Raw genomic sequence first — 121636 nt, 5'->3', positions numbered from 1 at the left:
CGTGATAGCACCAAATGTATACATGACAAAATATTATAATCGATTTTATGCCGAAAAAATATTAGAATCAGAAATCTATACCTCAATTTTCGCACGTTGGAGATTATCTGTAAACAAGGTTGGATCAGTAATGTGTGTCCGCATAAAGTGACTCAACCCATCAATTACCGAGCAACTTGTCAGAACTTGTTGAATTCAGATGCATATCAACAGATTTGTATTGCAAAGTTTTCCTCCAATTACTTTTAAAGTCCGTTTTTCATATTGATTGTTCCACTTAATGCTAGAGAACTGACAACTTACGTCGAGTTCTTACTACTCAAATAGCCTCAAAGTATATTAAACATATTGAACAAGGAGTGCATTCTAATGATTTACAAGAACAAGGTTCAAAAAGAAGCGTGACAAAAAATTTTTTTTCTATTTGACCCACTTCCACAAATAGAAATACGAACATCCAATGGCTCCAAAATGCGCATGCTAGCTTAAGGACGCAGTCGAATAGATTAATAGTAATTATCTGATGTCTATTTTGATCAATTTTTTTTTTAATTTTGCGTCAAAAACACTTTGGATAGTCTAAGCAAGAGACTCGCCATTCTTGAGACACATTTCTTCAAATCAAGCTCAAAATAACTAATTCTAATTAAACTCTCAAAATTTGAAAATGTAAATCAAAAATGATTTCCAGTGATCCCAGTTTTGTCTCTGTCTATTAGAGACATTGATCAGTCAAATTTGGCTCTACAAAAAAGTCGAATTGTTATAAAGTCCCAAACCCCTCATTTCGTGGTGGGTTGGAACAATTCAGAAATCTGTGTAATTTTGGTTATGCGCGCCGTTCCTCAAGAGCTATGTTGTATTAATGAGCTATGTTGTATTATGTTGTATTTCTAATTTATATTAATAGTCATCCTGGTTTTTCATGTTTTCATTTTAATTACCTCGAAACTGAAACAGGAGAAGGCGACAAGTGAAAATGTCAGAGAACTTTACACCTGTCTTCTCAAGAAATCCAGAAATTGAAAAAGTCTGGGAATCGTTTCAAAAACATACAAATTTATGTCACCAAGACATCCATAGAACAAAAATGGCTCAATAAAATACAGCTAGTACTGTAGAAATTTATTAATTATCGTTAGGTTTCCAGCTTTGGACTGACTAGCGCCCAAAATTTTTAATTTCGAAAGGTTCGTTAGGAAAAAATGAGTGCGTCTGGCAATTAAGTTGACAGCAGACTCCAAAAATCTCTCAGCTGCACATAAGGTGTTCAATTTCAGTTATATTTAATTTATTTTTCAAATAAACAAAACTGTCCGAAGTGTGTATCATTCCCAATGTAATCCAATACGTCAAATTTGTCAAATAAAGAAAATGTTATTGAAGGTGGTCCACAATTGACCCATTAGAATGGGAAAGAAACAAAGAATAGAAATCAAGTAAAAATCAGTTATTTCAAAATACCAAAATTACATAATATCCCGATACCACTGAATTTCGTCAATTTTTTTCACTGAAACCACATACATAGTTTCCAATGCAAGGTCACTGAAGGCCACTTTTCTCCAGAATTAAAATTCTCGTGAGTAATTTTTTGTGCCAAAGGGTACCGATCCTTAGTTTTTTTTTAAAAAATCTGTTTTAAGCAACGTTTCGTTTCTTTTAGAACAATTAGGTTTACGCATAAGTTCAATAATGCGCGAATAAAATTGATCACCAGTTGCAACATAAATGTTTACTCAAGAGGTCACGAATTTCAACATATATGTTTAATCAAGATGTTTAATCGGAGCTACGTAGTCCAATCGAGCAGCATTTTCCGGATTCATCAAAACTCATGATTAATGCTCAACTATCCTTCTGCAAATATATGCATAGTCGTTTTTATCCCTTCCCCTTTATTGCTATTGTCAAGATTTATCTGATTAGTATCTTCGTTAGCTTCTACACTTCTACTCATGAAAGCTTCTACACTTGGATAACAATAAGGAGAATTATGCATACATAACCATGTATAACCAAATTTCGTCTCCGACGTGCAAAAATGTCAGAGAAGTGGAAAGGCTCTTTTCAGCAATCTAACTACATTTTACAACTAATTCCACTCGCGAAAAAATTAGCAAAAATTTGATCAGCCAGCTTCAATTATAATGCTCAATTAACCTAAAAATATTCAAAGCTGTGGCAGGTGTTTAAAAGAGTGGAGAAAAAACCATACCCAACCAACGGTCCAATGTTCCCGAATTATATTAGCTAACCAATGAGAGGCGTGGCTGTGACTAGCAGTAAGTTTTTATCACTATTGATGCCATGCAAATTATATAAAGTCCGACGAAATTCTTTTCATCTTTGGTTGAGGAAATGACCGGAAAAATCTGTGGAAAACCAAAAGGGGGCAAGAAGGAAGATTGCTAAAGATCCTTAAAAACACCACAATAAATATCTTCCATAAGAATCAACTTAGACTGATAACTATGAGTTACTGATTATTGCTGTCGGTCATTAGTGAGGGTTCTTAAGAATCTGCTTCCTTTGCAAATCAAACACTTTGCTGCACCAAAATACCAATTCCGGATCTGCTTCGTTCAGCCGTTCCAATGATGGAATCCTCTGGGAGGCATGTTGGGGTGATATCCTCACCGGAGGGGTAACCGGGGATAGGGTCAGAGGTCTCCGGGCCATTCTCTTCAGCCACCTGTTGTCGCGTCGCATCATTTGGTCGGCCACGTACCTCCCGTACTGTTGTCTTGTTAGCACATAGCATTTGTCGTCAATACAGTTTAAGTCAATGTCATCGGCGTGTTTTGAAGCCATTAGTTCTCGCTGAAAAAAAACATGCACAAGTAACTAATTCCAATCCCTTCTTGAAATTTGCTTTTAAGTTACGCCACAAAAATGATAATAGAGAAGGAATCAAGACACTCCAATTTCTGAGATTTCCAATTATATCTCTCCTCCGCTTTTTGTCACTGAAACCTTTGAAGAAAATTAGCAAAACTTAACTTAATAAAAAGTTATAAAAAATTTTTCAAGCTTATAAACTCAAAACCAATTTTGTACCGGCAAAATTAGCCCAATACCACACGTTCAAGCCACAAAAAACTTTTATTGCTCCTTAACTTAAGAAAATTTAGCTTGCACAAGAGCTATGTAACAAAAACCTGCGAACAACAAGAAAACCCTCGCAGTTTGGGCAAAAGCAGTGGGGCCACTAAGCATATAAGACTACTAAATCCAGCTTAGGGACCTATTGAATTTTGATGACCACTGTGCTTTACCTGTTTATCCCATTTTGAAAGAAAAATGATAAAAAGTGTGATCACATCTTACAAAAAAGACAGCATCAATACAGTCCAAAATTACAATCCAAAAAGAAGGCCGAGAATAGCTCCGCTCAGCTATCACTGCTATTAAACATAACCGTCGGGAGAATTGCTTTCAAACGACCTGCTGGCTTCGGTAGTAGCCAGCTGGGGCATAGGCATGCTAGCATTAGGAGAATGCTAGCTGACTGGTGTGTGTGTGTGTGTGTGTGAAGAGCGGGAATGATGGGGGTGGGTAGAAGGTTTGCGAAGGCTAGATGAGAGGGGGTTCAAATCGAGATGTAGAGGAGGGTGGACAATGGGAGTGTTGGAGCGGGCTGATGACGGGGGACATGACTGTGGAACTGAGGGGGTCAAACTTTTAAGATTAAGAACCGTCCTTCACACCATGAAACTGTCTCCTCAAAGCAATTTTAGAGAATTGCATTCTTCGAGTATAGGAAGGTTTCGGGTTCTATGCCCTACCTGTTTATCCTGCTTTTGAGGACAAAAGTCAAATGCGTCAGACAAAAAATAGGTCAAGCGAAAACTCACATAAAAACATAGCCGGTAGAATACCGGAAACAACTCAAAGAGTCGTGCAATAAAAACTATCTAACCCTATCTATTTCAGAAATATGAAAAGAAGTAAAAGCAATATAAAGTGTGGAAGAAATAAAATTTGGGGTTAGAAATGTGGGGGGAGTAGTTGGGGGAGGTGATAGTTTAGATAGGTTGGAGGGATTATATGGAATCAGAAATTCTAGACCTTTTAACCTTTTAAATCAGAAAGACCTTTTAACCTTGTATATTACCATCAGTTCCTAATTACTATACATTATAAACTAAGCTACTTTTAAAATCCAATGTTCGAAATAAGAAGTCAACGTTCCAATACATAAGTTAATGTTCGAAAACAGAAGTCAATTTTCAAGTCATGACTTCAGCTAAAAAAATCTGTAGAATCTCAATTCTGCTTTTCGAGTCGTAAGAAGACCACAGGGCTAATATAATTGCTACAAACTTTGTTTGAGAGCAATTAAAAACTATTAGCTGCCCATTGAGGGGTGCCTACAATTGCATATATGCACGATTAGAATACATATATAAACATTACCATTCGTGGAGAAACATTGAAAACTAAAGAGATTGCTGCAAATGAAATGAAAATTTGCTTAAACCTCAATTTTTGGCTCAACTTTTAAAGAAGTTTGAAAAACTTCAAGTCTTTGAACTAGTCGCTTAAAACAGTTTGAAAAACTTCAAGCATTTGAACTAGTCGCTTAAAAAACAGCTCTTCGGTATAATCCGAATCAATTTGATTGTAAAAAACAAACGGAGTTATTTTTTAATGGCGGGGCTCTAATGAGGAAACCAAATTTCGGTAAAAATTTGTTTCTAGTTACAAAGTTTCTAATGACAAAGGGTGCTAGAGGTGAACCACCAAACTGCTTCTCACCTCATGAAGTTTTCTATGACTTGCTAAGATCTCTTCGCCATAGAACCAATAGATGTGTGCCATCTTGCCGCCTAAACACAGATTATCGTTTACACACAATATCGAAATCTTAAAAATATTGACTTACGACTGTTAGCAACGGGAACATTCACTAAAATAAATGCCGAACAATCAAGCTAAATTATATCTTAAAATATTTTAAAATCTTAAAATTTCAATTCAAATATTTTAAATTTTAAGATATTTGCAAATGCTGTCGTCCATCTAAAATCAAAAGCACGGCACATAATAGTTCAAAACAACTAGCACAAGCTCGGAACTTCCTCACATTCATTATCAAGATTTAACAAAATAAGGCTTGTGTTTCCACTGATAATGTGATGTACAGCTTATTAAGGGACCAGCTATAATCTAAATTTGAGCACTGGAATCAGTTTTGTATGGAAAATTAGATAGCATAAAGGTGTAAAATATCAATTATACGGGTTCATATAAATGGAAGAAGGAAAAATAACATTTCAAGACTGGCAAGACAGGCTACCTGATATAGGACATATGTATAGATCGGTGATGGCGGCCACAAATGGCTGTGATCTGGACTGTGCGGCAATCAGGACATAGTCTCCTCTGCTCAGAGTGACGTCATCGTTCACTACAGTCGAGTAACATGACCTCACAGCCAGGCGGTATTGGCCATCCTGAAAATGATAACCCGTTTGGAGAGATTCTAGTGATTACGTAACAGCAAAATACTTCAGCGCTATCCACTTATCCCCAGAGCCGGGTTCTAGCGTTATTTCCGTTATTGCAATTTTCAAAATTTCATTCTTTTGTGTCATTGTTGAATCACACCATATTATAATGTTTGTATTATGAAACCACCTTTTTGTAACAAATTTTTGCGGTTTCAGGGCAATTTACCCAGTTCTGTTCAACCAAATGGAAATTCTGTTTTATACCCCATTGTTCTAAAATGACTATTTAGCATAATAAAGTTGCCGTGGGATATGAAACTATCACAATATAACACAGTATTATATTGTCCGCTTAAATATGTTAAAACATCCTTGTAATAGCGACTGCTAATTTGTAAGCGGATTATTGAACGAGATCATAGAACATTGGGTAAATAGAATCGGGTAAATTGTCACGTTACCAGATTTTGCCTACTTCTGGATAAATTCATCAGTCAAACATCATTCTTTAGGAAGCATACCAGTGCGTATCAAAGTTTATAGCTACCGGATGCCTGCAGTAAATCCGTTTATTGAATGGCTCTCCTTCGAACTGCCACAAAGAGGCAACTGGATTCGCTTTTGGAGACACGCTACTCGGGGCGGCATTTTGGTCATTAACTGCTAGGCTCGTCGAGTTTTCGGCAACAACTGAACAAAATATCAATTAACACGATGAGTACAGAGACTTATTATAAATCACATATTATAAACAGTTTAGAAACAACATACCGTGAGCTGAGTTTCCGCTTTGTTGCAATACTTCATTTGGAAGTTTTGTTAATTTAACTTGACATTTGCTCACGCTTCGAATGGCGGTTGCAGTTTCAATTGACTGGTTCTGTTGACATTTATTGCAAATAGCGCCATTCTCTGGGCTACTGTTATTGATAGTCGATTTTGGAATAAGTTCAGCTGGGCTAACAATTTGTTCCAATAACTCTCGGCTGGTTTTGACAAGAAGGAATTTTAACATTTTCATGCAACTTCGGCATTGACGTTTCTTTTTCATGATTTTTTTACGCTCAATTGTCTGAAGTTCTTTCAGGCTTTTTTCTTTTGCCTTCTTTATTTTATTTACGGTTTTACTGTTTGAGGCGAAGCAGTCGTCAAACCACTGCTGGGTTTTGGCAAGGGCTTTTTCCTGAGAATTGATAAGTTTTTTGGTCGACGATTTAGATTTCGACTTTTCTGTAGTACATGGAATATTGTCAGCCACCGAAGGTTCTGCTTTCACAGATAAAGCAACAGTAGGCTTTTGTTTCTCCAAAAGCAGCATAGTTCGAACTCTAGCATCTAAACTCGCTGCCCTTGACCTATCCTTTTTAGAAACCGAACCATCTTCTGAATTTGACTCTTTATCAGAGGGTGAGCTTTCCGAATAGTTCTCGAACTCTGGGATGACTTCTGTGAACGATATTTCATCATCGATATGTTCTGTTTTGACGTTAGATTTATCGGTTGCAGAACTAACTTCGTCAAGACCTAATTCTGCTGGGGACGCCGAGAGCTCTGATCGCTCACTGCATGGTCGAGTTGAAATTTGACTTTGCCCAGTTGATAACCTGTCATGCTCAATTTTAAAAGTTATATCTGGATCTTCAGTAGCCTTCCTTTTGAAAGTGACCACAGAATCATCAGACTTTGTTTTCTTTTTCCTACTTACAGATGGGCTTGAATTTAAAATTGATATCTGTTCTAAAAGCTGCTCCGAAACGTAATCAGTCAGCGACTTGGAGTCATCTGTACGACTTGTTCCAATTACGTTATTGTCGCAATTGCTCTTGCATAACAAGCTGTTTGCTGGTTTCTTACGACTTAAGGGAAAAGTATAAGGCCACAAAGTCTTTCTAGCACGCAGCCGTTTACCTATAGCATGCTCTTTTCTATAGTCCATAATTAATCTACCTAAAAATCAGACAATTGATGTAGAAGGATTTTTAAAAAATGAAACAATCAGAGAAAAAGAACGAACTATCAGCATTTCTTAAGGCGCTCACTGCTTTGATAAGACAATAAGCTACAAGGTTCATACTCCGCAAAATGTTCATTAAATTGTTCAAATTAAACTCCAAATCAATCAGCTGAACGGGCGCGGAGCAGAATGCCATAAAAAACTTATAGCTGAATATTTCCCGTGCTCTGATGGGTTGATATTAAACACGGCGGTTTTGAAAAATACGGATCTATTCTGTTCCCCCCTCCCAACTTAGTGGGAATACATGTTTTATGACCTCCAGGCGCACGTGTAGTATTTTTACATAGTAACGTTCTATAAAACACAATTTGTAACTGAGGGTCATAAAAAACACGGGGAGGGGGCAAAACAGAATAGATCCAAAAAATACTTACAAAATAGTGCTATGAAGGTCTATCCGTGGTCGGAAACCGGTTGAGAGCCCCGCAAGTGGGGGGCCGAGTGGAGCGCAACCCGAACACGCACCATAGTTTTAAGCTTGTCGCAGCTTTTCAAAGAGGAGAAAAAGCGTGACTTCAGTTTAACGCGCTGGTACAACAAATTACAAATCAAATAGAAGCTAGCGTTAAGAAAAGCACGTACATTCAAGTTACATAGAACAATATTAGCAGGTGTATATAATTTAAAAGGAGAAAAGCGAGAATTCAGTTTAACACGGTGGTACAACAAAGAGTAACTATTAAATAGCTTCAGGAAAAGACATATAATAGCAATGTAAGGAACATTAGATGACAGTAATAATCATCGCGTCTAGAAACTAAAATTATTTGAATTTTATCCCTCTTCTATAATGGCCCCATATGGATGATTCGGTTAGTTCCGGTTTTTTTAAACTTTGCAGCCTCTTATCACACTTCACAAACAGGAATTTCACCCATCAAAATTAAGAGATCCACAATTTTGTCACTTGAACCATCCAAAAACTCTGAAGAATTTTTGTTAATTTTTTGGTTTTGTAGACTACATCAGCAAGTTCATTCCAAAACTTGTAACAATAAGTCATCCATTACGCCCTTTATTACAGAAATCAGTTGTTTGTTTTGAACAGATTTTCACAAAAAAACGTTTTATTTAAATAGAGAATTGCATTGCAAATGCCACAGACAATTGCCACTATAACCCGCAACTTACAACACGAGTAAAAAGCGACGCTTCACGCGCCTGTCGCGCTGCCGGTTTGGAACAATTAAAAGTAGACGGTTGGAAACTTGTATTCACATCTAGCTTCCTACTTTCATGCGAAAAAGATACAGTATCAATGAATTAGAGTTTTAATTTTGTATCTGGCCCATTGAGTATCTCATAAATTATCTGGTTGGCAAACATTATAAAGTGATTATAGACCACAGAGCATTAATGTCAATACAAAAAGAAAACTGTTCAAATAAATCTTATGACAACCGCCTAACCCGTTTTGGGGATAGACTTTTACCATATCATTTCTCACTTGAACATATGCCAGGTGCACAACTGGGCCTTGTTGATTACATTTCTCGACACCCAAAAATCTTAAAATGTATTTGCTTATAATGAGGAGTTCATTGCCGCAAAATAAGAAAAAATTTGCGCCCCTGCAAATTTCTTAAATTTGCACTCAATAAAATTTACGTCTCTTCGCCACAAATTTTTGTAAAACACAAGACCATGCATCGCAAATCACCACACAAAGTGGATACGGCATATACTCAAAAAACACAAATATTTTTTTTGATACCCAATCCCCCACGCATACTTTTCACTTGTCAGCCGCCGGGCAAATTCCAAAATTAAATACCAGTCGCAATTCAACCTATTCTAAGTATGAATATTCCGCTATGTTATCAATTACCACATCAATCGCCATGTAAGTTCCACCTCACTTCATTAATACACAAAAAAAGAAGAATGTAAGCATACCTGCTAACGAGAAACGCAATCATTTAAGCCCAAGTTTCCCTCAATTAATTGATATTCCTACAATAATTGCGATTCGAAAAACAATAACAAAATCAGTTAAACAAATTTGCTCCACAAAATAAGCTGAGTTCTCTCAACTCACAATCAAATACTGACATTAAAAATAATTCTATTTCTAAAACTTGATCAATTTTTTTCAAAAAAATTAACATGATTTCAAATACAGTTTTAAAAAAATGTTCAACTGGAGTCCGATTTGGCAAAACCTATAGAACACTAGATCAAACATCTATCCCAATACCTGCATCGCCAGCCGCATTTTAAAAAAATTAGCACGAACCCTCACGACTAGCAATCAATCACCAAATTTTTTAGAGCCTCTCCTTCAAACTAGGATGCCTGTCAAAAGGAGGTACAAGATTGTATCCCCACAATTAACAAGGAGCACTTAAATCAAAAAATCAAAAACTACACTCTTACTGGCGGGACCTACATTTGAGATCCGCATTACTATGTATCGATGAAAAGATTGCTATGTCAAACGTCTTGTGGAAGACACTTCTAGTCAACATTGACGCTAACCAGCCGAGTACCTGCACACATTGTTGATGGCTATACAAGAACAAAGAATTGATCGTCAGATCAACGGAGTGTAAAGCTTGCACTACAATTGGTGAGGATCTTAAATCTGTAGTTCCCGCTAAGCAATTTAACACTCATATAATTTGAGCTGAACCAAACCAGGAATTACAAACCGTTTCTGGGGGACATATTGGTGACAAAAAGGCCTCGAGATATAATTTATAGCCGCAATAGAACGTTATGCTAAGTACCCCACTGCATGAATATTTAACAAAGCATTTGATCCAAAGGTAACAAAAATTTTGGACATGTGTATTGAAAAATGTGGTGTACCACGTATGATCCCTTTGGATAAAGCTACACTTGTGGCACATCCAGTAAAGAATTTTGTAGTCAAAAAACATAGATATTATTGAAGCTCCATTTAATAATCACAGGGCAATTGCACTGGTAGATATATAATACAAACTATTAATAATAGACTTGCATTTATTAAGGATGAAAAATTTTGCTACAAACTTGTTCAAAATAAAAAATGCATTACAGACTGTCGTTCACCAACTTTAAAAATGTAAACAAAAAAACAGAAAAGTTCTCACATTCCTAAGCACACGTTGTTAGAAAACCTGCTGCGCGTAATTATAACTACACCTAAGGTGTCTAACCTCTGGTACTAGAACATTTTAAAGTAATATTACAGAAGACACTGTTTCGCCAGAGGATAAGAGCAACAAGAGACGCAAATGAAAGAGAAAAGAACTGCACAGGTGGTGAATCACGACTTCTCCTCTCTAACCTCTGCCGTCCTATACTCCTCTAGAATCGCGCCACTCAACTCAAACAACCTGGCAAAATCCACCGAGAGAGGGGTTCGAGGAACAGCCTAGAACAATCTACGAAGAGATTGCCACAGGTTCTAATATAAAAGAAGTCAACCCATACATACTGACAATAAAAGAACCAGCCAAACTGTGGTGACGGTCCGCGATAAAGATATTACAAAGTTGGAAAAAAAACTCAAACGCCAAATTCCACTTAAACGTTATGCCGACCGTCGCGGAACCAGAACCAGTAAAAAAAAATCAGTAGAAGAGATATTCAGAGCCACGTGAAAGAATTCACCCGCAAACTCATGGGTGATGAAAAATAAAACCTAAGAAACGTGGTTAGCAGGTTATTGTCCTCTAAGTGGAAAATTGCACGCACGATGGGAGGTGGCATTCCGAAGTTTCCAAACCTCTCGGACATCAGAAACTGCAAGTCCGCAACAATTACAGACGAAACCAGCGAAATAAAAATTCCAACAACAAATATACCATCAACAACCCAAAACAATTCTTCCCACCCCAAGCCGATCCAAATGCGGATAAAACATCAGGGCAAAAAAGAGGAAGCTGGAACTAATACGATTTCAAGAAACATCTTCCGAATTCTTGATCACTTCTCCTCCTAAACAAAAATGCCGAGCCGGAGACGTGGCAGATTTCAGCCTCCTAGAACTTCTGTGATTGACACATTCCAAGCAACGACAGAGCAGGCTCCGAAAAAAAACAAGTTTTTTAGCCCTAAATGGAGAAATATCTCCTCCTGACCCGAGATTGAGGTATCTAGCAGATTAAAGGAGCCCGACAACCAAAAAAGATATGATAATGATGTATGTTTTTGAAGCGGCGGAATTGAAAATAAACTCTCAACAAACTGTCTCGAACCGAAAAACTAAACTATATTTTATTACCTATCTGTAGCTATCATAACCAGTACAAATATTGATATTTCATATTGAACCGGGGACCAAGCAATAAAATTTCATATAAGTTACTCTTGTTAAAAATTGTTCTTATTGTACAATTCTTAACAAAATTCTAGGGTGTATGTGATACTAGAGCATCTTTAGCTGGTTCTCATCATTAAACTTTAAATATGATGCAGTATCTAATCACATTAGTTTGCCCTTAATTTCATTATTTTATTCAGATTTTGTTTTGCATTTCCTGCTAATTAGTCGTTGTCTCTTCATCCATGTTTCTTTCACGGCAGCATGATCAAACATGTCGGTTAAAACTTAGTTCTGATGAAAACCACATCAGTTGCCATTGCTCAAACTTATTCAATTCAAACTTAAAAATCAAAATTCTCTTCTGATTTCTCTCCGCAAAGTTGAGCTCACAAATTAAGTAATCATTTTGCCCAACAAAACGCCACCTAGATCGAATTCAAATGTGCGGGCTCAAAAGAACATGACGCACGTGAGACATATGACGGTAATACCAAATTTGCTCCGGAAATCGCAAGTGTTTAGAAATAACAGCTCATCTTGTCAGAAAGTTGCTGACACAAAACTTCCTCAAAACGGATTTTTTATGTAATCTAGACTTCAAAGACGCCTTCCGAATTCCAAACACAAAAAATAGGGAACAAAAATTAAAACAGGTACGCAATATCAGACCAATGGTTTTCAATGATACATTTGCCGTTTATATTCAACCAACTTGTTTTCATTATGGAGATGCTATTAATTTGCCGGTGAAGGCACTCAACAGGGGATACAGAAATGGCCAATTTTTAAAGAAACAATACAACCACTCGTTAATCAAACGATTTCACAACTCAATAGAAGGTACTTGGACGACAGACTCTGGCAGATTATCATAAATTTATGCTAAGACAATAAAACATTTTTTAAAATCTGAGGAATAGTTCGGCTTGAGCCTTAACTTTTCAACTTGTGATTTTTTGGGGCAAAACAGCTGGGACTCCTGACTGAAATTTACATCAACAAATGGTCTTGTATTCTTAGGAGCCCCAATCAAAAAGAACATAAGGCGTTCTCTACTCTCAGAGAAAAATTATAGATCGAACAAAATTTCGGAAATTCTTGATGAACTAGATTTCAATTATTGTTTTTTATCTCATTCTAAAGTATTTCAGTATTCTGAAATTGTTCTAGCGCTTTGACATAGAACAAGCCATTGTTTTTTTTCGGAAAAAGATTAATCTGAGAAACACAATCCCTGTTTGAAATCAATACTGACCAGGACAACAAATGAAATCTTCGATAAAAAAGCATCCCTCCAAACAGACGTGCCCTCTCATGGAGTGGACTTAGTTTCTCATCTGAGTAAATAGTTTCTCTTCCCTGTTTTAAAGGTTCAGCATTGGGCGGTACTCTAGTTCACTTTTTTAACAAAAAATTTGTTGAATCAAACTTCAAACATGGCTTAGAGAGCTAGTATGAGAGGCTTATTTTGAAGTTCACCTGATACTGAAAACGAAAAAGATTGGTCGAAGCGAGTTTACGAGAAAGCCACGCCTGACCTCAGGTTGACATCAGGTTTTTCGTGTCCCAGCAGCCAAGGGAGTTTCCATTGCAGTTCTAATATTAACGATTTGATTAAGCAAACCATACTTAGCTAAGTATACCCTCAGTGCAAGAACGGTCTTTCGTCCACAGAAAGGACAACAAGAGACCCGATGGATTCACTTTGAAGTCATGTAAGCAGCTTTTGTCAGACAGTTCTTTACAGTAGTGGACCCGCTTGCCCCTGCTCACCTTGAGAGTGGATCGTTTGTCACACCGGGAACAGCAGCTACAGAGACCAAAAATTAAAATCATAAGAAAAAAAGAACCTAGAAAGGCTGTTTGTTGCAGACTATAACGTTTGAGGGGCACGGAACTGACGGAATGTTTCCTAGAGATCTCTACCAACTACTCTGGGATATGAACAACGGATCTAGAGCCGACGTTTTTGCCATGGTGATTCAGGTTTTAGTTGCCACGTGTGTGGTGTGAGCTCTGATTGTCAAAACAATTTTTTTACAAGACTTTTTGTTTGCAGCTATGTATATTTCTGTTCCGAATTATCCCTTGCATTGGCACGTTTAGCATGTAATCTTCCTTCGTAGGTTACATTTTTACTTTTTAGCACAACTTTGAAACCCAGAGATTACTTGTAAAGTCTCCACTGCGCCTCTATGCAGATTTTCCTCCCTCTTGTATCCCCTATGTGTTAGTGTTTAAAATAGTTTCTTAAGTAACTGCCTTACTTGTTGAATTCATTGCTCCTGTGCCCGAGCCATACAATGACCGATCCTATCTTTCACGGGTCTTTAGCTCCTATTGACAACCCGATCAGTATCAAAGGAAAAAACAGTTCAAAAGTATCGCCTGTTGTATCGCCAAAAATATCGCATGACGTTGATCTTTAATTCAATCCGGTTTTGGTTTATATCCTCAAGGAACTGGGCTAGTATAAACATATATCAATCAATGAAGATATATCAAATTCGCAAGAAAGCTTTTTATTCAACAGGCAGGTTCCTAATACAGGTTTTTGTCAACGAATAATTTGGATTTCATGATCAAATCTCCTGATTCTTTTGCTTTTGTGCCCCTCCAACCGAGGGGGTGCTTATTTGCAACCACCAAACACAAGTGCCATAGTTTTACATGATTTGCCATGTAGAGACATGTGCTGTAATTAGGGGAACGGCAAAAATATCCATAAATGGGGTTTTTTGTTCGCGCCCAATTGGATTGCCTGCCTTATCGAAATCTTATCAGTAGTAGCTATCATGTGATGGATTACAAGACAAAGTTTTCATTGCCATAACTCCTAATTTGTTTTGTTAGATCTTTTCTATCAATAATCCGGTCAGTGGTTGTAAAACTCGTATCTTTTCTATCTTTTAATAGATTCATTTCAAGTTCAACTGGCGGTTGAGACTCGGCCCGTTTCTGCTGACCTTTATTTTTTTAAAATTAAAGTTATGCAGCCTAGTTCTATAACTTCGAAAACAAAAGAAAAGACTGTACTGAATTTCACACTGTAAATCTTTGCAACAGATATTCTCAATTTTTCAACAGGATTCAAATTTTTGCCCTGATTATGTAACATCGTTTAATTATTTTTTAATTATTTTATTAGTTAAAATTTAAATGTCATATAGTAAATATCACACATGAATTTTTTAAACTCAGGTTTGTAAAATAATGGGTATGCCAATAGTGATCAACTGGAATGATTGAGCGGAAATTTGTTTTGCTATTTTTTTGATAGAGCAAACATTAATTAAACATGATTTTAAAACAAAAATAATATTGGTACTATTGCGACTATTTATAAAACTTCATGCTTCATCAAGGATAATGGAAGTTCCTCAAATGGAATCAACACAGCCACTAGTAGATATAAATGTTCAAGACTTAAAAAAAGAACTCTAGCAACACATTTGTTGAGAATAAATAATAATTTTACAGTAATGGTGATAATAGCCAAATTTTACCAAATTAATGATGAATTAAATACAATACAAGGCTTTTGAATGTCTTGTTTAGTTGTTTCTGGGTCGTAGGTCCGCCGGATTGATAGCACACAGTTTTCTTCCACGATAAAAGCAATGAAAATACATGGGCTTTTAGATAAATACGGTTAAAACGATTAACTTCTATTGGTTTTATGCATATAAATCAAAATAATTGATGCAGTACACTGAGTATGAGGCTGCATTGTTTTTTCTCAGTTCTTATGTGTCGTTAACCGTACTCTTATAGCATTTGAATTCACAAAATTTTGTTAACAAGACATAAATTACGTAAAAGCCCGAATTGTATATAACTAATGACAAAACTGGCCGTCTGCGGTAGATAATTCTAAAAAACGATCAGTAAAGAAAAGTTTTATAGCATTGTGTATAGCAAATTAGGATTTTGGTTCGCCTTTATAGGGGTCTTATGACCGGATATTAGGATATTAACGAAGAACATACTATAAAATATCATGAGACAGCGTGATGTCTTAATAATCAGTTAATTTTGAGTATCAATCAATCAATGATCGGAACATTATTCTTCCCGTTGTTGGCCAGGAATAAAAAAACAATATCTGCAATCACTTTGAGCTGGTATCATTTCGTATGGATAATTTAATTCGTTTTTAGCTTGGAAGCTAGGTGCTCAGACATCCATCTGTCCCATAAATGCTTGCTGTTGATCTCTGAATAGTTTTCTGTAACTGGCGGTAGTATTGGAGAACAAACTGTATGGACACGTTGCATTAGTTTTTTAGCCATGCAAATTATGCTGTTAAGGTTTTCAAAGCCTTAATATTTCCTCTTGAACGTTCTAATTGGCTTTTTTGCATGATCTAACAGGCCGTTTCCAAACGCCAAAAAATTGAAGAGCTGCTGGTGGGTTGAGAGACCACTTCATCTTTTTTTCTGCGAAGTGCTTTCCATCTCCTTCCAGATTAGAAGGGGCTTCTTTGAACTCATTTACGTCTCCGAAGAAATTCATGCCGATATCGAATAAGATTATAATTGTTTGTCCTCTTCTTGCAACGAATCTGTGAACAACAAACACGCATGTCTGAGTACAAGACTGGCAACAAGCTCCGAAAGAACTGTTTGCACAATCAAACAAGCAAACATGCAGACCCATTTATTCACAGTATACCAAAACAGCTTCACTTCCGGAGACTAAAATTGCCATGAACCGAGTTATAGAAGGACCTAACTTTAGCCCACAGTCTGGTTGCCGGTAGATCGCTGATCTGTGATTTGATTACATGGCATCGTTTGTGACGGTTCACACAGCTGTGTCTGATTGATTGCAATGAATTATGCACACAAATAATCCAAATTTCATATTGAATCATGCTCAGTTGCACCCAGCTCTTTCATGATTGTTTCTTATGTATTCGCCTTTAAGATACATCTCAGCCACTCTACAAGAACAGCTCTGATTGATGGGATGATTTGCTTGAAAACTGACGTCTACTCTTTACAGTCTTCCATTTACTCTCATTACACCATTATCTTCAAAGACTGGTACAATTGATGAAACTTTGCTGTTTGTTGGAATCGATTTCCCATTTTTCGGCGTCTCTAATTCTTCTGGAACTAGTCTTTTGAACTAGTAACCAAGTGGCTAGTTCTCACTGCTTCTTTATACTGTTGCCATCTCTCCTTCCTGGCCAATATTGGTTCCGAGCAACTGTACTACCCAATCTTCTGCGTTGACAAAATTTCGGCCAGTCAATGGCTGAATTCTTAACAAGTGCCTTCGTTATAGAAAAAAATTGGTCGAATTCTTGAACAGCTGATGTCTGGTTTTTCTTTTTTAAGTGTTATTGGTTTTTTCAGGCAATCGGGTGCTTTTATCCAGTCACCTTGTTCAATATCATAGAAACCGACATCTCGAGTCCCAGGATAAATACGGTTTTTCTTTCCGGGTTACTGATTTCACTTGTTGTCAATTTTTTCGGAATCTCAGCAACTCTAATTGCAGGGAAGGTGGGCTGCTTTTAAATGCTTTCGTGAATTCAGTGAACATCATTAGTTGAGTCAACTTCATGCAAATTTGACAGTTTCCTGTAACTGCCGCCATTAATTCCTGCTTGTGAGTGGCATGGCCTCGGACATGAGCAACTCTGGTTTTACCAGGAGAACTGAAAAAAAATTTATGCAGCCATAGGGCTCACTATAAATATAAGCGACTGCACAACACGCGTTTCCAGAAGCGTCTCCGAACACGTGTAACTCGTTCTTGACTGCTTCGTTGGTTGTGTGATACCATCGTGTTACCCTGAAGAGCTCTCCAGCACTGATTTCTGTTACCCTGTTTGTAATCTCTCCTTTGAGATCTCTGCTGATGATCGAATCCCAGTGTTGGCCTCTTGTCTGCAAGATGTGCTTCTGTATTTTTATTCCCCTTTTAAGAAACTGCTAAGAATCCCAGTGGATCGAGCTCACTTGAATTAATTGATAGCACTTGCCGCCACTTGCTATGGGAGTTCGTTTCAAAATTGGTGCCGCTGAATTTTTCCAGTGGATGCTGAATATTAATCCATTATAACTAGTCATATAATATCTAGCGCCTTCTCTCGACATGTTTCTGATTCGATGTGCGTTGCCTATTTGATGACCTAGAAACCTCTTTTCGAGAGCATGCTAGTTTGGTCGTTTTCATTTGAGTAGGTTCTTCTCAGAAGTGAATGGAAACTAGAAGATCACGCATGTAGATTTTTTGTTGAGCAACCGGACTAGCATAGAGGAATTTTACAGCGTTGTCTTTTGCACATCCCTGCAACGCATTGTTTGCACAATTGGTTGGGATCCCTGCTCAAAAAAATTGTCTGTTGAAGCTATAGAAGACCATCTAATGCAAAAAATCTTGTGATAAACCGTAGATGATCCCTCTCTGCTGGTTTGACTTCCATGAAGAAATTAATAGAATGATGCAATGAAGACCTCACTAGCACTAAATTCTGCTTCCCCGTCCGTCATCTGTCCTTTGAGATTTCTGCTGATGATTGAATTCCAATGCTGGCTCTAAAATATCTGCAGCACGGATTCCAGTGGATCGAACACACTTGAAGGAATTGATAGCTCTTGTTACTAGGTGCAATGAGAGTTTGGTTCAAAATTTGTGCCGCTGAATACTTTCAGAATATGCTGCACATTTTTTTCGAGTCCCAGAATATTAGCGCCTTCTTCCGCTCAGTTTCTGTTTCGAAATTTGTTGACCATATTTTGAGCTTGAAACCTTCCTTCGCGAGCATCTCAGACCGGTCTTTCTTCAATTGAAAAATTTCTACTCTCAAGGCAATGGAAAAATTGAAAATCATGAATGTGAAAGTTTCTTTGAGAAACCTGACTAGTGTAGATGAATTCTGCAGTGATCTCTAGTACAAATTCTTAAATGCTTGCTGCGCGTTGTTTGCACAGGTGGGTGGACACAATCAACGACCAGCTTTTCACTCTACTCCCTGTGTCGTACGCGGATGAAATTGCGTACTTGATCTTGAGTCGCGAGTTGAGTTTATGTTCTACGTCCTACTTGCGCGGCGAGTGCGCTTTACACAATTTCTAAATGAATCCGCTTAGCGAAACGCGTAAGGACTATTTGTTTACTTTACTCGATTTGAAAAGACAGTTAATGAAGAATAAGTTAAATTGAGCGACTGTACGCGAAGTGCAAAACTAAGAGAATGAAGATTAAGGCAACTGGTATTCCAGAAGTCATGACAAAACGTGAACACTAATTTCCCGCTATGGGAGATGGGAGCAACAGACTAGCATGTGAAATAACAATGACTTATACACATGCCTCTCAGGAATAAGTACACTAAATGAATTAAGTACATCGTATGATAAATTTACTGCACTAAATTAATTTATGATGTATGACATTTCTCCCGCTTCAAAGAAAATTAAAATTGCATAAAGTAAAATTTTAATAACATTATGAATAATAATAATACTTATTCACCGGTTAAATAGTATCAACAATATATTTACTGGTTATCATAGCTAGTCATAATTAATAATGTATCGTTTTTAATGGATCAGAGTTTTCACATGTCTTCTTCATCAATGATTAGTTCATTTGAAGTGCTGTGGTCGGCTGGTCGTATACGGTGTTCGTCGATGACACCTGTCCTATGATAGGCGAGGGAAAGTCGTTTGCGATTGGTTCAACCCGGGTAGCTGTATCAACATTTGTTTGTACAACCGAAGGTTGTATCGATTCGATGTCGCCTACGCGTCGCTTCCTACGAGGTGGAGCAAAGTTTGGAGGACACGAAGTAGTGGATTCACCAGATGAATCTTCTTTATCATATCCATAATATTTAGGACTTTTTCTAGTCCGTTTGGTTGTTCTTGTCAGATTATGGGGTAATGTTGTTGTTGGAACTGAAAGAGATGATAAGAGTGCTTCTTGTTGAGTATTTGTATGAGGGGGTGCAATTAATACTTCTCCAGTTATAATTTGCTGTTCGGGAGCAGCCTCTGGAATTTCGGGTATTGCTTGGGGAGCGAAATTGTCTGGAACTTTAGGCATGCGTACTCGCATTGCGCGAGCAATGTTAGATTTATTTGAGGATACACCACTACCAGTTTCTCGTTTTCGATGCTTCATTTTTCGGTCTCCTTTTTGTATGCGGGTACACTCTTTGATGTGGCTAAGTATCTTAGCCTCAGTTGTTTTCTCGTGCGTGCGGGGTCCTCGGCGGTTTATGTAGTCGGTTAATTTGGTTTTTCGTTCTTCCCGAGTACCCAATTTTGCAATATCACTATTGCGTACTGTCACTTCCATCTTTCCCGGCTCGCGAATAACCGAAGTGTATTGATCGTTCTTTTGTACTACCAATCCTGGGGCCAACACCTCATACAAGCCGTCCAGATTCTTCTTGGATCTCTTATGAAGGTGTTTCTTTCGGGCAATGTTTAACCGTACGGCGTGTTCTTTCAATGGAAGTGGGCGATGCGCTTGCGTGGTGCGAAGGAAACCGGATTCATTATCAGTTGCTAGCTGTTCGCGAGTGGTGGCATCCTTTGCCGCCTTACACATATTGCGTTCAATTTCGTCGTCAGTCCGGCTGTTTCCCCAGTGTTCCTCCGGCAGCAATTCATTAGGGGTTACAGTTTCTTCATCTAAATAATGATTCAAAATTTTTTCATAACATAAGTCAGATGAGTTTGGTTGAGTACTTATATTACTAATTGGTGTATTAGCTTTACGCCCGAAGTGAGATTCGAATGGCGAAAGCTTAGTTGTTCTATGTTTACATATGCGAAGTTGGTATATAATTGATTTTAATGCTGCTTTAATGGTGAACGAATTTACTTCTTTATTTGCGTCTTTTATACATGCCAAGCGTTGTTTAATAGTACCAATAAATCGTTCAACTAAACCTATTGCACGATGATCATTTGCCGGAGCTGGTATTAGTCTGATGTTATTTTTTGTACAAAAAATTTTTACTTGGTTACCTACAAGACAACGAGCTTGATCTATTCTTAAGGAACGAGGAACTCCATGAGGTTGTATATAATTATTCAAGAATTTTATGACATTCGAGGAATTTGCATTATCAACCAGTTCTGCAGAAAGGTATTTTAAAAATCTATCAATGCATGTTAAAATGTATATTTCATGTTCTTTTTCGTTATTAATGGGCCCTGCAAAATCTATTTGTATTTCTTGGTTTGGAACTATACATGGTGTATGTGCTTTAAATTGTTTTGCGGGAATGACAGATTTTAAATTTTTTCCGATAGCAGTGCAAGATTTGCACTCTATTGCTTTGACAAGCAAATCACGATTCACGTATGGCCACCAGCAGTGCTGAGCCATACATATCATCCCCCAGCTACCTGGGTGACTCGCATGTAAATCGTCAATGAGGGCATCTTTGAGTGCATTCGGAATGGCCACCTTCTCGTCCATACAAACACACCCGCCAGTCACATGAAGGTCCCGCCAATAGCTATAAAGATACGAGTTGAGGGCCTTTAGTCTTTCTTCATCTCCCCGAATTATGCAGTCCCGAACCTCTTTCAGAACTGCGTCCTTGCTTGTGAGTGATGCAATTAGACCTTTGCTAAATACTTTTCCCACCACTCGTTCAAAAGACATTACTTGGGGACTATCCGTTAGTGGGGTGCTTAAATTTGAATGCGAGGAGGATCTGCGTGGCGTACTTGTGGTTGCATTGTCGGTGAATGACACGCGAGGCGAAGCTCTGGTTGTTCGGGAGGAGAGTGATTTTCCCTTGAGAGATGAAGCTTGTTGACTCATTGTTGATGAGAGTTGAGTTTTTTCAATTAAGTTAATTGACAAAGAGGAAGACAACTGAATTTCAGGTTGAGTTTGGGCAAAAAACACTTGATTGTTGATTGTTAATTGAACACGTGAGTTATTTAAAGTATTTGAGTGTGGCTTACTGAAAAAAGTAGGAATTTGAGGCTGATTTTTGATTGACAAGTGAGAATGACTTAATGGAGTAAATTTGGAAGCATTTTGGTAAGCGAGTGACGCTTTTCTTGTGTTTACTAGCATTTGAGACTCAATTTGTACAGGATTAGTTGTAAATGGTAGACTATGTGACGCAGATTTAGAGTGAATTGAGTATTTAGTAACTTGCTTTGCAAAAAAGTCATCTGAGGAATGCATTCTAGTCTTTTGAGTAAATAATAAAGTATTATGCCGGGCGGGTGTTAAATTGTTAAAGGAAAAGCGTACTCGCGATGCGAGATCGGAGGTGGTATTACTTAAATTAGAAGTGTGAACTTTTGAAGTAGGATATGTATGAGCGAATACGGAATCATTTTGACTTGAATGTACTCGCTGATCATGTGCACTAGTACAATTAATACTATTAGTGGAATGGAGAAATAAGTTATGTTTTTGATCTGCGAATGATTTAGAATTATTAGTTAAAGGTACGTGCGGGGCGTGTGTACCATACGGATGATTCAATTTAAAGGAGGTTACATTAGAGTTGTATTTTTGCGCCGCGAGATTCGAACTATTATTTGTTAAGCGTACATGCTGGGCGGAATTTATGTCTAAATTGGAAGTTTGTTTTGAACAGAATTTTGAACTATTGTTTCGCGGGGCGAGATTTGAACTAACATTTGTTAAGCGTACACGCTGGGCGGAATTTATGTCTGAATTAGAGGTTTGTTTTGAATAGAATTTTGAACTATCGTTTCGCAGGGCGAGTAAATCATGAATTTCAGGTTGAGGATTTGGTGTTACGTAATTTATGGTTAAAACTTGTGCTGTATTGGTGGTGGAATTTTTATGTTCACCATCAATATCAATATATAATTTATGAAATGAATTAGCTGAGAGATTGTGTTTTTGTTGAAGTAATTGAGCATCAGAATGTATGCTCGATAATGTTGCAACTAAAAATTCCTCGTCATATTTGGAAACACTTTTTGCTGGTTGATATGGATTACGAGATATGTAATCAACTAGTCCCATTTTCGCGCCAGGTAGATGCTCTATTGAGAATTGATAAGGCAAAAGACGATCAACCCATCGTGATAACCTACTATTGTAACTTTTATTTGATCGATGTTCTTTTAAAATGGAAATTAATGCGCGGTGATCAGTGATAACAGTGAATTCTTTACCATACAAATAATTTTTAAAATATTCTATGGACCAAACTACCCCAAGAAGTTCTAATTCGTTAATACTATAACGTTCTTCACTACTGTTTAAAAATCCGGATGCAAAAGATATCGGCTTCCAACCGTCAACTGTTAATTGTTCTAGTGCTGCTCCCAATCCGAAGCGAGAAGCATCACATTTAATTCGTGTTTCAAGTTGGGGGTTATAGTGAATGTTTTCTGTATGATTTGCTATGCGAGTTTTAATGGCATTAAAATATAGTGTATGAGTGTCAGTCCAAATGTATTTAGTGGACTTACAAAGTAGAGGTCTTAAAGGATGGCAAAGTTGAGCTAAATTGGGAATAAATTTACTAATATAGTGGACTGAGCCGAGGAATGAGCGTAATTTTTTATGTCTATTAGGTGGTTTTAATTACATAATAGAGGATGTTTTGGATTCGATTGGCGATATCCCAGATTGAGTTATATTATATCCTAACCAGGAAAATTGTTGTTTCGCAAAGTGGCATTTCGGAAGGTTAATTCGAAGGTTATCTGCATCCAATTTTTTAAGACAATCTAATACAAGTTGGAAGTGATCATCTTCTGAACCTTTGCTAACAATTAAAATGTCGTCTAAGAAACAGAATGTATTTTTAACTCCAATCAGGGTGTAATCCATTGCCTTCTGAAACTCGGCAGGCATGTCTGTAAGACCGTAGAATCCCGTCCTGAATCGATATGTGCCTGTCATGTCACCACTTACAATATTAAAATTACAATGATTAGCAGTTTCAGGGTGTAAGTTTATTTGGCTGTATGCATATTTAAGATCAATAGTAGAGAAATATATTTGTTCCGCTGGTTCTGTTTTGTAGTTTGTTATTATTTGTGATATCGAATCCAAAAGTGTTTCAATATTTGGCATCTGATATTTGTTCTTGTGTATTGCTTTGTTAAGGGTTTTAGAATCTAGTGCTAACTTTATGGTTTGATCTCGTTTGACTGTGATTACAATAGGTGAAAAAAAATATTGCTCAGAACAGTTATTCAGTTTTTCTATATGTCCCTCTACAAGAAGTTTTTTAATTTCATTATTTACTCGTTCTTGTAAATTAATGGGTACTCTTATACCCTTTTGATGTTTTGGCTGATAATTTCGATGGAATATAGATTTGACAATGTGTATTTTTGAGCGACCAATACGTGTAATAAGTTGAGGAAATTGTTGTGCGATACGTGTTTTAAATGGACATTGAGATGTGATAGTGTTGACCATACTACCTTCATGTTTTGGGATTTGAGTTACTGAGACTCCGAGAGCGTCAAATAGATCTCTACCCACTAGTGGTTTTAGCCCATCACGGACTACTACAAATTCAGCTTCCTCAAGTCGCCATCCATTGCTCGCAATTTTTGCCTGTATCATACCCGTCACGTTTATGGGTTCGCTTGAAAATGTTTTGAGTTCCTGGGGAGGCGCTATCATCAGCCAACGAGCAAGGGGAGAATTTTCCACAATTTCCGAAGCAAGAGACTCGGGCAAAATACTGCATACACTGCCTGAATCACTGAGAAGTCCAACGTGGGTGTTACCAGTTTGTAAGATGGTGTTCTTTGGTTCGATCTGTATTGCGTTACTTGCGATGCTAGAGACCATATTGTCATCTGAGCTATCGTAGTTCGATTCGCATTGCGGGTTATAATTCATATTTTGTATAGCGTTTACCGTTTGGTCAGTTGTAGTTTCTTCAACGGAGTTAACATTAGAGCGACTAGATTTGTTTGATGATGACTTCTGTTTTCTGCACACTCGCGAAAAATGGTTTTGGAGGCCACAATTATTGCAAGTCTTGCCTCTCGCAATACACTTGACTTTATGATTAGCTGACCAAGTTAAGCCACAGTTCCTGCAGAGTTGGTTTGGTGATCGAGGAAAGCTAGATGTAGTCGGCCGTTGATTCGGTGGTCGAAAAGATCGTTGAGGAATTATTGCATTAACTTGCGGAGCAGATTGCGAGTTTGTAATTAGTAGTTGGTTTCTTTAACCTAGTTCCATATTTATGGCCAAACGTAATGCTTTCTCGCAACAATTCCCGTTGATTTTCTGGATCTAACATATTTGCAATAAATAAATCTCTGATGAGGGTGTCTTCTTGACTTCCGAGCTCACAATTCTCAGAAAGTTCTTTCAATTTTCCGAAGAAATGTTTGATTGACTCTACTGTTGTCTATTTTGTGGTGAGAAGTACATATCTATCAAATGTGATATTGCGCTGACGAATAAATGCTGTCCATCTTGAGGTGTGGCTTTGGCTACAAACAATTCGACGTCGTTCAGTGCCCAAACTGAGGTATAGCATTGACACAGTCTTTCGATCGGCCTGTGCCCATGGTTTGTGTCCGCACATTATTCCTATCTCCAGTTGTCTCTGACACCGATTTTCCCAGTTCATTTTTGATTGAGCGTTCCTCGCCAATCTTTCCCTCTCCGATTGTGCCGATGATCCTGTTATCGTAACCTCATAGATCGGTTCAAGTGGTAGTTGCACTGTTTCGGGTTTTGGTTCCAACAAAGTGTCTATTGTAATATTTTCCTTCGCAAGAAGAGCTAACTTGGCCTGCATCTGCCACTTTTCCCATTTCAGCGGCGGGTCTACACTAGGTTTATCCCAAAATGGCTCAATGCCAAGTGGGGTCCGCTTCTGAGCTGCTGACTGCGCCATGTCGTACGCGGATGAAATTGCGTACTTGATCTTGAGTCAAGAGTTGCGTTTATGTTCTATGTCGTACTTGCGCGGCGAGTGCGCTTTACACAATTTCTAAATGAATCAGCTTAGCGAATCGCGTAAGGACTATTTGTTTACTTTACTCGATTTGTAAAGACAGTTAATGAAGAATAAGTTAAATTGAGCAACTGTACGCGAAGTGCAAAACTAAGAGAATGAAGATTAAGTCAACTGGTATTCCAGAAGTCATAACAAAACGTGAACACTAATTTCCCGCTATGGGAGATGGGAGCAACACATGCCCCTCAGGAATAAGTACACTAAATAAATTAAATACATCGTATGATAAATTTACTGCACTAAATTAATTTATGATGTATGACACCCTGCATTTCTTTGTCTTCTACCTCTTTTGGGCTTGTTAGTGTTGAATACAGGATAAAATGACACATACCCTACTTCACTGCTCCTTGAAATCTTCTATCATTCTTCCAAAAAAATAGAAAAATATCCCTTCGTCATGGAGGATTATATAGTCACAGAGTAATTCCCTTCTAAGCCAGAAACAGTATTGAAACTATGTTGCAATAATGACTTTAATTGTCCTAAAGCTGATACTCAATTATTACCCAATTCTGTTTACCCTTTGTTCCATAGAATCCATCTTCATATCTGTTGCCGCTGAAATTCACAGAAGAATTTAGCTTTTAACTTGGTAATTTAGTGTCTTAGTACTCTTATATAGTGTTCTTAATATAATTGATCAGTGCCAGGATAGCAAATTTTTTATGACCATAGAAGCTCTACACAATAGTAGACGCAAGCCATAACTGAATACGCGGGACAAAAACAAAAGTAGGAAAATGAATCTGAAGTGCAGAAAGCATGTTCTGCCTAAAATTTTTCGAATTGCTATGCGAGCAACGTTATATTGTGGATCAAAGCGGAATCTCCTATTCAAAACTCATACAGAAAAAGACTTATATTAAAAGTTTTAAAGTTCTTTTATCATCTTAACACACTTTAAGTTTAAAACCTGTAAAAATTTTAGAAAAACTTGAAAATGTAAATAGATAATCATGACACGTTGCTGTATATATGCATATCTGTAAATAATTACTGAACAAGATTTAAATTCCTGACGATGCAAGTTATTGCGAAAACGTTCGAGTAATGTAACAATTTTATTTCGAAATTTAACTCTTTTTAGCTATTAAAATTATTCATTGAACACCAGACCTACCATCGGAGCTAACCACTCTATTAAAGCTAAATTTACTTAAACCAATTTTTTTCACATTGATCTTCTTAATAGTTCAACTTCTACCTTTGCCTTTTAAACAGGTAGCACGCTCAATTAGCCAAAGACAGAGAGTACTGCGCACGGGTGGCTACTATAGTAGGAGCTTTTAAAAGGAGTTTTTTAGGAAGAAGACAATTTGAAAAAAATATTATAATGTGATTCTTTAAGAAAATTGAGTGATGTTTATTATTTTGCTTGAATGGTTTGTTGCATTTTTGTTTCAAGTATATTTAACCATATAGTTATAATTTTACTTTACTTGTTCCAAAAAATTACATGAATACTGTCTGACTCAATGAAAAAATTTTAAGCTAAATAGTAGTAATAACATAAGCAACAATTAAAATTTTTAGCGTTGGGCATTGACGCAAATTCAAACTGATTTTTCGGTCACTTTTGATCTTTTGTTCTCACTTTTTTTCGAAACATGTAAATTACTCAGATATAACCCTAAGGCTAGATATCTACATGCTTTAAAATGTTGAATAAATTAATCAGCATTGTCATTAAAATAATAATCAAATTGTGGCTGTTCGTTCTCATAAGTAAAAATAGGATTTAAAGGCTCCTATTTGTCTATTAACGGGTACTTCTTGTGTTGATCGAGCAAGAACTCGCTTAAAACATTTTTCAAGCAAGTTTGACTATTGAATTCTTACTGAGGAGGGCAATTTGTTCCATTTTTGAACGCTTTTCAAGATTAAAGATTTGTTACTCCACTTCATTTTCGTTTTCTTTAAAATAATTTGATTTGTTCTCTTGTTCTGTCTAGCGTTATGGCGACTAGTAGACATTTTAAAATTTTCGGATGTTTCCCTGTGTCTTATATCTGTTTGTAGCTTCATTAGGCTAACTTTTGAGAAACAATTCGGCTGGCAGGATACGATCCTTAATGAGACGATCAATGGAATGGTCAAATTTTTGTCGAAAATAACAAACTTTTATTCCCCAGTTAATTTGCCTGTTTATGCGGTTTATGTTTTGTGCTGTAAGAGTTTGAAGGAATACTCCACTGAAAGAAAGATGAGAGAGTACAACTGACTTGAGAAGATCAATTCTTACTTTCAAAGGAATTTGATTTCTTACAAGATACAAAGAACGAATGGCATTAGCCATTTTGCTTAAAACTGACTTCAGTAAGTGGTCTGTAAAATTGCTTCCTTCAACTCAGTTAATTTGTTCCTTTCAAAACCTATTGTTCAGATTGAGATGCCAAAGTTGCGCGAATCTCAAAGTGGAAAGAATAAGAGACGAGAAGAGTCGAGTGACTCAAGGACAACGCTTTCCCAGTCATCTCAAAGTTCAGAACCGTTAGCAAATTTGAGAAAAGGTAAAGTTGGAGCTTCTAAAAGGCGTGCAGTTGTTGCTAGTGATGAGGAGAGTATGGAAGTCGACTCACAGTCATCGGTGAGTCAGAGTACAATTAGTGTGAATAATCTTCACTACGAAGAGCAATTAAAAAAAGTGTGCAATTACTTCCTCATTAGCTGCAATCATCAAGTGCCTGTCACCAAAGCCAATATGAAAACGCATATCAACGTTGACCTCAACAGAAAAATGATTACTGATGTAACTGCGAAATTGGAGGAAAAATATGGATATACAGTGCGAGAATTCATTAAAGATAAATTCATTATCACAAAACAATACACTGATGATGATATTAATTCTAGTGGAAATCCTCATTTTCGTTTCGATCAAGAACAATCTACGAAAATGGGACTACTGTGGATCATTGCTTGTTCTGTATTAATGAATGGAGAATCAATTACTTACTCGACGCTCCTCATAGGACTGAAATCTCTTGGAATTGAGGAAAACATACCACATGAAGTTTTCGGAGATATTCGATCATTTCTAACAAAGCGATTGGTCAAGGAGGGGTATTTGAAAATTGAAAAAGAGGAAAACAACGTGGCGGCAAATCAGAGCTCAACTTTTGATCCGATAATGAATGCCAAAGTGTATTTGGGAAATCGACTTCTAGCAATGGTTGACAAACAAAAAGTTTTGCAATTTGTGAGCAAAGTTTATGGCAATAAACCAGAGGACTGGTGTGAGCAATTTGAAAAGTTTAACTCGACTTAGATTTAATGACTGATCTGATTTTGTATCATGCAAAACTCTTGAATGGATAACTTCTTGAATTTGAGTAGTTGAAAGTTTGATTTTATCACTTGTAAATAGAGCGATGACGTGTAGCGTTCAGAATTGTTCGCTGCCATCGATGCCGGATGGTGTACACGGCCCTTTATTGTTTTTATTTAGGGTTCAGAATTGTTCTTAGATTAAAATTTTTGTTTTTGTCGTTTTGAGTCGAAATTAACTGCAGATATTATTTGTAAAAAAAGGGTTTCTCGTGACAGTGTCATTTAACGACGTGAATTATGTCCCTGCGCAGCATCATTTGAATTTATTAATAACCCGAGTGTTTTTTTATCCATATAACAGGGAACTTGTGGTTCAAAATTGAATTGCCGAAGTTCGAGCAGGACAAAAAGGAAAAACTGTCCGGAAAAACTTTAAGCCATTCCATTACAACTTGAAAACTGAAGGTAACCAGCAGCATAACCGTAATCGGCGTTGCTTTTTTGGGTGATATGCTGATCTTCATGCTGAGTAAGTCTATAAGTGGAAGAACAGCTACGCCATAGTTCTTCAGAGCGATTGGGTTCCCCTTGAGACCTAGTCACATTTTTGTCTATAAAGGGGGCTGATTGTGTTGTACGAATTTTTAACTGCTGTATAAAGTAATGGACAAAGTTTTGCGATGTTCTTCAACGCAAAAACAAAATCTGTCAAGACTTGTTACCCTTCGCTATAACAATATGTGTAACACTCGGCCAACAATCGAACCTTTCCTGATTATATGCTCCTCCCCCAGCTCTGTGGGTGCACATTATTTGCATCCTCCAGACGCACGTGCTTTTTAATGTAAGGCATTACTGTATAATGGCACGTGGTCTGTAACGGGGGGTTGCATAACGTACCTGGAAGGGGGTAGAATTGGAACAGATTACATTTATCTAGTGCTATCAGACGGTCATTATTTTTTGGAGCCAAAAAGGCTAAATCTTCAGTCGCTGCTCTGGAGGCGGGCTTCGACAATGTTTCACTCAGATCGCTTGACGAAGTCTTAAATGATGTTATCTAAGACGGATGGGTAAAAGGGTAAATCAAGCTCGATGGAATTTCACGTTCTTTTGGCAAATTACGTTCCTTCAGGTCAGAACTATCGAAAATCATTTTAAAATTTGCAATATTTGACTTTACTACAACTGGTCTAGTGGATCTTAAAAACCTGACACAAAGTGGCTGGAGAGGTTTTTTGTATTTTTTCTTATTCACTGTTTAGAGCCTACACGTTCAAAAAACAGTGCAGAAAATATCCTCGAAAACTTTCACAACGAGAAAAAATTTGGGGTCTTTCCCATTATAGCCCCCCCATGAAATTATAGCCCTCCATTATGGTATAATTACCATGATTGGGGGGCTTTAGGTTACATGCCCACTAAGCTGGGGGGGGGGGGGGCTATAATGGGAAAGACCCAAAATTTGCAGTTCTCAGAGGTTAATTTTATTTAGACGGACTCAAATTTAATAAACATTTAGAGGTAATCAAAGATAATTATCACAAATTCATAAAGGCTGGAGTAGGTGATAAGCGATCTAATTGTGTTGAAATATATTAATTTAAGTTGAATGTTGCTTAAACTCGTCTGTGACCCTTGTTCTTAGAGGATTTTAAGTAGAATCTTAAGTAAATAAACACAAACGGAAAAGATCCGTGTTCCGTTTTTTTTTTCAAGTCTTCGCCTGAAATTTAATAGTTAATGAAGCTAATTTTCTCTCGGCTATCTCAGAAGTAAGTTTTTGTTTCTTTTAAGGAACAGGGATCTTTACCGTTTGTGCTGAACCAGTACGCTATGCGCCTCCAGTTACAGAGCACGTGCCATTACATTGTAAATCTCTATAAAAAAATATGGCACATGGGGGTTGCAGATAAAATGCGCCCACTGAGCTGGCGTGGGGGCACAAACGGAAAAGATCAGAAATTTTTACTTTCCAGTTTCTGCAAGTTAATGAACCTACCTAACTAACTGAAATAAAACCATAAAAACCTACAATTTCAGTCCAAATGTGTCAGGTACCATGCACTCGGCGTGAATTTTCTGGTCTCGGCGTGTATTTCTGGTTTTGGCAAGTTTTAAAAATAAAATACGTTTCTTGCAACGTTTTAAGATTGTAAGTCATCTTCATGCTCGAAAAGTGCATCGCCCAAAATTTCAAAATTTTTTTGCGAAATTTTCACAATTTTCCATGATTTTGCTATGAACATCATGGAAATCAAAAATATGAAGTACAGTCTATTTGCCGAAAAAAAGTATCTATGCGAATAGACTGCACATAATGAGGTAGCAACATACTCTTAGGATACACTGATGCAGTACTGGGCCGACGATATACAATTGGAATACAATGTTTCAGTACTGAATTACTATGGCACTAGGGTCCGGGTTGATCTAATATCTGATTTTCATGCGCTGAACGTATTTGAGCATGCAAACGCGAAAGTTTAAAATAATTTATGAGAGTTTTAAACCTCAAGGATTTTTGGATCTATACTGTTTCGCCCCCCCCCCCCCCCCCAGTGTTTTTTATGACCCCCAGTTACAAATTATATGTTATATAGCACGTTACTATGTAAGAAAATAGCACGTGCGCCTGGGGGTCATAAAAATGTATGCTCACTAAGCTGTGGGGGCCGAAACAATAGATCTGATTTTTTAAGGGTAACACCTATATATCGATATACAAAAGATATGGGAACTATTGTTTCGGTCCCAGTGTTTTTGATGCCCCTCCCTGCCCTCCCAAAAGTTATAAAAAATAGCATATGCGCTTGGGGACGTAAAATTTATATGACCTGTAAGTTAGGGGGGATAGATCCCGTTGGCAACGGAATAGATGGGGGAGGGGTGAAACAGTATAGATGATTGTTATCATAGAAGATCCCAACTTTATAACACTTTTTTTGCACGTGAGCATTTGGGAGTGTATTTTCTTACAACGTTAACAATGTATTGAACGTATGCTTTGGGATACAGGATTTAAATCAATATTTTAAAAACTTTTGTGCGTGTATATTACTTGCCATTGTGCCTACAGAAATTAGGGATGGATTATGTCTATAAAAAGAACAGGGCTCTATTCCGTTTGTGCCCCCCCCCCCCCAACGTAGTGGCTGCATATTATTGGCACCCACAGGCGTACGTGCTGAATTTTTAATATATTGATTTACTATGTAATAACACGTGCGCTGTCACGGGGGGTGATTGAATAATATACTGGTGAAGTGGGCACAAATAAACGGAAAAGAACTAAAAGCCTTTGTCAAACGTAGTTTGTTTTCTGAGAAAAAGATGAGTTGCATTTACACTTTACGCGTGTTTGGGGATTATATCAAGAAGAACGCTCGCATTTAAACGTGGAGGGGATTGACCCAAATAGATACCGAAATAGATGTTAAACTCATCATATCAAACGGAACGGCTCACGACCCTGTAATAGAAAGGGGGGATATAATGGAAAGGCACTATTTTTCAACTTCCTGTATCCATTTAAGGCTGCATATTTAATTTATCTGACATGAACGTGACCAGTGTAAACATAATCCAGAAAGAAACGGAAGCTTGACTTTGAAAGGCTATTTGAAAATGGGTTGCAATACTAGACAGTTAAATGCCCTGTTATGGAAGAACTTCATGCTGAAGAGACGCAACCCCGTTCTGCTGAGTGTTGAGTTGATAGCCCCTCTTATTGTCTTCATCATCATTGTTATCATCAGGTGAGGAAATTGGAGGTACACGGTTGGTATCTATTCGGCTCTTTCCCATTATAGCCCCCCAGCTTAGTGGGCAGTAACCTATAGCCCCCCCCCCCCAATCATGGTAATTATACCATAATGGAGGGCTATAATGGGAAAGACCCATCTATTCAACTAGAAGCCAAGTACTAGATTTTTAATAGCTGCGATGGCAACAGCTGATGAGCTATCATTGTTCTTTTGTTTTTTGTACGACCCGAAGAGGAGTATTGGTTTTCTTGAGGTTGTTTTTTTACCGGAAATACTATGCCTCCAGTCGGCGTTTTGACCCACAAGCGAAAAAGTAAAACTAACGTGTAAACTGATTTTTGCTGGGAGGGCGAGAAGTTTGTTCTTCAAGCACTGCTTTGAATGGATGACTTTCTTTGATTTTTAGTTGAGTTTGGGGATCTACTTTTCGCTCCCCGGGTCAAGAAATTTTCCAAAAATTATGTATGAAATGCGCTGATTTTTCAAAAAATTCAGCGCAAAAACCTTACATAATAATGCGCTGAAGTGTGCTGAAATGCGCTGAAACTTTTTTTTTTCTAAGTTTTCTCAAAAGCGCTGAATTTTTTCTACGGATGCGCTGAATTTGCACTAAAACTTTGTAAGAAATGTGCCGAAATTTTGAATTTTCAGCGCCTTCTCTACAATTCAGCGCATTCAGCGCATTTCTTACTTTATTTTAGCGCATTCAGCGCATTTGTTACAAAATAGTGCGTTGAAACGGCGCTCAAATCTTGACCCGAGTCCCACAGCTTTTTTATGCCCCCACAATTACAATTTATATGTTAGCAAGTAAGGTGTGCCGGGGGGATTATATATTCACCAAGTTCGGCAAAGCAATAGGGGTCTTTCCCATTATAACCCCCCCATAAAATTATAGCCCCCCATTATGGTATAATTACCATGACTGGGGCGGGGGGGGCTATAACGGGCAAGACCCAACAATAGATCCAGTTCAGAGTTTTGAGAACGGTTTTATGCTTCTAATTGTATATCATTTTGGATCTATTCTGTTTCGCCCCCCCAGTGTTTTTATGGCCCCCAGTTACAAATTATATGTTGTTATACAGCACGCTACTATGTAAGAAAATACCACGTGCGACTGGGGGTCATAAAAAATTTATGCTCACTAAGCTGGGGGGGGGGGGCGAAACAGAATAGATCCATTATTTTGATTGAAGATTGAGTTCGTTTTTCGGGTTTTTTCCATTATAGCCCCCATGAAATTATAGCCCCCCATAAAGACCCCGTTTTTCTGTATGGTTTCTGAATAACACCTTTGTTTTGGTCATTTGCTTCACTGATGTCAATGCCTAAATTTTTTTCTTTATTACAGGGGCTGATGTTTTTGTCAATTATTTTAGGTAATTTTGGTGAGGCAGAAAATAAGTGTCACAAAACAAAAAAACACGATTCCCGATTCTCTGATGGTTTGGTTTTCGAGAACGACCGAAGTCTCATGCAAAGGTCTTTTGGCAAAATTTTTTTAATCGGTTAGTTGTAACTGAAACAGGATTTAAATTTCAATACAGCACGCCAAAACAAGGGTTTCGTTCAATCTGCTGAACAAAAGTCAAAAATAAAGTGAGTCTGTGATTTTTTGTTCAAGGCTATTTGTGAAAGAACAAGTCAAATAGATGTGCTTTTTTTTGCTAGGCTAGCAATAGATTCAAGTGCAGGTTTCTAAAGCACTCTTTCAAAGTTTTAACTCGCTAAGGTGATTAGTAAGAAGAATCGTTTATACTTGAATATTTTACTGTTCTGAGTTAGTTTTTCATCTGCCCTAAAAAGCGCAAAATTTATTGTTCAATTTACAACTAAATGCATTAATGTACTAGCCAGATTGTGTTAACTAATCGCGCTTTTCAATTCGCTATTCTTGCTGTTGCTTTAAGAGTTTTCTGCTTATGTTGGGTCAGTTTTTTTTCGCTGCTCTTATATCCAATCTTCTCTACTTATCTACCAAATTCAAGTTGTTCATATTTACTCTTTTGTTTTACCCCAAAGAAAAGTTATCAGTGGCCTTAATGAACAATTTTTCTTCAGAAATTTTGTAAAATTTTGATGGTTCCCTTTATCATATCTTTTATTTTTTTACTAAGATTTTTTGGACATACCAGGAATTGGTAGCTATTTTTGGAGTCATCAGAGGGATTTAAAAAATTGTTTCTTACGATTTGGTTTCCTACAAAAATGCTCAATATTTCCAAAGTGATTAAAATCCTTCTCCGTGAATCTTTTTATGAAAACTTAACTTCCAAAATTGGAAGACAAACGGAATTACATAACAACCTTGAACGAGACATATTGTCAAGTCTTCAACTATACAAGAATTGAATGTCTGCTTTGTAAGTGCTGTTATTATTGTGGTAATTGATGTTGGAAACATCATCCTGATTTAAATTTTTCCATTGATAATAATACACTTCACAATTTGAGGTTTATGGCCTAGGTATAAATAATTTTTTTTGCGAAATGATGATCTCATTTTCTAATGTTAGGACGCAAATTTTTCCGGGCGCAAGATGCAACATTTGTTCAATCTGCTGCAAACTAAGCAGTTCTTCCTGCGTTCATTTTGTTTTCATCTGGAAACAATTTTCAAAAATTAGGTTTTCAGCGCGGTGCAAACCAAGTTGCAGTGCGCAAAAAAGGTATTCGGTGTATCTTTTACGCGAAGCAGCTTTTGAACACTCAATTTTCGGTATTTGGAATCAGGCAGACTTTATTTTCCTCGAAACACAGGTTTTAAGGTTTTTGACTGAACGGCTGTAATTTTTTGAACAGATTTGAAACTCCATTTTTTAAAGACGTTTCTGGGCGTTACACAAGCAGTAGATATTGATAACCATGGTCAAAAATCAGTGTCCTTTTTTAAAATGTAATTTTTAAATTTTTAGTCTAACTGTTTTAGAACAAAGATATCAAATTACAGCTTTTTACCTTGGAAAATGAATCATTTATCAAGGAGGCACCTAGATGAAATGATTCAATGCTCACAGAGTGAAATTTTTTGGAGCTTGCTTCACAGTTTCAAATCCTGTAATTTGGAAGCTTGTAATTGGGCAAAGATATTTACCCCTTTGGATGTGGACAAAATTGAAACCTTTCAGCAAAAAATGGAACTACTGTGACTTCTGGTGTCAGAACGTAATAGCAATACCAAAATACTCTATGTGCCAAAGTACCTAAAGTTTAACCCTGAAGTTAAATTTATCAGACCTGATTTGTACAATCATGTTTAAACTAGTCATTTTAGATTTTAGGACAAAATACCCAGAACCTAATACCCACAAAGTACACAATACCAAAGTACCCAATACAAATATGCCGAGGTACCAAAGTGCCAATGTATCCAAAATATGCTCAATTTACACTAGTATTAATATCACCAGAAAGATTTTTTAAGCTTAATAAGGCCTAATTGAGATTATTTTTATTGTCATAAAGTATATATACCACGTAACAGTAGCTTATTTGGACATGCCTGAAAACCTCGAGCGAATTAATATGACACTATCACAATTGACTTTCACTTACTAAGTGATCAAGTATGCTTATTATGACTAGAGAGTTTTGCGACTGTTGTCGTTCTGTTTTCTTATTTTACGACTTCTTTTTAATTTTGATAGGGTCTCAGCACGGCACCTTTTTACTCTTGATACGGCCTTAGTACGGCATTTTAATTCTGTTGACACGGCCTTAGTACGTCTTGGTGTTAAGCTTGATATGGCCTTAGCACCCCCTATTTATCTTCAAACGGCCCTAATACGGCACCTTATCCGGTTACCCACCCATCATAGAACGTCCTTAGATAGGTAATACATGGTTCTTCGTAATCATACTAGGTTATATTTGAGTTGTATTATTTGCTAGTAGTCATTCAACGGTCTATATGATTTCGTCAGAGTACAAAAGTTTTAAAAGTTGGAAAAAAAAATGTTTGATCGCCATTTTTTGTAGAAGTGGAAAAATATCTCGGAAATCATACAAGGTCATATATGACACATCAAACATTGACTAATACCACAAATTACGGTAAAAAAATATTCAATGTCGCTAAAACGGTAAATTTGTATTGTTTATGTATTTAGAAAATGATTTTGGAGTTATATACACCAATATTTTTTACAGCCTTCCTCTAAATGAGCTTTTTAGGTATGCGCTGGCTTTAGAGAATATCGACATTTTAGTCATATTGATAGACTCTTTTCTTTAGCACCCGACTTTCAAAATAATACTACATTTAAGGGTTTTTTGGAGATTACGGGGAATCAAATAAGTGATGGCCTATCGATGCAAAATAGAAAGGTAATTACAAGAAAAAAGGTTTATGATTCCTGGTAATCATACTAGGATCATATATGATTTCTTTGTAATCATAAAAGGATCATATTTTTCTTTGGTTTCATAGTAGGATTGTACTAAGAAATCAAGTATGGACAGTCTGACATCTTTGTACAAAATTAATGAAACTTCAACTCGGTACTTGATACGGTTTTATCACGGCATCTTATTAATATTGATAAGGCTTTAATACCGTGACTTAGAAATCTTAGTACAACTTTACTGCGGTCCTTATAAAACTATACAAGATCATAGTACGGTTTCCGTCTAAAACTTTCAACTACGGCCTCACCATGTTTTCCAAGTTCCGGCAACCTGCAACCTTAGCACTCCTTATTTGTAATGCGATTATTTAACTCAACGGTTATAATTGAATTAAAGATCAAAAATAATCAATTTTCGCATTGACTATTTCGGTGGTTTTGGAAAAATAGGGCACTCCGTGTTTTGGCACAATGGGTATTATGGCGATGCGTTACAAAGGGTAAAGTAATGTGACAGTGACTTCTATATTATTTTAAAATTTATATTTTGTTGCCTTAAACTTGTAATACATGGAGCCTTTAATAAATGGGTTGTTTTCAATGTTTCCTGACAGTTCAATGGCTAGGATCAATTGAATTTTAAGGTTTACACTGCAGTTATGATGCCCAAAGAGCTTTTCTTCTGCTGCTTGTAATGTTTATTTCAACTGAGAAGACTAGTATGATGATGCTGAATTTTGATTGGTCGAAAAAGACTTTTATAAATTTATACAGCACGCATTTATTATCTTGAAATTCACACAGACGTTTCTGCTCACTACAGTTCAGTTGCTTGCTAGAAAACTAGAATAACAAACTTGTTGCTGAAATCTAGCGTTTTTACCGAACCCGAGCTCCGAATAGCACTAAGCAAAAACTCGCAATTAAAAGTCTTTATTGAAAAGGAAATTGCAACGATAGCTGTCTTCATACAAGATAGCACTTGGCACCAGTTCCTACACAGCGGCCTCTAAAACAATAATAAAGGTATAAGCAAACTCAGAAGAGAGTTATCATATGGCAACAGAGATGTTGAACGCTTACTTCTCTAAAAAAAGAGGAAAAATTTGCATCTCTTGGAATTAGCCATTAACGGAAAAACTTACAATCTGCGAATCGTTAGAGAAACAACCACAGAAAATAGCTCTTATTTTATTGCACAAGAAGACAATCAAACGGATCCGTATCACAAAAAACTCAGAACTTTACATATTCTTCCAAAATTATCGATACCGAGAAAATAACCACACTCAAAGCAAAAACCAACTTTGCCCATTCCAAAGTATATGAGCAATCAACCTATTTGCTTTGCGAGCAAAAATAAAATACATCGCAAGCCACAAAATTACCTCTATGACGCTGTTGTAAGGCTATCAACCTAGAAACCCGTTCGTATTCTTCAACGACAAAACAATCGACTGAAAAGTAAGTAAAAAATTTGCAGAGAAGAACAAAAAGACCAACCAAATAGCCTAAACTGCAAATTCTTTGACATAGCTAAATTGGACAAGCGAACGAATTGCTCGTTCCACAAAAATTCTTCATTAACGAACAGATTAAGAGAAAATGGCATATCCAAGTCCGCCTTACGTACATCTGAAAAGATTCTCAGAACTACCAAACGAAAACTGGCCTGATTTTGAAGGACTATTGGGAGCAAGCATTGCATTATCTAGAATTCTTGAAGCGAATCACCGACTTGCATGATATTATCACCTACACTTAGCCGAAAATGCACTCAAATTTACCTTCTAACGACCTAGACGATTCGCCTGAACAACTACGCAATCGATATGCTGGAGCAGACCAAAGAAGAAACTGTGAGCTTGATCTGCAATCGAGAAAGTTTGATCCGGTGAATGAACAACCAGATGACTTCCTCAGATCTGCAACGCCTCGCCAACCTCGCAATTGTGGACGACCCTGCAGCTCACATGGACCGCAATGACGAAAGAACAAGACGAATAAGAGAACAATTCTTTCAAGGCAAGCCCGTCAAGTAAACGTAAGTTTTGCTGTCAGAGAATCACATCACAGTAAACGAACTGTGCGCTATCATTAAAAGACGAGTCCGAATTCATCAGATAAACCCCGAACCTCAATATACCACGGCTTTCAATACATTTGACACATCAAGAAATCCTACAGTGGCCCAAGCCTTAGAAAGCATAATGGCAGCAGAAATAGCATCAATACAAGTAACAGAGCCACCGCATCAGCAAGTGGAGAGTACTCAGTACCCTAGCTACAGAAGAGGAAATAAATACAGAGGCTACAACTACAACAGAAAAACATACCAGTAGAATAGAAACCAAAGTGGCCGCGGATACAGTAACTACAACAGCAGAGGATGTAACCATGGAATTTTTCAGAGAGGTCGAGGACATTATTCGAGAGGAAGGTCAAACTTGCATCGAAAGGACTGCAGTAATGGAGTACCGAAAGATCTCCTACACCAATGAGAACATATTGCAGAACATGTGCTAGCAATGAGCACACTGCCCGAGATTGTCCAGAACGTCAACCAGCATACCGCGATGTAAATATGCCATTTAATCAGCAATCCAAAAACTAAATAATTAAAAAGATATAAGCAAACTAAGAAGAGAGTTATCATAACTAGTAAAGTTATTTTCAATGTTTTTGTTTCAGCATTGAAGAAAAGTTATTCCATTGAAGAAAAAGATGTATGGGTCCTGTAATAATACTAAGATCACATATGATTTCTTGTTAATCATAAAATGATCATACAAGATTTTTTGGTAATCACGAAATGGTCATGTTATTTCTTTGGTTTCACAGTAGGATCATACCAAAGAATTTTATTTGAACAGAAAAGTGGGTATTCTGACATCGATAATGGCTTTCACAGGGCTTCAAACTAGCGGTTATGAGATATCGAGTGCTCTAAAACAAGGTTCTTAAATTATTCTGACTTGAACCTATAGACCCTCAATTGCCCGAACAATCGCCTTCGACGGCGACCGGGGGGGGGGGGCATAAATAGTTCAATTAGCTACCGAAGAAATCTGGGGTCGGGATAACAGCGGAAAAAAATTACAGGTAAGAATTGACCTGGTTGTCTGGTGAGGGGCGACTTTTATTTTCTTACTGTTTTTAGAAAGGACCAAGAGTCATCAAATAAGGGCGACTGTCATATACACAGCAGATCTCTTCCCTCCGCTGGCTTTGTACCCCTCATCAAAACCCTGGCTTGCTACGCAAAATCTACGTGCTTCAGTTACCCACCAGAAACAGTGGAGTTGGAGACCAACTATGAAAAAATCTTATACTCTTTTGCCCAACTGATGTCAGCTGATGACACCCAGGTTAAGCAGAATGTGGATCTTTTCCGTTTGCCCTATCCCAATTACAGAGCACATGTCATTACATCGTTCATGATTGTAAAAATTTGGCGAGTGCAATTGAATGGTCAAATGATGCACCCACTAAGCTGCTGAAGGGGGGGGGGGGGTGGTCACAAACGGAAAAGATTAGGGAATGCATATCTTATATTAATTGATTTCAAACGAAGGTTGTTGCAATTATTTTTTATTTCTGTTTGCTTTTACGGTTTTCTCCTCTGACCATTTTAAGTACTTTTTTCACGCATTAGCATTTTTAAATTGCTCTCAGGAAGAATTTGATAAGTTCACCTGAAATGGCTGTTAAAAATCGATATGATTTACAATTTAGATCAAACCCCACATGATAGACATATTGGAGCTTTTAAATCTTATTATTCCAACCCCATTTTTTTTACAGTTCAAAGAATTTGAATTGTATTGGGGCGCTGTCTTTTTTTTAAGATCTATTCACATATTTTCATGATTTTTGAAGTCAAATTGCAGTAGTGATTTTGGTCACGCCGAAACAGGAAATGGGGCAAAAAAGCGAGTGGTTTTGCGGCGTGATTTTTTTCGCTTCAATTTTAAAGTACGGTGAGAAAACGGTGTTTGAACAAAAATTCGCTTTCTCGCTCGTGGTTTTTTGTTCACACGCGGCAACTTCACTCTGATTTTTACTGTTTTTTTTCGATTTTTTGTAAATCGTTTCTTCTTAATGGTTTTCCCAATTTATTCATAGCTCATTCTAGGCCTTGTTTTTTGTTTGAACGAAATTTTCATTTCTCGCCTATGCTTTTTTTTTGTTCGCATGCGGCATTTTGACTTTGATTTGCTGTTTTTTTTTAGTTTTTTTGATCTGATTTTTTTTAATAAAAGGTTTTTCCAATTCACCCATAGTTCGTTCTAGGTCTCGTTTTATGTTTAGTCAATGAAATTTTTTTGAATTGTGCGTCAGGACTTGTCCTGCTATGTTTTTTTTGGGAGGGGAGATGAATTTTTTTCCTGGAGCACTTTTTTATCTTTTGCATAGAGAATTAAAACTGGTATCACTCAAAAATTCTTAAAAAACGAATCTATCTGGGGAAGTAGAATTTCAAATCTTCGCTTACTTCGTTCGAAAACACGATTAATTTAATTCTGATCTATTTTTTGCTCAAAACACTTGTACGAGTGTTGATATGAGCGTGCATGTTTGCTTTCGTACGCTATCTTGAGTATGTTAAATTTTTTGTTACATTTATTAGCGATCCTCCTGCTTTTCAACACTTCAAAAATTTTCAATTGTCTTGATTTTATCTCTTACTCTTTTTTAAACGATATGTTCACTCATTTTTCAATCTTTGATATCACTGAAGAGTAAAAAAAGTAGTTTTTTCACAACGAAGTAGCAAAAGGGGGAATGTTGCTATCTTTTTCCAAAGTGTTTACGGGAATTGAGAAAATGTGTCTGCCTAAGCTCTCAACTTTTAAGATTTTGCCTTTTTTATTGCAAGTATTTGACAAAGTTCCATATTAGGATATTCAGTGTCTGATTTTTGTGTCTTTGTTGATATTTTGTGTCTTTGTTGAGATTTTGAATCCCAGAAATCAAAAACTCAACAAAACGAATATTTTGTATTTAGAGCTATCAAAAAATACCTATCTTAGCTTCTTCTTTCATTGCTGTTTATGGGTTTTAGTTCTCCGGTAATAGCAGTCCGGGTTAAGAAGTTTTCACCAAAAAAAATTAATTTGCATTTTTGCCTTATTTTTTTGAATATATGTTACAGATATTTTTTAACCATTTAAGAAGGCAATGCTTTGTTAGTTATATTTTTTGGACGTCCCAAGTAGTGGTTTTTGAGTTCAAAGCCTTTTTTAAACCAAAAACGGCGTGATTGGTTTGATGTTCCTATTTTTGTTTTTTGGTTTTTGTTTTTTCATATTGGTGACAGAGATGCTTTTTGTGCTGATTTTGTAATGCTCTAAAATTGATGGTTTTTGGAAAAGTGAACATACAATTTTTTCAATACAGCAGGAAATTGTGTTACTGTACAATTTCTTTTGATACTCCGAGTTTTATGCGCTTTAGGTTCTCAATGATAGATCTTCTTTCTTAAGTCTTGTGTGTTGGAAGATAGCGATTTATATTCTTCTTTGAGTAATTTATTGTTAATTTTTCTAAAACAACTAATAATTGCGACAATGCTTCCAGTATTTAGACATCGTTTGAGTAACATTGGGCATGGTATTTCTCATTGTTATTTTTCTGTAACGACACGTGTACAAAACAACCGCAGCCTTTTCATTGTAATTTACCATCTAATTGTAAATTCTGGCCTTCTTGAAATTTCTGAGTAACTTTGAAAAAAAAATTCAGCAGAAAACAGCAACTTTTTGGAACATCTGCTGTGCTTCGCACAACAAACCTCCATTCGCTTTGTCTTTTTTATACGAACAGCTTCAGTTGGATCGTCAAATTTAATATATAATAAAAGCCCTTGGTGACTGGTCATGCGAATTTTTTGAACATATTTTTGAGCCTTTATGTTGTTAGTTTACATGCTTCATTTTAAAAATTTAAACGTGAACTGGAAAAAGTGCTCTTAAATTGACTTCATTTTTCAATTTGAATCTGGTATAGTCGTAAAATAACTCTTACACAATTTTTTGAAGCCTTCTAGGTAATTCCTAAAGGTTTTAAATGTGAACTTTTAAAGTGCACCGAAATTGATTTCGTTTTTGAAATTTGAATCTTGTATGGTCGTGAAATTGCAAAAATGTGCTTGACATTTTTGGCCATGTTTTATTTTCTTTATTTTGATTAGCAAAATTTATTTTTTTTTGCAAAATTTGACTGGAAAGCTCTGATTCTATAAATAATTATATGTTAAGCTATGTTCAGGCATCGCAAACCCGATGGCACTTGGGCCAGATGCGTAGCTCGAATTACAAACTTCTCTCAAGAATCAACATTGTTAACAAAAGTAAACGCTAAAAAGACTCTTGCTTTGCAAACTGGCTGCTCTTGAAATCTAAAAAGGTCACTATGATGCTAAAATTGAAGTAGGTTTCCAATTTTCTGAGTAAAAATACAAGTTGAATTCAGCGCCAAGTCTTTTGTTCCTTCTCAAAATTTGATCAATTGACGAAAAGAATATGCACGTTCAGAATTATTTTGATCAAAATGAACACGTTTCGTATAGAATTTGGTCTTTGTATATAAAAATGAAAAATTTCTGCTTGTTTTTTGCTGTAAATTTGACCGCCAATTTTAGTGCAAAATTCTAATTGAAATAATTAGGCCGGCGAAAGATAAAGATAAAATCTATAAAGAGGCGTGTTTTATTCTGTAAAACTATATTTTGAGCAGTTACTGTCTCTTGTCAATGATAGTATGCCGGATGCAGATTAACCTAAATTTTGAAAAACTGATTTTTATGATGCCTAGAAATACTGGAAAAATTTTCTGGAAAAATGTAGCTGGTTTCATGAAATATCACACAAGATCATAGTTGCTCACTAAAATCATCAGTTCTGTCAGTGTTCATGTCATGTGTGTAATGGGATCACAAAGTTATGCAACGCAAATCTTTTTCTTGATTCTAAAAAAACGATTTACTTTAATAGAAATTGGAAGGTAGTTCAATGTGGATAATTACTGCATTCAGTTTTTTTTAAAAAAATTTTTAGCTTCTTCAATTTTAATGAATTAGCAGCATTTTTGTTTAGTTTGCCATAAGTGTTAAAAAATTTAGCTTCTTCAAATTTAATGAATTAGAAGCATTTTTTTAGGTTGCCATAAGTGTGAAACGCAAGTCCAACTGAGTACATCGGAAGTAAAACTAAGTAGCACAATTTTGTAACTGTTGATTTGCGACATTTCCGAGTCATTTGATTCTTTTAAAATTAATAAGGTTTTTAACCTTAAGCTAGAGTATCTTGGTTTTGATGAAAGCTCAGAAAAGTTCCTTTTCGTGTACCCAAAAGAACGGTTCGGGGTCCTTTTATGTTTAACTTGTATACTGACCTCAAGCCCTTATTTTTGTTTAATGATATGACTTCAAAAGAATACGCCAAAGACAGTCTAATGGAGAATGCAAAACTGATTTTTATGATGCCTAGAATTACTGACTTTTATGATGCCTGATTTTTATGATGCCTAGAATTACTGGAAAAATTTTCTGGAAAAATGTAGCTTGTTTCATGAAATATCACACAAGATCATAGTTGCATCAGTTCTGTCAGTGTTCATGTCATGTGAGTAATGGGATCACAAAGTTATGCAACGCAAATTTTCTCGATTCTAAAGAAAGACGATTTACTTTAATAAAAATTGGAAGGTCGTTCAATGTCGATAATTACTGAATTCAGGTTTTTTTAAAAAGATTTTTAGCTTCTTCAATTTTAATGAATTAGCAGCATTTTTGTTTAGTTTGCCATAAGTGTTAAACGGAAGTCCAAAATTTTTGAAATTATTTTAAGAAAACCATTTAATCAATCTTTTAACAACAATAAATTATTTCGTAAGTGTCATTATAGTTTTAGAAAAATATTCAACCAATTATTCCTTAGAATATTGCACTGAGTACTTCGGAAGTAAAAGTAAGAAGCACAATTTTGTAGCTGTTGATTTTCGACGTTTCCGAGTAATTTGATTCTTTTAAAATTAATAAGGTTTTAAACCTTAAGTTAGAGTATCTTGGTTTTTATGAAAGCTCAGAAAATGTTGCCTTGCGTGTACTCAAAAGAACGGTTCGGGGTCCTTTTGTGTTTAACTTGTATACTGACCTCAAGCACTTTTTTTTTGTTTAATGATATGACTTCAAAAGAATACACTAAAGACGGTCTAATGGAGAATGGAAAACTGAATCATTTTTCACACGATGCTGTGATGTTAAATTTTGATAAGTTTTTGAATGAATGTCATAAAATTGCAAAAAAGCAACAAATTGATGTATCTTAAATTGATATATCTTAAATTTAAATTGATATATCTAAGTTAACATAAACAACCTGCACTTCATCAACCAGCTCTTCTTAAACCAAATTTTTTCTATTTGTTAAATGCAGAAAATCATCCAGAGAATAAATTCTCATAAACTCAACTACGATAATCGAAAAATTGGAAATGAAACCTATAAGGGTCAATTTGACAGTAAATTGATTCTGCTATAAAAATTGAGACACTAACTGAAAGAAATGGCTCTAAGAGATAAAACGATATGCTGTACGCTGTTATAGTCCGCATTCCCTATCTAATTTTTATAGTGCCTCTATGTTGAGACCTTCCCCAACTCTACCCTCGACTCCGTATTTTTAGAGAGCGGCTTATTTGGTCGTTAACAGCAACATTTTTTCTGAATAGTCGATAAATCCAAAAATGCTGCGAAATTTCAGTTTCAACAAGTATTTAAAAATGAGACAGCGAAAAGTTATAGAAGACGTATGGCATGATTTTGGTTTGAACCGTTAAATAGTACGTTTGACGGTTTGTAGCTTTTATTTTGTTAAAAAATACAGATAGCAAAACTTCTTTATTATTTTCGATTTTAAGGAAAACGGCTAAACAAAGTTTTCTTGCTTTAAAAATAGCAATACCGCATTGCTTTGTTATTATAAAGGGCAACAAAACAACGATATCATCCAAAAACAATTTTAGTCTTGGCTCTATCTAGAAACTTCCAAAAATTCAAAGATACTGAGGGTTTTTATGCGTACAAAAATAAAATATTCTGCACTACAGTTTAAATCTTTTTACTTTGACTCATTTCAAAGGAGATCAACATTTTTTATTGTAATTATAATTTTTGTTTAACTTTTTCTTGAATAACTACCCGGGTCGCCATTTCCTAGAAGTCATACAAGGATCATGTTTGATGTGATGCAAATCATAACGTATTTCCTAGTATTGTCCTTTAAAAAGTTATACATGATCCTTCTATGAAATCTATGGAATCATACATGATCGTTGTGTCTCAAAAATAATTTAGTTATATTCTGTTTCAGACCCTGATGACGTTTCTTATCTCTGGCAAGGTGAGTCAATCTGAACATGTAAAAATCGAATATACACCTTCGAGCAGTTCCAAATTAACATTATTGGCAGGATCTGATCAGAGAACTTGAAAAGCACAACCTGGACAAAGTATTGGAACCCGGAGGGATGTTTAATACTACATCTGTACCTGCATTGACTCCTGAGACCAAAAAGGCTCTTGACAACTCCCAGTTTGATATGGTATCTTTCGTGGAGGGACTTTCGGAAGCTAACTCAACAGTGGATCTCAGTAACGCTCTAATGCCGAATGGCAGCTGGACTCCGTGCCCAGATCCGAAATCGGGCAAGAAAGAATTCCCTCCCTATGTTGGTTTACCAGACAATTGCGACAAATTGAAGGTATATGAAATTCATAAAATTTTACTTCGGAAGGCAGCAGTAAAATTATATTTTAGGCATCAACGGACTTCTGTGCCTGGCATTTTTGTGAGAAATTAATGATTCAAAAAATGGCAAGGTTGGTTATCTGAGTTTCCAATAAAGTGCCAATACATCCGTCAATTCTCGGAGGAAAACAGAAGTTGAGTGTTTCACGCCGGTTGAAAACTTGCCGTTCTTTGAGACATATTTTGTAAGCTAGAGATTTGTAAAAAAGCAAGCAGCGTTTTTACTTTGAAAAAATTAACGAGGCAAACAAAATAATTGTTAACTTTATTGAAACATTATATGTTTACAAAATGGTAGTTGGTAGTGGGTTGTTAGTATTGGCTAAATAAATTATTCGTACACAAATTTGCGACTCCAGGTCTTAAGAACAAAAGAAAAACAAAATTTGAAACACTAAAACAAGAAAGGTCTGAAGTGTCGATCGAAGAGGATTGTTTACTTGAGAAATGGGTAGGTAAATTTTTCACAAAACTAAAAAAAATGCGGATCGGAAGTTGCAGTAATAAAAAATAACTGTTTTGATGTTGATACAGCATATTGATGTCCCGAGATAAATTCGGAGTTACCATTATTAATTGCTCCCAAACGAAGTTCGTAGCAATTATATTAGTCCTTTTGGTCTATTTTATGCAATTTTTTGCTTGACCGATTTTCGGTCTGACCCATTTGACTATTTGTCCACAAAAACGGGATAAACAAGTAGAGCCCAGAGGTCATTAAGTTCTCTTAGAGCTTTTCAGCTCACTAGTCTCCAAGTATGCGATTCACGCGATGTACAAAACTGATTTGGAGACTGATACTTATGGTTTGAAGGGCGAAGACCCCCCAAAACAAACCAAACATACCCCCCCCCCCAACCAGTCCCCGCCTCTGCACATCGGTCAGGCCGTAAGGGTCCCGTTTAGCCAAAAAACACCTCCCACCGTCCGTTACCATCCCCCCTCACTGTTGCCCCGACCCCAGCCCCCATCAGCTCTCTTTCCCCTCCCCTGATGACCCCACCCCCGCTGCGCTCACCACACGCCCCTTCAATTAAGCCAAAGCTAGCCTCACTAAACTGTGGCTAGCTAATGACAAAGCCAACTGCTCCTAGTTGGAGAGCAATTCACCCGACGATAGTCGGTTATAAAACCACAAAACGCGACAAAACGTAGACAAATCGTTTTTTCTTTTTGCTGAACTCACTCATTTGAAACAATCATCTATATAGATCTTAGTATAGCGTGAGGCTTGTTGTTTCCAAGATTGGATTGGTATTTTTTTTTGTGCCATCACCTGTTAAGTGTTTTTTCGCAAACAATATGGCTTGCAGATGTCTCTGCCTAGCTCTGAATATTCCAACATACCTCCCAAGGTTGCACGTTATATGCATTGGAGAAAATTGCTTGTACTGTTTGTACCAAAAAAAATTCCGCCTTTTTTTCTAAAGAACAAATTGTCGAGAGATAAGTGTAGTATAATCTGAAAAACAAAGAATTGCCATACAAACACACACACATACACACACAGCACCCATTATACAAACAAACACCAACATACAAATACAAAGCGCAACACCAAAAAAGCCTTTTATTTTTTGTTTTTGTCAATTGGTCACTATTCAAGCTTCGTCACGGCTCATTTAGGTCTTCTCTGTTTTTTTTTCTATAAAACTGGGTTTGAATTTTCTAAGGCAATTTCATCTGTAATTGTAATTGACACTTAGTTTTGAAACGTATTTTAAAAAAAATTGTTTCGGTTATTTTTATTTTTGATATTTTATAAGCAAAACGTGACAATTGAAAATTTTGATTCTGCTAGAGGTGTCATCAGCGACATTTAAATACAGAGTTTTGACAATAGACAGATTTGAGCGCAACAGTTTTTGCGCTCTGCTGCTTCTATTTGTATCTAACATTTATCCGTGTCTAACATTTGAATGAACTCTCTCTCTCAAATTTACTATCCTTTCCCCCCTCTCATACATTCAAAGCACTCACATAAAACAATGGACACCCTTGAATACACGAATACAAGCACGAGCACACTTACACACAAACACATGCACAGACATAAAAACCTCAACACCAAATAATCTTATAAATGTTCCCTTTGGCATGTAATCATTCTCAAAGTTAATTAACAATATTATATGGCTTGCTATCTTTTTTGGGAAAAATAGGCATGGACTTTTTTAGGCAAGTGCATAAGTAATCGTTGAATTGACAGTAAAATCCGAAATGAACTTTTTGAAGTATTCAATTTTTTTGTCATTTTGACGTTTCATGAGCAGAAGGGCAAAGCTTGTTATCAACAAAAGTAAAAATGCACACAACCCTGGCAATCGACATAGTTAAATCAACAAATTGTAGCAAGTTTGCTCTCTGCCTTTATTTTTGTCTAACGTTTGAAGGTACAATTTCTCTGACACTAACTCTATTTTCTCTCTTTCTCTCTCATAAAACACATACCACGTACATTGATAGAACCGTGCCCATGCATACCTTAACATACACAAAAATGTAAATCCCAAGACCCCAAAAAATAAATTTGAAATTTTTTTCTTTTTTCACTTGATTTTCACAAAAACGGCTGCCAGTCTTCATTTGTATCTGGAATTTTTTTTTGTGAAAAACTAGGTGTAGACTTTTACTAGGTGTAGGCATTTGTGTCTCAGTAGTCACATAATTGACACTATTATCGGAAAGGCACTTTGAATTTCTTTTGAAATGTTGTTGTTTTTTTGATGTTTCATGAGCACAATCAGCCCATTCGTTTTCTTTTAAGACTTATGCAGACTTTTAAAGGATTTGATAAACGCAGTTTTGGTTCTGATTTGTTTTGGACACACAATTTTAGCAAAACTTGTTTAATGAAAAAATTTGTAAACTTTTCAATACTTCTGACTGTTTCTGCACTCTGCCTCTAGCTGTTTTTAGAATGTAAAGGAAAGTTAAAGCTTTTCGTAAAGTCTCTCATTTATTAGTTTTGGGGAGCTTCGGTTATCAGCAAACTCATTGTTTGGCCTTCTTCCTTTTTTGAGTAAGAGTATTTTTAAAGAAAAAAAGTTTTTTTTTGAGAATTGAAGAAAGGAAATTTTTTTTTAAATAATAAATTTTTCGTTTTCGTTAGTTTTGCAATAAATGACGGATTTAGTTTTCAATTTAACAGAAGCTCCCAAAGAGTGGAAAAGGTCAGTCCAAAGAGCAATTTCAAAATACAGAGAACTAAAACATTATTTTCTGTTGCCCAAAACAAATTGTGAACATGAAAAAGATTTTCAACCTGATAAACCATATACCCTCCAACTTTCATCTGTACTTTTTTATTAGAGAAGAATAGTTTGGGCAATCGGCTCTGAGAAAATATTTTATTTCATTTTTTTACGTTTCAAAGGTTTTGAAAATAATAAAACGTTTTATTCTGATTACAATATAAATTTTTGCAAGAAGAACTCTAGATTTTAGAAAAAATGCATTTTCTTTTTTAATTTAATTTTTTTAAAGTTGATTTTGGTTGTTTTGAGAGCTCTAAATTACCTGAAGTCGTCTGTTGCCCGATAATCTTTTTGATACACAAAAAAATTGGTTGGGGTTATAGTTTTTAACTAGCAGAAAACAGCGACGAATAGAATTATTTTTAAAAAAGTTTTCGAAAAAAACGAAGTTTTTTTGGTCATATAATTTAATTTAGTGCTTTTTAGGCTTGAAACTGTAATGCGATTGCTCTTTTTCCTTCTAAAATTTCTGAGTTCCCCTTTTTTCAACTTTCTGATACATTTTTTTATGAAAATCAAAACTGGATCCTGAGGGCTACAAACTTGTGTTCTTCGTTTTTCTCTACGATTCGTGAACAAAGCTCAAAATTCGACTGAAGAAAAAAGCCCGCCTCGCATATATTTTCCCCCTTTTTTGAAAAAAATGATGAACAGCAATGAAACCGCAAAGTGAGTTATGTATACTCACCTATTTTTTCTAGTAGAAAAGATCATAACTTGTCGTGGGAATGTACTCTAAGTAGAATAGTTTTGGTTAGAAACATTGTTTTATTCTTGGTATGATTTAATTAGACTTAGAAAATTTAATACATTAATATCACATAAAACAATGGACACCCTTGAATACACGAATACAAGCACGAGCACACTTACACACAAACACATGCACAGACATAAAAACCTCAACACCAAATAATCTTATAAATGTTCCCTTTGGCATGTAATCATTCTCAAAGTTAATTAACAATATTATATGGCTTGCTATCTTTTTTGGGAAAAATAGGCATGGACTTTTTTAGGCAAGTGCATAAGTAATCGTTGAATTGACAGTAAAATCCGAAATGAACTTTTTGAAGTATTCAATTTTTTTTGTCATTTTGACGTTTCATGAGCAGAAGGGCAAAGCTTGTTATCAACAAAAGTAAAAATGCACACAACCCTGGCAATCGACATAGTTAAATCAACAAATTGTAGCAAGTTTGCTCTCTGCCTTTATTTTTGTCTAACGTTTGAAGGTACAATTTCTCTGACACTAACTCTATTTTCTCTCTTTCTCTCTCATAAAACACATACCACGTACATTGATAGAACCGTGCCCATGCATACCTTAACATACACAAAAATGTAAATCCCAAGACCCCAAAAAATAAATTTGAAATTTTTTTCTTTTTTCACTTGATTTTCACAAAAACGGCTGCCAGTCTTCATTTGTATCTGGAATTTTTTTTTGTGAAAAACTAGGTGTAGACTTTTACTAGGTGTAGGCATTTGTGTCTCAGTAGTCACATAATTGACACTATTATCGGAAAGGCACTTTGAATTTCTTTTGAAATGTTGTTGTTTTTTTGATGTTTCATGAGCACAATCAGCCCATTCGTTTTCTTTTAAGACTTATGCAGACTTTTAAAGGATTTGATAAACGCAGTTTTGGTTCTGATTTGTTTTGGACACACAATTTTAGCAAAACTTGTTTAATGAAAAAATTTGTAAACTTTTCAATACTTCTGACTGTTTCTGCACTCTGCCTCTAGCTGTTTTTAGAATGTAAAGGAAAGTTAAAGCTTTTCGTAAAGTCTCTCATTTATTAGTTTTGGGGAGCTTCGGTTATCAGCAAACTCATTGTTTGGCCTTCTTCCTTTTTTGAGTAAGAGTATTTTTAAAGAAAAAAAGTTTTTTTTTGAGAATTGAAGAAAGGAAATTTTTTTTTAAATAATAAATTTTTCGTTTTCGTTAGTTTTGCAATAAATGACGGATTTAGTTTTCAATTTAACAGAAGCTCCCAAAGAGTGGAAAAGGTCAGTCCAAAGAGCAATTTCAAAATACAGAGAACTAAAACATTATTTTCTGTTGCCCAAAACAAATTGTGAACATGAAAAAGATTTTCAACCTGATAAACCATATACCCTCCAACTTTCATCTGTACTTTTTTATTAGAGAAGAATAGTTTGAGCAATCGGCTCTGAGAAAATATTTTATTTCAATTTTTTTACGTTTCAAAGGTTTTGAAAATAATAAAACGTTTTATTCTGATTACAATATAAATTTTTGCAAGAAGAACTCTAGATTTTAGAAAAAATGCATTTTCTTTTTTAATTTAATTTTTTTAAAGTTGATTTTGGCTGTTTTGAGAGCTCTAAATTACCTGAAGTCGTCTGTTGCCCGATAATCTTTTTGATACACAAAAAAATTGGTTGGGGTTATAGTTTTTAACTAGCAGAAAACAGCGACGAATAGAATTATTTTTAAAAAAGTTTTCGAAAAAAAACGAAGTTTTTTTGGTCATATAATTTAATTTAGTGCTTTTTAGGCTTGAAACTGTAATGCGATTGCTCTTTTTCCTTCTAAAATTTCTGAGTTCCCCTTTTTTCAACTTTCTGATACATTTTTTTATGAAAATCAAAACTGGATCCTGAGGGCTACAAACTTGTGTTCTTCGTTTTTCTCTACGATTCGTGAACAAAGCTCAAAATTCGACTGAAGAAAAAAGCCAGCCTCGCATATATTTTCCCCCTTTTTTGAAAAAAATGATGAACAGCAATGAAACCGCAAAGTGAGTTATGTATACTCACCTATTTTTTCTAGTAGAAAAGATCATAACTTGTCGTGGGAATGTACTCTAAGTAGAATAGTTTTGGTTAGAAACATTGTTTTATTCTTGGTATGATTTAATTAGACTTAGAAAATTTAATACATTTTTGTATACCTGGAAATTATTTAACCTAAAATGCCTGTGTTCTAGACCTGCTAAGTTTCTTTTTTTAAGTCCTTTTGTCTTTCAAACCATAAGCATAAGTCTCCAGAACAGTTTCTGTGAATTGCAAACTTGGCGACTATTAAGCTAGTCAGTCCAGTTCTTTTGTTTTTCTTTTTGTTATTTTTTATAAATATTAATCACGATGTGGAGTTCTTTTTTGCCAGTTGTAGAGTTTTGCTGACTGGTGGGAACTGTAAATACTTTTTTGAAACGTTTGTATATTTATTAGAAGTAACTTCTTTGACTTTCGGACAAAATAGAGAAATTCATTTGGATTTCAGAGACTCAATTTTTCATTGCTTTTCTTTGCTTGTTCTTGTTTTCACGTTCCATTTTAAAGGCAAAAAATAATCTCTTTGTGCATTTTAGTATGCCGTTTTTGTTTATCGAATTAATGCACGATAACACATTCCGTTTAAAAAGTTTTTTCCATTATTTTTAAACTTTTGGATCAAAATTTACTGTTTCTGAAAACCACTAGAATCAAAACTCAATTTTGCATTTCTTTCTGACTTCTATTAGTTTGGCTGACGTTCATTGAATTTTTGAATTCTCCAACAATGTTTCCAATTTCAATGTATGAAGTTTTTCGTTTTCAATTAAAGAACGGAGGCGTTTTATAAAAAGTGTTGTCGTAAGTTTTTTTGTAACTAAGGTGTGGTGCAATTGTCTTCATTTTGTTTGAAGACGAGACAAAGCAGTCAGAATTTTCTTCAAGTATCTTTCCGCAATCAAGTTTTCAGAGATCAGAATCTTTTGAGATTTTGTTCTACTGTTTAAATTGTTTCTTAACTCTGCAATTTGTGGGACTATGACATTATAATAGTAATATCAATCTTTTAACCTCTTTATGATGAAAGTTACGAAAAGCAGGACTAGTTAAATGAAGGTCAAGAGAGGTACCAAGTACTAATGAAAGAACCTTCTCTGCAACGCACAAAATAATTTGAATCTTGTTATGTTTCATTCTTGCATGTCAAAACCTGATTTTTGTGCCCTTTTCACGGCTGCAACTCAAAAACGTTTTTTTAAAGCTAGTGAACTTTTCAAATGATTTTTTTTCAACTGCAATACAATGCAATTGCAATTTTGTCAATTGGCGTTGAAAATTTTCAAAATGCTCTGTGGTATAAACCGATACCACAAATTTTTACGACTTACATTTCAAAAAATTGTGAAAAACTCCAGGAGTGATTCCGAAATTGTCTCCACCTTCGCAACGTTTTTCGCTGATGCGAGTTCATCCGACTTAGGAAAAGCCACAAAAAACACCCTCCATATGACTATCGACTTGTTGAGGATGCTATGGGATGCCGGCAATGAGACGGGAAGCATGCGTTAGCTCTAAACTTCAAACATCGTATCTTTTGTTTACATATATATTGAAAATAAATCAAATTTTTGTCAAGTATCTTTCCTCAATAGGGTTTTTCAGAGATAATCAGAACAGTTTGAGATTTTTTTTCTGCTTAATTTGTCTCTTAACTCTGAAATTTGTAGGACTATGGCATTATAGTAGTAATATCAATCTTCTAACCTCCTTTATGATGAAAGTTTTGAGAAGCAAGAGTAGCTAAATGAACGTCTAGAGACGTGCCAAATGAGAATGAGAGAATTTTTCTGCAACGCACGCAATCATTTGAATCTTTTTGTTTTTTAATAGCCGCCGTCAGCCTCTCAACGGCTATTATTTAGTTGCTCTCGTTTTTGTTTGCCTTACCTTTTGATCACGTTTTTCGTTTTACTTCAGCCACGATTTTCACGCTGGATTTTTGACTTACTTCACTCACTGTTTCAACTGAATGGATTTTAAATTCTTCAACATATTGAATTACGTAATGTAGTGAATGCGGTCAATGTCAAAAGAGCAAAATCAATAGAACGGGATTTACCGATAAAGCCCGGTCATTGAGTCATAGTGCATTAGGTTATCAAAGTTCATTAAAGCCATTGCTAGCTGGCATTAGAATTACGCTGAATAGCGTTCAGTTTAGAAGTTGAATTAAGTGTATCTTTAGAATCTAATCAAATATACAGAATTTGCACACCAAATAAAAAAATGACACTTCTATTCTATCAATTTCTATCTCTTTTTTGTTTTTCTGTTTCAATCCCTATGTGCGTCAAGCGGGTCAGCGGTGGCTATTTCCGGCAATTTGCCGGCTATGTTTATTCTCGCCTGTCAAAAACTTGATTTTTATTATGCCCTGCAGGGCTGCTCCTCAAAAATGTTTTTCAGAGCTAGTAAACAATTCAAGTGTTTTTTTTTAATTGCAATATACCGCCTTTGCAATTTTTTCAATTGCATTTGAACACTTTTAAATACTCTTTGCTATAAGCGGATACCACAAATTTTTACGACATACGTTTTGAAAATTTTTTTACGCGTCCAGTGAAATATTACAATAACTTTTTGCCTGCTGGGGAGTCTTGAGACTAGGAATCCCCTGCAATTTCCGGTCAAATTAATCATGGACTGAAGAATTGTGAAACCATTCCGTGCAGTTACCGCTTCAAAGCGCTCAGGGCAAAAGTCTCAACTTTTGGCGGTTAATACCACCGACATCTAGACGGTGTGTCAATTTGAATTTAGGTTTCTGAAGAGGTCTGCAAACTTCCCCAAGATGACCAGACAAAACTATACGAACCCACAAACAAATTTCTGAAAGACTCCATGAATGATCCGGAAACTGTCTCCACCTTCGCAACGTTCTTCGCAGATGCCAGCTCTCCTGATTTGAGAGAAGCCACAGACAACACCCTCAATATGACTGTTGATTTATTGAGGTTGCTACGGGATACGGGCAATGAGACGGGAAACATGCGTTAGTACTAAATTTGAAACAAGGTATCTTTTTTAATAACCGCGAAGCGATAGCGGCTATTATTGGGGATATCGTGGTTTCGGTTTCTTACAATTCAAAGAATTTGAATTGTTTTGAAGAGCTGTTCACACGTTTTCGTTGTTGGGGAGCTGTTCACACGAAGATCTTTTCACACGTTTTCGTGATTTTTGAAGTCAAATCGGAGTAGTGATGTTGGTCACGCCGAAACAGGAAGTGGAGCGAAAAAGCGAGTGGTTTTGCGGCGTAAAATTTTTTCGCTCTAATTTAAAAGTAGGGTGAGGAAACGGTGTTTGAAAAAAAATTCGCTCTCTCGCTAGTGCGGAAAAAAAATTCGCTCTCTCGCTAGTTTTTTGTTCACATGCTGCAATTTCATTTGGATTTTTAAAGCGGTTTTCAATTTTTTCGGTTTTTTTAAAAAATTTTTTGGATAGGATTTTTCTCTTAATGTTTTTCACAATCCATTCATAGTTCGTTCTAGGCCTGGTTTTTTGTTTGAATCAGATTTCCTTCTCTCGCCAGTGGTTTTTTGTTCACATGCGGCATTTTGACATTGGTTTTCTGTTTTGGAGCGCTGTATTTTTTAAGGTCTGTTCACGCGTTTTCATGATTTTTGAAGTCAAATTTGGGCAGTGATTTTTGTCACGCCGAAACAGGAAGTGGAGCGAAAAAGCCAGTGGTTTTGCGGCTTAAAGTTTTTGTTGCTCTAATTTTAAAGTAGATTGAGTAAATGGTGTTTGATCAAAAATTCCCTTTCTCGCTTGTGGTTTTTCTTCGCATGCGGCAATTTCACTTTGGTTTTAACTGTTTTTTAGTTTTTGGACCGGATTTTATTCTAAATGCTTTTTTGCAATCTATTCATAGTTCGTTCTAGAACTAGATTTATGTTTGAACCAAATTTCCATTTCTCGCTAGTTGTTTTTTTTTGTTCACATGCGGCCTTTTGACATTGATTTACTGTTTTTTTAAAAAATTTTATGTGATTTTTTTTTTGGATATGGTTTTTCCGAATTCAGCCATCATCCGTACTTGATCTAGTTTTTTGTTTAGTCAATGAAGATTTTTTGAATTGTACAACAGGACTTGTCCTGCTACGTTTTATAATTCGTCGTCCCCATCGATCATTCTTGCGACCTGATTTCTTAGAATTGACTTTTTCAATGTCTTCAATGACTTTTATTGCTGTGCAGTTAAAATTAGTGACGTTATTTCTGTTTTATTTTAATTGAGTGACTAACTAACTCATTCAAAAATGACTTCTGAACTCACTTATGGAACTTTAAACTTTATGAACATTTACTAGTTAAAGATCAATAGTGTGCATCTAAGTATTGCCAAACTTATATGCCCTAATTCTTGAGCACTAGTCTTGAGTTTTTGATTTTGGTTATCATTTTTGAAAAAGCAACGCTCTTTTTGGGCTTTTTCTTGAATTGACTGTCCGAATCTAACCCAAAAAGTCTATTGGTCTATTAAAGGACTGGTGGTCGATCTGTCTATCTTATTTTTTTAGTTGTTTCGATTCATTGAAGGCCACAAGCGTCTATTGTGGCTATTTTGCGACAATCTCCTGGCTGTGTTGACCATTTGTACTGAAAATAAATCGAATTGAAATGTGATAAAAATTGAGAGTCATTCCATTATTGCTATACGTGAGCCAATAAAATATGCATCCCTTTTATTCTTATTTCCGTTTTTATCTTAGTGTTTTAAGCTCATAGTTTTCAATAATGGATTTATTATATACTCTGAAGTTATAGAAACTGCGGGTAATTAACGGTGAGATTGAAAAACAAGTGCCTAATTAAAAACTTTTTGCCTGACTTTAGTTCAGTTTGTCCAACATTTTGCGTGAAATCGTTTTGACTTATCTAGGCTAGTTTCTGTCTTCTCTCAATCTGCTGAAAGTGTTTTTAGACAGCAGTTGCTCAGCAAAGCAATTCAAAATGAACCCAGTTAGTATCAAATAAGGAAATCAGAAATAGAAAATGGATAAACCCATGAAGCCCATTTTTAGATGCCTGTTACTCGAACTTTGTTCTTATTTACCATCTCTAATGCTTATTGGTATTGATACTAGCCCCTGTGCCGTCTCACTGTATGTTCAGCTGCAAAATGACATCAAAAAAGTTCGCACTTTAGAATTGTTTGTACAAAATCATTTTTTCACTAGTTTTTTCTCTTTCAATCCCAATCTTGGTTATGGAAATCAACGGCGGCTATTTTCGGGCAATCTGCCGGGTATGTTTGTCGTCGTCTGTAAAACGAGTCAAATGATTTGAATAAGGTGAACTTCAAATTAGAATTCAAACTGAAAATATACAATTTTACGCTGGTATTATTAGACACTAATATTGCTTTCTAAAAAATGTGCCAAGGTACAAATTATGCTTTAGTGTATTTCATCTGCGGGGAGTCCAAAAAATCGTCTAAGAAAATACCCGGCGACAATTTCACAAGCTCTAAAGAGCTGGAAAATTTTTCACCGGACCCTTATGACGACGACAAAGATTTGACACAATTTTGCAATACTCTTTTCCGAAATCTTTCGTCAAAAGGACTTGCTTACAGCTATGCATGGACCATGTTTAAACCCTGGGTAGTTGGATACATTTTCTATACTCCAGAAAACGAGCAGACTAGGAAATTGATGACAGAGTTTCAGCAACTTTTCAATTCTTACAAAACTATCTCGGAACAACTGGGTTTGTTAGCCGCGTCCAGAGATGAAATTTATCACAATTTAAAGGCTCTGGGTTCTAAAAATGGTACAAATGGTACTAGTAGTATTATGCTTGCTATATTTGATTTTATTTTGGGAAATGAAACTACCAACAGCTCTGAATTTGATGGATTGTTCTTTTTCGCTTCTCAAAAGATGTTTTTTTTACTATAACATATTGTGCATTATAAGGACCCAGTTGGCCCTTCATGCAAAATTGTCATGAATACTAGGCCATTTATAATTTTCAGAAGTCATAATAACTCACTTGATTTTCTGAAGTCATTATGGTTCATATATTATTCGAAGATATATTATGTCGAATATGAGGTGTATGAGTACGCGTTTCTTTTTGACTCGATTTCTCGAACGAATTTCGAAGCTTTAGCAAGTAATGAATCATTGTCATGCACAGAGAAGGATAAGTTACAATGAAATCGGCTGGTAGAGAAAACAGATGAATTTAAAACTTCTGAAATAGGAGAAATTTTGTATCAATTCATTTAAAAGAAATGAGAAAATGATTCGCAGTCTTGTTCACGGTGAAGAGATATCATTTTTTCCAATAATAGATCATTCAAGATTTGCAGCATTTGGTTAGCACTCAGGGGTCTAAGACCTAATCGGGTCAACTGTATCAACTACTCGGACCCAATTGCATCAACTACAGCACTGCAGTGTGTATTACAATGTGATAGGTCTGGTCTCAACGCAACCAATAGAACTGAATAGATAATCAACAAAATTGATGTTGCACGGTGCAAACATTTCGGCGGTTTCAACAGCCTAACAAATATTGTCACCAGATCAAATATCATAGTGGAAATCAAATAAATGTGATTGGCTCACTTGGCCTGCCGGGTCGAAGCGTCGAAAAATTGTCCGAGAAACTCAACCTAAACTTTATATCGGTTGAAGAAAAAAGTACCTCAGTTGTCCAATAGAAAGCTTAATCGATATCTCAGTAGCAACGACTCACACATGCGCAGCAAAAATTAGGCAATGGGGGGGGCACGATACAAGGAAAAACTTAAAAGGCATATCTAATAAAGCAAGCGTTTAGATAGAAATGTACAACCAACGCGTTTTTCTGAAATCTGGTAGACAGAAATTGCAGATGAGCAACGTACGTCGTAGTGTCCGAGAACATCAATTAAGACAGAAGTTAAAATGACGTGTTTAGTTGGGGGCGAACTTCAATACAAACCTGTCAAAGCTATCCAATTCTGGTGTTAATGCTTTAGAAGTTCCAATGAAGAATACCACTTTTTACTGGGCCTTAAAAACGTTAACGTGCCGTATTTACAATTCTCAGAAAACTTGAAAATCGAAAGCTCCGCCAACAAAAACGAGTTTAATCAAACTTTAACTGCGATAAGTTCAGGCCCAATAGTTACTAGGCAAAATACGAAGCAAAGAAGAACAGAGAACAGTTCTCCTATTGCATTTGAGGTTTTTAAACAATGGAAACAAATCTTAGTCTCAGTTAATAGGTTCTTACTCTGACTTTCATGAAATCCTTTTTCGACTCACATTATATAAACATTTTATTCAAAAAAAAATTTGTATAATAGAGTTAACTTGTTTTATTGCTCTTGAACGAAGTTCATAGCAATTATTGTTAGCGTGTGTGTCTTTTTACGACTCGAAGAGGAGTATTGATATTTTACAGGTTTTTACAACTCGAAGAGGAGTATTGAGACTCTACAGGTTTTTACGACTCGACGAGGAGTATTGAGATTCTACAGGTTTTTTTTAGCAGAAATCAAGTTTGTTCATGACTTGAATTTTGACTTCTTTTTATTCGAGCTTTTACCACCGTTTTTGATTGTTGACTTCTGTTTTCGAACATTGGACTTTAACAATAGCTTAGTTTGTAATGTATAGCAATTGGTAACAGTCTGTAATTCAATTGAAGGTGAAGAGGACAATTTGAGAAAATTTGATCCCATTTAACTACCTACCCTGCCCCCCCAAAAAACTACCCCCCATGAACCTAGCCCCCCACGTACATACCCCCCCAACGTACCTAACCCCTCCCAACGTACCTACCTACACCCCCCCCCCCCCCACTACGTACCTACCTACACCCCCCCCCGCGCAACGTTCCTACTCGCACCCCACCTACCTACACCCCCACCACCACCTACCTTCCCCAACCTACCAACCCCCCCCCCATCACCAGCACCTACCCACACCCCTGAACTGAAAAAAAGAATTGTAACGCTTTTTATATTATATTGGTCCACTATTTTTGTTATTTCTATTGTTTTTTCGATATTCTGATTTTGTCCAAGTTAAGGTAGATATTATTTTTCACAACGATTCGAGTCGTTTTCGGTATTACCGGCTATTTTTTTTAGCAGAAAGCAAGTTTGTTCATGACTTGAATTTTGACTTCTTTCTATTCGAGCTTCTACCTCCGTTTTTGATTGTTGACATCTGTTTTCGAACATTAGACTTTAACAATAGCTTAGTTTGTAATGTATAGCAATTGGTAACAGTCTGTAATTTATGGTGAAGAGGTCAATTTGAGAAAATTTGATCCCATTTAACTACCTACCCCGCCCCGCAAAAAACTACCCACTCCCTCCCCCCCCCACGTACCTAACACACCCCAACGTACCTACCCCCCCCCCCCCCCCAACATACCTCCCCCCCCCCCCAACGTTACTACCCCCAAACCCCGACGTACCTACCTACCCCCACCTGCATACCTGCCCCCCCCCCGCAACGTACCTACCCCCTATACCTACACCCCCCACCACCGCCTACCCGCCCCCACCTATCAAACCTCCCCACCAGCACCTACCCACACCCTTGAACTGAAAAAAAGAATTAGCTTTTTTATGCTATATTGGTCTACTATTTTTGTTATTTCTAATCTTTTTTCGATATTCTGATTTTGGTTCAGGTTAGGTTTGAGATTATACTGCTCGACGATTCGAGTTGTTTCCGGTTTTCTACCGGCTATGTTTTTTATGCAGAATTTTTGCTTGACAATTTTGACTTTTCGAGTGACTTTTACGCCCTTGACTTTTTGCGATTCGCGTGATCTAAATTTCTCTCTCAATCAAAATTTCAAGCAGCTGAACTCAATTGGCGGCAATTTAATACTAAAAGTCAAATGAAAAGTGCGTCGAAACTGGTGCCATTTTTTACTTTAAATTTTAATAGTGTTATATGTTAACCTCTAATGTGGTTATTTGAAGCCCACTATTGAACTTCTTAGTCCCATTTAGGCTCCCCCTCCCTCCCTCCCTCACCCCCCCCCCCCCCCCCCCCCGACTGAAGCAGGCTGCAATTGATTAGAGCTCCCACTAGTCGTTTGAGAGCAATTCTTCCGCCGTTTAATCGGTTATGTTTTACAAAGGCTTCGATCGCAAGTAAAGCTAGTCGGCTGTACAAGAATGGAGCTTAGTTAGCTATCAAATTATCAATAAGGCAAAATTTTTTCCGGTCAGAACTTCGAAATTGGTTTTCTTGATTGTGTGTTTAGCAAAATTATAGCATAAATAATTGGTTCGCATTGCTTGTGTTTAAAAAGCTTCATTTAATTGATCGAGACACAAATATTTATTCAGCAGAGCTGATAGATAGAGTAGTCATATGAGTTCTCTTATTATAACAAATCGAACTTTTAGTAATTCAACGGTAGCATTGCGCCTGATGTACGTTTAAAAGTCAGTTGGAAAATAATTGATTGTTTGAAATTGGAATTGCTTACTTCATTCAACCAAAACATATACTTGGCCTGTAAAGCTGATGGGTAAGTTATAGGACTAATTGAGTGGCAGATGTAAAGTTCTGATAAGCTAACGGCAAAAAGTGATATCCGGGAGATTAAAACTGCAGATGCAAACTGGGCGAAGTAAAGCTTTCCTTGTCAGAAATGGAAGCGCAGCCGTTAGGTCAGGTAGGCTTGTTCTCCCGGGTTGAGGTGCCAGACGGAAGTGAATTCTGTTCAGACAATTCATCGCACACGCCCGGACCCTAGTGCCATAGTAAATCAGTGCTGAAACATAGTATTACAATTGTAAATCGTCGGCCCAGTTTTGTATCAGCGTATCCTAAGCGTATCTTCCTGCTCATGACGTGCAGTTTAAGCCGCATAGATATTTTTTTCTAAAAATATACTTAGCATTTTTGGTTTTGATTCCCATGATGTTCATAGTGAAATCATGAAAAATTGTGAAAATTATGAGAAAAATATTGAAAGTTTGGGCGATGCACTTTTTGAGCATGATGGTGACTTACAATCTTGAAACGTATAAAGATTAGCAAAAAACCCGCCAAAATTAGTAATTCCGCATGCCGAAATCAGAAAATACACGCCAAAACCAGAAAATACACGCCGAGTGCCTGGAACCTGACAAAGTTGCACCGAAATTGCAGATTTTTTGGTTTTTGTTTCAGATTGTAATGGAATTTTATAGGAATGTCTTAGTTTTAGCTCAACGCAAACGGATACAGTTCTGGACCGACGACATACAGTTGGAATACAATGTTTTAGTGTTGATATGTTATTGGACGGGGGTCCGGGTACCAATATCTGTTCAGTCTCAGTCCATATCTCAGTTTCTTTGCCCCCACCCCCCCCCCCCACAAAAACACACCACACACACACACACCACACACACATACGCGTTTGGACGGGAGGGTGAGGGGTATGTTTATCTGGCCCCGTCCAAATGAGTGTGTGTATGGTGTGTGTGTGTGTGTGTGTGTGTGTGAGGGGGGGGGGGGAGTGATGCAATTGATTCAAATGATGCAGTGAATCAGACTCAGATTCAGAGGAGAGGCTAGCTCTGGGGTATCAGACACCTCTGGGGTATCAAAAATTCTCATGATCATGCCAGAGGGCATGTCAGTTCAAGTCAAACTCCAAATACTTCAATTGTACAAATAGTTTTTAAGCATAATAGTTTCAATAATCAATCAAAAATTAACTATTATGCAGTTGGTTTCTTTCTCTAAGGAGAATTTAGTGGTGTTTTTTCTGTAACGATTTATAATTCTATGTTTTGAAATCTGATCAGAGAAAAAAGTCTGAAAAACAATTCTGAACAGTTTAAGCTAAAGTTAAGATTTTATTGCTGTTTTTACACTGAACAGACTTCGTTTTTTTGTCCGAATTTACACTTCAGAGTAAAAAGTGACATGATCGTAATATGTTCATAGTAAAAATACAGACTGAGAAATACTACGATTCAGCGCTGAGTTAGTATGTTACTATGATACGAGCGGTGTTTTTCCAGACCAAAATTACAGGGTCTGGGATTTAGTTCGACCGCACAATAGTTTCATCAGAGGTCACTTCCGAATGGCAGCTCATTCTGGGATATTTTCAGCAATGAAATTTGTCAAACGTGAATTGTCGTAGATTCTACTTTCAAGTTTCTATTTTTTAAATAAAAATTTTAAGCATCGATTGGAAAAAGAACAATCATTCCGGTGCTAAGGACTCAATTGGGAACAACTATTCAATGACACAATGGAGGCTCTCTCAACTATGTCCGATTATTCGTCTTGCTTCCTGACCACGAATAGAATCAAACCCATAGCTATAATGGCCGAGATGGAAAAGATGGCGGATAAGTTGTTGGATCAGAACAAAGTTTGGGGTGGTTTTGATTTTGGCGACTATGGAAAAGGAGGAAAGAGAAAGCGAGACTTGGGGCAATTGTTTTTCTCTTTTTCTTTCGTGTGAGCTCTTGAATTAAGTGAGTTTACATTGGATGTTTTAGTTCACGAGTTTTTAGAATTTAGTCTACCCTTTTCTATATGCGCAAAAAAGCGCATTAAGAAGACATTTTCCCATTTTTGGATTAATAATGAAAGAAAAAAAGAAAAAAGTTGATTAAACATTGTTTTGATTGTTGAAAGTGAAAAACTGTTTTCACACAGTAAAGGTTATGTGCAGGTAGAAAATGATATGTGCAGGTAGAAAAAAGGATATTGAGCAAGCTTGATCGATCTATCGTCCATTTATTAGAATGATCTTTTCTGTGTCCCACAGTTGAAGGCGGGTGCATATGATTTGCCCTAGCCTCGACCCCAATCGTAGGTAGGTGCTGTATTTCCACACGAAGATATTGACCGTTATGGCGTTTCTTCTATAACTGGGTGCGCGGGGGCGGGGGGGAACTGGTCGGAAATATAGGAAAAAGTCCATTAGTATTAAAAAGATCGAAATTGAGAAAACAATTTTGCACCAAAGCAAGCGGGCGTCTGATACGGTCCCAAAAACATTAACGTACACAATTCGATTTAAAACTGGGGACGTTCCGGACACCAGGGAAGATATTTCGCAACCATGGGTTCCGAACCCTGCCAAAGATTCCAAAACTTTGAGTTCTGGACAAGCTTTTCTAATGGAGACTCTGGAAAATGCGTTTGTACGGCTTCACATGAAAGCAAACAATTTGGACGTCAGTTATATCGGAAGTTATGTTAAAGATTTTCCTTATCCTTGTTATATATATGACAGGTTCCTGGATTATCTTAAGTACTTGTTACCCTTTTTGATGGTCCTGTCATGGGTCGCAACCGTTGCCATAGCAACCAAGACCATAGTTTACGAGAAAGAATCGCGCTTAAAAGAAACTATGAAAATTATGGGCTTGAAAAATGTTACTCACTGGTTTTCGTACTTTATATCAATATTTGTAATACTTTTTGTAACACTGATTCTGTTGTCAATTATTGTAAAATTTGGGAAAATTTTGACTTTTACCGATCTTTCGCTATTGTTGTTTTTGTATCTCGCCTACGCGATTTCGACAGTTATGTTTTGCTTTTTTATGTCTGTGTTATTCGGAAAAGCAAATTTGTCGGCTGCTGTTTCTTCTATCGTCTTTTTCATAACGTGGCTGCCATTTAGTGTATACCAGGCATATGAGTATGAAGTACCAATAGGGGCTATAATGGTCATTGCGTTATTCCCAAATTCCGCATTCTCAATTGCAATTGCAATGATGGTTGACTTTGAAAGACAAGGTAAGTTTACCCCCGTGATTAAAACTTTGGATATTTCCCATTATAGCCCCCCCCCCCCCTGAGCCACCATTATAGCTTAGCTGTCATATAACCTATAGCCCCATGCCCAATCATGGTAATTATGCCATAATGTGGGACTATTATTTTATGGGGGGGCTATAATGGGAAAGACCCAAAATTTTTGTTTACTTTTCATTGTGTGAACTGTACTTCCCCGGGACAGCGAATATTCTGACAGAAGATTGTCAGACAGAATATAATAAGATAAATATTTGTCTCACAAGATCATAGAAGGTAACCATTTCTTGCAAATTTTGTAAGATCTCATAAGATAATCATCCCGTCTCGCCCTGGGGCTTTTGAAATTGTAAAAGTTTGGGTGGTTTCATAAGAAAGAGTGACATACATTAGTTCATAATAATAAAGGTGTTAAATATCGAATGTCGAGTGTCTAATGCTTGGATGGCCATAGTCTACCAGGGTGGGGGGGGGCTTCGTAGAAAAGTAATAAATAATGTCACTTACGTGCGCGTGCTATTAACTACAATCACGCGCTATATAACAATGCATAATTTGTAGCGAGGGGACGGGATTCAAAAACGGTGCTGGGAACCTAAAAGGAAAATAACCCTCAGTGTAAATTCAACAAGGAGGCTAGGTAATGTGCGTATGCACATAATGTTCCGACCCAGCTCATCCACTTTTCTGACTTAATTGGCTACCAAATGATGAAGAGATAAAAACTTTCAAGAACATGCACATCGTTCAATGAACAACCAATGAAATACGATAATGCCATGCTAGAAGGCCGATGAAATTTGACGATAATAGGACTATTCGAAAGGATATTAATAAAAATCAAACAACAAACATCGTTTACGACCAAAACTTGATGTCTATAACAAAAAAAACTCAATAACAAAATCAAACTCGCATCAGATAAAAACAAAAATTAAAACAATTTAACCTATACTTCATTAGAAAAGATATGGGACCTGTACCCAATGCGACTGGTTAACAGGTCGACAAAAAGAGCAAATAGTCGCGAAGTTTAAAATATTTTTCCATTTTTGAAAACAATTAATCTCACAGTTGTTAATATCATTAGATATCAACTGAAATCACTAAAATGTTCGTTCATATCTACATAGGAAGCAATTGAAAAGGTCATTATCCAATGTTTGATTGCTGAAAATTTCACAGCTAATGGGATCAACGACTATTGTTATAATTTAAAAAGAAATCAAAAATCCTTTAAAATGTACAAATATATATTTAAATCTATCGTTTTGTGAAATCTCTTCGTAAGAGTAGTAAAAAAGCCAAAGACAAATGTTTGAATTTCAAATCTATAAACAGAATAAACTATAGCTCACTGGAAAAAGGTCGTGACCTATCTTTACTGAGACTGAGCAACAAATTGACCAAGAAACATTACAAAAAACGAAACACAAAAGCCCAAAATTAATTTTGAAAAAACTTAGGATTACAAAAAAAACGGTGGATTAAGTTTTGACACCTAAGAAAGCCAATTATGCCGGTTAATAGTGATACTAAGTCACGAGCCCACATAAAAAACAAATACATAAAGCAGCCAAAACTTCAAACAATTTTAGGACATGACACTGTTCAAGGCACTATTATTATAAGAGATTACCTGCACGAACTCTGAATTTTTCTTTTCCCTTCACCTTAACATCAATCAGTTTTTTTTATGAAAAGATTACTCAGACTTGACAACAGTAAGAAACCCAACAATTGAACGGTACAGAAAACTCGAAAACTTTAAAAAATTAAGTAGTCGAAACAATCAGTCACAACGCATAACCCAGCACGAAAAAACCAAGCGTTGTTTGAATTAACAAATGTAATTGAGACTCTTAATGAGTGAGATTGAGTTACATGGTGACAAAAATAAAAGCAGTAAGTAGACGGATGAGAAAAAATTTGTTTAAAATTTTAGTTTGAAAGTCATGAAATTAAACAGCTTTAGTGATATCTTTAACCATGTTAAATTATACGTCTTGGGGAAGCAATTAAGATCTATCGTTATTAGATAAATGGCGTACAGCAACAAAAAAGAGAAACAGGCAAAATAAAAAAAACCGTAAAGTTTTGCAAGATATCTGTGTTTCAGCCCAAAAAGCATAAACTGTTCAACAAAAACAATCAACTTATCCAGATACGCTTCTTTCCAACGTACGTTGTGCTTTTTTTCTACAATGCCTTTTTTAATTGGACTTGTCAATAATCTGATAATTCGACAAGGAAACAAAATGAACTCAGAAAATATGAATTTATGATCAAAAATAAAATAAAAATTGAAAACGACTTGTACCAAAACAAAAAAACCATTAGTTGAATATAAAATCTTAAGGACTATAATTTCTGAGACTGCGCCCGAAGTTGAGAGAAGTAAAAAAACATAGTGGCAAAACTAAAAAAGTCACCGATATTTTCTCAAAACAAATATATTCTAAGTCATACCAGACATTAGATTACAATTGATAAAAATCCAGGTTTTTTTATAGCCTCTGAAAGCTTACTGGATCTTTAATTGGGGAGACCAAGTCATTGGGCTGAAAAAAAGAAATGAAGTCAAAAAAGATCAAGAAGTCAAAAATTTTTTTACGAAAACAATTGATCAGACCCGTTTAAATTCTTCTCCGTACTTTACATAAATAACATTTACATAGCAGAAATATTTTTAAAAAAATGTCGCGCCCCATTAAAATCATAAAATTTTCATCATAAGCATCCATAGTGAGATCAAGATCAACTCAGATAATGCTGCGCATCTAACAAAACACTCAATTGTTGAAATGGTTGCGAAAGAGAATAATTCTATGCAAAATTTTTCAGTTTGTCAAAAATGAATAATGCATTTTTTTAAATATTGAATTTAAGTTTACAAAAAAATGGACAAATATATAATGTTTTATAATTCCAGAAGACTCTTTAGGTCAGCGGGAGTACAAATAGCTCTGTTTTGAGCTTAAGACGAATACGACCGCAGTTTTAGGGTGTTTCCTTCCGGCTAAAAAGGTCATTTTTTCGACGAAAAAAGTCTGAGTTTTGAAAAAGTTAGCATAGATTATAGCCAAAAAACTCGAACCAAACTATTCAGCAGCCCTATTCTATCTTTAGAGATAAAATCAATAACACAACAGTTAACAATTTTTACATATTTTAGCAAAATTTACGAAAATTTTGTCAAAATTGACAAAAATTTGGTAAAAAATTGTGAATAAAATCAGCTGAATTACGTCTAATATTCACAAAACTTTAAACCACGATAACTTCCTAAAAAAGCGAAAATTGATTTTTTAAATTCCATATTCGACGCTGGACAGGCTTTCTTATGATACCACTCACAGCTCTACGATTATTATATCGATCGGCCAAAATTGTCCGAACAAAAAAATAGTTCCTCCCCCCCCCCCCTCAAGAAGTGTCGGAAAAATCATTTTGTCTTCATTTTTTAGGTGTTGGCGCGCAGTGGAGCAACATCAACATTGGCCCAGACACCGAAAACACGTTTTCAATCGCACTATGCATATTGATGCTGTATATCGACTCTTTTATCATATTATTCCTCGCTCTAATCATCGAAAGATTACACCCTGGCGAATTTGGAGTTCGACCCAAGTGCAAAAAGCCCAAATGCCTTAAAAAGAAGAACAACAAGTCGGACACGGAAACTGACGATGAAATTGAATTCGACCCAAAATTTCAAGTTACAGGTCCCAATTTTGAAAGAGAACCCGAAGACTTGGAAATTGGTGTACAGGTTCGAAACTTGGTCAAAATATACGACACTGGAAGTAAAGTGGCTGTTAACAACTTAAGTTTGAATTTTTACCAAAACCAGATTACGTCATTTTTGGGACATAACGGGGCTGGAAAAACCACAACAATGTCTGTCATTTGCGGTTTGTATCGACCGACAAAGGGTGAAGTTTTCATTGATGGTCTCAGCGTTCAGGAATTCCCAGATTTAGCCAGGAAAAGCGTAGGTGTTTGCCCACAGTACAATGTTCTGTTTAACGATTTGACGGTCTTGGATCATTTAGAGTTTTTCGCCAAGTTGCGAGGCAAGAACAAAGCTGAGATTAAAGAATTGACCGCGAAGTTTCTAGAAGATACTGACTTGACAAATAAAGCGAAAACGAAAACTAAGAACTTATCTGGTGGAATGAAGCGACGGCTTTCCGTTGCAATTTCATTTATTGGCGATAACAAAACTGTGATTCTTGACGAGCCCACAGCTGGTGTTGATCCTCACAGTCGTAGGGGTATCTGGGAACTGCTTGCAAAGTACAAAAAAGGTGAGAAAAAGTTAACTCCAATTTCAACCCAAAACCTAATTGCCTCTCCAACCCACCCGCCCTCCACATACTTGATATACTTGAACATATATTTTGAAATTGCTGTATACACATAGGAATAACCACAGGAAAATTTTTCAAATAATGAAGAGCATTTTATCTGATATTTGAATCGAGATCTGAATTCAATCAGAGAACTGTTAATTTAGCTTAACAATATGATAGAAACAGATCTAGCAAAGTTAAGACGAGCAGATAATTATAATTGGCTGTATGTTATTCGTTGCTAAATTTGGCCAGCCTGTGCTCTCTAATCGTGTTGTAATAATATTGATGGAAATGTGAACAAATTCCTAGAAAAATTCTATTCTATTCTAAATTACGCAAAAACGTGGCTTCACACAATAAATTCTAATTTTTGTCTGTTTTTGGAAGTTACTTTTCATACAAAAACCAAAACGCAACGCTCTCGTTTATTCCTGAAAAGTCCATTAGCCGACTAATTAGGGGCTATATAAAGTCCCACAATTTATTAAAGTCCCACAATCTATGTTTTATGACAAAGACAGTTTATTAATTGTCATAACCCTTCTGGGTTTTTTTCGCCTCCAACGTTTTTTAACCTTTTAGTTACTGACTTTGATAAAAATTGACAGACTCTAAAGTTGATGACTTTGACGTGAATTGTCAATCTGATGCACTTGATGGCTGACAAAGATACAGAAAAACGGCGTTGAAAAACCAATTCTAAGGACAGGACGCGCTTGATAGTTACCAGGCCATTGATTGATTGCGCTAACTCCGATAAATTGATCTACAAAACGTGAAAGCAGTTACCTGCAGATATCAATTGCAAGGAAACAGTTTTGTATTAATTGAACAATCTTCATCAGACTGACTTGTATTGCGCAGAGTGTGTACCAGACCGTCCAGACAGAAATCCGCTCCGATCAGGCCATCGGGCCATCTTGAGTGGGTTGCGCACTGGGTTGCCAAACTAACTTGAGTCGCGCACTGGATGTACCCCAACTGAGATTTTGAACTTCTGACATTGCAGTAATAATTGTTTTAATGTATTGTTTTCAGAAACATAGACATCACTTTATGCATATGGTTTCTGAATTCTGCCGTAAAAGTTTAGTTCACACAAAAAAAATATTTTCAGCTCAACAGCAATTACCAAAACTTAATCATTGACGTGATCATTGGACTTCATCAAGTGAAATTGGGAAGAGTTCTTCAAAATCCCTTCGGGGTTAAACAATTGAGTGTTTTTTGTAGAAGACTAAATTTTTTTTGCAGCTGGATATCTTGGTTTTGAGCAGACTTTTCAGATTCTGGAAGTGTTTTTGACCGTATAGACCGTATAGACTCTGGAAGGTGGCCTGTTCACACTATCCCTAGACTACGCTATGATCAGACTATCCAGACTCTGTTTGGTGCTCTGATCAGACTTCCAGACATTAGGTAATCCTGCCAAACACTGTGAATGGGTCACCCCCACCCGTGCGTACTCTGAGTTGTTCTGATCAGAGATTGCTATAGTCGGTTTAGCGTGGCTTCTCGTCAATGATTCAAACTCAAAGATATTTTTTTTAAAAATAAATAACGCAGTCGCCTGTGGTGCAAGCCAAGTTCAACCAGTACCAAATTAGGCAATAAAAACAAATGGACAGAGAAGCAATTCGATGTTGAGAGAATTTGGTGCCATGTGAGCAGATGGTTAACAGAGAAGCAATTCAATGTTGAGAGACTTTGGGGCCCTGTTGGTTTTACAAACGCAGACTTGAGCTTCCAACAGCTAACTTATTTTCATAAGCGGACGAGGAAAATAGTAAATAAAATTTTTGCTAGATCTAAATACCTTGAACACGGTGTGATCAGTAGTAGTGTAAGATATCATAATAAAAATCAACGGTCAATGAGACATTGGCAATTCTTCTAGTAATGGAAAAAACAATACAAAGCTCACTTTTTAGAAAAACTCAAGAGTGACGCGAACCAAATTCCATTCGGCCAATTATTGTGGCGTGAATTTAAATTTAGTTCATTATGTGTACTGTTCCCATCTAGCTAAATTTTGGTGATATCTATTCAAAAACGATTTTTCTGTTTGTTATTCTTTTATTAAATACACTACATGCGTGATGTTTTTTAGATATCATTTCAGGAAATAACGTGTTGTTAATTAGTTGTTTGCTCCCCTGATAAGAGTTTCATTTTAGAGCAAATTTTGTTGCCACCATGCAGGAACAAGGGAAACAAGCAGACCTATATTAAAATAGAATGTTGTTAACTAGCCGATCAGCATTGAGAGCCTTCTCATTCTTTGTTTTTGGCTGGTCGATGGCTATATCGGCCTCGTATTAAGTATGTGTATGACCATTAACATTAAAATTTCACGAAAAGAAAAACAATGGAATTTTTTAGCACAGTTGTGATATTTTGACATCGAGTCACACGTGCCGCTGAGTTGTTACCATAACCAGCGAGACCTAGACCAAACGCTCTAGATCAATACTATTAGATTAAACTTTTTCGGGATGTAAACAAAGAACGCTTTCTTCCACAATACTGTATACACTATATTTTTCTGCATTGTTATTGAACATCAGGTTTCTGTTTGTGGTGTTACTAAACAGAAATTTTGTTTGGCAACAGGAACATAAGCTGACATTTTGTTCAGTAAAAATTTTTTCGAGTAAGGAGCAATTGAGCTGTCACTGAGAGCACCCGTGACCCTTTCTTTCTTTCCTCCAATGTAAATTTCACTTAAGATTTTGAACAAAACGATTAGTTATAATTTAGAGAGAACCTGATCTCATATGTTCTATGTTCTGGCGAATTGAATGTTGAAAAAGCAGCAACAGGCAACTATTTCAAACAAAACAGTTTGAGCAGGACTTTTTTTAGGATCAAACTCTCAATAATCCATTATCAGAGGCCGAGTCACAATACGGCAGGAACTGATTCTGCTCGGTACCGGGAAAAACTTGCTACATTTTGGAAAAATGCAATGGTAATTGAAACTGGCTCAACCAAATTATTCATGCCAGCCATGCACTGGTGTTGAAAATATACAGACAGAAAATCTTTTTTTTTCATGACAATGAGTTCGAACAGTATCTACTGTTTTTTGATCAAATTGTCGCGTGGGTAACAGAAGCAGACTCACTCTTTTTTTAGGAAACCGTTCTATCAGATCACATTTGAGTATGTGCTTCATTTATATCTGGTTTATGAGTATGCGCTTCATTTAGGTTAGCAAAAATATCTGATTTTATATTTTTCTGAATTTTCTAACTGTATTTTCATGCGTTACTGGAAAACTAGAAATTTTTGAAGGAGTGGCTATACATTATAATTTCATAGCAGCTCAGCAAAATCAGTTTTAATAGTAGTTTAGTTATCTAATTCTCACTGTAGTTGATTTTTATATTTTTTGGAGAAATTAATAAAAAGTGGAACAATAGTTTTCTTCACCCGCAAATGTTCATAACCTGACTTCTTTAACATCTAAAGAATATTAGAACAAAACTTTTATAGAGGCAGAATAGATCCTTAGATTCTGTTATTTGTTGATCATAGGTCGTACAATAATTCTGTCAACTCACCACATGGACGAGGCAGACGTTCTAGGCGACAGAATAGCCATCATAAATGACGGAGAGTTGATCTGTGCTGGAACTTCTCTGTTTCTTCGACGGAAATACGCCGCTGGATACCAAGTCATTCTGGTTCGCGACCCGGACTCGAACCCAGAGTATCAAGACTCGGAGGGAAGCGATTCGGATAACCCTGTTGATTCAAAGTCAGATTCGGAAGAGAACGCTGTAATAAAAGCATCCAATAACTACACAATTTTTTTGTTTTTTGTTCGTTTTTTGATCGGAAGAACCTGTCCGCAATTACAATCAACGTAAGTATAATTTTATAAGGCCTATAATTTAACGGCGGGAAAGAATAGTGGGAAAATATAGTGGGAACTTAAAAACAAGAGAGCTCAACCTAACAAAAATTGAAATCTGAATGTTTGGTTCATTTTTTGCTTGTTACAAAATTTATTGATCAATAGCTGAATCTGACAATAATCTCATGGTAAGGCAAGCCTTTATTAAAAGTCAAACCATTCAAATGTGATACAAATAGCCAAATTAGCAATATTAACAATATTATTATTAACAATATTTTCTAATCGTTTACTTTACAAAAAAATGAGGAATTTTTTTTTGTAAATTTTTGAATTATGGAATTCTCTACATTTGGATGTCTTTTTACTAGGTAGAAAAACGAACTTTCAGTTTACACACAGTTGGTATTGCGATCGCCAAAAGCAAAGCAGCCGGCAAAAAATGTGGAAAATTTATCCGGAAAATTATCCCAAACGCCGAGCTCACCAAAAATGTTGGCCTTGAGTTGACCTTTACAATTCCATACAGTGCTCTAGAGAGCGGCAAGTTTTCTGAGCTCCTTGAAAAAATAGAAAAAAGCAAGGAAAGATTGGGAATCACTGATTATGGTGTTGCAGATACGTCTTTGGAAGAAATTTTCCTAGTTGTGGCCGAGCAACGGGAACCCGAGAAATTTGCCCCTAAAAAGAAGAAAATAACTTACTATCTATGTTGTCGTTTTTGCGGTTGCTGCAAATGTAAATGTGATGACGATTTCTTCTTTAAAACTTTGGACACTAAAGAACACGATAAATTGGAGTTGGATGAAAAAGACGAGTATAATGAACCTAATTTACAATATGAGAAATTAACTGGTCGAAAATTGCGAAACCAACAGGTTACCGGGTTGTATATCAAGCGGTGGCACAACGTGAAAAGAAACCCGAAAGCGATTTGTTCGCAAATTTTCTTACCACCTTTCTTCATATTTCTGGGAAGTTTAATTGCATTGTTAGTGACGCCTCAAACTTTGGAACAGCCTTCAAAGTTGCTGACGGTTTATCCCATTAATGACCCGAAAGGGCCTTATATGTTCACATCAGACACGACAAAACAACCAAACATGACAGCTTTTCAAAAAGTGTTGCTCAAGTACCCACATCATTCGTTCAGATGCATTAAAGGAAACTGTTTCCTTTCATCACTCGAACATTTTTTGAGCGGAAAAAACAAATGCTCGACGAAATTATGGTTTAAATTTTTTTTGTTTAGTTTCTCAAAGGTTCAAAGCAATCATGAAAAAGTTTTTATTTTGAATCGGACTAGCAATTTCCGTTCATTTGATTTCATAGAACAAGAAATCTTGGCGGTGAGAAAATGTGGTCTCATTCGTAAAAAAATTGTTCAAGAGAGTACGACTCCTTTATTATAACAATAAACCATTAGAAGCTCCGTAAAAGCAAGCTAAATAGATTTTATTTAAAAACTTTAACAAATTTTTGGAAGAACATATGCGAACATCTCAATAATAATTTCATTGATGAATTTACTGAAAACTGAATATTTGTATACGATACTGAATTAATTAAAAAATTCTACCCAGAAATAAAGAAATTGAGCGCAAGGCAATGGCAAGAAGTATAGAGAAAATGATGCTTCGATCTACAAAAGAATTTATAAGTTCAATGTGTTCTGTTCTGGTTACAGCAAAACAGCCGACAAACACCCGAAAAAACATCGAAAGAAAGTAGGGGGCTAATTGCAATCTGTCATGCCAGTAAGCTATAGACTTTAACGGAAAAATTTGAACTTTAGCTGGAAATTTTAACTGAAATCAATTAATACTTAAATCAAGTGACCGTGATTATAAAATTGTAAAATTCCCTTAGCCAACAAAACGAACTTTCCGAAATCCGAAAAAGAACAGTATAACATCACATGGTCGCCACAAACTTTTTTTTCGTTGAAATAAAAATAATAAAGTAAAGGCCAGTAAAAGCTCCGCTCAGCTATCTCTATTGCAGTTAATAAAACATAGAATGGAAGGAAAAAGAAAAGACAGCGCAAGTTGAACAATCTTTTTCCATCAGAACTCTCCTTGGATGCTACCCTCTTTTCGCATTCATTTCTAATTTTGACATATTTTTTTCTGTCACTGATTTTTCTTGCATTATTAATTGTTTTTCTGCGCACCTTTTGGCGTCCTCATTTTTTCGATCATTGATTCTTTTTACATCTCGGTCAATGGCTCTTTCAATCAGCGCTTTTTCAGACTTTGACATTTTGAGAGAGCATTTTTTCGGTCATTGACTCTCGCTGTTTGTCCTTTTAACCACGCTGCTCGAGAACTCATAAACCCGCTCTTCGATAGCTCTTAATCAGGCTCTTCAAAGGTCTCGCAAATATATATTTCGGCATTTGACTGAACATGGTGCCTTATAAACTGCCATGCATTTTTTATATAGGATTATGATCAAAAATTTCTTCTTTGCTTCTTCATGCTGATAGTTCTGAACTTTATATTCTTTCTTGAGCAAAACTCTCTATTTATAAAGACATAAAAAGTTTTTTTTACGGTTCTGATTCATTTCAGTGAGTTTCGCCAATTTATTAGCATATCGTTTATATTTGTGATAGACTTTTTTCACAATTTAGGGGCTTCCCAATTGATATTTGGCCTCAAAGCCTCAAAGTTTGTTTTTGATTTAACGTTTATATACGCGGTGCACTAGATCGTAATGGTTAAACTGAGTCTGTTGTTTTTTTTCTCGTAGAACACATCTCATGCATAAAACTTTGGCAAATGGTAAAAACCCTTATAAACATCTTTTTAATCTGAGAAAATGAAACTGAAATTTTCTAAGAACTTATTTCACGCTTTTTTAACGCCTCAGCACAAATAATGCTTTCTGAGCGCAAGTTTTGTTCAAAGATGACAAAGCATGCTGTACGAGCTTTCTGGTGCCAATGTCGATTGACAGTCGAAATGTAATTTTTGTACATTGGTTTTTGATGACGCGATTCTCACAAGTGAGATTGTGTGAATAAACAAATCCTTTAAAAATAGTTACAAAAAATTGTGTTTTCCTGTGGCTGAAAAACTATCAATTTTGAGTTGCTATCTCGCAAGGAAGGAAACGTTTTCTCTAAAAGGACTTGAAGAAAAAGACTTCCCCTGTGAAACACCCAGCAATAAAGACAGCAAATTTTCAAAGCCAAAAGTGCCCAGCTTTTTGACTGCAACTTATAAACCCTTCGACCCCAATTCTCTAAAACCTTCGCCTACTTGTGATTGTGCCAAAGGGTACCCAAAGTGCAAGGCGATGGCAGGGGGTCCAGTTCCTCCTCGGAAGACTCTATCGACTACGGATAAGATTCAGAATTTGACATCGCGGAATATTTCAGGCAACTTTTCTTCTCTTCTCTTTTCGCCAAACTTTGCGATACAATACGATGCATGAAAGATTCATTGAAAGGGGTGTGTCTAAGCTCCTAAGATTTTATGGATTTTCGGCGGCCTTCCGGGATGAGGTCGCCGATCCAAGACAGGTATGAGCTAGACGCAATTGCGTCGAGGACGGTGGGGGGGGGGGGGGGGGTAAAATATTTGGAGCTAAGACGCGCCTTTCGATGAATCTTACATGCATCGCTTTAATAAGAAAGCCAGGCTCAAGAAGTACTTGAAATCATGTGGCACTAAAAAAAATTTTTCAAATAAAATTTATCACCTAAGAAAAATTTTCGCAGTCACATGCTCTCTAAGATTCATAGCCGAAGTCACTAAATGGTTCTTCAAAACATTACAAAGTTGTTCTTCCTTCTCCGCTGGCAGACTTTTTACTTGTAAAAAGTCTTTTGAAATTCGTAAAAAAGGAATACTGTAAAGATTCGTTCACTTTGTGTAATTTAGGCTGTCTGAGACTTTTTTAATGAACGTAGTGAAAACACAGAACTGTCTTACCCCAGCTCGGAGGGTTATCTTCCAAGATTTTGCAATATTTTTTGGCAATAACGGATATCTTGCAAAATCTTGATTAGGAGGGTTATCTTGCAAGATCTTGATCTTGTTAAAGATTATTCTTGTGATTGACTTTCTGAAATTGCGTTGATCGTAATCTTATCTTCTGAAAAAAGAAAATTACAGATGGAAAAGTTGCATCAGATTACATTCTGAAAACGCGACTTGATTACAAACTAAAACGTCTCTATGGTTTCGAGTTTCAACCCGACTACATAATTCAGGACCAATTTAACGACACTTTCAAACTTTCTGGAAAATACTTGGAAGATTTCTTCACTAACAATACGTTCATCACACCAGTTTATACCTCAGGATTCCAGTGGCATACGTTTTTTCAACAGCTTAATGGAATCGTGGATTACATTGTTACATCCAGTAATGTGCAATTATGGTGGAACAATAATGCTTTACATGGATTAGCAAGCGTTATTAGCTCATACAACAATCTCCATTTAAGATACAGGCTCTCAAAGACAGGCGCTAAACTTGATGAATACGGAATAAAGGGAAAAATGTTTCCTCCTCCCCCATTAACAAAACTTTCGTATTTGAAAAAAATCGGTGAACAAACTAATGCATCTTGAATCACAAAATATGCGTTAAATTTAGATGTGAAATTTTTGTCTATAAGATTAACGGTTCTTAGCTGTAAATCCCCCCCCCCCACACACACACACGCACACACATTCAACGCTAAGAACCGCAATTCTTCTACTTATAACCAATTTTTAGAGTTGACACTGCGACCCGGGCTTGCACTAATAATGGATTGCAGCAACTAGTAAGAGATGGTGGTACTAGCAAGTAAAAATACTTTTATAATTATAATGATGTATAAATAGCAAATATAGAAGGCGTTAATAACCCGGGGGATGGGGAGGAAATATTCCTGAACAAAGTCGTACCTGCATCCGTTCAAAAGATCGTTCCAGCAAATTTCAGACGATATTATTGCGGAGCAATTCAATAATGTCATTTTGGCTATTTGGGTAATATTTGGTATGAGTTTTATAGCGGCTAACTTTGTACTCTATCTTGTGGAAGAGCGAAATACGAAATCCAAACATTTGCAATATGTAAGTGGCGTGAACCCGACAATTTTCTGGATCACGGCTTTTATGTGGGATTTATCCAGTTTTCTGGTTTCGGTAATTTTGTGTATTATAATTTTTCTAGCCTTTCAACAAGACTGTTACGTTAGTGCTGATAACTTTCCCTGTTTAGTACTGTTATTACTATTTTATAACTGGGCTGTGACACCTTTGATGTACCTGGCAAGTTTTATGTTTCGAAATTCAGCCACAGCATTTGTTATGATGATTCTGCTGAACTTTTTTGTAGGTTACATTACAACTGTTACTACTTTCATATTCGATATATTCGGCGATGACATGGCTAAAGGAATGTGTTTTCATTCCCCTAAAACAGGTTTCGCTTCCAGAAAATGCTTCCATGAACAGTGAAACAGTCGGACAAGACAGTCCTAGACAAAAAAGGACTGTTTTATCTTGGACTGTTTTTTCTGTTCACCGTAAAACTCTCATTTCTCTCAAGCAAATTTATTCAGTTTCCAGGATGAGGTAAGTTAATAGCCACACCGAGGGGGGTCCGTTGCGGACGAGTGACCAGACCCATCAGATCGAAAAGTGGGTGTCGGTCAGGCCGACCGCACTTTGGCCACCCTTGGCCATACCAAAAAAAACGTTAGTTATTGCTGACCAGACTGAACAGACCATTAGCCAGACCAAACAGACTATATCGAAGGCAGTGGCCGTTCGAAAAAGACCTCAAAGAGGGTGTTATTCACTCCGAAATAGGGGTCTAGGGAAACCAAATTAGAATCAACACTATGTCATCGGCTAGACCAAACATACCCTAGGCCAGACTCACTTCTTTACAAAAGCAGTCAACTCAGCACACATTCGTAATTTTGGCACTTGTTTTGGCACATGTTTTGGATAGACTTCTGTGCTATGATCAGTTTGTATAGCCCATTTAGACACTGGCCGTATCCCACTAACTTGATATCATCTGTTAGATTTTTTTTTAAAAAAAGTAACAGCTTTGATAAAATTAAATAGATCAAGATGCGGATTTTGGACATACAAAACAGTTCCGAATTTGGGAACTCATCAGATCAGACGAAAACAGGCGTTTTGGCCAGACCCAATTGGGGGAATTGATCAAAATTATGTATGTGTTGGCCAGATTTAACAATAAAGTATATTTTTGTTACACTGGCTGTTTGCAAGACCGAATACATCAAAATGTGTTTTTTTTTGTGAACAAATCTATCTGGCCGATAAGTGTCTTTTTCTGGCACCTCATCCTGCGTCACACTGGTGTAGCTGATCTTTTTCTAGTTTTTCGGTGATTTGATTTCTTTTCAGATCATTTGAGCGCCGTAACCTATGCGCTTGAAATTAAAAAATTCAGTTATTATATTGTAAAATTTTGTTATAGTTTTCAAACCATCTTCATTTAGTTGCTGGTTTGGAACTTTATGTTAGCCTGGATTTCTTTAGTTCAACTTTGGCTGTTTGATATTTTTCCAAAAGGGATACAAATGTGGTATCATTGAAATTCTCGTAATTTTTCTACATACAATTAGATTATCCATAAAAATTTGATGATTATTTTAAAAGTAAAACTATTTTCAGGATCTTGGTTTTAAGAAATGGCTTCTTAATTGTGTGAAAACCTTTTTTTGAAATTGTTATTTGTTTTGTCCTCTATGGATTTGAGTTTCCATCTGCACTTGTTTAACAAGATGGAAAACCCTGGTAAAATTTTCCCAACAAACCTAAAAGTTCAGACAAATTTTAAACAATTCTTTTTTGTTTATAAATGCGGATTTTTTAAAGTTGTTTGTTGATTTTGGATGTTGGAATGAAAGCGTACCATCAAAAACTTGCTCAATCGAGGGCTTGAAGTGCTTTTGGATAATAAGACACAAAAATCCAGATGATTTCAAAAATAAATGTCGCGCTCAATATTTGACGGTTGAAATAAAAAACAAACATTTGGCAATTAGTTTTGATTGAGCAAAATCTCTATAGAGGTATTAAATTGAAAAATGTAAATAGAAATTGAATTAAGTTAAAAAACATTGCAGCAATTATAATGTTTCATTTTAAATATTAAAAACTTACAAGTATTTTTATTCATCTTTTTTGCAAAGTAAAAACAAATTGATTCAGTATTTTTTCCTTTGAAAAATATTTTAGAGTAGAGTCATTAGAGTCAACCGAGATCAAACCTGACTCATAACAAATATAGGTTTACAATGTAAAGAGGGATAATTATTTTACTCAATTAGAAGAAATTGCTACTTCATATTTTCCTGATACAGACAGACAATTTTAATGCACTCTTTCTGAATATCTCTGAAACAATTACGTTCATAGTGACCTATGTCAACGTTGACGAAAATTATTTATCTCTGGCTTAATGTTCTAAAAAAGTATACGATAAAGAAATTGAATTTACTGATTGGCTGTGTTTTTCACAAGTGTGGGTTTTTGTCTACACGAACTAATTTTCACGCCAAATTAAGTAATATTATAAATATTTAGATCATATTGATACCTTCAACCGTATGTGTATGATGGTCTAAATAAACTTGAATTCAGATTCAGAAGAATTTTTTTCTGAGTTGTAAACTTGGATATTTTTTCTGTGAATACAATGAAATTTTCCATCTAATTTCTCTATCAACGCAAAAATAGAGACAACTTTTCGTCAAGATATAAATATATCGTGTCAAAATGCCGACAATAAAATTTCACCTGAAAAATTATTATGATGATTGCTGTTTTCTTTCTTTTATTTTCTATAAACTATGTTCCAGCCATTTTTAGATACAAACTAACTTCAAACGAATATTTTTGTTAAAATGTTACTCTACTCGCTGATACTTTACTTCATCAAATTGAGACCCAATTTTTTTTAAACCTTGAGAGAACATTCCTGAAATGTGGGGAATAATAACAAAAACATCTGCCAAGAACAGGCCGCTGTGGCCTAATGTGGTTCTGCGTCTTTTATGCAGAATTCGCAGTCATTGATTATTCTCATTTAACGGCCCATTAGGTGTACGAATTAAAGATTGGCTTAAAATGTTGCCATTAGTGTTTTTTGCTATTAGTTTTCAATGGTATCATTTTGTATTTTCATTTTGTCATTTTCTAAGCTGAATGTTTGGAAAGATTTTCAGATTCACAGAGCAGATGAAACTTGGTGTCAATATTGTCCATAGGGAAATTTGGAAATTCGTGAAGAAATGTAATTTAAGTCAAAGAAGAATTATTTTTCCCTTTTACTGTTTTTTAAACGGCAGCTGCTTCAAACTTGAAATCTAAGATTGGGTTATTATGCCGGGGAATGAAAACTTTTTGCGTCTACAGTCAATGATGTTCTGGTGATCGTGTTTCTGATATTTCCTCAATACTGTTTGGGTCGAGGGTTGTTCGAGATGGCCCTGAACCAGGCAAAGTATGAGCAGTTTTCCAGTTATGGACATTACCCATTCCAGACTCCACTTGAACTTGACAAGTGTGGAAAATTGTTAATCAGTTTATCCATTCAAGGACAGCCGTTGTTTCTTCAAGTGGATAATTTTAATTTTCGGAGAGCGCATTTTCTCAAAAAAAGTTCGAAGAAGTTCCTGTTTGTCATGTTTTTTGAAATCATTTTGTGACAAGTTGCGTTAGGTTACGAGAATTGCATTTTGTGAATTTTTCCGGTGAGTATTATGTTATGTGAGCAGGGGCGTATTGGCACATTTAAGAGGTGAGTATATTAGTCATATGCGTCATTTTCTGCCAATTTCAAAGTTCTGTTATTCCACATTTTGATTATAATCATTTCAAAATAAAAAAAAAATATGAATCTGACAGACTACAAAAAATGGAAGCTAAATGAAGACCATCTGTCATTACCGTTTCTAATAGTCGAATCCAGTGTTCCGGGGATCTGTTTCATGCAGGAATAATTGTTTTTGATCAAAACATAACGAAGAATGATTCAACTCAAGTTGATTGATCCACTTTAAAATAACTGCGTTTCCTGTTGTTATGATTTTGAAAATCTATAGTTTCTTAAAACCGTTATTCTAAAACTTCACTATTGGTGTTCACCTCAGAAACCCCTATTGTTTCGGGAAACACTTGTTCGAGCTAGAAAGAACACTAGGGCTGAAGATTGGTAAAATTTTATATTAAACTTAACCGTAATTTTGCCAAACTTGAAAAACGACTGGAAATTGCATAAATGTATCGATGTTTTTCCTAGAATGTGTTTTTTGTTGTGTTTTAATTAAGATTTATTTGAAGAAAATTTTGTCGTTTTACTGCTGAATGCAAAAAAAACTATATTCAGGTAAACACACCTGAACTCGTTCAGGTTAAAATTTACAGTTCAGGTGTGTTTCAGGTAACTTTACACCTGAAATTCACCTTCCGAATACCTGAACCCGGTTCAGGTAAATTTACCTGAACTTTTTTTTAGTGCATATCGACATTGAATAACAAGGGAGGTGGGGCCAAATTCTCTTCAGTTTTGTAATCGAGTAATCAAATGATAACTAAAGAAAACATTTTTACCTAAATATAGATATAGAGCTTTCCATATATGGTTTTGTTGGTAGTGTTTTTATGCTTTTATAGATAAACTGTCATTCCCATCAATAAATTTGCGCTAACATTATTCAAACTGAAAAATGAGCAAAGAAACAATTGCAAATGTGAACAGGTTTCGTGTTGTTCATGATACTGCTGTTGATTGAGAACAGACACGTGATCAGACGGATGATAAAGAGGAGGAAAGCGGAAAGAAGGTCAATTGGGGAAATGGATACTGCATATGGTGCACCCACCGCTAGAAAGGCAATTGGGCTCAAAAATGTCCAGCTCGAGTGTATGTCAGAAGAGAGTGTAAAAACAGTGTAATTTTTTAAAATTACACTCTTGCACTCTTTTCCCCAATAAATAGGAGTGGAAAACGCATTACGCCCCAATCCCCGCTAATTAGGGGTGGATTAAAGGTGAAACCTCGGCCCGGGTCAGTAGAATGGAGCAACCGACGCTTCTCATCTGGGTCGAAAGACCTCTCTAAATGTTTTAATTTTTGTGTTAACAGCGCGCAGGGTGGGGGGGGGGCAAGGGGGTAAAATTATGAATAAGTGTGGTGGCAGTGGGGGGACTTTTTAGGAAAATGCAGCTAAAGAAGGTTACCTCTGTTGGGCTACCAAGGAGGGTTAAAGTTACGCATTAACTATAATTTTCGGCCAGATCCAGATTAATTGTAAATGAATTGCCTGAACTGATTAAACATAGCTCAGCAGCAAGCTCATATGCGCTCTGCAACAAAAAAAACTGAGGCAGAAAGGGTTTGTTCTACTAATATTTGAACTAGTCGCGGCTTAATATTAATGTATTGTTCGCGGCTTTATGAAAGCTCGGCAAATATTTTTTTTTCGGAAGCAATCTCATCGTTGGCCCTGAGACTTAAACTTAAGATATTATGTTCTGAAAGTTCACAAATTCAAAAAAGTTTTTTTGAGACTGCGCAATTGCCTGTTTGTTCAAGTCTGTATACGGCGACGATCTTTCATTCGAGAGCGACGTCTTTGAAGAGGAGAGAGGCGTGACAGACGGAGATTTTAGCGGATGCCCCGTCATTGTCAAACAAATTCGAAAAGAATTTAGAGGGGGCTGTTGCAACAAACCCTTCACAGCTGTGCGCAGTCTCAGTTTTCACGTAACGAAGAGTTCATGTTTTGGGCTTCTGGGGGTCAACGGGGCAGGTAAAACGACCACGTTTTCAATGCTTACGGGCGACATTTTGCCCACTCGTGGAAAGGCAATTGTGGGGGGCTATAATGTCGTAACGCATTTGAACGATTCAAGAAAACATCTCGGATATTGTCCTCAATTTGATGCTGTTGACATGTTGCTAACTGTTCGGGAAAATCTTCTTTTGTACGCCAGATTGAGGGGAATTCCGAAGAGTATTCGAGAAAAGGTGCACAAGCCGAGCTTCAAGTTCGGAGTCACTTATATTACCCTATCATTACGTCCCCAAACGTACACTTTTGCATAAATTTTTGCCTTTTGTGAACAAATATGACGTTCTTTTGTCACATTTGTCCTCGTTTTGTCTAAAACATGAATTGGGAATAAATGTGACGAATATATCCACTTTTCAGCGACTTTGAACTAATTTTTCCGACTGTCAGTGTTGTCCACTCACGCTTATAAACCTAACCTTAAAATATGGTTGCGGACAATGCTTACATTTTTGCGTAAATTTACTCCACCAAATTGTATGTTTGGCAACATAATGATCCTGATGCTTAGATCGTGTCTTTTTCAGACTTGGGTTTTCTTATTAATAGCCGCACAGCGATAGCTGGGGCTATTATTGGCCTTCTCTTGGTTTTTTGCAGTTAAAAGAATTTGAATTTTATTGGGGCGCTGTCTTTTTTTAAAGATCTGCTCACACATTTTCATGATTTTTGGAGTCAAATTGGAGTAGTAGTTTTGGTCACACCAAAACAAGAAATGGAGCGAAAAAAACGAGTGGTTTTGCGGCGTGAATTTTCTTTGCTCTAATTTTAAAGTACAGTGAGAAACAGATGTTTGAAAAAAAATCGCTTTCTCGCTACTGGTGTTTTGTTCACATGCGGCAATTTCACTATGATTTTTACTCTTTTTTTCAATTTCTTGCATCGGATTTTTTTCTAAAAGGTTTTCTCAATCCATTCATAGTTCACTCTAGTCCTTGTTTTTTTTTTGTTTCAACCCAGTTTCCATTTCTCGCTGGTGATTTTTTGTCCACATGCGGCATTTTGACTGTGATTTTCTGTTTTTTTTTAATTTTTTGATCTGATTTTTTTAGAAACGGATTTCCCAATTTACTCATAGTCCGTTCTAGTTGTAAATTTTTGTTTAGTCTATGAACATTCTTTGAATTGTACGTCAGGACTTGTAACGGCTGCTCTCCTATCAAAGTCAAGGAAAACTTTACACCGCCCAGTTCGTTTCAGCGGTTTCAAATCTGTCCGGATATTGTGGTTTTGCAGTTAACTTTTGTGAACTGTATTATCCGCTATACTGTATATTACCGTTGCATTACTTGATACTCAATTCCTCTTGATACTTAATTGCTCAGCTTTGCTGAATAACAAACTCGTTTCTCTCAGAATAATAAAATAATTCAAATTGAAACAATCATTTTTTGTTGAGGTTTTGTTAATATTCCAACAAATTGTAGCCTCGTAAATTGCAACAAATTGTATCCTCGTAAATTGGCTATACTTCTACAAACTTTAAGCTTTCTGCTAGAAAGATTACAAAAAGAGTCAGAAAAACTGTAAATGTAATTGAACAACAATAATAAATTTTCTAACTTTAATATTAGCAAGTCTCTCCATTGGTTTCAATAACTTCAATGTTGAACTAGAGTAGGCTTCGTTAATGCCAGTAAAAAAACTGACTTTATGCTTTGCACAAAGTTTCTCTTACTTAGGAACTTTGTTCCTCAGAAAGAAAGTTTTGAGAATATCAAAGTTAATTCTCTTTTCACAAGTCAGTGTAAAGCTAAAACTGTACAATCGCTAAAATGATCTACAGAAACAATTCACGATAAGAATTAATTTACCGCTCAAGAAAGTGTGCTTCAATACGAACTGTATGTCAGTTTAATAGGACAAAATTAACGAGTTTCTTCTGATTTTCGGTAGTTTTTCAAGCTTTTTTTATGCTGTTAATCACGTGGATTTACATGTAAAATTCAACTGTTGATTGGTTGTAGATAATAATGTCGACAGAATGTGAACACTTTTCCATAACGTCACTTTTTCAGTGTAAATTTGATGTCATGGGAAATTTGTTAACCATGTAGAAGTTTTGTCGAATATTCTGTATCAATAACAGGTTGATTCGCAATTCAATCGCAAAGAATCTGATGCAATACTGTCAAGTCGTAGTATTGTTTTGCTGGTGGTTACGGTAGTTCGAGTTTGAGTTTCACTTCATGAATGACGATTGTGTACTAATAAAAGTTGCTAAATATAAATGTTAAACAAATGAACAAATCCGCATGGCCTCAGTAGAATGTAGCGTTAAGTTTCGCTTGTCATGCTATTCTAAATTGAGCTGCTTTAAATGACCTTGAAGCGCTATTCAATTTGATTCCTGAGTTATTAAGCTCGGCCGCAATAGGACTTGTCCTGCTATGCTTTTACAATTCAAAGAATTTGAATTGTATTGGGGCGCTGTCTTTTTTTTAAGATCTGTTCACACATTTTCATGATTTTTGAAGTCAAATTGGAGTAGTGATTTTGGTCACGCCGAAACATGAAATGGAGCGAAAAAGCGAGTGATTTTGCGGCGTAAATTTTTTTCGCTCTAATTTTAAAGTAGAGTGAGAAAACGGTGTTTGAACAAAAATTCGGTTTCTCGGTATTTGTTTTTTGTTCACATGCGGCAATTTCACGTTGATTTTTAATGTTTTTTTTTCGATTTTTTGGATCGGATTTTTTTTCTAAGTGGTTTTCCCAATCCATTCATAGTCCGTTTAGGTCTAGTTTTCTGTTTATTCAATGAAAATTCTTTGAATTGTACGTCAGGACTTGTCCTACTATCGTCAAGGTTTTTGTTACGATCATATGACGTCACAACCACTTCAAGTCTGCTTTTTGTTCATTCGTTCATGCAATTGCAACTGAGGTGCGTGCTTGACGTCAATTTTTGCTCTTAGTGGAGCGAGTTTTTTTGTTCATTCGCGTGATTAATTTTTTTAATCACACTTGACTTACCTCACTCTCAGAAATGACCTCCTCAATTTGAAATTGACCTTTATTTACTTTGATTCAAAGCGATAAGATCAAATGGGTTTGTGTGACTCTAAATGAAGGTTATTTGAGAGCAGCTAATATAGGCAGCAAAAACTTATCCAAATTTTTACTCAAGATATAACATATCAGCTTTCAATGAAAAGACGAATTTTTTTGGTCTGTCTTCTTTACTGTTTTTTTTTAGACTGCAGATCTATGAAGCTATTGCGGCTATTTTCTGGCAATCTGTCAGCTATATTTTGGGTCTTTATAATTTATTGATCAGGTTTCAGTATGAAAACGCTTAAAGCTTAAAGTTGAATTTTGTTTAATTTTTGGGCGGGTAACCCAGGATTAGGTCTTCGACCCGAAACAGGCATGGACAAGACGGGTTTCGGTCGCGGAGCGGGGGGGGGGGGGGTGCTCCCGACAGAGAAAATCAAGTATATATTATGGAGAGATTTTTGATGAAAAGGACCTCACAAACTGTTACATGGGGGGGGGGGGGGGGGTGATTTTGGGCAGTCGATTTAATAGAGTGACAACTAATACGAAGAGTTTTCCTTCAGTTTAACTGGTGAAATTCCAAAAAAGACTTGAAGCTCGTCTTGGGTGGTACTAAACTTGGTTATGAAAATGGAATTGAGTATTTATGCTGACAAGATTGTGGCTACTTTGAGTGGGGGTAACAAGAGGAAGTTATCAACTGCAATAGCCCTGCTGGGTGATCCACAGATTATATTTCTGGATGAACCGACGGCTGGAATGGACCCAAAGGCTAGAAGGTAAAATTTCGAAAGTAACTAGCCGGGTTGTTTCACAGTAACTGCATAGTTGAATTTATAGTAACTAGTTGGCCCCCTTGGCAGCCAATTTCAGCCCAAAAAAATGTAATTTTAAGAGTTTTGAGCTGCATTTTCCTAAAAACTTTCCATTGCAGCCGCACTCTTACATCTTTTTGGGCGGAAATATTCGACCCGTGCTCTGATATTGTGCTCAAACAGGAACGAGGGCTTTATTTTGACGCTTGAAAAAAGAATTCGAAACATATGATTTAATTGCTCTGGTTGAACCTCTTCTTTCGCATATCTTGCAAAACTCAACTGGCTATCTTGTTCTACAGTCCTTCGAAAATTCGACTCTGCAAAGTTAAGAGACTTGGATCCCAGCAAGATTAGATGGATCAAAATTGAACTGAGTTGTTCAGTTGGTAAAACAAAATGCAGGCTGAAAACTACTAACACAAAATAATAAACATTATTTATCATCTTGGACACCTTGCAAGTGTGACAACTTGAATGAAGGTGCCTGCAAGATCTTAGAAGATATGCTGGGTTGTTTGGTGCCTGAACAGAGATGTCTTTAACGCTCTTTTTCTTGTGCAGTCGATTTACTTATGGAATGAGTTCGGCGAAAGTAGAGTTGAAATTCATTCGGCTGATTTCGCTCTCGTGGAATTCGTTTGAGTTACATTGCGGAAATCAGGCTACATCCTTTGTACCTGAATTCCACAAAAAGGATTTTCTTTATTTTGTGGAATAGTGGGTAGTGGTACGTTCAAAAACGGAATCTGGTTACCAATTCCAGTGACTGAATTCCACAATTTTGTGACCCAATCCGCCACATTAATTCTACTGTTTGGCAGTTTTTCAAATTGTTTTTTGCATTTAATTGTAATTAGATTAAGTTGTTGCTCACACTAGTAGTTAAAATTGCGTTCAACTTGAGAACCGACTAATATCGGCAATAAATTAATATTAATTCGCTAGAATTGTTAAGAAGGAATTGTGTTACGTTCAATCACGGAATCCGAACTTCGAGTTTTGTGAATTGAATTCCCTTTGTGGAACTCAGTTACTTTTCTTCCTCAAAATAGACTAAATTTGGAATGTAACCGAATCCCTCGACGTTGATGCGAACGCCAGGTTTTAACATAATAAATCGGATTGAAGTTAGTGTTTTCGTAAGATTTGATTCAGGCAATACACCTCTGTCTTTGTGGTGTAACATTGAAGCGCAATAATTGTTTTCGCTAGCAAAAGTAGGTAATTTTCAATTGTCCAATGACTGGTTACTAAACTAAAGGGGAGCTGAGTTTCAGAACAATTCGAGTTAAAGTTCGGTTCTTTCTGATTAACCCAATAATTTCATTTTGTGTTTGTTTTTTAAATATTTTATTTTAAATATTTTCCCTGTTTTGTGTTTTTTTCTTATTATCCTACCTTGCTTTAATCTTTCAGGATTCTCGTCAAAATGAAATCAAACTTGTATTTTAAGATTTGCTTTGCAAATTTCTTATGACAACTTGTCTTTGTTCAGAAGACTGAATGAAAACGAGAAAAGAAATGTTTCTTCTGTTTTGGTTTTCCATGTCAGAAATTTTTGATACGTTCATTTTCCCAGGTTTTGTGTGTTAATTTCAAAACGTAAAAAAAATTAAAAAATTGAATATTGTAGTCGAAATGTATTGGATTCTTGAATTGCAGGATTTTCAAACGTACGTTTTCGAGACCATTCGTTTAGAATTTTCGCCGTTTTTGTCTAACTAAAAGCGAGCACACGTATCTATAATGAAATTGAATGTTTTTTGTTCTCGTCGATTTCAGTTGCGTTTAATTGCAGAACTCATGATACATCATTTGTAGACTGAATTCCACAAAATCGACTTCTAATTTTGCAGAATTGATCTATAATAAATAAAGAGAACCTGGTAACCAAATTCGGTAACTGAATGCCACAATATGGTAAATGAAATCAACCACAATAAAATTCTTAATAAGTGTAACTTAAATTTGCATTTTTGTAGATTTTCTTACATTTAATTACATTTAATTACCTAATTGCAATTTTATTGATCTGTCTTTCGCTAACACTGGGAATTTTCTTACTTATTTCAAGAAAGAGTTCAATCTTCGATTTGGCGGAATTCAGTTGCTAGTGTCCCTCTCAAATTAGTGAAAATTTTGAATGTAACCGAATTCCGTAGATTCAATTAGATTCAATGTTTAACGTAATTAAATGCGAATAAGTTACATTCAAAAATTTACTGAGTTTCAAACCTCCCATTGGAGACCCTTTGTTCGAAAGAAATTTCGAATTGATTGATTTTCCTTTACGCTAATAATAAAACTAGTTGATAGTCCTTTATAGTTAGTAATGAGACGAACATACCCATCTCAAGTGATTTTGGACAATTTTTTCCTCAATGTACATCATTTTAATTCTTCACAAAATTGAAATTTATGATTTCGCAGAACTGTCATGTTAAAAAAGGATATCTGTTAACCAAATGCGGTTGCTGAATGCCACAATTTGGTAACCAAAATCTATCACGTTAAACTTCACAATATGTTTAACTTTGCTTTACGCTTTTGTAGATTTTTATACATTGAATTGCAGCTAATTGTAATTGGATTAAACTTACGCTAACACTGGTCCTTAAAATTGAGTTAAAGTTTTGAGTAATGTCTTGTCTATTACTTATCTCAAAAAGAGAATTCAGGCTTCGAGGTTTGTAGACTGCGTTCCGGGTTTCTTAAATAATCTGATTAGGCTGATTTTGGTTGCTAGTTTCGCCTTGAAAAAAGTATAGTTTTTGAACGTAACTGAATTCTGCAAATTCCTGTAAATCCCATGTTTTAACGTAATAAAACACAATTAAGTCACATTCTGAGTCTGTTTTCACTGAGTTTCAAACGTATCTATTGGATACCTGTTGGTGACATAAGCCTTTTTTTAATGATTTCTTGTGGTTTGAAATCAAACATACTGACAATCTCTTACGTTTAAAACCGACCATACCGACAATTCTTTTCGTTTGAAACCACTCCTACCGTCGATTTTTTATACCCGACCATTTTTTAAGGCCAAACATACCGAAAATTTTCTGTTTAAAAACGACGATATCTGGACTATGGATAGAAATGGTGCATTAATTTATAAGAATTTCTCAGTGATCTTGTAATATTTTGCTATTTGGTTTAAATGAAATGACTAAGGCGTGGTGTGCGATCATTTTCCTTGATGCCCCCTAGGTCGAGGTGGCCAGACCGAAGTGACCCCTGATCAGACGAGTTTCGAGCGCACACATGTTCCCGGTGCGCTCGAATTGCATGGTCTGGAAAAGGCTTCCAGCGCACTTTTGTCTGGACAATGGTCTGGAACTTGTCTGATCAGAGGCCACTTTGTTCTGGGACGGTGTGATCAGAGGCCGATTCGAGCGCACACTAGTCTGACCAGAGACCAAGTCGAGCGAACTTTTTTCAAGTTCTTTTTTACTGACATTTGTTGTCTCTGGTAAGAGTCAACAATAAAACAGCATTCTGATCAGAACTTCATCTGAAAATCTGATGGGTTTGATCAGAACCAAGGGGTCCAGCTGATAAAAACTGCCGGTCCCCTCAAGAAAAAATTTTGAATCAAAGCAGATCAAGACGTTTTTATGCAAAGCTGTCTAAGTTCATTTATTCAGTTAAAAGCATAAATAAATGGCATGCCCAGTAATTTTTTTGATCTTTTTTCTTCGATTTATTTTCATTAGCAATAGTTTCAGGATTGGCTTTTTGTTAGTTGAATATAAGATAAAATGATATATGAATTAGAATTTATTATAACGATATTGAGAGATTTGTTCATGCTAAAAATCATTCTCTGATCAGACTATTTCGAACGCACTTTAGTCTAAACAGAGGCAACTTCGAGCGCAATTTTGTCTGATCAGAGGTGATTTCGACCGCACTTTAGTCTGGGACTATATTTCAAGCGCACTCTAGTCTGGACAATGGTCTGGAACTTGTCTGGACAATGGTCTGGAACTTGTCTGATCAGGGGTCACTTTTGTCTGATCAGAGGCGGCTTCGAGCGCACTTCGAGCGCACAATGAGCTTCGAGCGCATACTTGTCTGATCAGAGGTCACTTCGGTCTGGGACGGTCTGATCAGAGGTCCCACTTGTCTGGGACGGTCTGATCAGAGGCGATTTCGAGCGCGACCTCAACATGGGCCATGTATAAATTTTGCAAGAAAGTGTATGTCTTGATAATTTCTTGCCATGTAGGACCTCGGCAACATTTATCATGCTTTTATTACTGAAACAGATTTCTATGGAAGTGTGTCCTGGACTCGGTGAAAGAGGGCCGGTCAGTTGTGCTGACGTCACACTCCATGGAAGAATGCGAGGCACTGTGTACTACTCTGGGCATCATGGTCAATGGGGAGTTCAAGTGCATGGGAACTACCCAACACCTCAAGAACAAATATGGGGAGGGGTACATGATAGAGGCCAAAACCAGACCGGGCAGGTCAGACGAAGCCGAAGAGTACTTCAGGGCAAAGTTAGTATTTGTTCAGATCGTGGATAATATCCAGAGCTAGAAATCACAAGAACAGTTGTTTCAACCCCCAATGTTCAAGATTAACTGCTAATCTTGGCGGATTAAGACTGAACAAAAGTAAAAAAAAATCAGTGGGTGCTAGGTCGTTCAACTCAATCAATAAATTATCTCTGACCCCTTGCCCTGGGAATCAGCAGGAGGGACAAAAATCTTTTATGATCATTTCGCTTACCTTTTTTAATTTTAATATTCCTCCTTAATAATGAGACGGAAAATTTTGCTAAGCTTGCTAAGTTTTCATGACAAATCTTGACATGTTTTTAGTAAGATCTTGGCAAAATGCCCAATTTCTTGCCAAGGTCTTGGATGTTCGTACATATCTCAGTGTTTTCTTTCAGAGAATCTAGTCAAGATCTTATCTAGGTATCTACCTGAAACATAAGCTATTCGTTTCCCTGGTTATGTAATTAACTGTGTAAGACCTTGCTAATGTCTTGGTGTTAATCAGCAATGATATATACAATACAAAAATCAGTTTTCAATTTAAAATCAATTAAAAATAAGAACAAACAATGTTAAACAAAACCGACTTGGTAAATTTCTTCTTTATAATCTCCTGAAAATTATTGTCGCCAAAAATTGACTCATCATCAAGAAAAAATTTCCATATTTTAGGTTGCCTTCAATAATACTGTAGTATTACGAGAGCCGTTACAAATGAGCGGATAATTAATCCCGCATTAGAGCGAACGTATTTAGGCGCTAATTAACCATTCTTTCGCCGCGCGCTAAACAAACTAACGCTTATTAAGACTACCAGTACACAAGTATTTAAACAACTCAGTTCGACTTATTTAAATAACACAACTTTAGGCCTGGATCTCCTCGCTTATATCCAGGATAGAAAATACGTTGTTGAACGTAGGCGGCCTGTAAAACCACAGTTTCTTTTGATTTAAATTACTTCTGCTTTTGACAGTTGCAATGCAGATCTTTCCCCCCAAGTTCAATAAAGATGAAGCAGATTGCTTCAGGGGAAAAGACAATAGAGTCTCATAAAAAGCCCCCAAGAAAACCATAATTGTTGCGGTTTTAGAAGAGGGGAAAAGCAGAAAACAGGCGCCTACGAAATCAATAATTGATGCTCTCAGCTTTTTAGATTTTTATTATTTTTTGGAGTTTCAATAATTTTTCCGTGAGATAAAAAAGAGTTAATTCTCTTGCCTTCTCGGCCAATAGGAAAATTAAGAAGCACCTCACTATGAACGTGAGTTTGTGATTCGCTCCCTATCGGCCCAAACGGAGCTGAGAGGAATTAATTGTTTCTCTCAGCGAAGTGGGACGGAATAAAATTAGAGAGACAAATAACAGAGCCAGCGACGAGCAGCAGACAACTGCTTCATTTTTTTTGCAAAATAAATTCCTAAATTTAAACAGAAATTTTAGTAAAGATTTCCAACTTAGCAAATTTTCCAACAGAACATACTTGTGAGAAATCAACTGGAAGAAGTTTTCAACGACACAATCATTTAACAACAACACAATCGAGTAACAGCTCAACCCGGTTTAATACTACTCAGTGTAAGCTTGTTCATTTAAACTATCTATTTAATTAATTGAACTTTTCAGCCCCCCAACTACTTTAAATTGAGACTTATAGCACAGACAGGTCTTAGGCATATATCTTTGCCTTCGATTTGTTATATCTTTTGTCAAGTTTGACTGGCATACATAAAGAGATCCCGTATTGTGTGATCTGTAGCAGCCCAGCCAAATTTGATAACTGGTGCGCCCAGAGGAAAGAATCACGCCTGAATTTTTGTTTTTCTATCCGATCGGATTAAAATAGTAAAATAACAACTACCACAGAAGTGAAAGCACACTAATAGACAAACAAATAGAGTAATTTATATCAAATTTACGACCGAAATACAGTAAATTTACATTAAAATAGTAACAGGCAACTGATTCTTTGCTCTTGTAAAATTGTTCTGACCCGGGTGGGGGTAGTCTATGTCCGATTTTTAGTTTATTTATATAACGATTGAAGTACTTTTACATTTTATAGTCAAAATTTAACCAAAAATCATCCCCCCAAAACCTATTTAGCCTAATTTTCACCCAATTTTCATCAAATTTATGGTTAAATTTTAGTATTTACACCTTAAATAACCGAAATTCAACCAGATTCTATCCCCCCAAAACATATTTAATTTGATTTTAACCCAATTTTCACCAAATTTATGGTTGAATTTTAGTATTTTCACTCTAAATAAATGAAAATTATACAAAATTCATCCCCCCATAACCTGTTTAGTCTATTTCTAACCCGATTTTGACCAAATTTATGGTTAAATTTTAGTATTTTCACTCTAAATAATCGGAATTTATACAGAATTTATCCCCACAAAACTTGTTTAGACTATTTCTGACCCGATTTGGACCAAATTTATGATTAAATTGTAGCATATACACTCCAAATAACCAAAAATTATCCAAATTTCACCGCCCCAACACCTAATTAAACTAAATTTTAGCCGATTTTCACCAAATTCACAGCAGAATTTTAGCATTTTCACACTAAATAGCCGATTTTTAACCAGAAATCATCCCCCCAAATCATATTTAGAGAAACATATGTCTAATTTTTACTGAATTTTTGACCAAAATATAGCATTTTCAAACAATTTAACGTAAATTTAACCAGAATTCATCCCCCCAATTAGTGTTTAGTGTAATTTATATCTAATTTTCTACACATTTAAGCACACGTTGTTGCATTTTCACATTAACTAACCCAATTTTGGTTAAATTTAAGCCTTCCTTAGTTGAATATTCACTCTGTTTTATCAATTCCTTGACCCGGGTGGGGTAATATTAATCAAATTTTAACCAAATAAACATCATTTTGACCTAAATTCTCAAATATTAACCAGATTTTAACAAAATTAACGTTACTTTTATCATAATTTAACGAATACTAATCTTATTTAAGCCTTAAAAACATCATTCTTATCCAATTTTAACCAATAATACTCAAGAAAATAGCCATATTAACGTCATTTTTACAAAAAAATTAGGAAATATTAACGAAGTTTTGACCACATAAATCTCAATAAGGCCCTAATTTAACAAAGAATAACGGGTTTTAAACTAAATTTTATCCCCCCAACATAGATTTTTAGCCTGAAAATAACATAAATTGATGGGAATTCCCCAATTTTAACCGGTTTCACAATAAAAATTTCAACAATAGAGGTTTTAAACAGTGCATGGACCAAACTGGAATAGTTATTGTAGAACATCTTAATCTAACAGCAATAGAAAACACTAGAAGGGGTAAAATAACACGGTTTATTACTGACGGATTTACTTTCTTAGCTATTTTCTACGTGTTTGAACATAATTCTCCCGCTGATTTTTGTATAACTTATGCATCTGAGAACCCAAATTTTCAGAATTTACTAACTTTATTGAAAACTAAAAACAGTGTGATCGAGATTCCCGCAGAAAATTTAGCCAATAATTACTTAAAAGAGCGTAAACTAGCCTTTTTAACCCAATTTGTACACAAATTTATCATAGAAAAGTTGTTGTCTCATGTTAAAATACGGTCATTAACAGACTCAAGCACTTAAGAAACAATATTTAAACACAATAATAGCTACAAAAATACTACTACTGATGTACTAAACATCCCGTGCTAAACGTTTTTATACTGTCTTCTGTGTAATTTCATACAAAAATACATTAATAAAACAACAAAAACAATTGTTCTATGTTATTTATATGTCATATATTAAAGTAAACGTTCAAGATCTAAATATAAGTATTAAAGTACATAACAAAATAGGCAAAGTTTCATATTATTTAACTGATCAGAACAGAAACTTTTTATGCATTTACCATCACTCTTCTAGCGAAACAGAGACTGAAATCTACATAACTTACAAGTGGACCAACCCAAATTTTAATGAACTTTTATGTGCTCTAAGAAATCAGAACAGTGTGATAGAATTAGCATAAACGTTATCATCTTGTGTGTGGATGAGCCACCAAAATAAAATTCCCCCGTTTGGTTTACAAATCTTAAAAATCATTAAACCCAAATACATCAACGTTTCTCCTGACGATCCGAGTTTACCAGATAGAGTTAAATTACTTATAAAAACAGAATTTGTCACACAAATTAGATTTTCAAAAATAAACAAATTTCACCAATACTCTGTTGAATTTAAACACTCTGAAAGCACTTATCCTTGGTTATTAAATTTTACCGTTGAGCAAACCGATATTTACTCTTGGGTTGAAATTTTTAGTACTGATAACGGCAAAAACTTTGAATTTAAAATACAATCATTAAACGGTCCTAAACAAATAAAATTCATAACACAAAACAAACAGTTCAACTTTCTACCTTAGTATTAGCGTTTTATTACATAATTGTTATAACAAAAATATTTTCTACACTAATTACCCAAACTAATAATACATTCGTATAAAATATTCTTTTCGTACACTAAAATAAAACATGGCAGCGAACGTTGTTGCGTACCCCGACATAGCGTTAGAGAAATTTACTGGTTTAGACCCATCTGAAGATGCCCAGGAATTCTTTAGTTTAATACAAAGAAAAATCCAATTCTCACTAGGAACAAGAGATCCTGCGGATGCTGATTTGCAAGCAGCATACGACGCTAGACAAAAAGCGTTGTTTGGATCGGTTTTGCGTGGGCCCGCAGCCCAATGGTTTGAAACCTTAGCACCAGGTTTAGCATGGAACGAAGTTAGAAATCAGTTCATTACCCGTTTTACTGATGCAAAGGACAAGTATAGGAAAAGAATTGAAGTCGAGAGTATTAAAAGGCAACCAGATGAGTTGATAAAAAGCTATACACACCGAGTAACAAAAGCAGTTGAAAAAGGATGGCCAGATCCAGATTTTAACAACGACCAGCGTAACGCTAAGTGTATGGAGTACTTTGTAAGAGGATTAACGCCACCTACACTCAAGCAAAAGGCACATCAACGGTTAATAGAAAACCCAGCTACAACTTGGCAACAATTACAGGATCATGTAGCAACTAAAGACTTAAGTTTTTCTGTTAGCAGTGAATTCACGGGTACTGCCTCAAGTAGTATCGACAATAAAATAGAAATAGAAGGGTTAAAAAACCAACTCACAGAAATTGCAAATCTAATGAAAGATCATAAAATAAACGCCACATACAACAACGACAATCCCAGATTCAAACAAAACCAAACTAGATTCTGCAAGTTTTGCAAACGTTCAGGTCACACAATAGCTTTCTGCTTTAAGTATACGGACTTTAAAAACGAAAACCGAAACCCACCTCAACAACGAGAAAAGTTCACAGATAATTATAAACGTAGTAGGAGCCATTCACCAGGTCAACAAAATTACAAATCAAACAATTATGACAATCAAAATTCTAGGGACAGACATAGAAATAGTTATAACCAAAATCAATCCAATTATCAAAACAACTCTAGGTCAGACTACCGACATCGATCACCGTACCCATCAAACTCTTCAAACAATTATCGATCATCTTCTTACGATAACCGATCACAGGAACGACAAAATAACTATCGAAACAACTCTTACAGAGATAACTATAGGCAAAATAGTAGGGATAGACAAAGCAACGGTCCTCCAAGATCAGATAATCGATATCGTGATAGGAGTAGAGACCATGACCGGGATAGGACACCTACTAGACAAAACAATAATACTCATTCAAGAGATAACAGTGAAGGGCGAAGCCCTCGAGTTCACTTTACCAGTGAAACTTCCAGAGACTATTACAATAATGAGAATCACAACGACGAGTATTTAAACTAGACAGGTCTCCGTTCATAAACACTACTGATAACAAAGCAAGTTACTCACATATTTATATTAATTTATACCAATCCGTCGGAGACAAAAATAAAAATAACGGCTTAGAAACACAGTTTTTATTGGACACAGGAGCATCAAGCTCTATAATTAATTACCACACTTATCTTGAACTATGTAAATTACAACACATTGAGATGAAAGCTTCAAAAAATCATACTTTAGCGGTTAATGGTGAGAAACTAAAACTTCTAGGTCAAATTACTTTCAAAACTTCTTTCGACATTGAAGGAAAGTATCAAGTTGAAGTTACCACATGGGTTTCAGCCAAAGATGGTTGCAAGCCGAATTTGTTGGGAATGGATTTCCTTGAATCTACAGTAAAATCTATTGACCTAACCACTCCAAAAATTGATTTAAAAACTTACCCTGAAGTAGCCGTCACACTATCTAGATACCAAACGAAAAGCTATCCATACATTAGCTCTTACAAAATTGTAACTCTTGACCAGCAACTACCATTAGCACCAAAATCAACTCGAGTAATATCGATTAGACCACCGAATGAATTCTTCAGAAACGGAACCTCCTTCGTAATTGGAAGTGAACTGCAAGCTCAAGGAATTTATACCTACAACGTTCAGTGTTTTAGAAAAGAAAAGGAATTACCAATAATGCTAAACAATCCTCAAAACAACAAGGTTGTCATCCAAAGGGTCCTATTGGGCACACTTTAGAAGACATTGAAATTCGACAAGACCCAGAATTTTCTGTAGTTGACAACGTTGCATTCATAAACCACCTAATGAATAGTTACACTAATTGGGATCAAATATTCCATGTTAGTGAAAAACAAGGTCCAAAAATTTCAAAAATTCAAAATTTCTTTGCAGGCAAAACTCCTGAAAAACAAAAGAAAACAGAAAAGCGAAAAAGGCAACAAGATTTTACCAACAACTACGAATTAGAAACAGACTTTAGCGACGACCTCAAGGATCTTAAGCCACAATTAGAAACAACTGATGAGAACATCAGACCCGTTGAACTTCCCAAAGAAAAACTTAACAGATTTGAGAAAACCGATCAAGCGTTTCTCAAAAAATTTGATTTCAGTCAAGCTGATATCAATGACGAAAACTTAGACAAGTTACTGAGGACTTTAACTAAAAATAAAGACGTTTACTCCCAACACAAATACGATGTTGGAAAGATAAAGCAAAAATTTCATGTCAAACTTTTACCAAATTCAACTTTAACCAAACAGAGACCTTCCAAAGTACCATTACATTATCAGGAAAAACTAGAAAACCTTTTGGAACAACTGTGTAAAACAGGTATAATCCGGGAAATGGGTAATGATAAAGAAATGGGATCAGAATTTATTAATCCAATCATAATCCTACCCAAGGGGAACACAGTAAAACTGGTTATAGATGCCCGATATCTGAATTCAATAACAGACCTTAGTCGATATTCATGGCCACTCGAACCAATCGGAAGTCTATTAACTAGATTAAAAGGTAATTTCTTCACAACCAGTGATCTTTGTTCAGCCTATAACCAAGTCCCTCTAACTGAGGAAACCAAACAGCTGGTAAGTTTTGTAATTGGTCCAAAGCAATACACATTTGAACGCGGATTTTACGGCCTATGCGGTCTACCTAACTTCTTCAGTCGTATAATGACTATCCATTTTGCACCATTAATTAGAAAAAAACGAGCTATAACCTACATTGATGACACCATCATGCAAGCGCAAGATGAAACCGAAATGTTTGAAATAATTGACAAGTACCATGAACTTTTAAGGAAATCTGGGTTGAAAGCTCAACCTGAAAAGACTAAATTTTTCCTTAGGAAAGTACAGTTCTTGGGACATGTAGTAGGTAAAGATGGGATACAACCAGTCAAGAAGCGAGTAGCAGATTTAAAAGCACTTAAGTCGCCTGAAAACAAACGTGATGTCATGAGAGTTCTAGGTTGCTTAGGATTCTACAGCATGTACATCAAAAATTTGCATGTTGACTGCAAACCATTTTATGACCTAACCCGCACAGAAACTAAATTTGTCTGGACAACGGAACACGAAAAACTGTTTAACGACATTAAAAACAGAATTAGCGAAGATACTATCTTAGCAATACCGGATACTAAATACCCTTTCCACGTGCATGTAGACGCTTCTTCCATAGGAGTAGGCTCAATTCTCGTTCAAGAATTTCCAGAAGGGAAACGAATAGTGTCTTTTAACTCTAGAATTTACACTAAAGAGGAACAAAAAATGAGCACCACAGCACGCGAACTTTGCGGTGTAATATCTGCACTACAAACTTATGAGCATTACCTAATTGGTTCTCCCCATCCAGTATATGTGTACACCGACCATAAGCCTTTAATGTATCTATGGGGTAGAAGAGGAAAACTCTCTCACAGGTTTTTTAGATACCAGTTAGTAATATCTCAATTTCAGAACTTGAAAATTATTTGGACTGAAGGAAAAAACTTAGCTTTTCCCGACATCCTAAGTCGCAATGTAAAACTTAAAGATCTGGACAAGTATCAACTTAAACACAAAAAGATACCAAAAGACATTAGTTTTTACGACGAGCATGGCAATGAGGAAAAATACTTCATTTTGCGTGATAATGAAAAGGGACCAGCAGATGATTTTTTTCCAATCCTAAAACAAAGCATAACGGGTATCGACAAATTCATTTTCAAAAATGACAAAATGGTAAAGCAAAAGTACGACAATAATCAAAACAGACTTTGCTCAATAAACATTATTTCGGAAGATTTCTCGTATGGTTCATCAATTAACCACTATAGGCGTCACCGCAAACATGAAATAACCCCTGTATCAGAACAGGAGGAAGACGAAACGTCTGATCATTATACAGAAATTGATTCCTACCCTGATGAAGGGATAACCGAACAAAATTTTGACCCAATTTCAGAATTTGAATTGTTCAATGAGAACCAGTCACCGGAATTAGATTTTGACAAACTCTACATTGATCAAACTAATACCACAGACTCGGAATACAGATTCCCTCTAGAATACGATAAAGTTTTTCTCGTAAAAAATAGCACTTGTATAGACAAAACCGAATTAGCAAAAAAATTTCCCGAAAATACAAAAATACAAGATGCAAGAGAACTCATCGATAAACTGACAATCTTCTCTAAAGAAGTTGATTTAAATACATCGGTAATTTGTCAAGAACAATTAAAAGACCCAGTGATACAACAAATTCGCCAATTAAGGACGAACAATAACAAAGATGAAAAGAAAATTGAATTCCGACAATCTAAAGCCATAATGTCATACATTAATAACTTTGAAAAACTCAGTTTCGTAGGCAACATCTTATGTATTCAACAACAAACAGACGAGCCAGATATTGAATACTTAAAAATTTGCGTACCACTGTCATTGTTCTTTAAAGTTTTTCAGTTAGCTCATTGTGAACTGTCAGGTCACGTAGGTTTAGATAAAACACTTGCTAACGTAAAACGATTTTTTTATTGGCCCGGAATGTATAAATGGATTGAAAACCTAATTGCTGATTGCCTTGAATGCCAGAAAAATAAGCAAAAACGGAGAGACCTCCACGAAGCACCTCTCGAAAAGTGGACTGATACAGTCCCATTCCCCTTTCATACGGTCCACATTGATCACAAAGGACCTTTAAATCCTCCATCAAACGGTAAACACCATTGTTTAGTTATTGTCGATTCATTTTCGCGTTTCATTCAAGTATACCCTGTACGTTCCTCAGACGCAGTAGACACCATAAAAGCTTTAGAAAATTTCATCTTGTCTTTTGGAATACCACAAAAACTTGTTTATGATAAGGGTTCGGCATTCATGAACCAAGATTTTGCGAGTTACATTCATGAATTAGGTATAACACCCGCACCTCGAACTGCTTATGCGCCTTGGACTAATGGTAAAGTCGAGATCCAAAACAAACATCTAGGAGCACATTTCCGAATTTTTCTAGAACAAGCTCGAGGTAAATGGGACGAACTGGCACCAAAATTTGCTTTTTCTCATAACACGGTTCCAAATGCTAGTACTGGAATCTCACCTTATGAAATTGTGTTCGGACAAAAACCACAGATACCTCTGCCACTTAAGTTAGGACTCCTACGAAATTCACAACTCACATGCTCTTCCGAGTTTTGCAAAGACCTGCCTCTTCACAGGCATACCTTGCAAACTTCAAAAAACACCGAAATTGACAAACTTCTAAAACCGACTATTAACAATTCGTTGCTTATACGAGAAAACCAATTCAAACAAATATACAATAACGCTTATAAAAAGAGCTTAGAAAACAATAACCGCGCACATAAACATAGAAACAAACACAAATTAGGCAAGCCACTTGAGGTTGGACAAAAAGTTCTAATGGAAAACCATCAAATTGAGTTAGGAAAGTCAAAAAAACTACATGAACTAAGATCAGGTCCTTATACTGTAGAAAAAAAACTAACCAATGTTAACTATGAATTAACTCTAGATAGCAACCCGGCCACCAGGAAGGTCGCTCATAGAAATCACCTAGTCGAGTACTACCCAGCTACTGAAACTATACCAGAGTTAACCCTAGAGTATGGTATAGATAAAAATAATTGTGACACATTTTATAATAATCTAATGACAAGTCAGATGAATAAACTCAATAGTCCTTTGACTAAATTCTCCTTCCAAAGCCCCACTAACACCGAATATTTCCCCGTGGATAATTTCATACGAAGAGACTCCCCTGTGCAGAACTTCGACCCTGACCGAACACCTACCAATTTCGATTCTGGATTCAACGAAGCAAGTTCAGGTGGTCGTAATAACCCACCTCCAGTCCAAACACACTTACCTAGCGGTAGTCGAACAAGAAGTTCAACTCCTTGCCCACAGCACAATTCTAGAATACCTCTAGACCCTAATTTAAGTCCTCTCCGCCCTAATACATCGGAACAAGGACCTTCTAATTTACAAACTTTAGAAAATAATAATAATAATAGGCGAACTTCTAGTCGCTCGGCCAAGCCGCCATCACGCTATCAAGCCGGATTTACTTAACTTTGTTTTAGGTAGCAATAAATCCAGTCAACATTTACTGGCAGTGCCTATTACTACAACTCATAGCCTTAATTCCCGACTTGAAGCGCTAAAAAAGAACAGGATGAAAAGATATCCTTGTTTTGAAAAACTCTATTTTTCTTATTTACTTATAAGTCTTTTCTACTTTTGTACTCTTTCTATAGTTATTAACGCTACTGGACCTCCTTTTGAGGATATTAATGACGTGTCTAACAAACTTAGGGTCATTCATTATGACTGCTCTAAAATGAAAGAAAATAAAATGTATGCTTTAACACAAGTTTCTCCTTGCAAAATTACACCCGAAAACATTCAGATGGTTGATACACATGTAACGCTTTATCAACGGTCCTATCGGACCTTTGTTAAAGCTCTTATGTGCAAAGTCACTGCAATGCTCATTCGTTATAATTGTGGTATGTTTTCCCATTCATCAATTGTACACAACGCTCCAATAATAACATACGATATTATTGTTTCACCCGAACAATGCCTAAATGCTAATAAAACTGGAAAAATTACTGTTACTGAATTTGACGATGATGACATGGAAATTGACATAAAACATGGAATAAAAACTGTCTCCTATAAAAACCAGGGAGTTGATCTTGAAGGTGAATCATCAACATCTTGTGATAATCGTGGTCAAATTAAACACTTCTCTTTTGAAACCCTGATGCAAGAAACTGTACTCGATATTGATCTTAATGACAGAACTGTCTATAACAGTCAAGGACTAAAACTTCCTTGTGCCCTCTCAGAAGGAGGTTGTCATTCGACATCACTCGACCCCTTTGCATACAATTGGGAGGCACCGGAAAATTGTATAGTTACTGAAAGATTTTCACAAAACGCAAAAATGCTAAAACATGAAAACGAACTTGGTAACGTACAGTATTTCATAGTGAGTGATGAAAAACCGGAGACGCCCTATGAAGGACCAGGAACGTATTCTCCTGCTGAAATGGACATAAAAATTAGAGTAATTGATGAAAAAGAAAAGGTGTGTGGAAAACCAGAATTTATTTACAGAACAAATTTAGATTCTTTATATGTTTTTTATAAAGGCGGATTTAATATGAAGACTGGCAAACCTTATAAAACAAAAACTCAACAATTTTTTCATAAACTTCGTGTTGAACCTGACAATAGCCTAAGTGTAAATGGGTTTAATAGGAAGCCTTCAGATGAACAGATCCGAACATCCGACAACGGTTTTGTTGCATGGGAACACTTAGACAAAGACAAGTTAGACTATGATCTTAACCTTGCGGTAAAAATGGATTTTGTCATATATCATAATTACATGCAAATAAAACAAGCATGGAAAGGTTTGGTCATAGAACAATGCGAACTTGATCGAACTCAAAAACAAATGATACTAATGCAGGCTATCCAAAACAATCGTTTAGCTGGATATATATTAACCGGCAACCGCTCGATGTTCTTAGACACAGATGGTAGCATAGGTTGGCTGTACCACTGTCCAAAACGAAACTCACCACTTCAGGTTCTTGAACAGTGTTATGATAGGATTCCTATTCATTATGATGGTAGGACAATGTTCGTCGACCCAATTACTCGACAAACCTACCCCTTTGCAAACGAAGTAGATTGTGTTGGAGGCTACAAAAATGCCTACCAATTAGATATTGATAATGAAAATTCATGGTACCATTTGATGCCAGCACCTGTTCCTTTACAACCGCCAAAAATATTCTCTTCAAGAGTTATTAGTTTTATTCCAAAATTTACCGGTTACGAATCGCAACGTGCCGGAATTTACACACCAAATCAACTTAAATCGTTTTGGGACAATATCTTGCATTCGGAAGCTTCAAAATCTGTTTTGACAAAAATTTCAAGAGAAGTTCTAGAAGGAAGAAGCATAGACTATTCTCAAAAGGATATCTATGCGTCGGCAATGGGAATTAACAGACAAATTTATCTAGATTCTCTTCTTTCACCTACATTTTTTACAGACCAGTTCAAAGGCACTTTTGGAATCATTACTTTTTATCTGGAAAAAATTGGAGTTTATTTTGCTTGTTTCTTGTGCATAAAATTCTTAACTGATGTAATCGTAACAATCATAAGAGCGTTCGAAATCCACAAAATATCCAACAAAACAATGGGTTTTTGGAAAATTCTATTAGGAGCAACATATAATCTTTGTATCTTATCGTTCTTTACACCGGTATTCTCTAACGAAACCAAACCGTCGGCCCCGCAGAACAACAATCATTTTTTACCGCTTAGTAATTACCAACCTTACAGCACAATAGAAAAAATTTACAAATGCGTTGAGGATCAACCAAGAGAAAATAAAATTGATGAGCATTGTCATACAGAAAATAATAAAGTAGAATACCCAAATCTGGCGTCACATCAACCACAACCACAAAATGATGCAACCATTCGAAGTGTGGTGGCACCTCCTTAAAGCTGTTAATAAAAAAAATCATCTTTTTCATAAAAAAATAATTTGTCTCAAAAATAAAAAAAATTATTTGTATTAGACTCTATAAGTTAATTAATATCTTGTTTAGATACACCTCAAGGATGCTATGCTATGCAACCCAAATTCATAAAACAGCCTAACGCTTTATTCATTCGATTTGGACAATACACCGGACAGATATTATCCTCAAGTCTTTCCGATTTAAAAACTACTGTAACTATTAGAGTTGCATCTTTCTACTTCAGTGACATTATAGACTTGGACGTACCGCATTCAAATTTTCAATACTTCTCATTGTTAAGAGCCCTGATTGATGATACAATTACTTTTGTAAACATTGGAGTCGAATACGAAATTGTTTCAAAGCGTCTGAAGAAAAATATTATTAGACTTTGACTTTTCCTGTAAGAGACATGTGTGGATTCCTTCCTTGCTTTTTAATTCTTATAATCCATTTTCAACTATGTAATCGCAACTATGTCTATCTAGCTATTGCCTGCACTCTTCCCCTACTCCGATTTTGCTGCAGTGAATCCGATTGATATATTAACTATAATTATCAATCGTTGTCAATAATCCTCTTTTCAGAAATAATTGACACACCCTTTTTTATCCTTTTTTTTACATTTACATACTTTTATACATAGTTTTGAAATGAAGAACAATAAGTTAATTAACAACTAAAACGCTTCCATTAATGTACTTTTTGTTTCAAGATAGACTCGTTACAATTTATCAAATAAAGAAAACTTTTGAAGAAAATCACGGAGACATTTTCCCTCAAATCGTTATAAATTTTGAGTTTTGGGACACTTGGGAAAACGATACTGTGATTTTAACCCCTCATTCGTTGTATTGGAATTATTTCGTGTATTTAGCACAATTCGACCCTGATAGTCTGCCAAATGAGCTAGATCAGCAACATGATTCATTTAACTAATAGAAACTTACAAATCAGAATCGGAAACCAAAATTTTGAGCTATTAGCCGTATACTATGTTTCCGCTATAAGTATAATGACTTTCGCAAAAAAACCCATGACAAATATTTACAGACTTTTAACTATTTTCATTACTCATCCTCAGTTCGCCGAATTCACCATTTTTCTAGCATTCAAAGAGAACTCGGTATTTCAAGTACAACATCCAATCTACATTGCTTAGGTATCATTCTAAACTATGATATTTGCAGTTAACAATAAATTTGTAGAGTTACAAAAAATTCAACGATCTTTTGATGCATACCCAACTCCTGTACCTACTATGCTAGTAACGCTCAAAGAAATCCAAAGTGAAAAAATTTGTTTAATAAGTATTAATCCTCTTTCAGTTCATTGGAAATTCTTCCTCTTTATTCTAGAAAACCCAAACTGTGTACCTCACAATCTTTATTTTGAATTGCCGAAAAGTGATTCTTCTCAAAACGATTTCATTACTAAAGAATTGGAAACAATTAACAATTAAAAAACAGCAATGATATTCTCATACCAAAATTGCCTTATACAAATTCAATTTTTTGAAAAATCATTTGTGACAACAAAAAGTAACAGAGTTATACCACAACTAATACTCCATTTCGAATATTTAAACACTTGGACTGATGGAACCATCATCTTAACACCATCTTCCCCCTATTGGACATTCTTCATAAATGTATCCCAAGCTTTAAATGGTTCCAAGATCCCTTTTAATTTAGATCTCCTATAATGCTGTTCCACTTTGGTGAGCGACTAGTCAAAGTAGAATCCCTCGAGAAATCATTCATTGAAACTCCCACTGCAGAAATAAAGCCCTGTATAATCATACATTATACTGACTACGAACGTGGATGTGAGGGTTCTACTCGAGTCACCATGGGAATGATGCACTGGGAATTCTTTCTCGCACTCATCGATATCGAAGAGCACTTCCCAGTCAACTTGGGCGCTCTTCAGTAAAGTAATTTGTTTTACATAATTTGCTCTCCAAATTTTTTTTTTCCTCCTTTCCTCTTCTTCATTTTATTCTATCCTTTTTTTTCTGATCAATTTGTTCTTTTCCCCTCATTTCTTTCCAAATTGTTAAAACTAAAATGATTTTGTTTATTGGTAAGGAAAAAATTAAAATTGTTAAAGTAGAAAGATGGTTCAATATTTGTTTCACACAGTATAAAGCATGTATCAAGATAACTTATATGTTTTTAAGCACCGGTACCATTAATCATTATTACATTTATCCAAACGAGAAACACTGGAATTTCTTTTTTGCTATTGCAGATTTAAATGTAACTATCCCCAACGAACTTGAACACCATGGATTAGAACTCGTATACCCGGATCTTTCTAATTTGTCCTTATAATGGGAAACATTCTGAAGATATCGTCTCAACAACCTCAAATTGATACAACCCCTAAAGTTGAATGCCCTGTTTGTTATCTCCCTTGCCGTCAATTCAAAAAATTGCACAAAAACCCAAATGGTCAGCCCCCCCATTTTGCTTGCATTCCTTGTAGAAACGAATTATTTAAATATTGGAACCAACCTAAATGCCCCATTTGCGTAACTCCCATTTATACAATCAGTCATTGCCATTATTTCCAGTGTGATTCTTGTCAAGAAGTCAAAAAGTTATCCACCTGCCACAGTCACTTCAGAGATTTTCACCCAAAACAATCAATTTGTTTGCAGTGTATGACCTTCACCACTACTAAATGCCCCTTATGCAAACAAACAATTGACCCAAACAACCCGTGGTAAAATCCTTGATTCAAAACTACCTTCACAAATTATCCAAAATGTTTATCCCCAAAGTACTTGATTTTTTATTAATGGCCCTCATGATTATTGCAGCAGCCTTCTCCTTCATTTTAACCGTTTTCCTTGTTGTTGTAAGTATTCCTTTCAATTTTTTGATGTTAGTAGTTATATTAGTAATAGACCAAGCAATAAAATCCCAAAATAATCAACAACCAAATCCCCCAACCATACCAGTCCCATAATCCCCTCCAATAACAATCTTTCAAAAATGAATACAATTGACAAAGAAACCAATACTATAGAATCCAAACCGGTCTCATTAATTTGTTTATGCTGCAGACGTGAAACAATTGTTTTCAAGAAATTACACGAAAACCCCCCTGACGAACTACCCCACGTAATGTGTCTGCTCTGTTACCAATATGTTATAAAAGATATGGGCTACGATTTTTGTCCTAAATGCTCTAAATTTAATGTTATCTTTTCAATCTTTAACTGGTTTCAATGTGATATTTGCAAACAAACAAGATTTCAATACTCTGTTGCAAAAACGTTTCATCACAGTGATCATAAGCCCGTCAACTTTTGTAAATTTTGCGTAGAAGATTATAAATTATGCCCTCGTTGCGAAAAAACAACCACATAATCTAAAATGAGTCCAAGAACATCCAAAATTTTACTTCCTTCCCTAGTTTTAATTTTAATCCAATCGATATCCCTAATTCAACTCAGTTTTTACCAGGAACAAGTCACCTCCTTCACCCTAGTTCTGCACTACTCATTGAATTGACAAAATGCAACCCATAACATTGTTTATTCTTCTATTTGTTCTCTTATGCGCATTGGCAATATCCCTTTTTATTAATAACTACCTCCTTTCCGCAATTCGCCAAATTTTCTCCAGATACGGAAAATGACCAATCTAGACCTATCCACAAAAATATTTATCTTAATCCTAATTACCTTGCTTGCAATATCGTTCCTTATTAACCTCATCCTACTGCAGTTTCTCAGAGGTTTTCCTGTTTTTGTATAAGGAAAATAAAATAACAGTCACTCGATGGGTCTTTCACAATCCCTATTCGACGGTTTCCGTTGGTTCTCTCCCCATAAGGACATTATCTGCCCTATATGTTCACGAAAAACCGTTATTGTAGAAAAACTACACAAGCAATTCCCCAAAGAAAACCCCCACTATGTATGTATTCCTTGCAGAAAAGCACTTTTTAAAAGATACCCAAACCCTAAATGTCCCATCTGTCTTCGACCTTGTCTTCCCGTCCTGATAACATCCTACTTCCGATGCAATTTATGCAAAAAAATGAAAACAGAATTAGGAATAACAAAACACCCACATTTTTCCCAACATGACGAACACCGATTCTGTCGAGTCTGCATAAATAAGCAGAAAAAATGTCCCATTTGCAAAAATTTTTTAGACGACGTTGTCTAATAAACCAAAAACAACTCAAGTACAAACGTTCTTTTTTTTCTCTCTTTTAACTTTTCCTCGGGAAGGGGTTACCTCAGCTTTCTCCAGCCTGCCCCCCTGGCTTTTGAACCAAAATAATTCAGAACACTAACGATAACTGAAAATTTCAAAAATGACCCGAAAAATTTTTCTTTCAGTTCAGCAAAGTTGTCTCCCCAGCTGCACGGGTCGTTGCAGCCGTGTTAGTGTGACGCACGCCCCAAGACTCACACCTCCGGGCAGCGGAGAAAGACGTACTTGTGCCAGGGCTGCCCTCCTGGCATAAGTATAAAAATTTTTTAATTTATGACCCCCCTCCCTTTATTAAAGTTAACTTTGCATTTAGCAAAACAAACGATTTTCTACCAAACTTTATTAACAAATGCATTTAGCATTATAATTTTTAAGTAAAGCAGTTAGCAACAAAACCTTACGAAAACATTTTTACAATAGAATACTTTTCTATATTAGCAATACATTTGCAAACATGAAAAGAAGCCATATTGTGTGATACTAATGACACAGGCTAACAATATCAAAATATTTTAGACCTCAACCACAAAATGAGCATCAAGCACAACCTCTCAAGTGTAATCGTCCCCGCTGCTTCACCATCTTCATCAAGCCAACAACCAACACTACAACATCAACAGAAACCGTCATCAACTCCGCCATTTCGACCAATGCGAGAACAACAGGACCAATATGATCCCCAAAACAACTGGCAAGTCAGTCGCAAACGACCCTACGAATTTCCAAACCAGTCAAGCCATGCTGATAAAGTAAGGAAATTAAGTAATATAAACGATCTAATGACTGATGAAGAAAGAAAAGACACAAAGAAATGCTTGGTGGTTCAAAAAAGCAGGGAGAATGAATTCAATCCTGAGAACCCAAGATTTGTAACGAATTTGAAATATTCACTGAAAACAAAATTCAACAGCTTCAAAATTGCAGATAAGGTCAAGATTCAAAACACTGCCACAGGTGAAGAATTATTTGCAAAAAGTCGTGAATTACCGATCATACCAGACTTCTCACTCCCCGACAACCTCAACGTATGGAGAATTAAGAATAGGAGTGATGAACAAAAAACCTATTTGGTTAGAAATAATCAGTTGGATGTATACGCAAACGTTCCCTACTCCGCAATCACGGCTTTTCCGACGCCATCTGACCATGTAGGAGAAATATCGAAAGAATCTCTGATATCTGAAAATTCTAAGTTCCGCCAAGAACTCTTCATCAAGGAAACCGAGTTACAAGAAGTAACAATAAAACTGGAACAACTGAGAGTGAAATTGGACAAGCAAGAAAAGGAAACAAGCGACGATTACTGGAGACGCCAGTACATAATCTCAAAACAGCTTGACAAGACTGAGGAAAGTAACCTCAAAACACTCAATAAAGCATATGCACGAAAACATTTGGAGGTTACATCAGCTAACCAGAAGCTTGGAGCGGAAAATAAGAAACTCATTGAACAAGTCAAACAATTATCCGCTCAAGTAGATAAACAAAAGAAGAAGAACCGAAAACAAAAAAGGATAATCAAGGAACTATCAAATACAGAAAAGCATGAAGATGGAGACGAAGTAGTGGAAGTGGTTGATATAATGGACGACGGAAACAGTCCAGTGCCAAGCCCAGTCATTTTGCCCCCAGAATTTTTCGAATAATACAGCACAACATTATCGCCCTTTGCGATTAATTTTATAGCATACCATTATCGCCCTTTGCGATTAATTTCATAACTATCTGAACTTGTAGTAACTCAATTATATGTTCCAAACGCAATAAAATTATATACGATGCAATATATTTCTTTTTTTTTTAAATCATTTTCTTTTCTATCTTAAAAATCGGGGTGAGCTGTAGTATTACGAGAGCCGTTACAAATGAGCGGATAATTAATCCCGCATTAGAGCGAACGTATTTAGGCGCTAATTAACCATTCTTTCGCCGCGCGCTAAACAAACTAACGCTTATTAAGACTACCAGTACACAAGTATTTAAACAACTCAGTTCGACTTATTTAAATAACACAACTTTAGGCCTGGATCTCCTCGCTTATATCCAGGATAGAAAATACGTTGTTGAACGTAGGCGGCCTGTAAAACCACAGTTTCTTTTGATTTAAATTACTTCTGCTTTTGACAGTTGCAATGCAGATCTTCCCCCCAAGTTCAATAAAGATGAAGCAGATTGCTTCAGGGGAAAAGACAATAGAGTCTCATAAAAAACCCCCAAGAAAACCATAATTGTTGCGGTTTTAGAAGAGGGGAAAAGCAGAAAACAGGCGCCTACGAAATCAATAATTGATGCTCTCAGCTTTTTAGATTTTTATTATTTTTTGGAGTTTCAATAATTTTTCCGTGAGATAAAAAAGAGTTAATTCTCTTGCCTTCTCGGCCAATAGGAAAATTAAGAAGCACCTCACTATGAACGTGAGTTTGTGATTCGCTCCCTATCGGCCCAAACGGAGCTGAGAGGAATTAATTGTTTCTCTCAGCGAAGTGGGACGGAATAAAATTAGAGAGACAAATAACAGAGCCAGCGACGAGCAGCAGACAACTGCTTCATTTTTCTTGCAAAATAAATTCCTAAATTTAAACAGAAATTTTAGTAAAGATTTCCAACTTAGCAAATTTTCCAACAGAACATACTTGTGAGAAATCAACTGGAAGAAGTTTTCAACGACACAATCATTTAACAACAACACAATCGAGTAACAGCTCAACCCGGTTTAATACTACTCAGTGTAAGCTTGTTCATTTAAACTATCTATTTAATTAATTGAACTTTTCAGCCCCCCAACTACTTTAAATTGAGACTTATAGCACAGACAGGTCTTAGGCATATATCTTTGCCTTCGATTTGTTATATCTTTTGTCAAGTTTGACTGGCATACATAAAGAGATCCCGTATTGTGTGATCTGTAGCAGCCCAGCCAAATTTGATAATACCTTAAATAATTTAAATCATAACACATAAAGACCAAAAAGGATAGTTTTGGGATAAGTGTTTGGCTGATTGGTGTCTCTTTGTTGTTTTTATTCAACTGCTGCCTGATTCAAACTGATTAAGTTTTTGTCGGTAAATCTTCCATGTCTCATTCATAATAGACAAAGGTAAGAAAACCTGCCATGTTTAATCTAAGGTGAAGTTATCTGGGTTTCAACACGTAAACCAGACTACGAGTTCATAGAAATTATCAATTTCGTATTCATTTTTTGTCTTTTCAAGACAACAACAAAATAACAGTTGGTGGAAAAAATATTGAAATAAGTATGGCTAATTTTTCTAATACGCGCATTCACATGAAAAATTGTGTAGTTTTTCTTCACACGAGGAAGATTTTCGCGTGTTAGATCACCATAGACTCATTTTTACACAAAAAATTGTGTGATTTTTTTATCGCACGAGACAATATATTTTAACTCAGGGTGATTTGGTGAATTTTTGAACTTCATGGAAAATCAGAGAGCAGCATAATTTCAGGTATCCCAACGCAATTGTGAAAGAAAAACTACCCACATTAGTCGTTTTCCAAGTTCCTCGGGAGGTAAAAGTTGCCGAAATATTCGCACACATGGAAGCCGCAAAAACTGACCGAAGAGATTCAACTGTATACGACTTAATGAGTGAAAAAGATGGTTCGAAAATGATCGAAGATTACTCGATAAGCCAGACAACTCTGGACCAGCTGTTCATCAGTTTTGCCAGTCAACAAGTTGATGTCAAAGATGAAGATGCAGTACCTCGAACTACTTTATTGCCGAAAGAGAGCAAATTTTTCAGAAGCTTTCCGGAAGTCACTTCTGATCCGAGCCAAGCGCAGAAATACAACGAGTTATACGATTCGAAGCGATTTGCGCAACGCGAGAGCGTCCAGAACCAACAAGGTCCAGATATTGACGTTCCCGGAGCCACTGAAAAAAGTGGGAGCTTGGCCCGGAATGATGGAAACACAGATGGGGACGATAACCCCAAAATGACCCCAAGGGATGAAATAAAAAGCCCGGTTAGTTCTAGAGATGATAGAAACGTGACTGGGTCTCCCAGAAATACAGTTCGGGAGAAGTCGGTTGACTTCGCGGTTTCGCCGAGTTATTTGGGCATGGAGCCTAATAATGATGAGGTAAAGCGAGGCTCAAATAGCTCGAAGTCTCATCAGAAAGTGCGTATAAAACGTAGACGGTCAACAAAGACGAATTCAGTGCCAACTGAGAAAGTTGATAAGTCAGACGAAGAAAAGTTGGCGGATTAGATTAATGCAAAATTAACAATTGAGAACGCTTTTCTGCTTAAAATGAATTGTAGAAATTTGTCAGAAATGTTTTTTACAGGATTTCAAATTTCATTATGTTACATTTTTTTGCCTCACTTCGTTTTGCACCTGAAATTGAATTTGGTAATATAAAGGAAAAGATGAATTGTTTCTTGGTTATATTTAATAGCCGCAAAGCGATAACTTCGGCTAATATAGGCCCTCTCTTGTTTTTTTACGACTCGAAGAGGAGTATTGGTTTCCTATCGGTGTTTTTACAATTCAAAGAATTTAAATTTTATTGGGATTTTTGTGAGTTTGAGGTTTTTGTGAATTTGAATTTTATTGGGATCTCTTCACAATTTTTTATAATTTTGGAAGTAAAAATGAAGTGATGATTTTGATCACGCCCAAACAAGAAATAGAACAAAAGAGCAAGTAGCTTTGCGGCGTAAAGTTTGTTTGCTCTAATTTCAAACTAAAGTGAGAAGACGTTGTTTGAACAAAAACCACACGCGGAAACGCAGCTCTCGCGTGTGGTTTTTTGTTCACAAGCGGCATTTTTTCAATGATTTTTACTGTTTTTTTACGTTTTTGTGCCTGATTTTTTTAAAATTGAATTTTCCTTTACTTTGTCCATTCTAGGTTTAGTTTTCTTTTGTTTAGTCAATAAAAATTCTTTGAACTGTATAAGACTTGTCTTGTTTTCTTTTTTTCACAGGAATTAGTTTTCTGCATGCGGAATTTTGACCGAAAACCTAAATTGGGAAAGCTGTCATGGTGAACAGAGTTTTGCTAGTTGCTAGGCGAGCGTAATGTTTTCTCCATGCGACATTTTGACTTGATGACTTTTTGAATTTGAAAATTTTTTGACAGATTAGCGCACACAGTAAGTCAAGTTTTTGCCATCTTTCGCCCAATTGGCCTGCTTTTTATGCTAAATTCACCTAAGAATAACTCTAGATATTCGATGGACTTGCAGTCTGTTATCTGGAACAAATTTACTCCCAATATGAATTCTGTAGAAAACTATGAAAATGTTTTACTTAAAAAATTCAAAAATGACAAGTTAGCTGATTTTGTCAATTTTGGCAGTTCTTCCGTCATTTTTTGTGACCTTGAACAGTTTTTCTTCATCTCCATCTGCTCTAAACAGGGTATAAAGATTTATAGCGGGAGTTCTTAATTTTATGCTAGTTATAAACTTCAGCAGGTGTAAATTTTTCAGATGTTTACCTAAATGTTTTTTTTCCGAGCGGACCTAAAAATCATAGGAGCTTTTAACAATTTACTGTCGTTCATTTGTTTTTTGAAGAGTAAGGGAGAGCAAAATTTTAAGTTAAATTTTTGCTTCTGATGACATTTTTTTCTAGCATTTTGTCAATTTAGCGTGAAGGTAATTTTTTAAAATTTTTAAAGCGACTTTGCTGTTGATTTTAACTAAATGGTGAATCATTTACCTAGTTCAGATGGGTGGATTGTGAAGAAGCCAATATATTGGCGAGCTTAATATAAATGTTCTCAGATGGGTTTCAAATTGTTTCGTAGAATGTTCTGTTAAGTTCTTTTAGCTGTAATTTTGAGATGAGTAAACAAACTGTTAGTCTCCCAATTACATTTGAAATTCATAGGAATTGTTCTGATAAGTTGGTCCTTATCAAAGCTAATAAATAATATCTTTGACTGCTCTGTTCCCAAAGATTTACGAGACGCATTGTTGTTTTTTAGCCGTGCTTTTTGTAGTTTTTGGTCGTTTTCCTTTATTGTTTTTTTGGTAATATTTTCATGTAAACTATTTTTTAGAAGTATCTAACAAGAAGTTGAAAATAAGGAAAGTTTTAAAGAGTCCAAAAGCTATGTTCAGGGATAAATTTTTCAAATTATTTAAAATTTTTTTGCTAGCCTGTTTTTAAAATCGATTTTGGCTTTTAGCTTTTTAGTTATGGCGCCAACAATTTTTTTCGTACGTTTTCTCCTTGAAATTCGAAGAAATTTGACAAGGTTTAGAATTCTTAGAGTTTTCTGTTTTGAGTTACCAGGCCACAATTGCTTTATATCATTTTTTGTTTACTGTTGTTGATGTTCTTAGAGCCTGGGGTGCAAAGACTCTGCTAAAAAACTATTCAGCCCATTGTTGCAGTATTTACAGTAGTTTATTCCATTTGGTTTCCATTGAATTTCACTATTACTTTCTTTTCACAATCACTTCATATTTGCCCTGTTTATTCGTTCATGCAATTTTGATTGAATTGCGTGTGTCACATCATTTTCATTCTTTAATCAAGCCATTTTTATTTCTTCGTGTGATTAAGTTTTTGATCACGCGTGGCTTACTTCACTCTCAAAAATAACTTGATCTCAAATTGATTTTTTTTTACTTTAATTCAATTAGATAGGGTCAAGTGAGTGTTTGTCAGTCTAAGCGATGGTTGCCTAAGAGCAGCTAATACAAGCAGCAATAAGTTATGAAGATTTTTGATCAAATTATAAGTTCTCAGCATTTAATGAAAAGATAGTTTTTCGATTTTTTTTTATTATTGCAGATATACAAAGCTACTGTGGCAATCCAAAACCCCACCTGATCTAGAAAAAACTTTTTGCTCGAGTACGCATTTGTTTTTCGAGTTTTTCGTGGGAACTCGACTCACAAGCACGCGAGATTATAGGATATAATAGCAAAAAATTTATCTGAAACAATGCAAAATGTGTGAAATGGCAGCAGTATCGGTAAATTCTTGTTAATTTAATGGAAAACCATATGATATGCAAAAGTAACCTGTGTTAATTCCTCCTGAAGAATTGTTTCCACTTACGTTGCAGAAGCTATTTTTGCTCAAATAAATTTACTCTCAAAAATATCTATGTTACTTACAAACAAATGTAGCTTCTGCAGTTGAAAGTGGATGAAAAATTCTTCTAATCCCAAATTTGTTCTGTAATTATCTCTCAAATCCTTGAATCTCGCAGCACTCGCATTTCTCTGACTTGCATTTGTCTCATTTTCCTTTTAGTACTATTTGCTTGAAATTGTTGAAAGAAAACCGACCGTAAGGGAACCAAAATTTGAAGTCCACTGTCATATGTTATTATACTAATTTTAGTTACTAAGCCGATATTGAATTGGCTTCCACAAATGGAAATTCAAAGCTGGAGATCTACATGACCTGTTGAACCAGCAGAGAGGCATTTCAGTTTAAAATTAAGTTTAAGAAACGACTGAAAAATACATTTATCTAGGACAAAAAAGTGTGAAAATAGAATTAAACCAATCTAAACCATCTATTTCTAACGCACAAACAATCAGAATTCAGAAAACGGAGAAAACAGTAGATGAAAGCCATAAATGTCGCCCTTCAGTCAGATCAGACGGCAAAGTTAGAGTCAGGAAACATCGATCATCAGAAACAGCTGGCATAAAAGAAGCAAACGCATAAGCTTATTTTCAAACTTCATCTCAAACGAAGCTGTATCAACATAAGATTCTCTTAGAAACAAAGCTGCACGTTTTATGTTTTCATGAAACTAAGATTCGTTGATTTGTTTTCTATTACAAACTCTTTATATGAAAAAACTAACTATTAACGTCAGTGGTTTTTGCTAGCAATTCTATTCAGATTTCCCATTTTAAGGTATTAGACCCAAACGACTTCTAATGACACCAATTTTGAGTTCACATGGGGTTCATTTTGAGATCGAAGTGCATAGTCTAGGGAAAAAGTTTGAGGACACGTAATTCAGGACAATGGTTTGCGCTTAATTTTTACGGTGGCTGGATGTTTTTCTTTCTTAGGTCTGCTCAGAGCCAAATTTGAGTGCACAAATCTCGGAACATAGGAGTCTTCACCTCAACTTTTCACCAGTCTGGTTTTGTGCAGAACTTAATTCAGCAACGAAATATCAGTCGGTCGGAACGCTTTAAAAGCTCTATAAGTTTCAGCTGCATATATATAATTTTTACAACATAGTATGTCTTGCCATGACATATGGTTAATCTTTCTCTTGGTTATCTTGCCACAATCTTGCTTCTTGATACCCATGCAAAGATCTTACAAGTTTGTACAAATTTTGATTTTTTCATAGCACGTACCGTGTCAATATTTACCATTTTTTAGTATGTGTCGTATTGAGGTGTATCAAGTTTTGGTTCACTGGGCTAGCTGCGCTGTTGATAGAGAAAAGAAACGTTTGTTTGGTTGTCACAAACACAAATGATGCCAATTAGGTAGTCCCCGTTAAGCCGCCTGTCGAAGTTGCTGATGGTCTTATAGATTCTGCACTGTGTGTAACCAAAACAGATGATATTTGCTCAAAGTTCTGAAATTTCACTGTGCAGAATTATTTTGTGCTCTCGTCATCATTTGTGGCTGTCAGAGAAATGAGAGCCAAACTGTTTACCAGACTTCAAAGAAAAACTCCATCAGTTTTCGCGGTGAATCAGGGGCAGGATGACGGTTTTTAACGTAATCGGTTGTAATTCAAAAGATCACCAGCTGCATTACCGCTCCGAACTCAATGTGTAAATCAGCGAGTAAAATTATTGTATTTTTCTCTTGTGAAAAATGCATCTCATGTCATAAATAATTCTACAATTTCTTTCTGTGAATGAGCGTGTCCTGAAAACAATTGACTTAAATAGGAGGTTCTGTCTGCAATTTTTTTTCAGTTGTTCTCTTGAAAAGGTCATATGTTCAAGTATGTTCCAATTTCTTTGAACTCATGGTTCGCAATCGTGGAATAGCAGCTCACATCAAGAGTCGACAAAATATACAGAAGAGCAGGTTGTTACGAAAAGATAATTGAATCTACAAATCAGAGGTTCAACGCACGTGTACAATTGTTTGGCTCTGAGAAAAAATGAATTTGATGAAGCCGATCTCATTAAATGAATAAAAAATTAAATCAGAGACCAATATAAACAGTGAAGTCAGAACAGCATGAAAAGCAATATTCAGTGTTTCATGCAATCACGGCTTCTTTCTATTGATTTGTTCATACTGGCAACATATTTAGTAACTATTATTGGTACCTGTTTATCATACATGAAGTGAAATTGAACCTCAAACTTGAACTACTTTCAGTATCACCATTTCAGTATTCCGACATATGAACGGTTTGAGAACTTAATAAATAAATCGCCTCAGATTCTATACGATTGTTCCACAAATCAATTTTTTTGTTGACATAGAAAAAGTGACAAAATTTTTGTACGTTTTAAAACTTCCTATGACATCAAATTTACACCACGAAGCCGAAGTTATGGAAAACAGTTCACATACATAGTCATGTTGAACTGACGTACATTGATTATTGAAGCACATTTCTTCAGAGTTAAAATTGTTCCTAATAAAGGGACAGCTGCTTGGTTTAAACAAAGCATACATTAGTTCGACATTAGTGGTTTTGAAACCAGTAGACAGACTTGCTAACTTTAATGTTTAAATACTTTATACTGTTTTGAGTTAACTTTTTATATGAGGATTGAACAGATTCAAAAAACACTGGATTTTCCGAAGTTTTGTTATAACAAAGACAAAAGAAATGCTTACACCCTCTTGAGTCGTCATAGAAACTATTAAACTTTTTAAGGTTATAAGTGATAGACAATGCAAATCTTATTAAATGAACATGCAAACGCGCCAATTTATGTTGTTGTGTTACGCTTGTTCTGGGTCTTTCTTGAACTTTTTCAAGAAAAAGTCTCATGTTTGGCTTTGGCAGCATGATGTTTTGTCCGAAAGTTTTTGTGATGCAAAATTTTTTATTCCTTTTGATTTCATAGCTTTTTTTAATCTTGAAAAATGTAAATTTAAAGTTTTAACTACAACAAAACGTTTGGTTAAATATTTACATTTTAAAAATTGCCTCGTAAATATATGAATAGTTTGATTTTTATACTTCAGTAGAAAAAAATCGTAAAGCCTGTTACTTGTCTAGCTATTGGAACACGTTCATGCAGTTTGACCATTTCGCTGCTTAGTTTTTCCTTAAATTTATTTTTAGTTTTTTCTTTTCGGACCTCAATTGGTAATTTATTCCACTTCTTAGAAAAGTTTCTTATCAGTGACCTGTCACTCCATTTGGATTGGCACATATTCTTTGGGAAAAACTGGACAGTTCTGGAGTTTTTGGTCAATTTGTATTTTTAAAAATACTGAATGAGGAATTTTTGGTTTTTCGACTGCTCTCTTTATATTGTGAGAGGAGACCAAAAAATATAAGAAGACAAACTTTTTAAATGAAAAGCTCTGCTGGTAATATTTTGTTTGTCAATAAAAGATCTCTTGCACTGTCAAACTTTTTGCGCAGGTGGCAAACCTTTATTCCCCAGTTTATTTGTCTATTAACGCTCTGAAGTGACATAACCGACAACGATTGGAAAAAATTCACTGAAATTGAGATGGGACAAAACAAGTGATTTAAAAAGACCGATTCCTTTCTACCACGTTTGAAGTGATTCAGTCAAATGTTATGAGTCATAAATTATTTACCGTCATAAATTATTTACCGTCATTTGCACAAACTATTATGTGGGCGTCTGAATCGTTGACTAATTCAGTTACATTCTTTGCAAACCATATTATGGCCTTTTAAGTTCAACTTAGAAAAATCTTT

At 35.9% G+C, this 121636-nt stretch overlaps 3 protein-coding genes across 3 annotated transcripts; 2 read left to right on the top strand and 1 right to left on the bottom strand.

Moving 5' to 3' along the window:
* Window positions 1–2349: 2349 nt before the first annotated feature.
* On the bottom strand, window positions 2350–7425 carry LOC142352158 (uncharacterized). The gene is made up of 5 exons (XM_075404557.1): window positions 6228–7425; window positions 6004–6146; window positions 5303–5459; window positions 4762–4832; window positions 2350–2823 (listed from the first exon to the last, which is right to left on the bottom strand). Exons 1-5 carry the CDS (start codon window positions 7390–7392, stop codon window positions 2503–2505), a joined length of 1857 nt encoding a protein of 618 aa, XP_075260672.1. The 5' UTR covers window positions 7393–7425; the 3' UTR covers window positions 2350–2502.
* Window positions 7426–27588: 20163 nt separating this feature from the next.
* Window positions 27589–29320, top strand: LOC142352104 (melanoma-associated antigen D1-like). Its single transcript, XM_075404476.1, has 2 exons — window positions 27589–28028; window positions 28096–29320. Exon 2 carries the CDS (start codon window positions 28102–28104, stop codon window positions 28978–28980), a length of 879 nt encoding a protein of 292 aa, XP_075260591.1. The 5' UTR covers window positions 27589–28028; window positions 28096–28101; the 3' UTR covers window positions 28981–29320.
* A 2612-nt stretch (window positions 29321–31932) lies between these two features.
* Window positions 31933–118601, top strand: LOC142351708 (phospholipid-transporting ATPase ABCA1-like). The gene is made up of 23 exons (XM_075403851.1): window positions 31933–31982; window positions 32519–32740; window positions 40259–40466; window positions 46473–46502; window positions 46573–46863; window positions 55735–55966; window positions 58381–58864; window positions 61621–61625; window positions 64169–64385; window positions 64927–65705; window positions 69191–70033; window positions 73622–73866; window positions 74315–75109; window positions 77079–77328; window positions 78086–78519; window positions 78844–79372; window positions 82351–82534; window positions 83697–83829; window positions 84533–84970; window positions 88398–88567; window positions 92878–93114; window positions 114256–115011; window positions 118329–118601. Exons 2-23 carry the CDS (start codon window positions 32610–32612, stop codon window positions 118456–118458), a joined length of 7521 nt encoding a protein of 2506 aa, XP_075259966.1. The 5' UTR covers window positions 31933–31982; window positions 32519–32609; the 3' UTR covers window positions 118459–118601.
* The last annotated feature ends 3035 nt before the right edge of the window (window positions 118602–121636 follow it).

This window comes from Convolutriloba macropyga, chromosome 13, assembly GCF_964194025.1.
Source record: "Convolutriloba macropyga chromosome 13, txConMacr16.3, whole genome shotgun sequence".
NCBI lineage: Eukaryota > Metazoa > Xenacoelomorpha > Acoela > Convolutidae > Convolutriloba > Convolutriloba macropyga.
The sequence above is the reverse complement of the archived record's forward strand: the minus strand, read 5'-3'. Positions and strand labels throughout refer to the sequence as shown.

Coding starts and splice junctions, on each gene's coding strand:
- LOC142352158 (XM_075404557.1), bottom strand. CDS start 7,392: ATGGACTATAGAAAAGAGCATGCTATAGGTAAACGGCTGCGTGCTAGA. Junction 5,460..6,003: donor GGATTTACTGCAGGCATCCG/GTAGCTATAAAC, acceptor TATCATTTTCAG/GATGGCCAATACCGCCTGGC. Junction 4,833..5,302: donor ATACATATGTCCTATATCAG/GTAGCCTGTCTT, acceptor ATCTGTGTTTAG/GCGGCAAGATGGCACACATC.
- LOC142352104 (XM_075404476.1), top strand. CDS start 28,102: ATGCCAAAGTTGCGCGAATCTCAAAGTGGAAAGAATAAGAGACGAGAA.
- LOC142351708 (XM_075403851.1), top strand. CDS start 32,610: ATGGGTTGCAATACTAGACAGTTAAATGCCCTGTTATGGAAGAACTTC. Junction 70,034..73,621: donor GCTTGCAAAGTACAAAAAAG/GTGAGAAAAAGT, acceptor TGTTGATCATAG/GTCGTACAATAATTCTGTCA. Junction 82,535..83,696: donor ATCAGTTTATCCATTCAAGG/ACAGCCGTTGTT, acceptor AATGTGAACAGG/TTTCGTGTTGTTCATGATAC.